The 117792-nt window shown below is 38.1% G+C and overlaps 4 protein-coding genes and 1 pseudogene across 11 annotated transcripts in view; all 5 read right to left on the bottom strand.

Annotated features, from left to right (window-relative positions):
* Nucleotides 1-9629: 9629 nt before the first annotated feature.
* On the bottom strand, nucleotides 9630-15918 carry LOC109085454 (myozenin-1-like). Its single transcript, XM_042768844.1, has 6 exons — nucleotides 15723-15918; nucleotides 14014-14110; nucleotides 12041-12228; nucleotides 11364-11619; nucleotides 10154-10334; nucleotides 9630-10038 (listed from the first exon to the last, which is right to left on the bottom strand). Exons 2-6 carry the CDS (start codon nucleotides 14099-14101, stop codon nucleotides 9807-9809), a joined length of 945 nt encoding a protein of 314 aa, XP_042624778.1. The 5' UTR covers nucleotides 14102-14110; nucleotides 15723-15918; the 3' UTR covers nucleotides 9630-9806.
* A 6254-nt stretch (nucleotides 15919-22172) lies between these two features.
* On the bottom strand, nucleotides 22173-30619 carry LOC109100250 (synaptopodin 2-like protein). Its single transcript, XM_042768842.1, has 4 exons — nucleotides 29572-30619; nucleotides 27161-27312; nucleotides 26292-26995; nucleotides 22173-24996 (listed from the first exon to the last, which is right to left on the bottom strand). The coding sequence occupies exons 1-4, from the start codon at nucleotides 29671-29673 to the stop codon at nucleotides 22427-22429; spliced, it is 3528 nt and encodes a 1175-aa protein (XP_042624776.1). The 5' UTR covers nucleotides 29674-30619; the 3' UTR covers nucleotides 22173-22426.
* A 467-nt stretch (nucleotides 30620-31086) lies between these two features.
* Nucleotides 31087-88895, bottom strand: LOC109100282 (annotated as a pseudogene).
* A 449-nt stretch (nucleotides 88896-89344) lies between these two features.
* Nucleotides 89345-97672, bottom strand: LOC109087429 (arylsulfatase I-like). The gene is made up of 3 exons (XM_042768841.1): nucleotides 95537-97672; nucleotides 94847-95179; nucleotides 89345-94764 (listed from the first exon to the last, which is right to left on the bottom strand). Exons 1-3 carry the CDS (start codon nucleotides 95794-95796, stop codon nucleotides 93669-93671), a joined length of 1689 nt encoding a protein of 562 aa, XP_042624775.1. The 5' UTR covers nucleotides 95797-97672; the 3' UTR covers nucleotides 89345-93668.
* Nucleotides 97673-99433: 1761 nt separating this feature from the next.
* Nucleotides 99434-117792, bottom strand: part of LOC109096900 (bifunctional heparan sulfate N-deacetylase/N-sulfotransferase 2-like) — a 98150-nt gene continuing 79791 nt past the window's right edge. For 7 of the 8 annotated variants that reach the window (XM_042768836.1, XM_042768835.1, XM_042768834.1 and 4 more), the window contains 13 exons: nucleotides 110432-112062; nucleotides 106594-106681; nucleotides 105965-106119; nucleotides 104635-104820; nucleotides 103642-103770; nucleotides 103132-103314; nucleotides 102670-102766; nucleotides 102428-102551; nucleotides 101958-102132; nucleotides 101421-101591; nucleotides 101065-101174; nucleotides 100861-100963; nucleotides 99434-100427 (listed from right to left, as the gene is read on the bottom strand). In XM_042768836.1, coding sequence (XP_042624770.1) covers nucleotides 100302-100427; nucleotides 100861-100963; nucleotides 101065-101174; nucleotides 101421-101591; nucleotides 101958-102132; nucleotides 102428-102551; nucleotides 102670-102766; nucleotides 103132-103314; nucleotides 103642-103770; nucleotides 104635-104820; nucleotides 105965-106119; nucleotides 106594-106681; nucleotides 110432-111583 — 2799 coding nt within the window. In that variant the 5' untranslated portion in view covers nucleotides 111584-112062 and the 3' untranslated portion in view covers nucleotides 99434-100301. The remainder of the gene's footprint in view (nucleotides 100428-100860; nucleotides 100964-101064; nucleotides 101175-101420; nucleotides 101592-101957; nucleotides 102133-102427; nucleotides 102552-102669; nucleotides 102767-103131; nucleotides 103315-103641; nucleotides 103771-104634; nucleotides 104821-105964; nucleotides 106120-106593; nucleotides 106682-110431; nucleotides 112063-117792) is intronic. The other variant, XR_006161494.1, reaches the window with a different exon arrangement.

Here is a 117792-nt window from a genome sequence, read left to right as displayed (position 1 = left end):
TTGCTGACAATCATGCAGGTTTTTCCAGGTGATTCTGAAACAATGACATCATTCCTATCAGCAGACACCTGTTTCCTCAGGAAGCTCCTCCCACCTCTCTGCCTTTAAAGGGACAGACAGGGTACCAAAAAAAAAAAACAAAAAAAAACGTGACAGCTCATAAAGAACATTATCTGTTTGGACAGACTTAGTCATGTGAGCCAATGCCAAACAGTGTGTTTTAGACAAATATGGTCTCACTCAGATAGCAAATATGACTTGAGACTGAATACAGAGCCAGTCAGCCACATATAAATAAGTACGACCATTAATATGTCATGTGAGGTCTTGTTTTTTGTGTTGCATATTGCATATGCCTCAGGATTAATTATTTTTAAAAGAACAACAGCCATTTTATATTTATCAGCTGACACATTCTTAAATGACACAAACTTTAGATATTTTATAAAAACTGGATTTAATCGAAGTCTATATGAGCCATTTAGTAGGTCCACATGCTTAGAAAATTAAACCCTGAAATGTCGCTTAAAATTAGCAACTGAAATGTCATTCATAGCCAGAAACATCAATGAATGCCATAAGGGATATTTTTGGCTATAATCCTCTTTGTCATAATAAAGTGGCGCTGTTGCCTGGATGGACAACGAAACGGTGTATAGGTCTAATTTCATCACTAATTTATCCTGAAAATCTGTTATTAGGAGCTAAGCCTTCCTTAGAGATCTGCTAATTAGATATAATTAAAACCAAAGCAGTTAAACATTAAGAACCTGTCATCAGTAATCTCAATCTGCCATTCACATTAAGACATTCAACCAACTGAACTCAAGATCTATAAAGCTGATGTGCAAAATGAAATAAAATAATATTAGGTGCCATTTTGCCCTTATTGTGACTTCCATATTGATAAAAACATATATCCATTCCAACCAGGGTTATTATAGTACACTAAAACTAAAAATGGTCATTATTTGAAATAAAATAAACAATAACTAAAATAAAATCTAAAAAATAAAAGTAAAACATTTTTTATTTCAGCTACTTGCCAAGGCACCATTTAACTAGTTTACTACATATTAAACTACATATTTAGCTACATAAACTAAAACTAACTAACATTAAAATGAAAATGGAAAATATAAAACTAAAAACTGATTCAAAATATTAATACAGGTGCATCTCAATAAATTAGAATGTTAGAACTCAAATTATGAAACCTGTGTATTAAATAAATTCAATGCACCCAGACTGAAGTAGTTTAAGCCTTTGGTTCTTTTAATTGTGATGATTTTGGCTCACATTTAACAAAAACCCACCAATTCACTAAATTAGAATATGATGACATGCCAATCAGCTAATCAACTCAAAACACCTGCAAAGGTTTCCTGAGCCTTCAAAATGGTCTCTCAGTTTGGTTCACTATGCTACACAATCATGGGGAAGACTGCTGATCTGACAGTTGTCCAGAAGACAATCATTGACACCCTTCACAAGGAGGGTAAGCCAAAGAAGCTGGCTGTTCACAGAGTGCTGTATCCAAGCATGTTAACAGAAAGTTGAGTGCTGAGGTCGAAAAAAAGAGCGCACAACTAACCGAGAGAACCGCACACTTATGAGGATTGAAGCGTCGATTCAAGAATTTGAGGTGGAATGACCTCGAATGGACTGAGGCTGAGGTCAAGAGCCACCACATACAGACGTTGTCAATTTGGCTACAGTTGTCATATTCCTCTTGTTAAGCCACTCCTGCACCAGCTGGTGGAATGACCTCCCAATCACAATTCGAATAGCTGAGTCTTTACTCATTTTCAAAAAACATCTTTTTCACAAGCACTTGACCAACTAATACCATCACTTACCTTTTCTTGTCTATCCTATTCTTGAAAGAAAAAAAAAAAAAAAAACCTTGCTACGGGTTCTGTGCTAGACTAACTAAGACTTGTCATGGCACTTGTATACTGTTGTTGTTCTCTCATTGGTCTGATTGCTTCCATTGTTCTCATTTGTAAGTCACTTTGGATAAAAGCGTCTGCTAAATGATTAAATGTAAATGTTACCTAGGCTAAGGAGAAGAAGAACTGGACTGTTGTCCAGAAGGCCAACAATTCACTAAAATGTTTTTTTTATTGGTCTAATGAAGTATTCTAATTTGTTGAGAATTGGTGTGAACTGGTGGGTTTTTGTTAAATGTGAGCCAAAATCATCACAATTAAAAGAACCAGAGACTTAAACTACTTCAGTCTGTGTGCACTGAATTTATTTAATACACGAGTTTCACAATTTGAGTTGAATTACTGAAATGAACTTTTCACGACATTCCAATTTATTGAGATGCACCTGTAAAAACTATAATAGCATGTCATTGATGCTAAAATAACACTGATCCAATGGATGTGCTTATGCAAGATAGCAAATTAATTTTTTATTAAACAAATTTAAATCATGCAATTATTCATAATTTCATCCAAATATATACACTTGTCGAAATACCTAGTTGCACACTGTATTGCTAAATTGTGTAAGTATAAATTATCAACTGTAATTCAATTAATCTTAAAGGCAGGGTAAGCAATCTTTCAAAAAAGCTTTGGAAAACTGAATCAGGCCGAATAGCAAAACAAACTTTTAGCCAATCAGCAGAAAGGGGCGTGTCTACTCATGATGCGGAGAAGAGAGCGTTCAATCCACAGGACGGACATTAGCTGAGACAAGCAACAGAAAGATAGAGATGGCGGATAAAAACAAAAGAGGAAAACTAAGGCAAGAAGTAGGACCCGTGTAAGCCGCGCTGCAACAGCTAAAGTCTGTCTACACTGGACGTGACAAAGCGACCGTTGAAAATCATTTGAAATTTATGTCAATACATAAAAAATAGAACGCAGCAGCAGTTTTCTGTCAGGGATTTGTCGTGTCGTACCACTCCGCATCCAGTGCAGACCATAGATATGTATATCTATGGTGTACTTTAGACAGCATCACTGATTATAACGAGTTCTATAGTGTTTTGCTGCGACGCTCACATCCGGTGTGGACATGGTGAAACATTGGTTTTGCTTTGTATCACAGAACTAATCATTGCCTGGGTTGCATATGTGTGGGGCGGAGCTATCAAAATAGAGTCGAGAACCTTTTGGGGCAGGGGCGTGTTTGTTTTGGTGATTTCAAATGTCAACATTGGCTACCAGAAATCGTTTACCCTGCCTTTAAATGGAGCATTATATAAAAATTATAATACAAATAAAAAGTGTTAAACCTTGTCTAAGAGTAAAGAAAGTGTTTTATCACCTGCAAATAAATTCAAATCCAACCTTATATCAATAGTACTCATGGCTGACCCATTTACATGGTCACTACTCTATGCAACAAAAGTGCCCTCAAACAGAGGACTGTGGGGGTTAAATTTGGATTGCACAACAGCATCAGTCAATATCTGCGCCGCGTCTCCTCGGGTGGTCAGTAGTACACGCACAGTGCCACTGGCACACACAAGTAGCCATTCACAAATGTGTGCTGTGCTCCCATGGGAATTCTGGGGGAGGGTTAAAAATAGCCCAGAGTTCCAAATGGGTGGCTTTCTCAGAATTTCTGTCCCTGTGCATGTTTCCACGCTTGAACTTGGCCTCTGAAGCATCTCTATTCTTTTATCATTTATAAACACTGTGGCCTCAACCATGAAATTATTATGCCTGAGATAAGAATGTGGATATTGTGTTTTCATTTAAAGCCTGTCTGGGTCAAAATCATTTGGGTTATGCTGTTCTTTTCATATCAGCAAGAGAGTGCAGCAGTTATATTTGCCAAGTAAAGTCTCCAAGAGTCTTTCATTTTTAGATGGCTTAGGCATACAGGGTGTAGACTTCCTTACAGCAGCCTACAACTCCATGTCTTCGTGGCTGTGTAGAAATTTCATGGTTTTCAAGGAATGTCCATGACTCAAGCTTTTTCAATAATACACAGAGATATTTATGCAGAAACAGATGGGAGGGAGAGAGAGAAGGAATAGGAGGGAGTGAAAAAAAGAAATAAAAATCCTATTTGATGATTTCACAGGTGCCTATTCAAAACAAGGTCAACCAGTTTTTGTAACAAATTGAGTCTTTTTACCTTAGACATCATGATTGTTCTCAGTAAACATCATAACTTACCTTACCAGCCTAGTGACCTACAGGAGGGCATGCCATGGCTTAAACACACTGTGTAATGACCCTGTATGTCAAATACACTGTCAGCTTCAATTAATGTTCAGTTCGATGCCTCCAAATCCAATTATTTGTTAAAGCTACTGAGGATCTTTTTTATGGGAACAGCAAATAGTTCACATGCACACCACAATTAGACATTAAATAAAGCGGCCAGCAGGGCCTCTGTTAATTATGTTTGAGAGAGACCGCAGAAGTCTCGTGTTTAGACATCAGCCTTTTAAGGCTGGCTGATGTCCAACAGGTTTTTAAAGGTAACTGACCTACACAAGTCATTTTAGGAAGCAGCTATAAAAAACTAAATGAAGTAATGATAGGAAATATGTTTACAGGGGAAGCAATGAGCTAAAATGTTTACACTATGACATCTGTAGGAGGGTCATCCATAATTCTCAGTAGCACTGTCTTCTAAATGACTGCTGCCAATGTTTTCATGGAAATATAAGGTATAAAACATGGTATGTAACTTACACATAACTTTTGAACAACATGTAGAAAATACAACTACATAATATGGTCACATTATGGGGGGGAGTCATGGCCTAATGGTTAGAGAGTTTGACTCCTAACCCTAAGGGTGTGGGTTCGAGTCTCGGGCCAGCAATACCACGACTGAGGTGCCCTTGAGCAAGGTACCGAATCCCCAACTGGTTCGGTGCCTTGTTCATGGTGTTGAGTGTGTGCACTTTGGATGGGTTAAAAGCAGAGCACGAATTCTGAGTATGGGTCATCATACTTGGCTGTATGTCACGTCACTTTCACAAAAAGTATATGCATGCTAAATCCACACTTTAAAAGACCTTAAGACTTTAATACAAAACACAAATGTTAAACAATCATTCAAAAGTATGGGGTCAGTTTAACCTTTTTTTAAGTTAATATAAAATTTACTTATTTATTTTTTAGCAAAGATGCACTAAATTGACCAAAAAAAGTGTTAAAACAATTGAAAAAAAAAAGTGTAGATTAAATTTATTAATTAATGTTACGAAAGATTTCTAGTTTCTAGTGAAACTTACTATTCAAACAAATCATGTGAAAATACCTCAATTATTAACAAAAAAAAAAAAAACAACAAAAAAATTAATAGTAATAAAAAAAATAATAATAATAATAATAATAATAATAATAATATGAAACATTTTTTGAGCACCAAATTATCTTATTAAAATAGCCATTACTCAAGAAGACTTGAGTAATGGCTAACTGAGTAACTTCAAAATTCACTGTATGCATTTCTACAGTAAAAACCTTGCAGGTTTAAAGTTTTTTAAAAGACCAAATGTAGCGGCTTGTGGCTTGTGGCTTTAGAGACTGTTACATAATGATGAATCCAGACTGTCACACAGGTGACATGTAAGAGGAGGGCCTCACTATCAGCTACAGGCCAACAGACAGAATTTAATGAGAAACAGGCAGGTGTGTGTGAGCAGCACTCGAAAGAGAGCTGGACCACTGAAAGCATTAATCTTTCTTTATTTCGCTTTCTAAAAGCATTTCTACAAACACAATTAATAAAGAATAAGAAACAAAAGGGCAATACAGACAAAAACTAGAAAACACATAGCCATAAAAATCCTACAAAGATACAGTGGCTACAAATCATTTCTGGACAGTTAAGCCACAGATGGTTTGATACTTTATTACCAATGCAATGAAGTGCATACATTTTTAAGTGTGACTTAAATGTTCAAATACATTTTAGGGAATCTCTCCATTAGAAAATGACCACATATGTGTGATTATTTATTGATATTTACTCAGTCTGTTTAAGATTTTAGTCTGTAATATGTAATTTATGCAAGTTTGTCTCTGTTAGGATATTGTTTAATATTGACAGGCGATGACAGTCCAAATGTGCAAGATTTTTTACACTTACTGCTGTGAGACTTGCAAACTGAAAAAATCTCCTCACTGTCCATGACATGTTTTACTGGGCTGCAGACTATACGAAAATCTCCTCACTGTCCATGACATGTTTTACTGGGCTGCAGACTATACGAAACAACATATTATATATTATTATAATATTTTATATATATATATATATATATATATATATTTATAATATATATATTTATTTTAAATATATAATTATTATTTTTTTCTGTTATAAAATTTTTAAAATAAAATTTTTGTTCATTTATATAAAAAAAACATTTACACAGACATAAAAAATTATATATAAGCTGTTTTAATTATATGCTTTACCTCTAATTAAAAAAAAAATAAATAAATAAATAAATTTCCATTGGGATATAAAGAAATCCCGTCACTTTTTTGACTTATGTACAAACGTACAGTATACTAGAAAGTATTGGTACCTGTCATACAGAAGGGACTCTGCCCTGTCATTTCTGTAAATGTATTAAATAATAAAATGTCTTAACCTGTAATCACAACTGACTGTGACTGGTTCATCGTGACCAGTACAGAGAGTGCATATCTGCAGCCAGACTCTACTGGAGGCTTGATGAAGCAGGAAAACTGCTCTCAAAAAGAAAAGTCTTTGGCTAATATCAAATAAAGACAGAGTTTTGATTTACACATGAATGTCCCCCACTCAGCTCAAATGTTCCTTTACCTTGAGAAGTTTAATAAAAGTTACCCTCAAGGGCTTTTCTGTCCCTTCCCGTCATAAGCCCTTAAAAGCATGTTGTGAAATTTACAGGAATCCCATACACCCCCCCAACCAATTAGCCAGACTGAAGGCTCTGTCTGCTGATGAATAGGCTACATGGGAGCGTAGGCCCTCGAGGAGTGACCATAAGTATGTTAATTTATTCATTTCTAAATTTTACATAACAATTAGTAGGCTTCTTTTGCATGCATGCCAGGGCTCTTATTTACTTTTCACAGAGACATCGCTAAAGGAGGAGTGACGAGAGAACATAAAAGAAAGGTTTAGATGGAGGGGTGTCTATTTTGATCACTCCTCTTCGCTGTAGTAATAGAGACATATCCTCCTTGTTTATGTAACACACCACCGTAACACGCTGAAAACTGATTATTGTGCACACAAATGAACCAAATCATTAAACTCTAATCATTCTGTTCAATATAGAAAGATAATCCAAAGTTTATGAATGCTATTATGATTTTATCATCTTGTAATTTCCTCAGAACAGTAGGTGACAGGAATAAATAGATCTCAAAGCAGATGTGTTTCCAGACAAACATCAAATCCAAAAGTAATGAACCACAGACAGACAGACAGACAGACAGAGATAGATAGATAGATAGATAGATAGATAGATAGATGCTTTGTTCAAAACTACCCAAAATCAACTTCATGCACTCATATAGAGATGCTGTAAGTACCATAACAAAGATGGATAGATAGTCTTTCAGCACACCTGAATGACCTACACATCTCACTCTCTCTGCTTCTCACCTGCACAACCTCTGAAACGTCACCAGATGACATTGGCGGCTAGAGGACAATCAATTGTATTGAAAAGATGAGAAACCGCTACGTCACTGAAAACTGTGAGGAGCATATGGTCTTATGCTGGGTAAGTTGAAACGCACGAGATGGGGCCAGCAATAAATCACCTACAAATATACAATATCCTTTTTTTCTGTGATGTAGGCTGTATTAAATCGTTATAGAAAATACACAATTTGAAAATGCATGCGTAATTTGCCATGTTATTATAGAATTGATGCATGCACCCACACCGTCGAGGCTCGACCATGTGGTTATTCTACTACGTGGCGAACTTCAAGATGCGCAGCGCTGGATCCGCCACAACGCACAGCTTCGTCAGCACATCACTGCATGTGAGATATAGCGCCTTCTTCGCACTATACCTGTATTATAACACAACCCTCTCGGAGAAGCGTAGCTAAAAGAAAAAGAAAACGCCGATTTGAAATACGCCGTGCTGCGTAAATGATTAAATCCATTTGTTCTGACAGTGATGCATCCCTATGTTTGTTTACTAGATCGGCACATGCCTGTGGAGCAGCAGCTACGTCTTAACTTCCCAACTCAGAGCAAAACGTCTTCTCTGCCCCTTTTTCATGTCGGAGGAACAGGCACTGCTTCGAAAGGAGGGATTCCTTACCTTGCAGTATGCATCCTCCCCCTGGCTGGTCGGCAGGGTAAAAATCTGTTATTTTCTGCCGCTAAACCTTAAACATCCCTCAGCGTCATTGTGTGCTGCAGCCAAGGCAACCAACTCTCGCGATGTTTGGCGTCTCAGGTGTCGAACGGAGTGTCTAGCCTGGGATGGTTGTAAAACAGGGGTTCATAAGTACTAATGGGAATCGTTCATTTTTGAACGACATCATTGACGATTCCATTAACGACTTTTAGTATATTTTGGGGAAATTATTCTATGCAATGTAATTCTACAAGGAGCCCAGAATACCAAGCGATGACAGAGTGACATTTATATATATTTTAAGCCTACTATTCATTTTATTTTATTTAAAGAAAGTTTTTGGTTAAAGTTTTTGGTTATTTTGATGACAAAATACAAACTAAGGAGCCTACATGTTCGGTAGATTTGTGAGTCACATTAATTAAAGACTGCTCGATTATTGGTGATTTTGTTATTTTTTATTTACATGTTTATTTTTATGCATTTTTGAGTCAGACATGACAACGTTGCACATTTTTCATTCACTATAAATAACTCGTTGCACATTTTTCATTCACTATAAATAACTGGCTCATAAAACTGATTGTGAAAGTCCTCATGAAATATTGCATACAACCTGCTGTCTGTGGTTAGTATTAGTGCCATAAAACACCGGCAAATATACTTATGACCAACTTTATCCTTCCCAATTTAATTATAGTCACAAACGACACAGTTTTTTCACGAAAGACCACAACAAAAATATAAGCAATCAATTATTTATTAAAGAATGGGCATGTAGTATTGTGACGACAGTAGTTTAGAATTTTTATTTTGTGATTAGTATATTAATACGATGATTATTATGTTAATATGCATAATCTGCTCAAGTTAAATGTAATAATAGTAATTTACTATAGCAGAAACAACAGTACTGTGTAAGATGTTCCACAACATTATAATCATAAATACATGATGATCATGACTATAATCAGTATTTAGCCCTGTAAATGACACTACAATGAAGTGGTAAAGTGGGACTTTAGCTTATTTAAAGGGAGGTTACAGATTATGCAGTCAAAACTGTTTACTTTTATGTAAGTGACAGAAAAAAAGCAGCATGGGCCAAGCAGTCCATCACTGCGAGTGCTTACATGACATTGTTGCCAAAGGGACATCATGCTCATTTGTTCACTTCTAAAGTGCAACATGCTGGCAGCATAACAAGCAAATTAAAACTTCAGTCTCAACCTGACACCTTCATTTCAGTTGGTATACTACATGCAAAAAGAAAATCCTCCACAAGTACATGTGTATTTCTTTGTTTAAACATTCAGAGGCAGATTTAGATTCAAAGTTACATGTACAGTGAGAGAGGTTTGCCATTCTCCTGATGGATTATTAAATTGTGAGGTGTGTGTGTGTTTATCTGGTTATTAGAGTGCAGGGTGATTAGGACAGGTATATATAAATATATCTTTTTTGTTTTGTTTTGTTTTGTTTTGTTAGGGTTGTAGGTTCACAGGTCGTCGGTCTCCCCATCGAATGGTATAGTAAACTCCATGTGAATGCTGCCTGGTTCACCACTGCCCCCCCAGCCGATGGGTGTGCGGTTGAAGGAGGGTCGTGAACTGATATCATGATGGTACACCACTGCAGGTTCAGGCTCCTCAGTGGCCACCTCGATGTCTGGCAGCTGGAAGGTCATCAGCTGTGTGGCCTTCTCAAAACCTCCATAAGGCAGAGCACTCCTAGAAAGAAATTGACAAATTAAAGGCAAAAAGGCAACAATAGGTCTGGGAAAAGTAAAAATTTTGCATGCAAAGTAAAAGATTGTCCAGCCTATACCAAGAAATGCAGCCGTACCTGTTGAAGGACTTATATTTGCGCAGCTCCTTTTGAGGGCAGGGTACTGGCATTTGACCCTTCATTGTGGATACAAGTTCTTCATTGCCCTTCATAGCCCGTTCCCAAGGGGAAACGTATGTATCAACACATGCGGCCCTCTTTTTTCCTTTTTCCAAAGTAGCCTTAGAAAGATCCTCACCTATAGAGCAATACAAACTGATTGAAAGTAATTGCATTCCATTAGTAAACGTGTAAGTGTTCCATTAGTTAAAGGCATAGTTTACCCAAAAATTAAATATCTGTCTTCTATCATTTACTTACCCTCATATCATTCCAAACCTGTATGACTGGTTTTGTCCACACAATTAAAGTCATTAGAGTCAAATAAATAATCAAATAAATAAATAAATAAAATTTGGATTGTAATGACATGAGGGTATGACATTTATGGGAATTTACATTTATATACTATTAGAATTTCCATTGGCTTTTATTTTTATAGTTTATATTTCCATTTTCATTTTAGTTTAATTTGTAGTAATTTTTGTGCTTTTGCAATTTTTATAAGTTTGTTTAGGTTTCATTTGGTTTTTATTTCAGTTTTAGTTCAGTTTCACCTTGAAGCACTATTATTATTATCATTAGTCTTTTGTGTGTGTATATATATATAGTTTTCATTCAAATCTTGAATTTGCTTTTTTATATTTAGTTTACATTTTAATTTTAATTTCATTTTAAAAAAATATGCTTATGTCATTTTTATTAGTTTTTGATGTTTTTAAATATAGCTATGTATGTTTCATTTGTTTTTATTTTGGATTTAGTTTTCATTTTAATGCTGTAATTTAAACTTCAGTTGCCAAAGCAACATTTATAATTTTCTATTATGTTTTTCATCTAATATATGTATTTTTTTTTTTTTTTTTTTTTTTTTTTTTTTTTTACATTTGTTTTACCTGTAGTTTGAATTTTGCACTTCATTAATTGTGTTTTTTACAGTTAACGAAAATGACCATTAAATTATTGGCAGAAAATTACCAGTACTTTTTTTTACTTTTTCTTTTTTCGTTCTTTTTGTTTGTTTGTTTTGTTTACAGTGAAGTTTTAGTTTTAGGTAATGATAATAACCCTGTTTAACAAGTTTCATGGTGAGTCTCCATGGCAGTTTCTAGTGTGGGTGAGCAGAGCTGGCTAGTGTATAAAGGTCTCCATCTGGGTTCCTACTCACTCCGTGAGGCATCTCCTGACACACCATCCTTCCCCCCTGCTCCTCCTGCTACTCCGGCACCTCCAGCTCCACCAGCGAGCCCACCTGATTGCAGCCCACCCCCTGCTCCCTTTCCATAGCTTCCGGGTTTAGGAGGAGGCACTGGAGCTTGGCCGGCCCCACCAGCCTGGCCAGCCATCTGTCCAACAATCAGGTGGCCACCAACATCCACCAACATCTGGCCCCCTAGGCTGGGCACGAACTTTTGGAGGTTATCCTTTACACAGAATAACATAATAATTAGTGGACTATTTTCCAAATCAGCATTTAAATCATGCTTGGAATGTTACATTTAAATAAGAACTTGGCCAGAATCAAGAATCAGAATAGGATGAATGTAGAACACTGAGATTGAGGAATAATGATCATTTAAAGCAAATAATCTGACAACAAATACACTCTCAGAAAAAAAGGTACAAAGCTGTCACTGGGGCGGTACCTTTTCAAAAGGCACACCTTTGTACCTAAACAGTCCATATTGGTACCTTAAAGGAACATAGTAGTACCTAAAGTGTACATAGTAGTACCTAAAAGGTACAGAAGTGTAACTTTTGAAAAAGTTACTGCCCCAGTGACAGCTCTTATACCTTTTTTTCTGAGAGTGTACACAGATGTTGATAGTTCTTTGCCTGCCTTACCATGGACTCACTACTGAAGAAGTCAGGATTGTTCTCATAGATGAACTTCTCCACACGCAGCTGCCTCATCTTGAACATCTTGGAGCCTTTGTTCTTCATTAGGGATAGTTCCTCCAGCATGATATCCTTGGGTGTACTGATCTTTTTCCCCAAGTCAAATTCTGAGGCCTCAGGCTCTGATTCATACTCTAGAAAACAAAAAGAGTCATTATTCACTAACGTGCTAGTTTTATGTTTATTGTTTAATGACAAAATTCTGAGTCTAATTCCTTTACAAAACAGCACAATCTTCAGATCAAAAGTATCTAGCAAACTAGTAAATGAAAGGTATATTAACATAATGTGCAGTCAGTATTGTAATACTCTATTCGGTTCACATCTATTTTTACTGTGCATGGTATTATCAGACCATGCTTGGAAAGAAAAAAAAAGAATAATGTCCCTGATTCTCTAGTATCAAGTGTCGTCATTCATATTTATACAGATGTATCTATTTTTCCTGCATTGTAATCATAACAGTAACTAAATAGCTATTAGTCATCCTACCACCCACTGTTTGTGCTGGAAAATCACCCGCAGTTCCTTGGAAATGTTCATAACAGTATTAATATAAACAATAAAATCATTTGAAAGATATCAAGTCTATGCAGTAGATTTAAGTGTGGAATAAGCCACTGTTTCCTCATATCAAAATAATGCTGCCTAAAGAAAAATATTTAAACATGTATCAGTATTGCAAGGGTCTCTCCATTCTTCTACAACAACAATTTTTCACTCACTTTCAAAAGCATGAAAAAAGAACATATTAATTAGACTTAATTTCCACTGGAGACACTTATGTAATGTTCTTTCAGTGGAGTAAAAGTCCCATGATTATAATGATGAAGGGGAGAGAGAGGTGATAATAAGAGACACAGCTGACATTTCAGCTATGAAATCTACAGGATACATGTTGTTGTTGACATATTACTCCTCATTAAAACATATTAAATCCAAAAGAATCCTTAGTGACAGGCCCTGAAATGAAGATGATGTTCCCAATAAACAGTTGTCACCTGTCATGGCTAAACAAACACACTCTTTAATTATATGAAAATTCTGTTATTTAGTCCTAGACCTTAGTATCATGTTATTCTCAAATTCTATGTGTGTGTGTGTATGTGTGTGTTTGAAAGAAGTCTCTAATGCTCATTAAGGCTGCATTAATTTGATGATACAGTGAATAATGTTATGAAATATTATTACAATTTAAAAGCATATTATTTTTAAAAATTATATTTTTAAACTAGATTTCTTGATGGCAAAGCTGATTTGTCAGGAACCATTAGTCCTGTTTTCTGTATGATCTTATGAAAATCATATGTTGATTTGGTACTTAAGAAACATTTCTTACTATTATAGATGCTGAAAATAGTTGTACTGCTTAATACTTTTTGTAGAAACTGAAAAATGTTCCATTTCAAAAGTTTGGTTTAAATAAGCTTTAAAAAAAAGAGAGAATATTTTTATTCTGCAAAGATGCATTAAATTAGTCAAAAGGGTTAATATTTATAATGTTACAAATGTTTCAAATAAATGTTGTTCTTTTGAACTTTTTCATCAAAGAAACAGAAACTGTTTTCAACACTCATAATAATGACTATTATTCATAACTGAGTGCTCGATAACAGATGAACATAATAAAATAATTTCTAAAATAATATGACACACAGAACACTAGAAAAAACACCTAAAAAAACTAAAAAAACTAAAAAAAAAAAAAAAAAAAAAAAAAAAACAAGATATATTAAAACAGAAAACAGTAGCTTCAAATTGTACTGTAATTCCCTTTCATTACGTTATAACAATAGCTTTCCTGGCAATCAGAAAGTATTATCTCAGGTCAGGACATTTTTTAAGCTGTCTAATATGTTTGGAAGTATGGAATAATTACACAAAAATCAAACATAAAGCTGAAGTTGTGGGTGTTTTACCATCTTGGGTTACGTGTGACAGGTCAGTGATGATCTTGGAGAGCTTTTTCCTCTTGTTGGGTGGGGCTGGTGTTCCTGACAGAGGCATGATTCTAGACTGGGAAAACAGAGATCAGAGTTGATTTGATCAGATACTAAAATGTATCTCTGTCTTGTCATTTTGCAGTAGTTTGGAGTAGTCTCTAATTGAATGCAAATTAACAGGTATTATTTTTGTGTTGTAAGCAAACTTTGAGGAATAATAGAGAAGAACAGACACTTGCTGAGTGTAGATATAAACAACCTCACGTTCCTCAGATTCCAAGGACATGTAGGTGTATGAAGTCAAATATAATTCACTACAGTGTTTAATTTGTTTGAGCCTTACAGAATAATTAGTATGATCCTTACAGAAAAGCAAACTCTCTCTCTCTCTCTCTCTCTCTCTCTCTCTCTATATATATATAGTAATACTCCAAGGGCTTCTTCTTGTCGGTTTTTCTCTCCTTTTCTCTCCTCTCTCTCTCCTCTCTCTCTCTCTATATATATATATTTTTATATATATATATATATATATATAAATTAATACTCCAAGGGCTTCTTCGTTTTTCTTTTCTTTCCTTTTTTTTTTTTTTATTTTGTATTCAAACATTTTCAAACAAAGCTAAAATCACTAATTTCACTTTCCATCCTATAGTCTTTTATAAAAGCCCTAAAAAAAGCTAATTCAGTAATGACATCCTTCTCCAAGAAGTGATATCTTTTTGGTGGGACATCAACAGCACAGACATCAATAAATATTAGCAACTATTTAATGCATATGAATTGTGTGATTTTGTGCTGTTGGTTTGTCTCACTCAGAAACATTCAACCCAAATTTCACAAATCTATTTACAGATTTAATCAAACACCGCAAAAAAAAAACAACAAAAAAAAAAAAACATTTCTTCATGTCAGTTTAAAAAAAAAGTAGTTTTAAATTAATAAAGTTTTAAGCAGTTTTTTTTTTACTTTCAAAGTCTGGACATGGAGGTCCAGGTAAAGTGCAGTTTTGGCCTATATTTTCATTTTTTCATTAGCTTTCCAGCACACGGTGTTTCTGCTATTTTTTAAGGCTCTGTTAATAGCAAACACTGCATCGACTTGACAGTAACTCAATAAGGTATGGCTATTTTTAAAGCAAGAGCTTTCAGTGGCTAGTCGTGGCGTCTGTCGTGGTTTTTATTGTCAGATACTCAGGATTGGTCACAAACATACACGCATAAACACATGTACACTGTTACTTAATGCTTTGTAGAAATAGGAAATCTCCCTCAAACTGAAATGACACCATGAACTGATGTGAGGTGAGACGAGGTGGTGGGGGTGGGGGGGTTCACAGACCCACACTGTAAAATAACCACAAGCTGGGGTCCACCAGGCTTAAGTTCCCCAGCTGGACAGTACAGGCTTCGCATTCCACATAAAATCATCAGCCAGGTTGGGTGGGAGTGTTTAGCACATTCCACTTTCTGGCAGCAAAAAGGTGCTGGAGTATTCAAACGTGAATATTACAATCAATCCAAACTTAAATGAGAATGTGCCATCAGTGCTTGCAAACTTTTAGAGTGGGTATCACACCAGCAACAGTAGTTACTGCTGGTTTTGTTTTCATTGCCATCATGCAGCTGTTAGTTGAACAGTGTGTGCGATTAGTAAAGTGACAGAACAAAATCACATAATCCACTTACCAAGGCTCTAGACTGCTTACAGGAAGTGGTCTCAAAGGTACAGTGAAAATAGGAAAAGGTTTGTTGCTAAGAAGTTTACCAATTCCAGGGTACCTTTGACCTGTGGCTGGACCAAGAACACAAGGCTTGCAAAATCCAGCTGGGACTTGGATGACAGATCTTCATTTGGGGAGGGATAGTCTGGGTATGTAGGGGGAGGTAGGGGTAAAGGGGTGGGGGGGTGGGGGGGGGTCATTTGGTCTGCACAGCACTTTGCTGATGGGAATATCAAGAGACTAATATCTTTCTTGCAGATGCTTCATTGGCTAAATATAGAGAGAAGGAGAAAGTCCGGGTGATTGCACATAGTTATCAAATAGCTTCACAGGGCAAAAGGGCTGTGGTAGATTTGCACTTTTTCTTCTTTCGTTAATCACCTTCCACTTTCCACTTTTTAAATCCAATAGTGGGCCCTGAAACTGTGCTTAATTTATTTTTATGATAATGATTTAAGCACTCCGAGAGGTCAGTGTTGGACAGGGCAGCCCATGTTACATTAATATGACATGGCTCTAAATAGCTGTGGTGTGAATGAGAAAATTATTGGCAAATTCACAAATTTACAGTCTCTCAAGTTTGATGTAGCTGTTTGGGTCTAATTTAAAATCAGTAGCGTTATGTTTTGTAATCAAAGAAGGAATTTTACTGTACTGTTTTTGTGTGTATATTTATATATATATATATATATATATATGATATATATATATATATATATACACACACACACACACACACACACAAAAAAAAATGCACTCATTCAGTACAGTAAAATTCCTATAAATAATTACCCCATTACTCCATAAATTCTCTGCCAGTCAAGAAGCATCATTTCAGCTGACATTTTCCAACCTGTCTCAGAGACAATGCTTATTTTATCGCTTTTCTCACCTACATGATTTCCACCGTATGAACCCGAGAACTTGTCGCATTCACTCTATCTTTGTCAATTCAGGAAGGATCCACTCATGAATGGAATCCAAGCAGGGAAAGTGTGGAGCAGCCATAAAAAACGCCTGAACATAATCAGCCCTAAATATAGGAGGACAGCATATGCATGAGAATGGTGCCAGCTTCAGATGTAGCTGACTCACTCAGCAGTGTGCAGTACCACACTTCACCACTACTGAGTTTTAGAAGTTGATTATACACTTGGGCATATATAAATGGCATTTATTGTAATTTGAAATTATAATAATTGTAAAGGAAACAGGAGATCTGCAGGTGTGTGTGTGTGTGTCTGTACAGGTTTGTCCTCCATTGTGGGGACCAAATGTCCCCAGAAGGATAGTAAAAGCTGACATTTTTCACCTTGTGGGGACCTACCTGCAGTCCCCATGGGGGGGGAAATGATTTAAAAAAATACTAAATGTTTATCTAAAAATGTAAAAATACAAAAAGATTTATATGAGGGTTTTTTTGGGGTAGATTTAGTTTTAGTGGGTAAAAAATGTTGTTAGATCAGTATAAAAATTATAGAAGTCTATTAAAGCTGTAAAAACAAAAAAAAAAAAACTGAACTATGCAGTCACATTTCCCTACTTAGCCTTATTTCTTTAATGAAAAGTAGGACATAAGCGCCACCATGTGGTGATTAGTCTTTTTCACCCCATAAATCTGTTTTTATTCTTTCTAAAAGGAACACTTTGACACTGCTAATTAATTTTTTTTTTCAAACCTTAGAGTCTGTCACTGAGCTTCGCCTTCTTAATAAGATTAATTCAATGACTTTTCTTCATTTGTAAAAATTAATTCAGACATCATTTGGTTTGAATGTGCATTCATGTGAGACATTTGGATCGTGTCTGCATTACATGCAATATTTTGTCACTTGCTTTGAGACAGAGACATTATGTGAAATTTCAAGCATGTTTTATTGAAACTATTCGTTGTATTAGAAATACAAGACACTTTCAGTTAGAATGACTTAGGTCCTAAAGTTCAGCTGAGCTAATTTTAAGCATTGCACACACAAAATCACTACATTAAACATATTAATAAATTTTACCAAGACAGACACATCGATCTAATGATTTATACAACAGCCAAAATTAAGATCACTGAACAAAGTAAAGCTTTAATCTATAAAATAAAATATGATGACACTAACTGTAAAGCCAAGCAAAATTGTGTCTCAGATATTAAACACTGTATCTACTCCATATCAACTTCTTATTCAATTTCTAAATGTAATTTAAAAATGACTCCTGAAATATTCTCACCTGCCAGTACTACAATTATTTTATTCATCCTCTCTCTCCATCTAATGCACACTGATATAAACTGTTTTCATTCCTTAAACCTCAATCCATTGTTCCCCTAATGTTACAAGCCCTAGATTTTTTTTCTTAAGACACTGCCATGTTTGTGAGGACTTTGGGAACACATCCGAAAACAACCCATCCCCGAAATCATCAGCCTCAATGCCGCACATGCCATTCAAATATTTCATGTTGCTTTGAGTATTCTGACTAATTCCAGTAAAGCCAGTTGGCTAATAAACCTTCTGATAATCCTGAACAGTGCTAGCTTTGCACTTTTCATGCCTGTCTTCATGAGACAGATTTGCTTGAGTGCTCAGATAGCCTACATGTCTTTTTCTAGGACTGTCTCCAACATTGTACCTTTCCAACACTTACTGATTTGACCACTTAAATATGTTTCTATAAAAAAATAAAACTCAAGATTTCATTAATGTCATCTGTTTAATATACCAATAGACTGATATAAGGACCAAAAATCGAGTCAGAGCACATTTTTAGGAACAAGCCTAGTACCCTGTTTACTTTGCTCCTACAAATAGGCTGTGACCCTTATGCACCTGTTCAGCCCAGGATCTGCCAAGAGATATATCATTTCTGATTGACCTAAGAGCATAAGAGCATACGAGCAAAACAAAGCCTCAGCTTGCCTTTTTTTTCTTAGGTATTTTTTCATGCTTTCACATGTCGAGTAGATCAAGGTTTAGACATAAGATACGCAAAGTGACCACATTAGAGTATTTTAAAGGAAAATGTTTTAAAATACCTATCCAATTTATGTAAAATGTTTTTTTCTGGTTTTATTGTCATGTTTTTTTCCTTATCCCTATAAAATTGGGAACACTGCACTGCACAAACACATTGTCTAGCAATCACTGACAAATAAATACTCTGTTACATATGACTATCCACAGCTTTACAATATTATATGTTGGATTTAAAGTCAACGTGAATTGACATTTGCAACTCTTTTTTACTGCCTTAATCCGACTCTTTGTGTGTTTGCTCACACTTGGCTAATAAAAGCTCACTCTGGTTCTAATGTATGAATGAAATAAGATATGCAATAAGAAAAAGAAATAGAAAAAAAAAACAATGTATGACACATCTTGATGTTTTCCATAAGGAACTGACTGAATTGAGAAAAAAAAAAAAACTGGGTTTTAGCCTACATACCACTAGGGAACCAGACCGAATGTTAGGGTGCTTTCACACTTGGTTCAGTTGCCTGGTCCGAACCCGAGCTCCATTGCTACCCCCTCCCCACGCTGATTTGTGTTCATACTTTTTTTTTTTTGGTTCTGAACCACAGTACATTTGCGAAAAATGAATGGATGCTTGCTCGCTTCATTTTTGTACTTCAGAATTTGAACAAAGAATGGCACATGCGTCTGTTTGACAGGACTGTAATGCGCAAAGGTTTAAAAGAACGCAGGAGTCAATTTCTGCAAGCAGAAATAAGATATAAATTCTATCTGCTGCAGCGCATTAGTGCTTATCAGGAAAGCAAGTGAATTATGCATAAATACACAGTTTGATCAATTCATATGTCAATAATAGCATGCTCACTTCCGTGAGTTAGTACGATAGCGTTTACATCAGAAATGAACCGTACCACAGACCACCCTTTTTAAGCGAACTCTGAACCTAATTCAGAAAACAGCGTTCACATTTTCCAAACAAACAGAACTCTGATTTCAAACGAACCTGGGCACCAAAAGTGCTAGTGTGAAAGCCCCCTGCTAAAACAATGACCAAGTAGCTAGTTGACTATTGATTAACATCATCTAAGTGATATCAGCAGAGCCAGTTCAGAGGAAGAGCAAGCTACACTTTGATTGACATTTACAAAGCCAAACAATGTTTTTCTTTGGAATAGCATAGATAAATTGTTCACAATTGTTCACAAGAATGTGAACATGCACTGAGAAATTAAATAGAGTAAATAGATTTTGTTAACAACACTGAAGGTTTTAAACATATTGAAATTCAGGATTTTTCAGCTTGAAAAGTTTTGTTTTGAAAAAAAAAAAAAACAGTCTTAAACCAAAACAACAAATATCCCAGATAGCACATACATCTGCAAGATGTCTGTTAAAGATCACTTCATCTGGAAAGCTGTGTACAAACATCTGATAGACAGCTTTAAGATGTCAGTTTTACATACATTCTAAATCATAAACATCTTAACCCGTTTAATCCCACCAGTCACAATAGTGACCATAAAAAAGGTTTTCATTTATAAGACTCTAAAAACCTTACTGACCGATATTTTAGTGTACTTTCTGCAAATATGGAAAAAATAAAGGGTCTCAATTAAATATGTGCAGTTTTACATGATTAGTGCAAATTGTCACATGACCAGGGCAGCCTATTTCCTGTTTGCACCTTGAGAAGATGATGACTGCATCAAAGCTCCAAAACCAAAGGCTAGTAAAGTGTCTTAACATAAATATATGACAAAGATTTTTGGTACACATGTTCTTTAGGGTGTCTAGTATTAATATATGCATTCACATATATTTAGTTTTGTTGAGTGTGGCCATAGAATAGTGTAAACATGTTGATGGTCACAATAGTGACTGGTGGGATAACAGTGAACTTAGGTAAACAATATAAATCTAATTGCAGTTGCTGGTGAAAATGACAATAAAATGTTGCAATAACAAAATATTGCACTAAATTAAAAAAAATCAAATGTTAGAAAAAATGAACAGTAATGATGTGGTAATACTCTAAGCATTAATATAAAAATTTTATTTTATATTTTACAATTTTTTTTATTTTTTATCTGTGTTCCTATCAATGTTGCATAAGTTTTTTTTTCTGCATAATAGTAACCCTAGAATGTGATCAAACAGTTTAAAATAGCTGGGCTAAAATATATGTTATTTCAGTACACATTATCCCACTACGGAAGAGGATTAGGGCCAAGCAATAATAAAAAAATAAAACCATCTCGAGATTAAAGTCATTATATTGCGAGATTAAACTCGTTAAATTTCGAGAAAAAAAGTCGAAATAAAATCTTGAGAATAAACTCATTAAATTTCGAGAATAAAGTCGTTGTGTTTTGAGAAAAAACTCGTTAAATTTCGAGAAAAAAAGTCGAAATACAATCTTGAGAATAAACTCATTAAATTTCGAGAATAAAGTCGTTGTGTTTCGAGAAAAAAAACTTGTTAAATTTCGAGAAAAAAAGACGAAATACAATCTTGAGAATAAACTCATTTAATTTCGAGAATAAAGTCGTTGTGTTTCGAGAAAAAATGTCGAAATGAAATGTAGAGAATTACGCATTCGATCAGTGTTCATTGCATAGCCTATATCTTTCAGTAACAAAGAAATACTATCAACTTTAGCTAATTATGACACAATAATAATTAGCACACAAACTTTAAAGAGAATTTGCAAGCGGCTAGGTCTTTTAGAAGAAAAAATCAGTCCAATTTGCGCGATGTAGGCTACTCGCTTTTGTCCAACATGAAATGACAACCAGAGGACAAATGCAAGGTTATCGCTGGCTTCACCCAAATGCACTCTGGCACTTGGACAGCTATGATAAATTAAAACCGTACGGCATTGCCATTAATGGCGTGTAATGTAATGCGTTTATTCTCAAGTTTGTATTTCGACTTTTTTTCTCGAAATTTAACGAGTTTAATCTCGAAACACAACGACTTTATTCTCGATATTTAATGAGTTTATTCTCAAGATTGTATTTCGACTTTTTTTCTCGAAATTTAACAAGTTTAATCTCGAAACACAACGACTTTATCCTCGATATTTAATGAGTTTATTCTCAAGATTGTATTTCGACTTTTTTTTCTCGAAATTTAATGAGTTTAATCTCGAAACACAACAACAACTTTACCCTCTATATTCAATGAGTTTATTCTCAAGATTGTTTTTCGACTTTTTTTCTCGAAATTTAATGAGTTTAATCTCGCAATATAATGACTTTAATCTCGAGATGGTTTTATTTTTTTTATTATTGCTTGGCCCTAATCCTCTTCCGTATCCCACCGGTCACAATTGTGACCGAACATAAAAAACAATTTTTCCACACACTTTTCCAAAAAAATAATTCTTGATTATTTCAAAGGGTTACTAATGACACATAATTTCAACATTATCTAAAATGATAGAAAATAGAGATTAAACGGGTTAACGTCATTTTCTAAACGTCTATTTGACATCTGATAGGAAACGTCCAAGACGTACTGAAGATGATCTCCGTGATGTACATGTGCTATCAGGGATACTCCACATTATATTTTCATCTGAAATGGAGAATATAATATCTTTATATCTTCAAGTTATATTAAGTCATATTTGAAAGGTGTGAATTTTGAGACTGCAACAGAAGCAGATGGTTCAGCTTCTTCCACATGTAAAGCAACATGATCAGTGAGGAATTGTTCCAGGCCTCCAGACGTGGGGCTGAATACCCACACGTGTTGCAATAAAACGAGGTTTGGGAACTTGGATAGGGGACTTTAAGGGGTCTGGTTTTAGGGAACTTAACTCAGGGGCACTCTTAAACTGTTTGGCAGCCTGAAGCCCAGAGAAGCTTAGATTTGACATACTTGACATGGGAGCTGGGGGTGAGTACGGCATGGGGTGAGGGATAGGCACAGCTGAAATTTTAGGGAGCTCTGGGAGGCCTGGGGCTCGTGAAGGAGCTGGAGTTGATTCGGGTACAGGTTCAGGTAGAGGAGACGTCATGTCAGAACGAGAGATGTGCTCACCAAGTGTGGTCCGTGAGCGTGGTACAATCACTATGGGGTTGAGAGTTGGTGCTGACATCGGGGTGGGAGTGGAGAATCGTTTGATTTCATACACACGTGCCGCCTTTACTGGGATCTGCTTGGGTGGTGTCAGAGTATGGCCCTCCCTTTGTTGCCTCTGATAGGAGGAGACTGAAGACTGTGTGCTAGTGCCACCACCAAAACTGAACATTGCAGGGTTCAGTTGGTAAGGCTGCCTTCTCATAAAGTCCAAGGCTTTGATACCTTCTTTTGGGACACCATAACTACTCTTACTTCCTGTGGAACTTCGCTCAGACACCTTGACACCTCCACGCTGCACCCCAATAGGACAGGATGGAGACAGCAAGGGGTTGTAACCTATCGGTGGAGGAGCACGAACATTTGGGGAATACTTCCATTGGGATGAGTTTGGCGAGGTTTTTTGTGGTTCAATCAAGTCTATGACTGATTGGGATTGTTGGGGTTGTAGAGGTGCAGGCTGCCGATGTGGAGAGTTTACAACCAACGAATCCATGCGAGACTGTCTACGAGCAAACAACTCTGCACCTTTTCCCTCTGCCTGAGGGATCTGTGACATTTCTGGGATTACCCTTGGCTTAGGAGCCACAGGCGGTGGCACCCTTGTCCTGTTGTCATCAATGTTGTGAGTAATATTTTCTGGTTCAGAATATCCATACCTGGGTCTTTCGTCGAAATTCTGCACCATAGACAATAATTCAGGGTTTGGTGAGTTTTTCTTGCTGTCAGGTATCTTAAACATTGGCTTGTGGGCACTACGGCGGCGGGCCTCTTGAAGAATACCAGTGCGGCTATGGGTGGCAGAGGATTTTTCACAATAGACTACAGGTGACAGCGGAGTTACAGCTGAGGGGGTGTCAGAAGCTGGAGAGGTCAAAGTAGAAAAGGGCTGGGCTGGTATCGCTATGGCCCGAGAAGTAACAGGAGCCGTAACAGGAGCCACAACGATCATTGTATTGTCGACAGAGATTGCTGGAGGAACAGTTCTTTCAGCTTCTACAGAAAATATAGGTTCTTGGGTTTGGATTATGGGAGGTGGCACTGATGCAACCTGGATGTTTTCCACTGAGGAGCAGTAAAGAGCAGGTTGAGAATATGATTCCACAGATACAGAAGCAGGTGGAGGAACAGACTTTCCAAGCATAAAGGCCTGTGTGGGTAACTTTTCAGTAGGGACATCCGCACTCATTTGACTCATTGTGAATTGGCTTACAAAGGAGGCAGGGTTGACACCCATGGCATGCTCTTCTGATGCTGCAGAGAATGGAGGTGCAATCACAGCCACTGAAACAGGTCTGGGTGTCTTCTTACTGACTGTAGGCCGAAACACAACAGGAGCGGTGGCTGCCCGACTAGTAACACAGCCTGGGGCAAAAGGTCGGGCAGTTCTGTTTAACACAGAGCTGGTAGGAAGTTCTGCTAGAGGAGCTGGTTGTGAAGGCATCACAGATTCTATGGGCAACACAGCGGGGACTGGTTCCATTGTGTTTGAAGTATCTCCATTAACCATGACAGGGACAGTGAGAGATGTGCTCATCTGTATTATGTTTTGTGTCTCTGCTGGTGGAACCTCATGAAGTAGTGTTTTTGAAGGTCTGTCAGGTTTTGGAGCAACTGGTGGTGGCTGGACATTAGGCTTTGTCAGTGGGTCTGGTTGTGGTTGCAGTGCCTGTAGTTGGGGAAGTGCTTGCGACTCTTTCAGTGCAATGCCCAGCATTTGGCTTTGACACTGTTCTTGCGCAGCTTCCATTTTCTTTGCATGTTCCTCAGCCCTTCTCCTCTGCTGCTCAAACAACTGTGCCCCCTTCCCAGATGTATCACTCAGACCAGGACTGAGAGCACCACCCTCTCCTTCCTGACCTCTGGAAGCAGATCTTTTCTCCAGCATCTCAAGGTAGTCACTGTCCCATGTGGGGTCTGGTGCAGAAGAAAAACCTTCCTCATCAAATTCTGATTCACTGCCAGGAAATATGCCATCCTCCTCTTGAGAGTCCTGCCTCATGTCCTCATCAACACTTCCAAAGCTGGTCAGTGTGTATTTCTTGGAGCGCTGTCGGCGCTTCTTAAACATCAAAACACCCTTTGAATGAGGGTTTGGTGCATCTGTCAGTAGAGAGGCAATGGTGCGGCACTTGGACCGAGCCTCTTTCACCTGTTTGTCCATGATCGTATCTCCACGGTTCAATTCTGCATGACATGAAATGAAAGGTTTAAGACAGAATCAAGTTATGAATTGATGTTTATTTGCTTTTAAACTATTCACTGTATGTCGGTCAGAAATAGTGTTTAATAAAGCCAACAGTACCCTTCTGACTCATTGGGCCTGTAAAATTGTGCAAAAACAGTGCAGAAAAATGCACTTGCTAAACGCATCCCCTCCGTTAAGATAGCATAGATAAAGAATTCATAAAAGGCTAGATAAGATTGACCAGTTTTTCATATGGAACTGCAAAGTCATGTGTCAAAGACCATATTCAAACAAACAAAAAAGTTTTCATAGCATAACCCAATAAAACTGTATTTAATCAAAGCATTTTGCAACAGGGACCACTCACTATATTTATTCTATAACAATTAGAGAAAAAGAGCATAATCATTTTGCTGCCAGATTTCTCTACCATGGGGAGATGCTTTATTTACTAGTGCTTAATTGTGGTCCTTAAGAAGAGCATGAGAATATTTAGAGTTCAGATTAGGGTTGTCTTTAGATTTATGACTATTTATTTATGCTAGTGCTTGAAATTACACTGCTTCAAATAGCTGTGGCTATGAATTAACGTAAATCGTGCAGTGTATCCATCTGTTGAATATAATGCATATTTAATATTAATATTCCATTCATTAGCAAATTAGATTCCACAGTAAGTAATCTTGCCATAAACAAAGATGTCAATGTGTTGTTTATCACCTGATTTGGGATCAACAATCACACATTCTGCAGCTGCGATGCAGGATCAGTGTCATACCAGTGCAATGCAGTGTCTAGGCACTGGAATGTTAAGTGACGTGACTTGTGTAACTAATTGTATGCATCTCATTTTATGAACACTAACTTGGCTTCTGAAGCCTGATAATTTGTTTGGCACTAATGACATTTAAGTGACTCTAAATTCCAGCCAGATGCTTCTGTACATGTCTGAAAACAATACGGAGAATACTTACAATACTTTCCAATATTTCAGCTGAGGATCTAGGTGGAGAGAATGAGCGCAGGCCTGTGAGGAGCACTGTCACCTGATATAAGCTAGCAGCTGGAGATGCTTATGCCAGCTCATGCAAAGCAGTGCTCAGGTTATCAACCCTGTGAGCCTCAGGACAAATATAGACATTGGTGCTGGCTAAAAGACTCATGACCAGCCCTCATCTCTTCAAGGGTTTACATGCAGGCGATCACAAGCTGTGACTTTAAGAAAGCAAAGCAGGTGTTCATGACAATATTTGAAGCCAGTCAAACTTAAGAGCAATGATCTGCATATACTCACTTGCTTGTTTTGCTTTATCCATGTATGTTAATATGAGTTCCTCATCCACTGGATTGTCAACTGGCCCAACCATGGGCACCAACTGAGTACGAGAGCTTAGCATAAGAGCTTCTTTGGCTCTCTCTGGAGAAACAAGAGGGGGAACATTTCTGGGCATCTGGAACCCACTGTCCTCTTCCATTAGCCCTTCTCGTGGGTTTTGGTCACTCATGGATGAGGTCTCAGTGGAGGTCTGAGAGGACCAGGCTCCATCCGGAGGAGGTTGGTAAATCACTTCTCTGTGGGCTACACCAGGTAATGCATCTTCTCTTTCTTTAGGCCCCAAAAGACTGTACACTTGGGCATCCGAGGCACTGTCATACCCACTCATTTCTGAAGTCTCTGCTCCCTCCGGTGAGGCTCGACCGGCCTTGCCAGGTGAATTGCTGGGACTACGTCTTTTCGGTTTGCGTTGCCTCTCATGAGCAGCCACGTCTGCATCGCTGTCTGTTTCTCCATAGTAGGCCTCACTGCCCGGCGACGAAATCAACCCACTGCGTCCATTCGGGGACATCAGGGATCCGCAGTGGATCTGCCGTACACTGGACTGGTGAGCTCGGGAGCTGGATGGGGACAGGGCCCTAATGGCAGCACGGTACTCTTTATCAATGCGGGGAGAAGGAGCTCGAGCAACCAGAACCACTGACTGGAAGCCAGCTGGTGCCCTGATAAACATGTAAGAAGGTAAAATAGCACAGGGGTGGTCAGAAACAGTAACTCACAAGAGCACTTGCTCAGAGATCTAACTACAGTTAATGCTGTCACTTACTTTCAGCTCCCATTTGAGTTAAAGACACACTTTATCACTGGCAAAGTAAAGGATGGTTTACCTCCTAACCCGGATGTGTAGCATTCCTGGCATGCTGTCGATCAGGTTCATGGCCTGGGCATGCGACAGACTCCCACAGGAATTCTCATTGATGGATACCAGCTCGTCTCCCTCACGCAGTCCGGCACGACATGCTTTACTTCGCTTACGCACCTACAGGATAAATGTGCCAGTTGATAATGGATGCATAGATCAAAAAGTCTTTTAAAATGGCCTTGAATGTTCTCCATAAATTAGACAAAGACTAAGGCAGGGATCTCCAACCCTGCTCCTGGAGAGCTACCGTCCTGCAGACTTCAGTTCTATCCCTGCTCCAACACACCTGTCTGTAATTATCAAGTAACCCTAAACACCTTGATTAGCTGCTTCAGGTGTGTTTGACTGGGGTTGGAGCTGAAATGTGTAGGACGGTAGCTCTCCAGGACCAGCGTTGGAGACCCCTGGACTAAGGCATTGATATTACATTTCAGATTCTTCCTATCTTTAAAAGTAGATCTGCATAGAATCACAATGAGTGACGTATGAGTTTGGTCTAAACATTATCTTTGTATCCATCCTTCCATTCTCCAAACCACTTGCCTTATGTAAGTGTCTCCTATAGTTTAATGTTTAGTCTCTCTAACACACTTATCCTGCATGTCTTCAGATTGTAAAGGAAACCACTACACACACTCCAACCAGGTGAACCAGTGACCATCTCGATCTGAGGCAACAGTGTTACCCACTGAGTCACCATAGTTGTCCATGAACTCAGTATGAAATATATTCAAAATATAGCCTAGTTCTTAAACGGTTAACAAATCTGCTAACGTCAGATGGGATCAGTCAGCAAAAATGTGCAACATTGTTTACAATACTTCAAAATGTCAAATAATTTTATCTTAATATTTACAAAATGATAAAAAAAAAAAAAACACCCAGTAGGCTGGCAGACAGTTAACAGATGCTGTTCATGTGCCAGTGTTAGTGTTGTTTATCAACTGGACCTTGCAATGGCATTGTATCTTACTCAGCACAGGAGGACAGGCTCTGATTTCAGTGGTTTTGTTCACACTGACAAGTTCACGACTTACTGAGGATGCAAAAATCAATCTATAAATACTTAAGTTTAAATAGACAGTGAGATGGTTTAATGAAATTTAACATTCTCTGCTCTTTAATACTGTGTAAAAGCTCCTGAGCCACTATACTGTTAACAGGACATTTTAGTCTGGGCGCTCCTTTGGCCTTTGATTGTGCAGAACAGACTAAAACATACGGTCAGTGATCTGGAGGTTCTAATCCTATACTTGGTGTTTGCCTGTGGTTTTTAGGATACAGCTGTAAATGCAAAGGTTATATTCAGGGCCAAGTGGTGAACTGGGATCTGTAAGTTGCCCCGTCACTAAACCGCCTCTTGATATGGGGGAGTGTCCATACAATTAGTTTAATCTAATTCACTTTTGATGACAAGCATCTAGCTACCAATAAAAATCAACACTCCTCATGACAGCCAAGATTAGTGGATGCATCAAACTACCCTGATCAGATAACATTAGACAGATAAGCTCTCTTAATAACCAGGGCCATTTTTATTTCCTAAACTATTACAAACATCCATGACAACAACATGACCATCAACCAGAATAAGCAACTTTATCATTAGTTGATAAATGCATTAAATATTGTAACCAGTGTAAAGAAAACAAAGTCTGCTGGAATTGGAAGAAAGTAGATGATTGCAAATGTTATTAAATATGACCTGAATCCTCAAAGGCTAAGGTAAGTCATAAACTACAGTAATACAGTGTGTGTGAGAGCATAAAGTTCAACATGCTTTATTGATATATTTTCTAATCTATAATATAGAACAGGCTCACAATCTAATATTTACAAAGTCATTACAAAATCACAGTAGAAACCAGTATCAGATAATTATATGTACTGTAGTATGAAAAAAACACCTTGTTTCCTCATAGTAACATCTAGATATTACAACGTTTGATTGGCTTCTCATGAACTACAACAGTCATAAACAGCAAATACTTCAGTTCCTTTTCGTTTTCACATACAACGCGTTATTGTACTAGCTTGGCTTGTTACTGGTAATCTACTCTTGCATTGTTACTATTACAAAATGTACAATTAATGCACATTAGCTATTTACGACTCAAAGGTTAAGGGGGTTAATGTTCAGTTCAAATGGTACTTGAAAGTTCACAGCTCTATGAATCATTTTGCTTTTTTGGTGGAGGATCAGTTCCACACCACACTTAGAGTGCAGGGGCCTGTGCTTCTGGTGTCCATTACATCTTCAGGTGGCTCTAAACATCTTAAGTTTCTTTAAAACTAAAGAACTGTGGGCTGAAATAACACTAAAAGACTTAAAGTGAAATACAGTACGTTCATTGTTGTGTTTCCCGGCAATCATACCTTGGCAACCTGCAGAGGCTTCTGGTGCTCGATTCCTCCCTGTAGTCTGAAGCCCCATGGTGCTCCTCCAGATAGGGCGATGATAACTTCTTCGGCTACCATGGTGCGTCTGTGCTTGCTTCTTTGATTCCGTTTGTTGGCCTGGGGGCCCTTAGTACATACGGTCCATGTTATTTCAGGGCCCCCTTAGAGAAGCCAACTACTACTGCAAGTATGTCCTAGGGTTCCTTCTAGTTGCTCTTGCATGAATACGAATGCACACAGAACCCCTCCCATACCCTGAGCTGGATGCTGGTGATAGGGGCGCAGCCATAAAGGAAGCTAAAATAGAGAGGGGAAGAGAACAGATACCCAGCGTCTCCCTGTGCAGTGGAATCTTGTGTTGGATGAAGGTAGAAGCTAGTTCACCTCAGCTGTGCTGTCACTCACAGCGCTTGGCTTAAAGGAGGGGGGTACATTACTGATATAAAAATAGCCCTTTGCCTCGCTTGCTAAGCGGTCAAGCTTTTTGACAAATTCAGAACAGCAACAAGTAGATTTAAATCTGAAATTGAAAGAAATTAGTTATTTTACGTATGTTTACAATCTCTCATTGAAAAAGTAGCACATAATATTTAATGTAACCTTTTCAGTAAATGGTGGTCAAGGAATTAGATTACTGTCGATTGAGGTTTTCCTATGTTTTATATTATAACAATCAGGATCTTCTAATAGTGTGGGATGAATCACAGAGCTAGTTTGTTTTACCATTCCGTCTGTAAACACTGATAACAGACCTGTGCTCTTGGCATCCAAACTGGGACACTTGGCCAATCAATCTTTCTTTAGGCATGCACGCACATGCCTGACCTGAGTAGGAAATTAAATGAGACATAGTGACACTTTATTTCCACGTACAGGATTTAGACATTGATCACCAGCAAATCTACAAGACATTAATACCAAGCATTTCTGTACTCATCAAAGAATCCTGAAAACAAAATGCATGTTGTTTCCACAAAAATACTAAGTAGCACAATTGTTTACAACATTGATAATAATAAGAATTTTTTCTTGAGCACTAAATCAGCATATTATGATTTCTGAAGGATCATGTGACACTGAAGATTGCAGTAATGACTGGAGAAAATTCACCTTTGGCATCACAGGAATAAATTACATTTTAAAATGTATTAAAATTAATTAAAAACTGCAGTATTACCATTTTTACTGTATATTTGAAATGTAGCATTAGTGAGCATAAAAATGATAGGGGACAGCTATGATTCTGATGAAATGAAAACTATTCAATGTGGTAAATAATTAAATAAGACATTTCTCTGTTTAATGCCCTAAACCAATGAGGTCTAAAAAGCTTCAGGCAGGTACAGTATCCTACGTGGCCACTTCTAGTTGTGCATCCTTGTTTTCCGAAATATCAGAATGCATAAAAGTCAAGCATCATGCAACGGCAAAGTCCACGCATTTGCGTTCGTCTTTAATTCAAATGCACGCTGAGCAGAAGAGCAAAGACAGTGATGTTGAAATGTTTTATTAAATACTTCCAAATGATTCAATAACAACAAATCTTTGATGGTTTAACAACATTCAAACAAACACTTGATAGATTTAAATTAATAGTTTTATTAATTATATGGTCATGCAAAAATCCAGCATCCAATTCAACCTCAGAGTATACGCATATGTAGTCCCAACAATGCAAAAAACTATCAAGAATCGGGAAACATACCACACTCAAAAAAATGCTGGGTTGTTTCAACCCAACTTTGGGTCAAATATGGACTAACCCAACCGTTGGGTAAAATGTTTATATTAAATTTTTAACCCAAAAGATGGGTTAGTCCATATTTGACCCAAAGTTGGGTTGGACAACCCAGCATTTTTTAGAGTGAAAGCTAAAGCTTTGTTAATCGCTTTTAGTCAATTTCTTTACAAAATTAGCTTTTGATTTTAGCATTGGAAACTATATCTCAGAGTCACATTAAATTTACCTTGAAGATGCAGGTAATATATACATAATTCAATTCTAATTAACACAGACAGTGAAAATTATTACCAGAAAGTTACACATGCATATTTTCCTTCTGCTGAACTGCATATATGGTTTGGCTGTGGGAGTTATTTAGTTCAGGAATTATTCACTTCGCATACAAAGGCGTTTGTGTCCATCTAACAGTCATAAGAAATACAAGAACTATGAACTCCTGCATCTGGAAACATCTCAATCATTTACATTTATGTATGTGTGACTGACTAAACTGCACTTTTTTTTAAAACAAGGACACTCATATCTGAGAGGACGCACTATGAGTGACAGAAGTGGCCAGAGACTAGGGCTGAACACACTGTTATAAGACACACTGCAGCAGGGGGCAACCGAGCGCAGTATGAAGATATGGAAGACTTCACAATGCCAGACGGTTTCATCTGTGGACAAGTGAACTCACTAACAAGATGCCTTAGGGTAGGAGTACTCCCTTTTTTGAACATATAGAGTTGGGTGCAATGTTTACCCAACTTTAAAAGGTAAAATATCACAAGAAATGGCTTAGCACAGAGTAAAAGGGGATACGTTAAACCTACACAATTCACACACAGGAATCTACATAATAACACAAGTGTTCAGATGTATGACAGTCACACAGATAAGCTTTAAAGGGAGCACAATGTGTCCATGTGCTTTAACACACCCAAAACAACATTTTTTTTAACTAAGCGAGTTGTGTGTAATGAAAGTCTGAGTGTACGTGCATCTGGATGAAGACGAATGGCTAAGTGTTCGATTCATCCCTCATCAATGATCTGCATTAGTATTTACAGGTTATACTGGAAAAAAATGTAAATAATAAAACTAGATCAACATACCCAGAACAGATTCTACCATAGAATGGACCCCAAAACACCATGGAACTGCATTCATCAAGTCATTTCCATTCAAATCCATGCCTATAGATGGTCAGGTGATCTTACAAAACCACAATCAAGTCTTTTTAAAGTCACAATGTATGATGATGAGACACATAAACAGCATCAGAACAAGTGTACAAACACTCATGGAGAGACAATGTGACAGTTTGGGTCTTCTTCTAGAGCACGGACCCCTAAGGATGGATTTCATAACCTGAAGTTGCAAAGCAGTCCACAAAAAGTGAACAGAACAGCATAGAGTCTCAAGCTTATGTGCAAAACAGTACAGGCCATTTCATTTTTTCTTTTTTCGACATGCTTATAGTCTAAAAAATGATATGCACAGCAGCTGGAAGCCTAAAAAGTGAACAGAGTAGCAAGGGCTATGAACATGTTGTGTGTAGTGTTTAGCGCCCCCTGGGGACCAAGAAACATACAACAAACTTGAATCAAAGAAAGTGAGGGTTCTGCAACTTCAGGTTCAGAGAGCCGAGAGGTTATGGTGCAAACACACAGGAAGTTTAGTAAACCAACCTAACTTGAGTTCAGGCCTCATGTGGAAGTGTGCGTAAAGAAGATTTATGCAAAACACTACATAGCAACAAGCATCTTGAACTTAAGAAAAAACATTTATACAAAAAACCCTACCCCTGGACACCACACACTGTTTTGTCCTTTCTCTTTTATAAATATCTATTTATGCACAACTATATTAAATCGTGTCCCGCTTTAAAACAATTATCTTGAAAACACAAAATACTTTCAAATACAGCATCATTCAGAAGATAAAAACCAAGAGATCCACCAAAACACGAAAGAAAGCCAGAAAAAAAACTTCCCCAACCCCATTCCTCAATTTCAAAGAAAATAAAAACAACATTAAAACATCCTCTTCTCAACATATAGGGTCTACACTTTGGTGCTTCAACATCTGATACATTTTTTCGTTCGATCTGATATATCATGCCATCACATTCTTTACATAAAAAAGAAAAACAAAACTAGTAAAAAATATTTTCTTTAGGGATGCACAATATTATCGGACCAATATCGGAATCGGCCGATGATGGCTTTAAATGGAAATATCGGCATTGGCCCGATATGAAAAATTATGCCGATATGTCTTGCCAATAAGAGGAATACATTAACTCGCATGTGCTCAGGGTGTGCAAGCGATTAGATCATGTCAACAGTGCGATTAGAAGTCAGCAGTGTGGCTCATTCTTGAAGCTTTTTTGCCTGATTTATGATGAGAATCACTGTTTTGGATCGCTGTATTTAAACTGAGAATGCACTTATAGATTGATGCGTTTGGTATATGATAGAGTAAACAGCAATAGCACGTGCAGCGACAGGTCCCCCAAGTCCTAATGCCCTTACGGTAAGGAGTTTTTTTTAATTCTGTAGGGGGGGCTGTTGGCATACTTCTAATAAAATGAAAGCAAAATACACAAATAATATTTAGACTGTTTCTGATTAAAGCAGTAATTGATGCCATAAAATCATGAGTATGTTTTGATTTAAAGATCATAAGCTATAGCTTACACAAACATGACACTTAAATTAAATAATTATAATTAAAATAAAAATTATCGGCATTTCGGATATCGGCAAAATCCAATATCGTGCATCCCTAGTTTTCTTAAATGTAATAAACTCACATCATTTACCTTTAAAATGGCATGTGCTCTTCAACGATTCACATTTCTGATTCTAACTTCCATCTCTACTGGCTGTTAATTACACAAGTGAAGATCTCAGTATTTTACAATATATCACTAATACTTTTAAACACCATTTCGAATGTTGGGCAGCAGACATTATGGGATTATGGGTAAAGACAATACAGCGCCCCGTGTGGGCATGAGAAGCATGCAGCATCCAGAAGGCAGGGCTGCTGCCGTGGCCGCCCGCCCCACATCTAGCTAGAGTTGGACTGAAGTGGTTGCCACTTTTAAATATATTTCTTAGTTGTCTCAATTTTTTTCCCTCACGTTTTCAAAACTTCAAGAGGTTCTCTTCTGGCCGGGCTCCAGGCGGCAAGACGTGCACGGAGAAGAAATGCTCCAATCAGCTTTAGTATTCAGGCATGCTAATGGAGAGAATATAAAAAATACTAAATAATGTTTCACTTGTTTTGTTGGCAGGTGTTTGTCAGTCAGTACCTTTGCCCTCTGCTGTGATTCACTGTAGAGGTGCAGCAGGCGCTCCAGAGCAGTGGAAGTGGATGTTGAGCCACTTGGCATCTCGGCGGTGCCACACACGTGTCTCCTCTGACTGGCTGCTGCGTGCCCGGCCCTGGCTGTCCATGTACTGTGTCAGTCGGATATAGGCGATGCAGGCGGCGTCCTCTCCAATCAGGTGCACATGAGGGTTCAGGATGGTTGTATGCACAGGCTTACTGTTCTTACTCAGCACTGGAGTCAAACACAGGCAGTAGATAAAGACATATACTGTTATATAAGCCTAACAGTTTAGCTTTAATACCCTCTAACTCAGGGAAATCCAAACCTGTTCCTGGAGGGCCACTATGCTGCAGAGTTTAGCTTCAACCCTAAATAAACACACCTGAACCAGTTAACCAAGTCCTTCAAACTCACTGTAAACCTCTAGGCAAGTGTGTTGGAGCTGGTTGAAGTTAAGCTCTGCAGGACAGTGGTCCTGCAGAAAGATGTTATTAAGCATGAAAGCATATTATTAATAGGTACTGCAAATGTATACAACTTTATTGGACACTAGTACATTAAAAAGCATGGGGCTTACAATTCTCAAAGTAAAAATAACTAAAAAAAATCCACTCAACCAACCATCCAACCAACTCCCTCTCAAAAAAAATAAGACCAGACCAAGGTCACAGATCCTCCTGGAACAGTAAAGGTTACAGAGATGACAATGCAAACTACTATTCGGTTTTTGACTCAATACCCCCCCCAAAACAACTAGAATGTTTAATTTTACACATTTAAAAATGGAAAATATGGAAATTGGCATAATCTTACCAAAAAGGCACAAATTTCCGCATTATTACAACAACGATTCAAATTCCACAGAAATGTCAACAACTCATTTGTTGGTCATTTGAACAGGTTGCTCATTTAAACTAAATATTTCATAAAATGTTTCATGCATGTTATAAGCACACATGCTTGTGCTTTTTAAAATACAATACCCACTAAAAATGCTGATAATACAAGATTACCAGCAAAGTTATTCCATCATCATAAATAAGGTGTTTACAAGATATTTCTTTTTTGCTGTATGTGCTATATTAATGCTTACAGAAATTTGTTGTCTATTATTTGTGTAATTTCTCAAAGGTTTGGTAGAAAACTATTTCAGAAATTTATGAAATCATCACTTATGCATGTTAGACCTCAGAAAGCATGATTTTAGTTCAATTTATAAGTACTTCAAAATCTACCAACAAAAATTATGCACAGTGCAAACAAATCTGTGTAATCAGTTGTATGGTAGATGAAAACAGTACTTACGTGTAAGCTTCAAAATCTCCATTGTTGATGGCCTCAATCAGCTGCTCTGTGATTTTAATGATCTCCTGCTTTCGTGCTGGTGTTTGGAGAAATAGAAGGAACAATCAAATTTTATCCACAAGCGTTATTTTATAATCACAAACCACCATTTTGTTCCTAACTATCTGCTCTTGAATTCTCACATTCAGCTCAGCATACTTTTAGTTGTGAATGGGGTCCTAAGTTTTCCTAGGACCCTGATTTTAGCACAAGCAGGGGTCTTGAATGACTTGTATGCAATGGTTATTAAATGCTTCGGATTTCAACCAGTTCAGTAACCACAAGTCAACCATAAAGTACAAACATTTAACACATGCATGAGCTCATAATCCCTTTGGATTGACATGTTTCGCTGGTGAACTGCTGGGACTTTGGTAAAGCCAGAAGGAATATCAGGACTTACATTTACAGAGAGAGAGAGAAAAAAAAACCTTATTATTATTTGTCACTAAATCTACAGTCTCAGACTTACACTGCTGCCTGTGCACGCTGCTGCCCCCTGGTGTTGTGGAGGCTGAAGCAGGTACAGCAGGCTCTAAATCAGGACAGGAGCTCTGACCTGAACTGCTCCAAGCAACATTCTTAACATCATGTGGTGGATCGGCTGCAAGACAACAGCACAAATAAACAAAGCTGCAACTAAGCACACAGAGATGCTAGGCCCCAGCAAAACAAAAGTATGACAAACAAAATGAATACTACATAGAGACGCATGCTGCCTTCAGAACAGTATACTACCTTACTACGGCTTCAGTATATAATACTGTATGTGTATGGTATGTATAATTTTCTCTATGCATAAAATATCTGGATAACCTATTACATTCGACATTATGTGCAGTATTAAATAGAGACTACTGTGTGGTAGGGCTGCCAAAAAAAAAAAAAAAAAAAAATATTCACATTTCGAATATTTGTCGAATTTAAAATAAAAATCCATTGCATTCGAATTGTAGGTGTGCATTAATGAGGCAGCATTATCAGTGGCACACGAGATGCGATGAAGATGTAAGTGTCATTGGATTTTAATGTTTTTGTTAGCCTATACAATGCTCTGTTAATTACAAATATTGCGGGAAAAGAAAACATCAATGTGGAGAAGATCTTATTTACGTCAAAACTGAAACCAAGCCATTCACACAGAACGCATATTTCGCAAATTTTCATGAGTTGCACTCATGTCTCGCACAAGAGAACAGCATGTTTAGAAAGCCATGTAAAATTAATGCAAGTTCAATTTTGAAAAAACATATCTCGAGACTTAATTGCGGTGTTTTTAAATGAAAAATGTACTCTGTGTGATTGGCTTTTGGCCCTTTCTATTTAACTCTACAAACATACATGATGCTGCTTTGTTAATTGTTGTTTAAGCTACTTAGTTAATTATAATTGGTTTATAAAGATTATTTTAAACATTATGCACTTTTTTCATGGATAGTCATGTTATCTTATTGTGGCCTCAGGACAAAAGCAAGAACGACCGGATCTCAACATGGTCTTAAGGACAGCAATAACAGCGGATTTTCTACTTACTTTAAATTTTCCTCAGGACGAACCAATGATTTCAAGCATCTCCTTTAACTGTCAAGTCCTCCCTTCTTAACCCAATCAGCAAAGCAAAAAGCTTTTCTTTACCTTAACTGAAATTATGCATTTTAAATTCGAATTGAATTCGAATTTCGATCATATGTAAGCACAAAATTTGGATTTAGTTCAGCTAAGCTTGACAGCCCTACTGTGTGGAATAGAACATCCCACAATGCAATGCATTCAAATGCACCTTTCATTTATATTGTAGCAAATCAACCAAAATAAATTGTTTTCTTTTCATCGACTTATTATCTGATCAGAAAATTGTCTACAAAAATATATACAAAATTAAAATGTTTTACTTATACATTTAGATTTTATTTCCATTTTTCTATTTCTATTTTTAACATTAACAATAGTTTAAAAAAAACATACAGTGTATACCACACTATATTCAGATAGTAGTAAGCTAGTGTTCTGTTCCAAACATTCAGTCACTAATTCATACATCCAGATCAGTGGTTCTTAACCAGGGGACTGGGGCCAACTAAGGGCGCTTAGGGGCAAGGGGTTGTGTGTTTATTTGTAAATGCTAACAAATAAACACATTTAAAACAAGATGTAAACCATCCTATAATGGGATATTGTGCTGGACAACACTTTGAGTCAAAACGGCTGAGAACCACAGACCAAGATTATATCATATAGAATATCAAGCTGATGCAATCGATGCTTAAACCACTGCACTGCTAATAACAGCATGTCACACAAAAAACACTGAAGAAATAAATTCAGTAATTTGATTAATGAACAGAAAACACACACTAGCAGAACTGATAAATATGAAATCTATCTAGAGAATTACAGTACCAATTCTGCAACATACTGAATCAGAGAGCTGGTAGTGTTTGTTTGAACAGTCCAGCAGATGGTGGCAGATCTCATGGTTTTTTTTAAACAGAAACCTGCAGCAGTCTGGTTCAATGGTTTGAGCAGTCGCTGAACTCAACATGCAGCCAGTTCAGACAGAGATGCAAAGATGATACAACAGAAGCATAAGCAGTAGGAATTAATGAAGAACACAAGAGGAGTAATAGCCACACAGATCTGTGCACAGTATGTGCATGTGTTGAGAGATGTCTGTCATGTACAGTCCCAGCACGGGCTCTCTGCTCATCTGTCACACTCAAAGTATTCAGTGTCACACAGATAAATAAATGAAAAGGTCACTCTAACTGAGAAGGTCAGTGCAATTCTTTCCAGTGGTGAGGATGCACACGAGTACAGGGCAAAATAATAGACTGCGAGAGACTCAAAATTAGGTGACGGTCTCTGTCCTTGATTGTGCTAATAAGTGTACAATGCTGATAACAGCAGATCATGTGGCATGCATTTTTATTTTTGAGTACTACAATGATTTAGGCAAGCCAGAATTTTATTTTTTGCCATATTATTGTCTTGAAGGGGTCATATCATAAGGAATCAAATTTTCCTTGATTTTTAATTCATATTATACTACAAAAACATACTGTAACATAAATTTTAACTCCTACTTTCTACTCACTACAAAAAGAAAGTGTCCTAAAATGACTCAATCCAAACACTCGCAACCTTCCTGCATCACACAGACGCAGATGAATACTTTAAATACAGTATTGTTTTCGTGGAAACAAAACTAATAAAAACAATAATACATCAATATTACAAATAAAATGTATCATATGACCCCATTCATAATGACACATAACCATAAAATTAGGGCATTTAATGTAGAAGTCCATCTCAGCCAGATTTATTTTGTAGCACATTAAGTAATGAGAAGGTTAGAAAGGTGAGATACTCCAAGTCAGCAGTGGGAACAGTGGGACAGAGAATGTGTGAGGTAGAGATCAGAGGGAGTTGTAGAAACAGCTGATCAGGTCACTGCTGTAGCAGTTGACTTACTGGGCGGTGGGCAGGGGGGAGAGGCCTCGGGTTGAGGAGCTGGCTCCTCTGAGGCACTGCACTGGCTCACCACTGCACTGTCATTGCTAGCCCCACCCACCGGTACTGACACAAACAATTAGGGGGGAAAATGTGACATTTGTTGTGGTAAGTTATACCATAATCCTTTTTCCAGCTTGACATTTGTGCTATATTTATATATGAAATGATGACACAATTTGCAAGATAATCATTCAAAAATAACAGCAGACACAATAAAGTACACACACACACACACACACACAAAACACATGCTAAAACATAACGTGCATGCAACTTAAAAGCAAAAAGCAATTACTATGAAGGGTAAAATTATGTGGAATTTTTTAAAATTCAAAATAAGCAATATTTTCTAAACCCTGAAGTCTCCAATACCTCTATACAAGGACATGTTATACAACTGTTTGTATTTACACAGAGTTTTAGAAAAAGCTGAAAGACTTCTCTGTCTGGGACATACAGTATTTTCACCCTGGTATAGAATGTGAGATCTTTGGGCCTCTCTGCTATGACGCAAGTGAATGGTTTCTGAGGTTTATCCCTGAGACCCACTGTTAGATGAACTTCAACAGTTATTTAAAGCAATTAAATACTTAATAAACAAATAAATGCAAGATAAAACGAGGTAAAACACATTTATTCCAAGTTCATCCCAAAACAAAAAAATGGATAAAACATAATGATGACACGTTTTATGCAGTTTGTGTTTTAAACAGTTTGATTTAAATACAAACACAACTATTCAAAAGTACAAATATCATTACAATTTAAAATAACAGCTTTCTGTTTATTTGTATCTATTTTGAACCTTAATTGAATTTTCAGCAGTCTTCAGTGTCACATGATTCTTCAGAAATCATTTTAATATGCTGATTTGCTGCTCAAGAAACATTTCTTATGAATGTTGAAAACAGTTGTTATGTGTAATATTTTTGTGGAAACTGTGAGACAGTTTCAGACTGTTTGATGAATAAAATAAAACCTTCAAAGGGGCGTTTACTTCAAACATAAATATTTTATAACATTATAAATGTCTTTACTGTCACTTTTAAATCAAATTAATGCATCCTTGCTGATAAAATTATTAATTTCTTTAAAAAAAAAAAAGCTCGAGTCTCTGAGGGTTAGGTCCCAGTATATTGCCTGACCATCAAACTTAGATTAGTGTAAAGTAATGAATGAACCTAAAGCCCTAGTGACCTATTAAACCTCTGCTTGTGTTTCCCAGATTGAACAGAAATGATTCAAGTAAGTTAACGTTTTATTATCTAACAGCCCTCAAAAGATAATATAAAAGCTCAGAATAACTTAGAATTTAACAAAAAGACCAATCTGATGATGAATGATACCAAGGTTGTGTATAATTGAGTTGAACTGTTGTGTAATATAGTCGTGCTGTAATAAATCACCATGTGACTGTTAGACATCATACTGTGATGTGATACAGAGGCTCTGTCAAAAGCGGTGTTTGTTGCCTGTAAAGGTCAGTGCAGTAAAACAAATATTCCCGTAGATATCGTGGACATTCATTATACGAACACAAAACTTTGTGATTCATCAGTGTCATGGTAACTCTGGCATTCACAGCATATCAAAGCTTGTGCTGATTCATGATAGCAATCAGTCAGTCTGACCCTGTTTTGGTGACTTATACTACTATAACTGCTGCTGTAGTAACCAGCAATGTATCTACAGCTGATGAGCTGGATGTCAATGCACACGCAAAGCAATTATCATTCCATGAAGGTCCTTTCATCTCACTGTCAATCATTCACTGCCTGTATCTGTAATCTATTTATTCCCTCTGGCCCTCATTACCACTATTTCTCTAAGTGTTGGGAAAGTGTACAACTCTTGACCCCATTTACACCTGGTAATAAAGTCTGTCAAATGCATTTCATGATCCTTTTACCGAAATCACATTCAGAGGTAGTCAAAAAACATTGCATTTTTAGTATAAAATGCATAAAAAACAGGTTTTTATTCACAAATTAACAATGATCAACACACATACATAGTGATCATCAAATATGGTAAACAGGAACTCATCCGTACTTGCTTGACACTCAGTAACAATTCACATTAGTTGATCAATGTTTATATGTGAATAAAAGCTAAATTAAATCCGTTCATCAAATACAGTGATCGTGTCTCTTCAAAAGACTTGGATTAAATTGCTCAATTAATTTGGATTTCTTTTTCCATCTTTAAAAACTTTGTAAAACATCAATGGGCTTTCAATGGAGGGACAGAAATCTGTCAGGTTTCATTAATAGTATATTCATTTGTGTTTCTGAGATCAATTAAAATCTTATGGGTATGAAAACAACATGAGGGTGAGTAAATGGAACACACTCATGGCAGTTTGTAACTTTTATATGTTGGTGAATTGTTTTAATTAATAATTTTAATTAATATTTGCATCAATACACACATCCCATTCTGTAGATCCCAGAGAACAATAGAAAGACATGCAGAATACATGAGGAGTTGATAGTGTACCTTTCCTACCTTTCATGTCCTCCTCTTCTGTGGTGTTACAGCTCTCTGTAGACCCCTGTGACAAGAGAGAGACAATGTGCAAGATGGAGAGTTGATCGTAGGATGATAGGAAGACGTATAGAAATACAGGTTTGCAGACAGGGTCTATAAACTATGTGGAACAATATACAGAGCACACACTGTAAATCAGCAAATACACACACATAAAGAACCACCCGCAAGCACAGATATACCCCAGCACACCCTCACACACAAACTGAGCTCTCACAGGAACACACCAAGCCCTGCACAAACCAGCCAAGCCAGCATGAGGGCAAGCCCCCTTCATTTGAGTGATATTTGTGAAGGTTTGGAGAATAGCTCAAATGACTGGCGTTCAGTGCAGAGTTAAAAGAGGTGGCTTACCTTGATGCCATCGGCTGGATTGTGCACGACAGTGGTCTGTGGTTCCTGGGGGAGGCAGGAGAGAGTTTACCACACAGGGCTGAGGCAAGAGGATGTAGGGACCCTAACTCCACAACTAGCATGATGAGACTGTACTACTGTCATGATTGTCATGAATGTACATCAAACACTGACATTGGGGAATTCTGCATTTGAGTTACTTAGGTTAATAATATGTATACAGTGGCCCAAAATGAACAAAAAGTGATATTTGCAAATATGTTTTTATGTTAAACAAACAAATAAATGAGCGTATGCTGTATTTCTTTAAAATAAATGCTACTTTTTTACTGTTATAACATGTTACACTCATGTTTGCTAACCAGAAATAACAGTAACAAACAAATAAAATAACAAAAATAATAAAATAAATAAAAAAGTAATAAATAAATAAACATGGCTGTGCTATTTTTATTTAAAATAAAATGCCACTTGGCTTGGTGTTTTGTTATATAATGAACATGATCAAGTAATGTCTGACAATCAATCAATCAGACTGATAATGTGTGATGTCCAGATTTAGTGATTAAAAAAAAATAAATTTATTTATTACACTTGTTTGTTTGTTATTTGGTTTTATTTATAATACATTTATCAATGTGTTTATGCTATGTTTCTTTAAAATAAATACTACTTGTTCTGTTGTTTGATGATTAGAAATATCAATAGCAATAAATAAAATATTCAAATTAAAAATGAATTCACTAATGGAAATGATGCATGCAACGGTATTCATACATGTTTAAGTGTGAGTTAGGTGTCTAAGTACTTTGAGGCCACTGTACACAATAACTACAAGTTTTGTAAAGAAGGACATTATACAATTGAAGGTCAGTGGATATGCAAGCAAGGACTGGGTACAGTTAACCACAGAAACACAGTGGAAGAAGTAGTAGTCATTAAGCTTGACGAGACTCTCTCCAAGACCAACCCCAGTCACCAGCAGCACACAGACATAACAGAAAAGATTAACACTGCACAAACAGTTAGCTTTCAATGCCACAGTATGTTATTTCTCCTGAAAAAACAAAGCATTGATCCCACCTTTGCACATACACACCCCACATATAAACAAACAGTCTTGCGCACTAGATTCTACTTTATTTCCACCACCACTAACACAACACCCTCTAATAAGCAACCTGTCAACGCAGACTTGAAGATGCAGTCCCTACATGCTGAAAGGCAATTACAAATTCATTCCCTCTAATGCATTTCAGACAAAACCCCTCATCGCCTGTCAGCCCGAGTGACTTCAAGGTCTGGGCGGTCAATCACAGAGTGTAGCATGAGGACAGGGACACTGTAGTGTCCAAAAGTCTGAGACCTTACTGAAAATTTTAAACACTGAAAGAAACTGACAGACATAACATGAATATGGAGTTGAGGATGAAACCAAACACTGAGATATACTGAATTTAATATTTAAATAATATTCAATAAAAAATTATATATCAATTAAATATTTTGGTATTTAAATAGTTTTTAATTCACATTTTATGCTGATGATATATAATGATCTCAGACTTTTAGATGTCTCATGTCCTTTGAAGGCTGTAAACTGGGCCGTATCAGTAACAGCCATTCGGCAGTCAAAGGAGCAATTAACCATAATGCAAATTTAGGGATTGCATCTTCAGAACAAACAGAACAGCTCTGCTTCCTGACATAAAATGATCCTGTTTTACCCTTGGACACTCGATTGAGATTAAGAGAAGGTGCAACTAGGGTTTATCTACATTTCACTAGCCTAAAAAAGGTGTTATCTCACTTTAATATGGCCAGAGCAAGTTTTTTTAAGTACAGGGTTTGTCTGTTAAGCTGTCAAACTTCTCCTGCGAGTTTGTTTGGGTAAAATAGGAAGCCAGAGAGAAATCCACAGGCACAAACCAGATGTTTTAGTTCAACTCATCAAAAACCATGAGCAACGTCACACATCTTCATCTGAGTGGATTGAGCAATGGTTGGTGGAAGTCAAAACAACAGGTATGGGACGAACTGATAAAGCCTTTTACTAAACATAGACTTAAGACTAAGAAAAGGAAAGACTATGAGTGAAGGAAATAAAAAGTTAAGATGAGGTACCATTGGTGCGGTGGATGATATGCTGCTGTCTTTGGTGCTGCTGCTTACTACACTGTTTTTGCTGTTGTTTGTCTGTGGCTGGGGCAAAAACAAAACAAAAAACAAAAACAAAAAAACAATGACAACACAAAATGACTTTTGTTCAGTGCCATTCAAGAACCGACAGCCTTAACTCAAACTTGACGCGTCGAGCCCCAGTACAGCATGTAAGGGGACCTGTATGGGTAAATTGGCTTAGAAGTAAGAGAACACTCATGTAATGTGCCCTAGAGCGTTTTTAATGATAACACTTTGATGAAATAAGCAGTTTTAGTTGTACTTGACTTACTGAAAGACGCTTAACTGTATGGTCTTGTTTTTGTGAGAGGTACGGAGATTATTAATGAAAAATAATGATGCAATTTTCATGTATCTGTAAATCACATTACAATTGTTAATAAAAACAAAGATAAAACATAGAGGCTGTACAAAAGAAGCCAGTAAGCTTCCTTTACATGGTTATGTTCTTTATTGTTATACTATAAAAATGGGCAGTGGTGTTGTAACTGTTCAATAAAATATGACTACAGAGAATAAAAAAACCAATCAAAAAAAATAATAAATTTTTAAAATCATTTTATAATAATAATAATAATAATAATAATAATAAAGTAAATTCAGTAAATGTGTATGTAAGCATCTTTCAAACATCTATGTGGAGAGAATTTGTTACGGTGTTGATAAATGTGTAAATATATATTTATATATATATTAGAATATATCCATGAAGATGGATACAACAGTTCCTCCAGTGCCAAAAAACGGAATCTAATCAGAATCAAAGAAATGTTTCAAGGCTACAGATAAAGTGTTTGGTATTTACAAAAATATTTAAATATATTATTTTGTTGGCACAGTATCAAGAACTAGCGGCCAATGTTACGGTCATGGAGCCACAAGACCCTGACAGTCCACTAGTGCATGCAGTGAAATGCTTCAGCAAGAAGAGTTTATGCTCAGACCTCTGAATCTGTGAATCAATGCAGGGTACAACTTAAGATTAAAAAAAGAACAAAGTCTGACTATAGGAAAGAAAGAAAAGAGACGTCGGTAAAGCAGAGACGATTCTTGAGAAGAATGTTCAAGAATCCTTACAGAAAGATTCGACAGGTTAACAAACACTGATCAAACAGACTGAAGCAAAACAGCAGCCAAAAGTTCAAGAGCCATAAAGAAAAGGAGATTGTTTTTAAGAAACTGCTTTATTTATGCAGTCTTCATTGGATGACCTACAAACTAGCTGCCACTATATAACCCCATTTCTAAAAAAATGTGTATTTTTTTCTATCAATTTAAAAAAATTAGATGTTTACAAAGAACTTTAATACAAAACATAAATTTTTTTATTAAAATATGATATTATTATTTTTCTAAAAATATAATACAATAAAATATAATCAATGAAATAACCTTTTAAAAATGTATAACTTAATATAAGATTTTAAAGATGATTGATTCTTGTATCTAACTTGAATCACTTAATTTACGACTGAGTGACCTTTAAGTTTATTATTAGATTTCAAGACCACAAATAGTTAATTGGTTATTGGCTACTTGATTATACGGACCATGAATGTCGAGAGGGGAGTAAAACTGAGGTCAAGCAGTGCTTATGTCCAGACCTGATGTAGAAACTCAAAACATGAGAAATGGCAATTTATGCACAAACATCTCGATGTTTGTTAATTGTTAGATAATAAAAATGTAGAACTGAGCTTCCCCTGTGATGACGCTAAAAGAGAACATTCATGTCTAATTCACAGACATCAACTGCTGCTGCTGTAATTTAATTTCAATCTCTTGATGACAGAGGAAAATGTATTTATTTAAAAATGAATTAAACATCATTATAATTAAATTAAACATCATCACAACAAAAAAATAAAATAAAATAAAAAGATAAATATAAGACAATATATTAAACTTTTTTTTTTTTATCGTAACAAGGGGCTTATCACTTGTTAGGACAAACCTGATGTCACATCCACTGCAGCTATTACCATGGCAACAGAAATCGCCTGTCGCACTATGGACTGCGGGAAAAAGGGGAATTCCAGAGAGAAAGGCTTGTTTGTCTGTGTCTTTAGACAGTCTCTTCCAATTCCCATTTAAATTTGAAGAGCACCAAGTTAGAGTCCTTTGTCCACTCTGAGCAAACTTCAGTGCTGGTTATAATTGGCTACAGTGGCTACATGCTACCGATTCTAAAAGGCCCATGAAAGTGAAGAGATTCGAGCTGGAGGAAGCTCACAGGATGTATCAAGGGCTTGCAGTAGACAGACCAAACTTAAGTCAAGGAGAAACCCTGGTCTGGCAAACCAAGAAAGCACTGAGATGCAATGGTAATGAGGAATGAGTTTCAAGGAGAATAGGTTTACAATTTAAATGTGTGTATGTAATAAAACAGAGATGAATGGGTGAACATGACTCTGTTAATGTTTGATGATCCTATGACTCACAAAATCCTACATAGAGACAAAAAAAAAAAAATAAAAGACCCAAACAAACTCTCGAGCATCTCAACCAAGACAAAAAAGAGAGCTAGAGAGTGATAAAGTGTTGAAGGAGAGTCAGAAAAAGGGGAGAGACACGGAACAGATCTCACCATCAAATAAACACTGGAGCTCGACTTCCTTTTCTGAACAGGGTGAAACAGAGGAGGGCAAAAGAGGGAAGCATAAAAAACAGGCCAATGAACACAGAAAAAAATAAAGCTGCTAGTTAGATCCCACAGAGAGGAGAGAAGAAAAACAACCAAAAGAAGTTGCAAAGCCATGTGTGATGTGACAGAGGTGTTTAGTAGCAACAGCTGAAAAGTGTTAAACTGCTGAAACCGCTTTATTGATAAGACTTCTTTCATTTCAAGTATTTGCTTCTAGGTTGCTTGGTGAAAGGCTGACGATTCACTGCATGCACAGAGACGGCACAGGGCTGAGTAAGTCTCTCTGCTTCAACAGATTTTGCCATGACTCAGGACTAACAAATGAGCAAATATCATGAGTAGTCTAAATATGCTGAATAGTTTTAGCTTAGACCTCCTTGGGGGGATATTATTCATAATCACCTTGAAGTATATCAGCCTAATAAAACGTAAGCAGCTAATCATTTTAAATTAGAAACAGTGAGTGTTTAATCACTTTGGTTTACGCAAACCATTTGCCGGTTAGCTTGACTGTCAGTTCTGTTTATAATATGTCCTTAAAAGAAGAAAAATCTCTATGACAGGAAAAATCTTTTAAACCTAAAAACCAGAGTAGAATTGTGCATTTCTTTGTTACAAAACCATTATATTTTATGATTCCAATGCTGTTTCAAGAACTTAAGTAATGAGAAAGATTTTGAAAACGTGTGTGGGGCTTACCTTCACGCCATCAGACTTCTTGTTCAGTAAACTTTTGCATGCTGAAAGATGAGAGGAGAGAAAACAAAAACAAACAAAAAAACTTAGAAATGCTCCAACATTTGATGAACTGAATAGTTACTGACATAAGAATGTTGCTCCTTTAGTGTAATGGTATTGCTCACTAATATATTAAAATTTGTTTTCAGTAGTTGAAATAAAATGAAAGGTTTCCTTGGCATTAACTGAAATAACTAAAACTATATAAATTAAATTACCATCTACAATCTATCTATTAAAGCGACAGTTCACCCAAATATGATAATTTGATGTTTATCTGCTTCCAAGATGTAGGCGACTTTGTTTTTTCAGTAGAACACAAATTATGATTTTTAGCTTCAGTCATTGCAGTCTCTCAGCAGTACAATGCTTGTCAATGGTCACAGAATCTATGAAAGAAAAAAAACATTAGGTCTGCGATCCGCCATAAAGTAAGCAAGAAGAAGATGATGTCTCACGTGCCTGCTGCTGTGAAGCGCGTTCACAAGTTATAACAGTTCGGACACTGTGTGAATCAGAGGTAAAAAAAATGATATAAATACAGTTCAGTTTCTTGCACAGACCGATCGTTTTGTGTCTTTACACATCAATGTATCGTCACGAGCTGCAGGGTTTAATATGGATTTTTCTGTGCATGTTTTTTTCTCTCTCATAGATTCTGTTACCATTGCCAAGCATTGTACGACTGAGAGACTGCAATGGCTAAAGCTAAAAGTCACGATTTGTGTTCTACTGAAGAAACAAAATCACCTACATCTTGGATGCCCTGGAGGTAAGCAGATAATGATCATTTTTGGGTGAACTATCCCTTTAAGATTAACAAATAAAACTAATATAAGTAAAAAAAAATGACAAAAACACAAAACAAAATTACTAAAACTTAAAATGAAAACTGAAAAAATACTTCAAAATATTAATAAATACTATAATAGTATACAAATGATACTAAAATAACACTGGTTGAGACGAGTCACAGGACCAGAATAACCATCCATAGGGCAGTGAAAGGGCACCTATATCCAGTGAACAAGCAGACTCCAAAGCCCTGGTACCATAAAATGCGACTAGAAGATTCTCTCCACCAAGAAATGTGAAAGACCACCTCAGTCTGATATGAAACATATTTTATGAACACATCTTTTTCTGTGTTCTCACAAACAGAAACATGGTTTTTAAAAATGAAGCTGATCTAATAAGACACAATGCCAACACATATGCACAAACAAAAAACAAGACACAAGGAGACTTTTTAAGTATTATCCCCAAATCCCCTTACCTTTTAAAGTAGACAGAGGTAGGAAAGAATGCAAAAAGGGAAAAAGTAAGATAAATCAATCAACAGATTATTTAAAAGAAAAATAGCTGTGGCAAACAAAATAATCAAGCAAATCAAAGTAAAACTAGAGGATTTTCTGTTCATGCTGGGTCCATGCTGTGCAGAGGCATCTCCAGTCTGGCCTGCTTTCATCACTGAAGGCATTTCTCCTGCACAAGACTCCATGCAGATCTGACAAACCAATGCCAGTGTCTGTTTCAATTCACTCTAGCACATTAGAGCTGAACTGCTGATTCATTAGAGGACTGAGTGGTTGGACGATAAGTCCTTTTTTCTGACCTGTTCAGCTGTTGTGCTCGTAATTAAACTGGTCTTGTAATTAAAATTGTATAATGGGGTCAACTGAGTTTGTGTGCTGCACTTGTTGATAGCATGGAATGGATCAAAAACCACTTTAGCGTAAGTTAAAGAGATCAGTGGTGGACTGATAAGAGATTTTTTAGATAGTCGATGCCATTTCCAATAAAGCATGGTGGCTGATGGCCAATAAAGTGCTTCTTTATGCACTACTGTTAAGATTTTTTTTTTTTTTCAGCAAGAATGCATTAAATTGATCAAAAGTGACAGTAAAGCCTTTTACATTGCAAAATACTTCTATTTCAAATAAATGCTCTTTCTTAGCATACTAGAATGATTTTGAAGTATCATGTGACACTGAAGACTGGAGTAATGACTGCTGAAAATACAGCTTTGCCACCACAGGAATAAATTACATTTTAAAATATGTTAACATACAGTAGAAAGTTATTTTAAATGGTATTATTTCTGTTTAACTGTATTTTTGTACAAAGAAATGCAGCCTTGATGTACATAAGAGACTTCTTAAAATATTACGATGATCTGACATACACAAATTTGCTAAAATTAAAGGAACTTATAAGTGGGCATGCTTATTGGACGATGCTCTCAAAATAGTCAAATAGCAGCTAATTAAATGCCCTGGCTGATGTAACAGTCTATCACATCGTCAACAACTGCGTCTGATTATTAAATCATATGTACTTCTGATGCTTAAATAAACCGTTGCCACTATTAAGTATCATTGTAAAGCAACAGAAGCACTTGGCAAAGCATTCACAGACATGCCACTTTCATTAAGACGTATATGAAGAGGCAAGAAACTAAGAAATAAACAAAAAGCAAGACAAAAGGTGGTTCCTGTTGCTTCGGGTCCTCCATGCACAAAGACACCCGAACACATGCTGAAAGGTACTTCTGAGGGATGCCACAGCGATCCCCACTGTGAAGACTTCAGTAGAGTGGTTCTTCTCAGTAAGTCTTCCCTTAAGAGCATGCTAATACATACATGATGTAGACATTCATTTGTACTACAGGCAAATGCATGCCGGCATCCACCCACAATTTCATACCAGTGCAGCTGGTTGACGAAAAGCTGACCTGACTTTGGACTGAGGTATACAAGGAGAACGAGCCACCTTAAGAAACCATCAACATAAAACAAGGCAACTAAATCTGTAATGCAACTCTAAAGTATAACTCCGTTTCTTAAGGTGACTCTGGCTGAAATACCTCCACCGGAGCATCCCTGGACCATCACCAAGAGCACAAACCCATAATGCATTAAGTTTCCAGAGAGACACCACTTGGAAGGCATAATACATTTTTTGTGATACTCTTCTTACCATCCCAACCATCTGACAATGACACAAAACATCTTCTGACAAGTTCACAGCATTTTTGTAAAGACATTCAGTGCAGGCTGAAGGCAAAGGTTGCCTTTGACAGGAAAGGGCTCTTTCATCCTAGACCTTGTTCAAAAGTCATGAAGCATGAAGGGATACGAATGCATCTCAGGGTCGGGAGTGACAATTTAATTTTGAGCTTGTTTTATATTTGTCAATTCACTTAAATTTCACTCAAGACTTCTACTGAATCAAATTTGAATTTAAATATTCTAAATTCAGTCAACAAACCCAAACCCTGGAGCATGTGTTATGTATTTTGTAGCCTCTCAGAAGAGTTTCAGTGCCCGTGTTTTGGCAAGGGTATAGCAGGCTCCCCTTGGTCACATGCTGAGGCTGAAAGTGGGCAACGGCCCCCTAGTTCCCATCTCACGTACCTTCTTGTGCCAGTGCAGCTGTGCTGGTGGTGGGGGCGGCGGGGCTGGTGTGCTGCCGACCCACTATTGGACAAAAGAGCATGTCGTTTTGGAGAGGCTTACTCAAGGCAGAAGCTCAGCCTTTCCGGTATCACAAGGAAAACTTACCCAATTTGTATCCTAACAAAGCAACCTAAAGCAAAGCCCCATATGCCTCTATGCAGTCAGGAAAGTGGGGCCAGATTACAAAATCAAAAGTTTCGAAAGAACTACATAAACGTAACATACTGATCCCTCAGTTCACGAGCACAAGTCTCACTCGTATGTCTGAAGCTAATGAGACATTCACCTGAGAAGTTCCTGGACACCAGCATGGTGGTCAAAATGGCCCCCTGCAGGAAACACAAATGCTACTTTAGTATCTTATCTAGAATTGGAATCAAAATGAACATTGCTAAGGAAAAAAATTTTCAAACATTCATACACTTGGATAAAGTATTAATAATGGATAATACTAAACAATTAGGTTGAGTTTGTTACTATTAGTTAATGCATTTGGTGTCATTAACAATATATAGCATTTATTAATTTAGGATAATGATCATGTATGAATTTACAATTTTACTTTCTTTGTTCCTAATAGACTGACAAATTTTAATGTATACTTAACACTTGTAAAAAAAAATAACATCAACCTATATTAATAAATGCTGCAAAGTACTGTACTTTGTTTATGCATGTTAGCAAAAACATAAACTAATGTTAACATATCGAACCTTATTGTGCTGGAAATGAATGAATCAGACCTTTAGTTTTCTGCGGGCGTTGAACTTGCGCAGACACTCAACGGTTTCTTGACGATGTATCATGGAGGCGACAGTGGAGCGTTGCTAAGTGGGAAAGAGACATCCGCCCTTAGGTCAAATCTTTATTTGTATACGTTATGACATATTGTTTATAATACAAATTGTATATAAAGTCTCATTTAATGTGTTTCATCAACCAAACAGGCTAGCACATGTCTACTTCATTGCAGACTGGAGTGTAAGCTGTATGACATTATGCCAGTTGTCGGATGTAATTGTGAAAAGCTGGGTGACGACAACATAAACCAGCCTTGAGATATAAGGAAAAGGGCTGGGGGTTTAAGTCCACTTACACAGACCCACGGATGTTTGAGTGCTTGGTCAGCCGTGATCCTCTTCGCTGGGTTGATGGTCAACATCTGGTTGATGAGGTTTTTGGCCTCTGCTGTAACAGTGTCCCACTCTGGAGAGGGAAACTAAGACATGAAAAGACAAGAGAAAGAGAAGATGACTGAGTTTTCTTGATAGACAGTGAGGTCTACAGTGAAAAGCTGTGGTTTGTTTCATTTAAAACTGTAAGTGAAAAGAAAGATTTTGAAACAATTATAACAAAAATGTTATGATGAAAAAAATGTATAAGAAATATTTCACATTTATTCATAAACTAAGGCACAATTAAATTTTTTATATTTTGAAAAGCTTTCCAGAAATAAACATGAATTTAATAGTTCTAGGTCACTAATCAGAGATATATTTGTGGCATTGATCATGTGTACAAACAATGTTCTTCCAGTGAAGCTCAACATGATCATCAGGGTTTACACAAACTTGAGTTCATGAAGTTCCACGTGAAAACCAAAGGGGAACAAACCATGTACTAAGATATTATGAATGTTACATCCACTTTATGCTGATGCTGATAATATAAACTAATGAAAACATGTGTATTACATTAGGAAATAATGAAAAAAATAAAAATTTTCACTAGCCTCAGACTTTTGTATGAAACAAAGTGCTCAAATGTATACAGACAGACAAACACACAGATCAATGGTTTCCATGGGGTGTAATGGATTTTAATAAGATTAAAGCAGAGCAGCTAAAGCGATGGATGGGAAAGTGGTGTTTTCCACCTGGATGGCTGAAAATGCTGAAACTAAAACTGGCCTTCATAATCACATCTTTCCCACACCACAGCACTCCATCAAATGGACAATGGCACTTTACAACAAACACTACAAACATGCTACACTCCAATGCACTTAGAGAGCTTTTGTGGACTAAAAGGGATGGTGAATGCACAAATGAAATCAAATTAGGGTGAATCCATATACTTTGACCGTTTACAAACAGCAGCTTTGAGCTACAGCTGGTCACTGCGCTGACAGACAAAAATATGACACTATGCCATCTGCAAGATTGTTGTAACTTCATATAAGCTATATAGAATAGTGTTAATAGCAAATATCCCACTCTAAACTGGTTTTCCTCTGGGGTTTGAGGTGGTGATGATAATGATGAAGACTCCTGTATGTTCCTCTGTTGAGCTCTGGAGGAGGGGGCTGCCATCATTTATTATTGAGTAACTCTGCTCTCTATCCCAACCAATTAAATATTAACAACGGCTTCAATCTGGGTTTGCCACTTTGGGTCGATGTGGTGGCACTAAAATCTCTGTATGGGGCCATGAGAGCATCTTTGTCAACATGTTGATGGGCAGTAAAAGACAGGTTTAATAAAAGGAAGTTCAATTTCTGTTCCTGGTTGAGCTGAGCATAGCTTAAAGTGGGTTATAAGCACTTGTTCAAATAAACAGACCTTTTGTTCGACACACCTGTTTTGTAAGCGCCTACTTTAATTACATCAGATATGTGAGCAGGGCGCGGGATTGCGGGAATTGCCCATATTCTACTGATTCCCACAGTTTATGCAATTGTAACGCAGGAAATTCCCACAAATATTTCAGAGTGAAAGACGCTCTGGACAGATAACGGAATGTATAATTTGCACATGCTTTTGAGTATTTCAACTTTAAACATTCAAGTGCTTAATTCAGTACCCCTTTCTGTGAGCTCACACCCAAAGCACGCGCACATAGAGTCACATCTGACAGCGCGCGACTACAGAATGAAGTTGTGTTGCGCCTTATTGTGCGTAAACAGACAAATTCGTTCAAAATTGTCAAAATGCCCGTCTTGATAAGTATTTACGTAAACAGTCAATCTGTACTAAACACTATCAGTATATCGGCTATTAAGTGAATGTAGAAACAAAACTTGCGTGTAACAGTTAGATCCATGCATGAGGTATTAAAGAGACAGCAAACTAAATAAACCTGCTGCTGTCTGTCATTAATGCTTATTTATACATTGAAGATTAACCAGTGTTATTTTAAAGTTAAATAGAATAATCAGTTTTTGTGGTATTTCTGAAGCTGAATATTACTGTTGTACCTAGCTGAAAAACTTAAAGCACAGTTCATTTTAGTCTTGTTATTGTACTTTGTATTGTACTTTAGTTTGCGCCATTGCTTGTCATTTATCTATTCTTATTTTATTACTGACCGTTTACTTGTCTTTTTTTAGTTAAATATAAATTCAATTCAGAGTTTTAAATCAAAGTTATTTTTAAGTATATTCCTCACAATATAAATATGAATCAACAACATTATAAATTGTAAAACACAAATACACTGGGTAATGAAACATTTAGGTTGGATGATTGTAGTTTTTTCAATTTTAAAAAGACATGTGATGTGAAAAATTTGTGTTCCTTTCACACATGTACACTACCAATGAAATGTGTTAGATGAGTGGGATCTTTTTTAAAGATATTAATACTTTAATTATTTTTATAACAAAAGATTTCGAACAACGGCTCCAAACTTTTGAATAGTAATGTGGATATGAACAAATATTCAGGTCTGATTAGATCTAAAAGAGTCATTAGATTAAAGCAGTGAGAGCTCATTAAGGTAAACAGTGAGTGTGATTACTCACGTCATAGGCTCCGGCCTTGATCTGTTGATACAGTTTGTGCTGGTCCTCGTCCCAGAAAGGAGGGTAACCCACCAGCAGGATATACAAGATCACACCTGGCCAGGACACATAAATTGGTAACTTCATTCTAGTCTGCTGTTCTTCCAATGTAATTAGACTGAATCACATATTTTTTACACTGATTATTCACAAAATTGGACAAACACTCAACACTATAAGACACTAGAATAAAGAGAGTCTTGGAATCATTTTAATGTGAACACTCATTAAATAAAACAGGTGAAAATTTTACCACAAGCCCAGATATCCACTGGTTTGCCATAGGGATCCTTTCTCAGGACTTCAGGGGAGAGGTATCCAGGGGTGCCTGCAAAACCTGTAAGGCCAGAGTGTGATTACTTACATTCAATATCTAAAATGAACAGATTTCAAATCACAAAATCTTCAACACAATCTCTTTATGATAACCAAATTCTGAGCATTACAAATAAGGCAACAACATTTCAATTTGCATAAAATAAACTAAAATACAAAAATTGTTTTGTTTTGTAAAAAAAAAAAAAAAAAAAAAACATTTCACTTTCTTATAAGGCTGTGAAATGTGAATAGCATATAACATATTCCCACGATGTTTGACAAGCTTAATTTGTCCACTGGCTTTGTCGTCTGTCACCTTTGACCTGGTTCAAGTGAGTAGTCTTGACTCAAAAAGGACAGTAAACACTGAGAAAACTACTCCATATTTTTCCAAAAGAGCACAGAGTAAAAACACAAGCTGGCTACTCTCCAGAGCTCTCTAGTCCCAACAAGAGTCACGGATGTCATTGAGAGCAAACAGAACATTAAGAAAAGTCATTGCTGGTTGAAAGTCAGCTTTCAGAATGAGTTTACAAGTACCAGTGGCATCTAAATGAGCGGATACATTTTCATGGTTTGAATATTTGTTTGAGAAACCAGAGAAATTCATTTGGTCTGTTGAATTTAATTCAGTCTTGCATCAGGATGATCTAGAATGGCTTCAAGTCAAATCACTTAAGAGATGAGTCTACCAATGAGTTAAAGGAAAAACAGAAGAGACTTACCGAACCAGGCCTGCTGATCTCCCTGCACCTCGATGGCAAGGCCAAAATCAGCCAACTTCACTGCTGCCCCCTTCATCTTACTGGCTAACAGCAGGTTCTCTGGCTACAGGAGTATGCATGATAGAGAAAAGGGCAGGAGAGAAGAAAGTAGGAATAGTGAGAAATAAGGGAGGAGACAAGAGCAAAAATGGGCACATCAGAACTGAAATCTCCAATATTGTGATTTTAACATTAAAACATAAAGCTGCAGTGTGCCATTTCTGTCTTTCTGTCTATTGTGAATGTTTGTAGCGTGCAAAATTTTACAGGGCAAAATAGGTCCACTGACTATTGTCAATAATGTAGTGATGTACAGCTCATACAGAAATCACTTTCAAACCAAGCAGCTTTCTTTTGCAAAATCTGTATGGAGATATTTTTCACCCTCATGCAAAATTTAACTATAAATGTGACCACACCTCTACTATTTTATACTATTTCACCTAAATTAAATAAAAATAACATTCAAACCTAACAGAATTTGTTCTGAATGCTTCAAGTATATTTAGACATCAATAAATTATAGTGTACAGCAGGGATAGGCAACTCCGGTCCTGGAGTGCCACTATCCTGCAGAGTTTAGCTTCAGCCCTCATAAAAACTCACCTGCCTGTATCTATCTAGTAATCCTGAAAACACTGATTGCCTTGTTCAGGTGTGTTTAATTAGGGTTGGAGCTAAACTCTGCAGCACAGTGGCTTTCCAGGACCGAAGTTGCCTATCCCTGGTGTACAGTATGAGAAAATAGTGATGGCATGGTTCAAATCATACTTATCTGACCGTCATCAATTCATAGCAGTGAATGAAGTAGTATCATTGTTCACAAGTGCAATATGGAATACCACAAGGCTGAGTACTAGGACCGTTGCTTTTCATGCTTTAAATGCTACCCTTGGGAGATATCATCAGGAAAAATGTTGTTAGCTTTCACTGTTATGCTGATGATACTCAGCTCTATATTTCTTAACGGTCCAACGAAACATACCAATTTGCAAAACAGAATGCATAGCTGACATGAAAAATCTAGATGACTTGTAATTTCCTACTGCTAAATTCTGAAAAAGCAGATGTGTTAATTATTGGACCAACATCCTCTGCATGTAATAAACTAGAACGCTGTCTAACACTTGATGACTGTGCTGTCAAGTCTTCGTCATCATTTAGAAACCTAGGTGTGCTATTTGATAGCAACCTGTCCTTTGAAAGTCATTTTTCTAGCATTTGTAAAACCACATTTTTCCATCTTAAAAATATATTTAAATTATGACCAATGCTCTCAATGTCAAATGCAGAAACATTTATTCATGAGTTCATGACCTCAAGGTTAGATTATTGTAATGCTTTATTGAATGGTTGCTCTGCGTGCTTAATAAACAAACTCCAGCTGGTCCAAAATGCAGCAGCGTGAGTTCTTACTAGAAACAGGAACAGCTCTGTCAACACTGCACTGGCTCCCTATTAAACATTGTACACATTTTAAAATATGGCTCATTACTAATAAAGCCCTGAATGGTTTAGCTCCTCAGTACTTGAGCAAGCTCTTATCGCATTATAGTCCTTTACGTCTGCTTCGATCTCAAAACTCTGGCCATTTGATATACATAGAATATCAAAATCAACTGCTGGCGGCAGATCATTTTCCTATTTAGTGCCTAAACTCTTGAACAATCTACCTAGCATTGTTCAGGACTCAGGAGGCGAACACACTTTGTCAGTTTTAATCTAGGTTAAAGACCCATCTCTTTAACCTGGCATACACATAACACACAATCACTTTTCTATAATTCAAATCCGTTAAAGGATTGTTAGGCTGCATTAAATAGGTCAGCCTGAAACGGGAACACTTCCCATAACATCCAGTGTACTTGTTACGTCGTAAGAAGAATGGCATCTACACTAATATTTGTCTGTTTTATTTTTATTTGAGGTCACTGTAGCCACCCAGATCCAGTCCATATCCAGATTGGATGGTCACAGAAGTCACCTGGATCCAGTCTATATCCAGTGCAGATGGTGGATCAGGACCTAGAGATGACCTCTAGAGCCCTGAATGTCAGCAGAGACCATGTCATCTAGATGAACCCTAGAGACAAATCCCCCTCCTCGTTGGCCATTTGCACAAGACCACGAGAGCCAGACAAGTCCTCTGCTCAATCTGACGTTTGTTGCAGCCTAGAATTAAACCACACCATGCTGGTTTCGTCTGGCCAGAGGAGAACTGGCCCCCCAAGGCTGGTTTCTCCCAATGATTTTTTTCTCCATTTCTGTCACTGATGGTGTTTTGGTTCCTTGCCACTGTCACCTTTGGCTTGCTTAATTGGGGACAATTTCTGGCAACATTGTTGACTTGACTGCACAGACACTATAGGAAGAGAACTGAACTCAGCTGGACGATGACATCACTGAAACAACAATGAACTGATTTTAACTGATAAACTGACTGTTTTCTATTGTCCTCTTGCATTATCAGCACACAGTTTTCCAAGGCCATTCACTCCCATATGGCTGCTCATTCATTCTGTGCATGATTATGCTAAAGGTGATTATCAAGCTTACCTATGCTGAATTTAATCAGCAGTGATCTGCATAAAAAAATGTAAACGTAACCAGCATGTTCTATGAGGAGAGTTTTTCATCATCACATAGTAGGAATATTGAGATCCGGACTTTAACTACAATGTGCATCAAGTGAGAGACACAGAAATTGTGCGCATGCTTGTACGTGTGTGAGAAGAAGAGAGAGATTGCATGTGGTGTCTATATCTCACTGGTGTGTGTGTGTGTGTGTGTGTGTATAAAGCGGATAGATAGCTGTGACAGCACGCTCATTGCTCTAAGCTGCATAATTCATGAGGAGACAGAGAGGAGGGCTTGTTATCTCATGCTACGAGAGCAGGGGTGATCTGCTCTCCTGCCCCGCTGTCCTGCACACCCCGCTGCCTCTGAATGCTGCAGGCACAGCCCTGACCTGGACACTGCACAGTCATCCTGCAACAACTGCGCCAACACGTTTATAATAAGACGGACACAACAGACTTTCTGTGATGTCACATCATGACTTATTTTAATGAATATTAATTAGGGGATGCTGACATAGCTAGATTACCTTCCTGGATTGGCAAATTATGTAAAGTAATGAATATTCATGAGACAAGCCAAAACAGGATTGGTAACTCATGCAGCAGATATACCATGTTGGGATTCACTCAAATGTTTCAAATTCCATCAAACTGCCTTTAATGGTTTTGAATGTATTATGTTGTGAAAAAAAAAGTTTTAAGTGCTAGGCATTCACATCTTAAACATCATATACTAGTATCAACTATAAAACAAACTGCATATAATGAAAAATTAATTGCACATTTATTGGCTAATTATCTATGACAGTTTTTTCCACTTAATTTAAGGTGAGAAACAAGTAAGTGTTATTTTAGTATTACTTATATACTATTATAGTATTTAGTAATTATTATTTCTATTTATTTTTATATTGTTGGTTTCCATTTTCACATTAGTTTATAATTTAATAATTTTATATACTTTTGTCATTTGTATTAGTTTTTTTTAAATGTTTCTATTTAGCTTTTATTTATATTTATTTCAGTTTTAGTTTTAATAATTTTAGTTCTTCATATTTATATCAGTTAGTTGCCATTTCTAGCTTTTCATATAATATTTATATTTTATTTCAAGTTTATTAAACTACTGAAAATGATTAGTTTTAATTTTAGTTAACAATACTAACACACACACACACATATATACATATATATATATATATACACATATATACATATACATATATATATATATATATATATATATATATATATATATATATATATATATATATATATATATATATATATATATATATATATATATATATATATATGCACACATACTATATACACACACATATATATATATATACACATATATATAGTATACACAGATAATATATACACATATATATATATATACAAATAAAATAACAAATAAATATATATATATATATATATATATATATATATATATATATATATATATATATATATATATATATATATATATATATATATATATATATACACATATACATATTGGGTATATAGTTCACAGATAAAATATAACATATTGTGTGTGTGTATGTATATTTTTTTTTTTTTACACAATATGTTACGATATATTTTATCTGTGAACTTCATCCTTACACCCAATGCCCCTGTCCTGCAGCTCTAGGGATTTCTTTCCTCCCAAACAATCTTTCTCTGTCTAGTTTTCCTTTTCCTCCTTTCTGTCTGTTCAACAGTTTTGTCTCTTTCCCTCTGATGAATTAGAGGCAAAATGACTCCCCGCCAGACACGCTCACCATCATGTCATGACTCTGCACCCACCATGACATCACACAGGTTTCCATAGCAACCGGCCTGCCTCCAGTACTCCTCTGTCTCCCTTTACTTTTGAAGAGATGAACTAATACAGAATGTAATGGGTCAGTGTTTTTTTTTTTTTTGAGGGGTGTGGTTAGACACATTTTTGCCCACCACATGGCATTGATCTATTATGTTTCATCAGTTAATATTGAAAGAAAAAAAAAAAACTTGAACACACAATTTCACCTCCTAAACAGCCTCTACTACATCTACTCCTAGGAAGATGTGGAGATACAGAGGAAAATCATTGTAAACTCTGACAAGCAACAAGGAAACACTATTTCAATTTCAATCCAATATGAGGTTCAGATTGAATGATGGCATTTAAAGAACAAATCTCCCCATCATCCATTGAATTTTCCTTTGTTGGCTTTCTGCATTGTGCTTATCAAATGACCCCTCAGGATTAGCCAATCGTCTGAGCTCTGACGTCAAGAGAATGAAATAACACATTCAAGCGGCAAATATGTTCTCTGGTGTCAAGTTTGTGTCCACACAGCGTTTAATGTTGCAAGCACACGTCTGAGTGTGTGCAAATGACGCCACAGGGTTGCCAAGAGGAGGAGGGTTTGGATGACGTAAGCTCCCGTATTGGCATGTTGCCACAGTGACGGCATGACTCACCTTGAGGTCCCTGTGCACAATGTCATGCTGGTGGATGTGGCTGACGCTTTCCAGGATCTGATTGATGCAATGACTGAGAAACAACAAGCAGAGGGGAGAAAAAGAGGGTTGAATTAGGGAGAGAAACCCAGGCATTAGTACAAGGATCTAACTCCAGATAGAAGACTGGGCGCAAGAAATCCAGCTGCAGAATCTGGCCTGTGCAGATAGACTTGAGCCTAGCATGAACGGATAAATAATCTAGTTTGTTCTGTGGTTCTCAAAGCTGCCAGAGAAGCATTCCAGGATGGAAATGAAAATACATTCACTACGTCATCCAAATGGCAAAACAAATTTCCTGAAGCTGAATGTGTGCATGTATGTATGTGCAGGTATGTATGTGTTTATATAAATACAGCCTTGGTGAAAATAAGAGACAAAAATGTTACCAACCCTAAACTTCTGAACAATAGTTTATGTGTGTGTGTGTGTGTATGTGTGTGTATATATATCCCAGTAATACCACACAGACATGTACACTGACAGACCTGCACCGCAGAATCTTTCTATAGACAGTGAGGGGACAGTAATATCAAGCACCGGTGAAGCTGGATTTCTTATAAATGCAGCGAGTGGAGCAGCTCATTATAGAGCTCTGCAACCATTTCAAAAGGTCGTGGCCCAAGGACAGAGGGCGAGTTGGGTGGAGATGACATCTCTCTCTGAGACATTTTTTGTTTGTTTGCATACAAAAAATAATAAGTTTCCAAATGATTCGGTTTATATAATGAGAGAACAAAAGAGAGAGAGCCTGCAGAAAGAAAAGCAACAGCAGTGAAGTAAAGAAAGAGCCCCATTAGATATTCCCTAAATCTCTCTTGAGTAAGTATGATGAGGAAGGCATTTCTTGTGTCCAAATTTGGCAAAATCTGTGGACTGCATTCCATTCCATCCCATTACGGAGGCACTTTCCAGTAAAAACTCTCTCTGTTCCCCCTTGATGCAAACTCTCTGAAGCAGCCTTCATGCTGCAAGTCTGGAGAGTGGCTTCCAAAAGTAATTGGAAAGTGACACTAATTTTGTTGTTCCAGCTTAGTGCTAAATATGAAGTAGAAATGGACTGAAGTGTAGACAGTCAGCTTTAATTTAAGGGGATGCCTATCTAGGCAGCAGGTTTAAAATAACGCCACATTTCAGGCCAGCTACCATCCCTGTTAAAGCACTGAGAGCGTTTACATAGTTTGACATTATTTGAAATAAAAATATCATGTTTAATAATAAGTTGCGTAACCCTGGCATTTAATGATTGTCTCGCTGTCTGGGACCAAAGGACAGTGACAATATTTTCAATAAGATTTTAGGAGAATTTTTAAACTTACCTTGCATCTGCTTCGCTGTAAAATTCTCTCGCGACAATGTCTTCAAACAGTTCTCCACCAGTCACACTACAGGAAGAAATACAGGCTTTATCAACAACTCAAGTATGGAGAACCCACAGCGGTTCCATTCAGCTATAAACTATAAAGAGCACGAGGCCTGTAGAGGAGTATGTGGCTAGTGGAGAGTTTTATCACTCACAATCTACACACACATACACTTACATGTATGTCTTGCTCTCACACACACTACAGTTATGCAGAGGAGTCTACATCTCAACAACACTTCAGACTCTGATAATTGTTTAACATGATGTCAGCATAACTTATGCAAAGGAATTCCGTAATATATGATGCAGAGAAATGGGCCTACTGGCTAGAGAATACAGTTTAACCGTCACACTTCAATTACATTTTCCTCTAATTAACACAGTTAATTACTGCCAAACAAGGCTGAAAGGAAGTGGAAAGTGTGAGTATACAGGCCTCATCTCAACAGAAGATCACACTGTCTGACTCAGATACTTACAGGTCAAAGACCAGGTAATGAAAGCCTTCTTCTGAGATACTGTCATGGAGACGCACTGTTGAGGGAAAACAGAAAGAGAGAATGAGGTAAGACAGAGAAACAACATAAGCAGGATGAACAGAAGGAGCTTTTATCCTTTTCTTAACCTGCCCATGAAGTCATCCTCATTACAATTCCCAACCTTGCTGCATAATGCCTTTTAAGGCAGCATACTAGCTGAAATGAACCTCATAACTGACCCATTTGAAACATTCATAAAGAGCAACTCCAAATACCTAACAAATAAAACTCAGCATAGGACATTCATCTCAGAGAAGGAATTCTGGTCTTACAGAGGGAGCGGTGGCACTGCAAGTACAGTATAGCAAGGAACATTTGTTATCATGATTGAAGGTAATGAATTTGTCATCGGTAGTTACAGATTTGAAACCAGATCTGTCTCATGCAGCCATTAAGAAACCCCTGGCTCGCTCTCATTGTGTGTGGGTCTGTGTAAATCACAGTGTATATTAATCTCTCGGCCATGTGAGGGAGGTGGCTGTGCTAAAGGAGGGCAGAGAGGGCAAAGCAGAATTATGACACAAACACACACATTCTGACAGGAGGACTGCATTTTAACACAATTAAGACTGAAGGTGCTGTGAACAGTGTTTGAATGGAGAGGGATTTTAACCGGTTGGCCTGAGAGAAGTGTGGACAGAGCCGATGTTTGTTAAACTCTAATGAAGATGACACTCTGAACATATTGCCCTAATGTTTTTGACTTGAACTAGAGCTATACTTTACTGGTATAGCACTAAAATTGGAAAAAAGTAATAATACTAGCTGTGTTGCATTCATATGTGTGTTTTGCAGTAACGTAGCTGTGAATGTGTATCCACCTTATTTTTCCCATAAGAGCAGGATCATTTGTACATTTTATCTAACCAGTTATTTTACTATTATTTTAATGTATTATCTTAATTATGCTAGAGTTCAAAGGTACAGCGCGCACATCCAAAACAATAAAAACTCCAAACAATATGACCACCAGAAAATCTCTAGCAATATTTTTTGTAGCTGCAAACAAGTTATAGAAAGAGCCGTGATGACTTGTAAACGTTTGTTATTCTTCACACAAAAAATATCATAATAAAAAATTTATTTCTTTAACATTTTTAAACATTTACTTGTATTTTACACTTCTTCTACAAAAAATGTCTTACTTCCACATTATTATTTATTTTTTTCCATTTCTGAACATTTACTTGTATTTTACACTTCTACAGATCTGAAAACCTACTTCATTTTGCATCGTTGTTCACTTTTCTTTATCTGTATTGTTACAACTCTACACAGAACTAACCATAAGGAAAGACGACTCTGACTGACCAATAAAAATCTGTGTTTATAAGTAGGTTTTCATGTTCCCTGGACACCAGTGATATCAAACGGCTCAACAAATTTTTGAAAGCAAGTACCGGACACATAAATCAAAATCTTTTATTTTATTTGTAGGTGAGTTTTTTTTTGCTTAGCGGAAAAAGAAACACTGCCAAAAAACATCAGTGCTGGGTATGGGTTTTCACACTATTAAAGAGCTCCACAGGGACGCATATCTGCTCTTGTCATGCGTCTGTGATTCATATCTGCTGGTTTTTGAAAGAGGGTTTGTTGACAACAAACATGTACAAAGGCTGTAAGTTACCCTGCATGTGTTGTGTATGTGTATGTTCAAGACAAAAGGAGGGAAAAACAACAAGTGTGTATTAGCTTGAGTCTTTGCCGCCATAGGCGATGTGCTCCTCAAGAATGCTCTCTCTCTCTCTCCTACACACACTTGATTGCTCTTTTTGCTAGGAGTTTATTGGCAGTCCATGCAGAAAACATGACAACCTGAGAGAGAGAAAGAAGAAGAAATGGCCGTTCAAGATGGCTAGACAGTAAAAGGTACAAAAGACACATTTAGGCCACTGGGAATGGAAGGGAGGGAATACATGAAAAAGAAAAAAGTGAGGAGAGTATGAGGGTGGGAAAGGACAAACGCTTCCTAGAAAGAAGATAACCAAGGCTACAAAAAAGGAAACGTCAAGCAGAATGTCTGAGCTTCTGTTTGCATTACAAGAAACATGTTTACACTGCCAAGGACAGAAAAAGAAAAAAGAACTATATTTGACTTACAGCTGTTAAACACCACTGATGATTGTGTGTCACATGAATAACTGTGGCTACAAGGGGGAGTGATTAACAATGAACAATAACCTGCATTGTAGATTGTTCCTTACATAAAGCTATAGCATGAAGACTTGAAATAGCCAAAGTCATATTTTTTTTGCTGTATCCCTGCATTTTTTGGAGCTTGTCTGTTTAAATCACTTCTGGGTGAATTATCTCTGTTTAATAGTCCGGTGGTGTGAGTCATGTAAGCATAGTTAAAGGAGATTTTGTTTTAATCCTGTTGTTTTCCTTCAAGTCTTCAAAATCCCCAAATACTTCATAATATTTACTTCACAAACACTTCCTTTTTTTTTTGCACCTGGTGATTATCTAGCTACCCTCAGTGCCCAATGTCACCATCCTTAAAAAACATTTTAGTCACTCACATTTTACTGTCTTCCACAGCACAGTGTTGTTCACACACACTGAAGGGAGCCTGAAGGGATGATACCTGTGCTATTTCCATGATTTTGCATGAGATGGAGATTTTGTCTGTGTGATCTGTTTTGTCAGTCACATCCTTTCTCATGCCATGCAAATAATCTTGTGTTGAATGTGATTAGCATGTTTGTACAGTATGTCTCACTGTGTACAGACACACGCACACATTATTGTTTTCAATTACTCAAGGGAGAACGGGATCGAGACATGTTACATGTCGAACTTGAATCTGCACTCCCCCTGCATGAGTATACTGACCACAAGCATATTGTTGAGACTCACTCACCTATGTTGGGATGTTTGAGCAGACGGCAGATGCGGGCCTCTCTTTCTAGCTTCTGATGATCTGAGGATCAAACACAGAAAGAACAGCTCAGCAAATTTAACTCCTGCATCTCCACAAGTGTCAAAACAAAAACATTATCAGTGAAGAACCATGTACATTACCGCTCAAAAGTTTGGGGTCTGCAAGATATTTTTTGTTATTGAAAAAAGTTAGTTTGATCAAAGATACAAACAGTGATATTGTGAAATGGTATTACAATTTAACTGTTTTTTGAATATATTTTAAAATGCAATTTATTCTCATGGAAGCTGAATTTTCAGCAGTCATTACTCCAGTCTTCAGTGTCACATGATCCTTCAGAAATAAAAACAATATAAATAATTATCAATCAAGAAAAAATTCTAATTAGCTGTCAAAAATTTTGAAAACAGTTGAGCTGCTTAATATTTTTGTAGAAACGGTGATACTTTTTTCAGTACTCAAAAGTACAGCATTAATTTGAATAGAAATCTTTTGTAACATTATAAATTTTTTTACTGTCACTTTTCTGTCAATTTCTTAAAAAAAAAAAAATTCCTAACCACACACTTTTGAACTGTATTGTAAATTTCTCATACAAAGCTATCGTTCGCTTCAGAAGCCTTGGAAAATTAGTGCACTAATCATATGGATCACTTTCATGATGCGTTTATAGTGCTTTTTGGTCATTTTGAAGCTTGACAGCCCCTTTCACTTTCATTACATGGAAAAGACTGATGTGATCAAATAACCTTGAGACAGACATAAATCCCAGATGTAAACGGGACCTGTGACCAATGCAACTGTTCAGTGTCATATAATCAATATCAAGCCTATTGCCCTATTCTTAGGCACAATATAGTTAATGACTGTGTGTACATGTAATGGGCATGCAGTAAAGATGTCCACTCTATAAAGGAAGCGGTTGAGATTAATATAAATGCCCACCATGGGATATTGAACATCGATCTCTAAAAGAACACATAAAAGGTCATATAGCCTCTTTGGGAAACCTTTAGAGAGTTGTATGGGAGGGAACTCAAATGGACACACACACACATAGATACACACATACATACACACAAACTGCTTCAGCAGCGTAAATAAATAATACAAATACATATTTGTATACAAAAAATACAAATACATATAGTTATTCTCGGACCATAAACAATGATGTTACTCACAGCCATTTAGAATAGAGATATGATCATGTGATATAAAGAGAACAGGGATAGAGAAGTGTCAGCATGGAAAAGCAGGGCTTTTAACGCGGGCCGGCTGCATACTTAAGAGAGCGATTGACGGGGAAAAAAAGTCAAGCATCTTAACTAGAGTTGTCTACATGATGCCAGACAACACCCTAGTTAAAAAGAATGCACACATGCACTCAAACACAGTTATCTGCAGCAGCAGGGATCTGCTAGTAGGAATTCAAATCATGAACTCAATGCAGGCACTCCTGCTGGATCAGATCAGTCTCACATAAACACACACCGCTCTTACACATAACATATCCTCAGTCCAAGATAACATTGTGCCAAGTGTGTGCTACTTGTCTGAAATGAGCCAGACTTCAAACTAAAGAAAAATGTGCAAAATATAATGAAAGACGAAGAAAGAATAAATGACCCAGGGTGTTTATATATGTGAGTTATGTTCCTTTCACAGGCCTTTATAAGGTCCAGCTAAACCTCTATGGGACAAGTTTGTGAATTCAGTACTCCGAGTGAATGCATGTCGATCTTCTACCCGAAAAACATTCAATCCCTCTGACAGCCCCAAAGCATGATTCTCAGAAATGACATCAGCTTCAGACTTGAATTCAGCTACAAAAAAAACACCACCACTGCACTATACTAGCAGTCACACAGCCTTAGCATTCATGGCACTTCTCATGAACACACACACACACACACAGATAGGTTTCAGACTTTAAGTGATGTTTTCATTCATCATATAGAAATGGATGTGGGATCACTGGTGGCTTAAAGCTTTTCTGAGAAGTGGGACCAAATGAACATCGCTCTGAAAGAGTGAATGGTGACTGCTGCGAGTGATGTGCGTGTGCATTCAGTTTACGACAGCAGATGTCTTTTTTTACCTAACAGAATTAATGCAGGACATTTAATATTCAGCCCTGCTGCGGCTCCCTACAGAACAGTTAATCTGAGCGTGAGAGATGGCCGTACAACGACTGCTGGCATGCAAACAAACACACACATAAACTAAACACTTTGAGTGTGTGTTATAAAACTTGTTTTTATCATTTGCTGCACCTTCTGCATGCAATTCATCCATTGCATTATAAATCAAGTTTGAAGTGGAATGAACATAAATCTACTGATAGCTGTGATCTGATGCAAACGATAAAGGCATCTAGAAAGAGAAATGGCCTTGAATGGGTTTTTTCTCTCAGCTCATGCTCTTTTTGTCTGCTCTCTCGTTTTCTTTCTTTTTATCCCATTACTGAAGAGATAAATAAAGGATGGGTTGCTCAGTGACCATCTCTAAAATCCAATTGGGCTAAGTGCTGCTTTCTCACTGTTCGGTGGGGTCCATGATGTCATGGACTCTCAGAGAGAGAAGAGAGAGAGAGATTCAGGAAACAGGAGCGATACACTGACTGATATAAATGGTTAAATGAAACATTTACAGGTGTAGAAGTGTCCTGAGATTGGACCAGCATAAATCGTTGATATCATAATGAGCATGACAGAAGCATGACATATTTACAAAGAACATAGATATTCTTCTCTTTTTCAGCAGATGGTCAGTGTATAGACTAATTTGGAGTAGACGTCACAGTTACGTCACATGCAGCTGTGCGTGCATTGTTGTGGCAGAAAAACACTGGAAACAAGTAGAGGGAAACAGGTAAAATCCATGGAATAAGAGAAAAAAAATGTAGGTATTGTTGTGCCTTTGGATATCAGAATAGGAATGCAAATCTTTTTTATTTAATACTGTCGTCAAAGACGCCATTTGAAGCTAAATGCAGACATTTAAACGGACATACTATGAATGAAAACTGCTATGATAACTCTACTTTTAAAGCATAGATTTGATTTAAACAATAGGTCTACATAATATTCACATATACAGTTCATAGGGGACGTATTGTATTAACTTAGCCCTACAGTTACAGCATGAAATACATCCTGAATGTTTACAAACCTATAATTAACCTATATGACTAAATACGGTTTAAATTTAAAACTATTATTTGCATTAATTAGTATATTAATACACTACCGGCCAAAATGTATTGTTTTTAATACAACATAATATTATAATATAATGTTCTAAAATATTATACTGTATACTATTGTGAAATATTAATGTTTTCTATTTTAATATATTTTAAAATGTAATTTATTCCTCTTATGGCAAAGCTGGATTTTCAGCAGCTATTACTTCAGTCTTAATTGTTGCTCAAGAAACATTTCATATCAATGTTGAAAACAGTTGTGCTGCTTAAAAATTTCTTATGTACATAAAAACCTTGAAAACAGACATTATAAAAAACATTACTGTGGAAACAGTGATCCATTTTTCAGGATTATTTGACTATTTAAAGATTAAAATAACAGAATTTATTTGGAATATAAATATTCTGTAATATTTTAATATATGCAGTCACCTTTGACCAATGTAATGCATCTTTGCTGATTAAATGTATTCATTTAAAAAAAACAAAAAAACATCTTACTGACCCCAAATTTTTGTAGAGTCAGAATTATTCATACAAATGAACATAGTTCATTGGTCTTACTATAGCCTGTTTATGCTTGCCAGGCAATGATGAATCACATGCATTAATCTTAAACATGCAGTAACAGATCTGCTTTTATGACAGCAACATCCAATCAGTTGCATTGGAATGCATTTTATAATATATCATTAAATAGAGATTAGTTTTTAAAGCACATGAGCTCTTTATGTATGTTTGCAGGTGCTTCTTCCAAATTCCTTAAACAATAAAAATGTCAAATCAATTAGTTTCTTTCTTGTCTATCATTGGCTACAGCAAAATAACTATGTAAGCAAGTCAATACAATGATTACACTTAAGCAGCACTAGTATGAACAGATGCATCATGGGCCAATCACCTCAAATACACCCATGGGAGGATGTAAACCTCTGTGGTCCAGCTCACAGTGCAGAGAAACACATGTAGAATTAGGTGAAAGAGTGCAAAAGGGGAAGGAAACATGCTGCCTCATTCCTTACTGCTTTTACAGCTACAATTCAACAGAAACAGTTCAATGCAAAACAAACGGTAGCATTCATATATACAGTACATACCCTACTTCATGTATCTACATTAAAAAAGTACCATCATTGCACTGTGTTTTAATGGGTGCCATGCAGCACTATAAGTCTCATTTCTGTTCTGGATTTGTTAACGGATGCAACACAGCAAAAATTAAATGGCTCAATTTCCTTTAGTTGAGTGCAACAGCACTGAAAAACACATTGAGCAAATGTGTGCACATATGCGCAAGCTGCTCTCACAGATCCCTTTACGTCACAGGACATGAGACACGATACCGTACATACAGTATCTACACTTATTAAAGAGCACAGTCAACCCAGACGCTGAACAGATAGCAGGGACACTCCGACACGGACTGGAAAGGGAGAAGGACTAGACATTACAGACTTAGTTTCACAGGTTATCACGGCCAAAGCAGTTACAAATATGCTCCTGCATGAACTAAAAGGTGAGCTATTGTGCAGTGCAAAGAGCTCTGATGAGAGAGACACATGCAGAGACAGTTATTAAGCTACTTGAGGCAATGGGCAAACGTCACTGTGTTCGCATTCTTTTCAGATCATCGTCAGGGTAGATGAAAGGGCTCAAGTGACGTTAAAGATTGAATCTGTGAGTACAAAGAAGCAGAGGTTATGTGAGGTCATTTCTTAGCAGGTGAATCTCAGGAGAAAATGTCGGTAGCCCCAGGGAGGACTCTGTGACATGAGCGCATGGCATCTGGGGCAGGATCTGGGGCCGAATTCACAAAACATTAAAACTTAAAACTCAGTAGCAACTCTAAAACGAGTCAGATAGGGAGCTTTAATTAACACTTTAAATTTTAGCTTATAAATACGGCATAATCTTTCGGAGTATTCAGCACATATGAACGTGCAGGACGCATTTGCTCTAGAAGTGCGGACACACATACCGGAAGCGTTCACTCAGAACACAGCACAAAAATGAAAGAAACATATCGCTGCAGTTTGCTTTTATATATTGAATCCGGCCCCAGGTCTCTTCTCCCAGATTTCCAATAGCTTGGATTCATCATAGCTGTGGTGATCCAAACATACATCTAACTTGGTCAATCAAGACCAATTAGATACATTTTAAGATAAATATACAGCCTACTCATAAACAAGGGATATGCAATTATGTATCAAAATATTGTGGTCTGTTTTTCACGTATATAGCATCTTATAAACACAATGCTTTCTAAAGACTGGTCAGAAATTATAATATAAATTGTGATTTGTTTGTTGTACCGATAGCAAGAAAAAAAAAAACATATTTAAGTGTGTAAACTTAAAGTAAATAGAATACCATTCAAAAGTTTAGTATTTTTTAAAGAAATTAATTTTTTAATTCAACAAGGATCCATTAAACTTATTAAAAGTGACAGTAATGACATTTATTAAATTCTATTTCATATAAATGCTGTTGTTTTTCCTTTTGCTCGTTCTTTTCTCTAATAATGATCTCACAGCCTTCCTCTCCTCAGCATCCCAGAGACGTGCCCTTGTCGTGGCCTTTGCACTCGTTCAGTCCGCTTGCTTTATTTTTTCATCCTCTGCTGGCTCATCAAGGCTGACCTTAGTGTCTTCTCTGTTTACAAATTATGGGCTAATGTCGGTCGAAGTCTATTCACTGTCGTCTCGCTTTCTGTCCCTGCCTTTTTCCTTTTCTGTTCGTCAGTTCTTCTTATGTGATGACAGACAAAACTGGGATGAATGTCATCAATGACCTGACACAAAAAATTCTTTTAAAAACTAGAAAATGTGCCTTTTTGTTGGATAATTCTGGAAATGAATCAAGGCAGAATCTTGACAGACCACTTCTTTCAATCAGCCAAATGGACACTGGCAGAGGCCGATAAAAATTACCAAATATTGGTTGATTAATAACGAACTAATGGACTACAGTACTTAAATTCTCTCTCAGATATCCAGTCCAGCTATGACAAAGCAAGTTCTCTCTCAACAGTGACATATCACACTCAACCCAGACAGAAAAATAAAAAATATATGGTAGGTAAATTTAGGTATTATTGTTCACTCTTCCTTGTGATTAAATATTGAGAAACATGAGACATACCTTGATCATTTTACACTATATATATTTTACATCTACAGTGTTTTGTTAAATTAAAAATAATATTAAAAATACTAAGTTTTTAAGGGGCCAATCACTATAAATATAAAGATATATCTAGAATATTGATCAAAAGGCTAAAAAATATTTATCGTTCTTATATTTCCAATTATGTTTTTGAAGAGCAGAGAGTCTGAAGTCATTGAGGGCAGGAGAGGGTGTGAGACGGTTCTTTCTCTGGGGTAAACAGAGTGATTTGGACAGAGTGATTCTGCTGGAAGCGACAGTGAGAGGGAAACAGCTTCTACCTGGAACCAGATCCAGTCGCCTCTTATTAATGCAGTTCAGAATGAAACAGGCCCTCCAGCAGCAGCAAAGCCTGAGGGGAAAGGAGTGTGTGTGTGTGTGTGTGCGTTAGAGAGATGTGTGAACATATATAAAGGAAGAATGAAAGAAAGAAAAAAGGAAAATCTTGTGTATATGTGTGTTTTAATTAAATCCATTCCTCTAAGACACTTTATCACTAGTTCAATGTAAGTGACATTCACACAAACGCACTGTGAGCCAAACAGTCAGAGAGCAAATAAAAATGACTTCAGTGAGACAGACACTCCAGTAATGCAGGAGAGCAGCTCGATTTGGTTCTTCAGCTCATACCAATGAGCTTCTGCCAGAATAAACAACCCAAAACAGCTCACAATATCCAAAGCATGAGAAACACCACATCTCAGCCTGCCCATCCAATCAAATTCCTGCAAATACAACACAGACACACAGCTTGATGTCCTGCAGGTAGCACACACTCCCACAAACACAGGCCATAGGGTCCATGTCACTTTCAAAAACAGCTTACGGTCCCTCGCCATCATACTAATCCACCACGCACAGCTTTACATATAACAGACGACTGCAGGGGGGCATGGACGAGCATCTGTCTCAGTACACACACATTCATTATCACATTATATCCTCTCCAGCCACCATGGCAACACTCACCTGACTTCTCTTTCCTCCTCATTGAACTCTCTTTCCGCCTATATGCTTTCCTCCACTTCTCTCTATCATTCAGTCTTTCTCAGGAGGTGTGCATGGCACTTTTTCTACAGCTAATGGAAAAGTCAAACAGTCTGTGTGCTCTTGAGGCCTGCGGTCCACTTGAAAATAAGTGGATGATGTCAAGATTGTGAACAAACAAACAATTGATAACAGTGACAAAACTCACTCTCTGACTAATATCGATGCAGATATATGCATGGAAATTCACGAAAAAAATCTAATTTGTTGAGTCTGCGTATGTTTATGGGAGCAAGTTGTATGTCTCTGACCACAGACAATCCCTGCTTCATACCAACCACAAGCGTTGCATGTCGCAGGACCAAAAACAGTCATTCCACAACACACATCAACACAAAAAATTAAACAAATCACCTTCTACAGATGAACATATTGAAGAATGTTCACACTGCTCCAGAAGTTTAGGAACATATTGAAGAATGTTCACACTGCTCCAGAAGTGTACAGTGATCAGGGACTGTCAAACTCCATAAAGCATAATTCATATGACTCACTAGATAGTATTACAAGTTAAAAGTCAATTCAAGCTCACATATCAAATTAAAAAAAAAAACTTCATACAACTAGATAGTATTACAAGTTAAAAGTCAATTCAAGCTCACATTTCAAGGTAAGTTGACAATCTTGATATGCCCTGATAACGGTATGCTTTTTATTGTATGGAAAAAGAGCAGTTCAGAGAGTACAGAAGAAAGACATTAATACAGGTTCGTGATGACAGAAATGTTTAAATATAAAATGAAACATTCAGCAAAAATGTTTCCTGTATCCTAGTGGTCTTGATAATCTTCTATATCATAATCATGATGATCTCACACTGATCAAAACTGCTCATTATGCATGCCTGCTGGTGCTTCAGCAGCAACACCAGAAATGCCATGGAAATACACTGGCAGAACGGACAATCCTACTTTTGATTGAATCCATTAGGTGGGGAGTCTTTTATCTGCAGCACATTAATAAAGCACATGGGGAGCAGCAACAGAAAGAAACTGAAGCTTCTCAGCATAAAAGAAAAGGACAGATTCACTACTAACTTGGCATGAGCTAAGCTAAAAGCGCCAAGCCTGCTGGCTTCCTCTCTCTGCTCAGTAAGTCTGAGATGGATTGTGTTCACACTCAGCGCATATCAATGGTGTGATCAAGGCCTGGTGTTGAGGACTTCAGGTCAAGGTCAAACGATGACGGTCCCCAGAGATGATTCAATTATTACCTGAGCAAAACAAGTTTGCCAGCTTTCCAAGCATTCAGAGGTACAGCAAATTCTTTCACTCAGGATAGCTGGCTAGATGTCCACCACTGGACTAGTGAGGTCCTAGTTTATCTAGTTTTTGTTTTAGTTTTAATATTATGCTTTAGCATGTTGTTAAGACTGTCAGCATGGTAAACTCTTAGAGAAGTTGCATCTCTAAATTCATCCCCTTTAATGCAGCGCTGCTACAGTTTTTCAAATACACCGCCTTCCACAAAAATAAACAGCTTCGAGACAACTGCTGTCGAACTTCAAATCGCCTGCTGTGAACAGCGTTCCCGTTATTATGTATAATCTGAAAGTCTACTTTTTTGAGGGGAGAGCTAATCACAAAACAATGCTATATGATGATAGTTTTGTTCTTAATACATTTCAGGGAATCTGCATATTAAAGGTGCCATAGAATGCGAAAGTCACTTTTTTAAGGTGTTTGAACACAGTTGTGTGGCCGCAGTGTGCAAAAAACAACCAGCCTATAACAGTTAAAATCCACCCATTAATTGTTTTATAATCCCAATAAATCATAAACAGTCTCTCCACATGAGCAGTTCCAGATTTCTCACTACTATGACATCATACTCTGGGAAAGTCCCGCTCATTTGTGACCCACTCTGCCCTATTAGCATATACACAGCCCTGATTGAGAAGCAGTGGCCTGCCATTACTGTTTTCTTGCTGTAGCTGCTGGTGATACAATGTCAGCGCCAAAGAGCCATCAAAAGTGTCTTGTGTTGCGATGCACCAATGAATATAGGAGTCTCCACAGACCGCTGAGAACACGGTGGTTACATTTCATATTCGAAAAAAATGTCCTGGAAAAAAAAACGGAAAAGTCCTATAAGTTACCAGACTCCAGACAAAATAAGCATCACGCCTCATATTTTGTTTTCCAAAAGAGCTTCTTGGCTCTCTGTAAGGTTAATGTTGCTAAAGCTACTATTTTCTCTGCCTGTTTTCACTAATGCTGCCTTCACGTGCTACCAGAATGATCATGAATAGGAATGTGGTAGTTAAAAATTGCATTTGGAAGCAATGTGGGGTCAGTAACACGGTAACCAACAGTTAAACCGTAACACCAGTATGCCTGCGAGCATGAGCTCTTGAAGCTCCATACTCTTCTGAAAAGGGAGGCGGGAGCACAAGCTCACAAACACATACCCTAAAAGTGGCAATTTCAACGAGCTATAAAAAATTATTTATGGGGTATTTTGAGAAAAAACTTCACAAACACACACAGGGGACATCAGAGAACAATTTAAAATATTGTATCAATGCATTCTATGGCACCTTTAAGCTGGTATTCAGCATGAAATGAAAATTCACCCTGTATATTTTATTGTGAATGATTCAATCTGTGCAAGGTTTTTTGTTTGACCTCGTAATTTTCAATCATTGGTTCTCCGATGAAACGACCCTCTGGTGACACATGTCTGACTTCTCCAGTCATTAAGGAAAGCAGCTGCACCTTTTTTTTTTTTTTACAACTAACTGCAAGCTCACATTCAGATCTGCCTCTATCCAATAAACAACAAACAGACAGACCCAGTCACCATCATACTTTTTTTCCCACTTGTTTCACTCGTATGTACAACAGTACATCACCATTCAGAAGAAAACATCTGTTGCTACTTCTGTTGCATCAGAGAAAAAAAATCATTCAGATTACCACAATACCAGACTATTATGATTGCTCTTGTACATCCCTAATGCTTATACAAGTGGTTTCAGTTCAAAACTCTTTCCTCTGATTGATTTCAAAGTTCAATTGCATACCTTTGTGGAGAGGCATGGAATGAGAGCCGTCCAACCACCAACACGGACACCACTGTCACCATCACCACACGCACTGCCATCCATCCACCCACTGAGATGATAAAATAAAACACTCAACTACAAGTTAAAAATCATTTTTAGGAAGGGAGTGTATGTATGCGTGCTTTGTGCAAGTTCACAGACAAGCTACGATAAAGGCAAACACGCAATGAAGGACAGTAAAAGTGCCAACCGGAAATGCCCTACTAATGTAATCGAATGAATTTCCAATAAGGCAGTGCTCCAAAAGGAAAGAAACACATCCCAGTTCCACAGCAATCATGTCAAAGGCGGATTGGAATTTTTTCAATAGGTAACAGTTTAAAACCCAAAACATCCAAACACTTGCTAATGGAAACAATGTTTACAATGTATGCAAACTCATAGCCCTTCAGCTCAACTCTTTCTAGGAAAAAAGGATAAGCGTAGCTGCTCGGTGTAAAGTGGAGGGCGCCGGGTTTGTGCACTGACGTGCTTGTGTGTAAGAGTGTGAGCTTAAGCCGCGAGTCTGTCCTGCACCAGACCATCTGCTGATCCAGGGTGTCACTACATCTCCCCCCTACTTGTCAGGGATTATCCTGTTACGTGCTTTAGACGCCTGCAGATTCCCAGCAGTTAAAACAGAGCAGGTAGGACAAATCCCTACACCCAATGCATGACAGTGGGAGAATAATGGACGGCCTTGTTGTGAAATCACTTCCCTTTCGATTCTGCCAGGGTCAAGTGTTTACTGATTGGTTCACTTTAGGCTTGCTGTAGCCCTTCAAATGTACATTTTCTGTTGAATTAATAGATAAATTAACTATGGGTCTAGAGGATCTAGAGGGTCAAAATGGGCCAAAATAGCAAACAGTACAAATCATGTCACATAGAAAGAAATTCTCAATAATTTCTTCCAGGACTACAACATCATTAAAAAGATGTTGAGAACTTTCTAGATCACTGCATTCATTGTCAATCAAAATACAATAATATCTAACTTTATGATTCAGACCGTCAAATATTTAGTTTTGTATTGTAGAATTGGTGTGTATTGTAGAATAACAGAATGCTGTCTATGAAAGGAAGTTATTAATGCTTTATACATTTTTCTTATTCTCAGCTCAGTAAAGACTATCAGGTCAAAAGTTTTGATCTTCTTTCAGCACCCCTCTACACAGCTTGGCGATGGCAACTCTAGCTTGAAATATGAATTAATTATTTAGGGCCTTGCAAACAATGAGTCAGCCACCCGAATAATGGCGTTTGTCTGTGTCAATGTTTGTACAGTGTGCCACATGCAACATTCATATGCATATCACAGAATACATTATGTCCTTTCAAAATACCGAGTGACACTCATTTGAAATGAACAGAGCCTGCGGTGTAAATAGCATGACAGGCTTGAATTCTGGTTAAGGGAAAGAGGAAGCTGGGCTTTTGTGTTGATATTAATTGTGTGATACAAGTGGTGCATTAGGCCTGCTTGTCAGTGGCCGATGTTAATCCATCATCTTAAAAATCCTTATGCTGGAACTCAACCATTTAAATGAAAATCTATACAAACTATTGTTATTTGGCAACAAAATTCCGCAAAACCTCAAGAGAATCAGCAGGAGAGTCATAATAAAAGCATACAGAGGTGCTGTGAACTCCTGTTAAACCAGAACTACAAACAAACTTGAAAATGTTACATTTATTGACCTCATATACTGTAGGAAACTTAACTCAGAATGTTTTAAGGTTCATTGATTCCATAGTTTGGAGTATTTTTATCCCCAACTAATTGAATAGTAAATTCACTTTCAGAAGTGAAGTCTTTTGCCTTTGAGAAAACATACTTGGTTTTCCTTTGAGAAAGACATCAAATTTAGGGGTTGTGAAATGATGGCTTCCATATGCTCTCAGCTGCTAAGAAACATAAGAGAAACCACAAGAGTTTTACTGCAAGATGATTCTCCATCCAAACATACAGCCAAAGGAATGACATAAACCAACTGATCAAAAACATTTCCTCAACCCTGTTCTTTGAAGCTTGGAACCGGTTTCATCAGTTGCTCCTCTATTAACTGAACATACCAGCAAAATATTCCTCAAGAATGAATTGCACCTACTGATTTCATGATGTCTGCCTGATTCTTTTTAGTTAAAAAACTCATGTAATAAATTAGCACAATGTCTGCCGTGATCTTATAATGTCTTTTTTCTATCTTTTCTATTCCACCATGATTCCAGTTGGAAGGGAGCCTATGTGTTCCATTCAAAGGGCATTATTTACGAAGGTATATTATGTCACACTTCTCTTGTAAGTTTTGTCTGTGTGTGAAGACGCTGCAGGCCGTGGTGTAGAGCGAATCCGTGAATAAATGTTCCAAAGTGAAGTAAACTTCAGCGGATTTCCAGTGCAGAGGGAGTAGGGAGCATGACAATCAGAACACAGTTCATACATGGAGCTCTCTTCTAACGAGCTGGTTAACTGAATCAGATTTGTTAAATAAGAGAGGTCATGCAAAATATGCAGAGCAGTGGTTCGCAAGGACTGGACCCTTCGCAAAGTCCCGCCCCCCTTAGTTACTGTTGCTATGTCCAAAAAGCCATGGCGAGCTCACGCAAAAATGTTGATTGATTAATCCCTATGGATCCAAGAACATTCCTTATAAACTGTCTACATATGGTCAAGGTAAGCAAACATTATAACTATTTGGACACTGATGAACTCAACACAGGGGGGATCAAAACTTATCAATGTAACTGAAAAGTTTATTATTAACTTCTTAGCATTTGGCCTCCTTTGCTTTATTGTAAACCTGATGATGCTGTTAGCCTGCATAATTGAAAGTGATCCAACAAGAATCTCATGAGAAAGCAAACACATGTATACACGCTTACGAGAATACAACCACCTCTCCCTCTCTTTCACACCTCTGACCCTCAGAGATCATAAACATGTACACAATTGTGGCTTTCCTTTAAATGTGTCCTAATACACACTCAGCAATCACCCACTCTCTTCCCGTTTATGTGCACACACACCATTTGGCTGGGGTTCATTAAAAATTCACAGTTTTTTCCATTAAAGATTCACCACAGCAGTGCTGTTACGTTTATCAGGCCTCTGCCAGTCGCCCTTCAGCAAGCAACGAGGAAACATTCCAGGGCCCTGATATTACAGCAAGGCCACGATGCTGCAGCTGTTCTGAGGGAGGTCAGACAGAGCCAGAGAGATGTGGAGAGGCAGAAAGCGGTGAAGGTCCTACCCTCTTTTTCCATTTAGAGCTACGACAGGCTGTGTGCCTCAATTATTCAGCAGTGTTTCACGCGCCTCCTGACATCACCACTGCACACTCGCAATGCCTGCATCACAGGCTCCATGCTGCCCCGGATCACACCACTGACCAACATCACACACATGCTACAAGCAAGACTGCTATCATTAGTACTGTATGTTTGGACAAAAACCAAACATGGCCACAGAACTGTGTAGGAATATGTTTCATCAGAGGTCTTCAGTGGTGTAGTGAACGGGTACAAATACATTTTCCTGAAAAATAAGGAAAATGTGTTAAAATACAACTTTGAGACAAAAAAAATATTACTTCTACATTAAACTTTGCATTGATTGTACCACATAAACAATGACCTTAAATGTATGTTATTGAAGGTCAGGTTTAAAATACAGGTTTAAAAAAAACAGTAACACTTTATATTAAGAAAAAAACAGTTAAAAAAAATACAGTAACACTTTATATTAAGATTCAACTTAGTTAAAGCTGACATGAAACATAAAACAGTAACACTTTATATTAAGATTCAATTAGTTAAAGCTGACATGAAATGGAAATTTACTGTCTATTTTTTCTAAATGCATTTTAATGATCTTAATGTAAATGATTCATCCATGTAAGTTTAATTTTTTACCTCATAATTTTAATCAAAATGTCATAACTTGATCTTCCGGTGAAAAACTTTTCGGGACTTTTCCAGTAATAAAATAAAAATCATAAACTAACATGCAATAAGAATTAATATAAAATAAACTAAAGTTAAATTTAGCTCATGTTAATGTATAATTAAAACGATACAAATCTATTAGAAGGAGTAGAAAATAACATTAATCTAGATGAATAAATTCTGTAAAAGTCTTGCTCATTTTTAGTTCATGACACTTTAACCAATTCACAGCAAAAGTAAAGGAAGATGGAGTATGAGTAACCAGAGGTAAGTTCACATTGCTTGTACTTAGTGCTCTACATTAACATAATGCTTTCCCTTATATTTCATTGGACTAATCGGAATTTTATGCAAAACAGGTAAGAAATTGAAGCATCACATTCAAATAAAATCAAGATAAAATTAAACTTAAAAATGAAATCTTAAACTACACTTATGAGAACATACGAATAAGAATCTGATCAGAAATTTGGAGCACTATACTATTAAACAACAACAACTATAAGACTGCAGCACTCTTAACAAACGAGTGTACTGCTCTCTATACATTTGACTGAGTAATTGCAGACCATCCTGGCCTTTGAAAGATGACTCAGAGATGATAATAGCTTATATGTCTGTTAACAGGTTGGCATGTCGAGAGATCTCTCTGGGCTTTGATTAAGGCCAAGAGAATGGGGAGATTTCACAGGAGGGGACTTTGGCACTGTTGCTTTTTAATGCAGTGCCAGCCAGCATGATGAAGAGTCTGAAGAAAAACAGTTGCCAAGTTCCTTGAAATAAAGCCTAAGAGAGTTGCCAAACTATGCTGATCTAATTACCTGATGTTTTTTGTCCTAGGATCTTTTAAAATAAATCTGTTGTTTACTGGCCATCCATGGGGACCGTAGCATACACATACACACACAATGAGAACAGGATCTGTTATAATTCAGCTTGAAGGTCTACTACAGACAGTACAATCATTTCTCCAGCTCTTGCGTTCGCTCACACATTCAAACAGTCTGGCCTAAAACAGCAACAAAGGCTGTAGGGAACAGCTTTTACATCAGAACACAATGTCGAAGCGAAATTTCACTGTAACAAGTCACCAGATTGAAAGCGAAGCTCTGTTTTGGCACATAGTTGTTATAGGATTTCGGTCTGTGTGAAAAGTTCAGGCAAAGTGAACACAATTAATGTGTTATCTCGATCAGTCTCTGAGTAATCATGCCCATGCCAAGTGGACAATCCAAAAGAGTCATTTAATTAAAATCCATTTCATTTAATTCAACCCAGCCCAACCTGATACCGTACGAGGACAGGTACACAAAGTGTTCATTCCCCGAAATAGAACAGTGGCTGGGGCTCATATATCCTGACCATCTTCACCAACAGCATAATTAGCACTGATGATACTGACAGTGATTAGTGACTCAGCTGAGACACAGAAAGAATGAATGAAAGAAGAAACATCAACAGGTTCACTGCATTAGCTGTTACACATTTGAGATCAGAGCACAGACCCATCAATATTGTTCAGTCTGCTTGGATGAATTAACATCATGCTTCCTGTCAAGCATTTGTGGTAGGTTAGAGGGATACTCCAACCCAAAATGAAAATTTTGATATTAATCACTTACTCCCATGTCGTTCCAAACCCATAAAACCTTTGATTTAAGATATTTTGGATGAAAACCTGGAGGCTTGAGACTGTCCCATAGACTGCCAAATAACAGTGTCAAGGTCCATAAAAGGTATGAAAGTCGTCGTCAGAATTCTCCATCTGCCATCAGATGTGAATCTAGGTTATATGAAGCGACGGGAACACTTTTTGTAAGCGAAGAAAACAAAAATAACAACTTTATTCCATAATTCCTTTGTAAGCAGTCTCCTCTGTGTCTCTCCATATCACCGTATGCTGTGTATGCTCTTCTGCGCTGATTTATTTCAAATTAAAGCTAAATACACGTAGAAACAGCGCATCCTTGTGGCGCAGGTGACACAAAAGAGCATACACAGCATACAGTGATTGTTCCTGTCGCTTCATAGAATTGTTCCTCTTTGCTTACAAAAAGTGTTCCTGTCGCTTCATATAACCCAGATTGCACATCTGATGGCAGATGGAGTATTGTGACGACGACTTTCATACCTTTTGTGGACCTTGACACTGTTATTTACTTGCCAGTCTATGGGACAGTCACAAGCCTCCCGGTTTTCATACAAAATATCTTAAATTGTGTTCTGAAGACAAACTGAGCTTTTATGGGTTTGGAACGACATGGGGGTAAGTGATTAATGACAAAATTTTCATTTTGGTATCTTAAGGTATCCCTTTAAGATACTTTAAATTAGCATGTGCTCAGAGTACAATAAGACAACAGTTTCTGCCGTTCAAAAAATGAGAATCAGTCATATTTGGCCGGTTCTGAGATAGTTTGCTATATCATAAATAATGCAGATCTGATCAGATCAAAGAGAAAGACTTGAGTTATTTGAAGAATGATGGTGTATTGACACAAATAGAAGATGTAACATTCTAGGAAGACGATGATGCAGATACAAGAGTCAGACTAACAGGTTAGCAAAAGCAAAACCTTACCTCTTGCTGACAGCTTTTTTGTGTTGATGATCTTAGCAGCATATTCCTGGCCGGTTGATTTCTTTACACATCGCCGAACAACAGAAAAGGCACCCCTGTTTGAAAGAAACACAGCAATGTAAATGTCAATAATTACACAATCAAGCTAAACTGAAATTTTTTTTTAAGCAAAAAAATATCACATAATCATAATGTTTCACAATGAAGCAAATAGCGTGCAACAGTGCCCATCCAACATTTGAGCAGAGTTGGTTCCAGAAGAAAGTTTTCACTTTTCCCACAGGGATTTTCCAAAAAGTCTTTGATTTGGACTTGTAAGATATGAATGAAACCAACCAGCTATGAGGGGAATCACAACTTCCAAAAAACATCCAAAGCAACCGATTTAATGAGGTAGAGAACTACAATGCCATGAAACACTGCAAACGACAAAATCAAATGAAAAATTATGGAGAAATATAAAACTATTGATTTAAAGGTGTTGATTATACACACATACAAACAATACATTTCATGTTTTTTGTGTAAAAAAAGTTAGAGAGCTTAGGGAGACTAGTATTTGCTTTGATTCTCTGATTGGCAGATTTCTCTGCAAAATCCTGGGTAATGTAGTTTTTCCTCAGGATTTCCACTGTTGTGTTGAACATGGTTAATTAAAAAATAAGTTAAAACAACGTGGGCTGATGACTTCAACCATACCACTGATTAACAACATCATCGTAGCTCACATCAGGTGCATCTTCAAAGGTTTATAAGATTGTTCAAATTAAATTCCTCTAAAAAGAAAAGGAGTTTTACTTCCGGAACCCCACTGTTGCATTCTATTGGACTCAATATCATGAAAAAGAATGTGACAACAACAATACTCTGGCACTAAGAATTCAGCTTTAAATATGCTACATAAAATAGGCTATGTCACTGTAAATGATTAACATACTTGCAAAAATGCCAACTTTGCTTATAGGCAACTATTGTGAGCTGTGATGTGAACAGTGGAAACATGGAAAATATGTCCATTTCAGGCTTTTAAGAGCTCTCCAAAAATGATTCGGGCACTGCTAAAACATCTACTCCACTATACTGAAATATTTACTATTTAAATGTTGGCTGAAAAAAAAAATGTACTCGGGGAACAGCTACTTTTGAATGGACAAAGATGCTTTTTGGCAGCAGACTGGTGTAGGTATGGTATCTAACAGCAGGAGCTAAATGAAACACGCTACATCAGTTAAACTAACTCATTATGGTGTGTTCACATCTTGGGAGGCTGTGAAGTTGCTATGCTGTTAGTTCTAGTAAGCTCCGTTCAGATTTGCGAACAGTTGCTGTCACTCAAAACAGAAATCGCTGTCAGTGCGAGCACCCCTTTAGTTAAGAAAAACAGGTAGCCCAGGCCCAAACTCAAACCACTGGCACAGAGCCGCATCCAACTTGTCTGATTCGCTAGCATGTACAAGCATGTAAAATTTTGTTTTCCAGTTTTTGGAGACACAACCTATTGCATTGACATACATATGTCAGGCATTCAGACTTTAATATTGCATGGTATTTAAATCAACAACCACAATAAAAAACAGCAGCTTTATTAACAGTTATGTGCCACAACATCAAGTCAAATGCTAAACTGGACATTTCACGAACAAAAACAGCACTAAGGGAATCATTGTGTGCCTATGTTTTTGCCAGCGGTTCAACTACTGTCAACGAAAGATACCGACCACCTTATGTGAGATATATGATATAACACTCAAAAATACTGATGGGAAATCTGAATCATTTCCACTAATCGGTTCTTTCTAAGAGTTTGTGTAGAAGAACAGGTTCAAAAAGCGATTCAGTTGAACATTAAGTCATCACATGGACTCCAACATATCTGACAAGTTTTATTTACTAAGTTACTACTACAGTTATTTCCAAAAACATCTTTTTTTTTTACTGTGTTAACAAAATTACATATTCTATGAAATATTACATATTTTAAAATGTTTCATTTAAGACACATGTAGGTATATTTGCAGTTTTATGTTTTATTATGTTTATTTACTAAGGTATTATAGCTGCTATTTTTTAAAGCCAAATCTGTGTCATATGTGTGTTGATAAAACCTTCACACAATCAAATCATAAACATATTTACGGTACGTTTTATTTGTAACATCTCTGCTATGCGGCTATTTAAAGGGGTCCTATTATGCTTTTTCACTTTTTCAGCTTTAGTTAGTCTAAAGTCCACTTCAAAAGGAGATACAGTAAAAAAAAAAGATGTTTTTGGAAATAACTGTAGTAGTAACTTAGTAAATAAAACTTGTCAGATATGTTGGAGTCCATGTGATGACTTAATGTCCAACTGAATCGCTTTTTTGAACCTGTTCTTCTACACAAACTCTTAGAAAGAACCGATTAGTGGAAATGATTCAGATTTCCCATCAGTATTTTTGAGTGTTATATCATATATCTCACTGTCATAAAGTGGTCGGTATCTTTCGTTGACAGGAGTTGAACAGCTGGCAAAAACATAGGCACACATTGATTCCCTTAGTGCTGTTTTTGTTCGTGAAATGTCCAGTTTAGCATTTGACTTGATGTTGTGGCACATAACTGTTAATAAAGCTGCTGTTTTTTATTGTGGTTGTTGATTTAATACCATCCAATATTAAAGTCTGAATGCCTGACATATGTATGTCAATGCAATAGGTTGTGTCTCCAAAAACTGGAAAACAAAATTTTACATGCTTGTACATGCTAGCGAATCAGACAAGTTGGATGCGGCTCTGTGCCAGTGGTTTGAGTTTGGGCCTGGGCTAGGTGATTTACAAACATTTTTTTAAATTAGCCACCAAATTTTCATCATTTTTCTAAGTTAACGATGATGCCACCTCAGTAAATTAGTATAATATTAAACTGAGTTATTAACTCAGTATTTATATTTTAATATGAATAATGTATGAAATAAACGTTAAAGCAGAAATAATAAAGATGTAAACGGCATTCCTCATTCAAACTCGCTCGCTCCTGCTCTCTCTTCCAGCTAGTCGCTACTACTCCGCATTGGATTGTGGGAAATAGTGCTCCAGCGAGTGTACATCAGTTGTACACTCGAAATCAGAATGCATTGTGGGTAAAAAGTAGTGAACGAATGTAGGGAATGAAGTCGTTTACTCAGAATTCGGACAGCACTACAAAATGGCTGGCACCCGATATTGTGGACTATATAGTGGATAGGGAGTGGTTTCGGACACAGCATAGGTTTCCGCCCATTCGTTGATATTTGTGATATCACAATTCCCGGAAAATATGAATTGTAGTCCAAACAGTTCATTCGTTGATTTCCGATTAAATAAAATGCATTCTGATTTCGAGTGTACAACTGATGTACACTCGCTGGAGCACTATTTCCCACAATCCAATGCGGAGTAGCGACTAGCTGGAAGAGAGAGCAGGAGCGAGCGAGTTTGAATGAGGAATGCCGTTTACATCTTTACTATTTCTGCTTTAACGTTTATTTCATACATTATTCATATTAAAATATAAATACTGAGTTAATAACTCAGTTTAATATTATACTAATTTACTGAGGTGGCATCATCGTTAACTTAGAAAAATGATGAAAATTTGGTGGCTAATTTAAAAAAATGTTTGTAAATCACCTGTAGGTAGCGTATTCATCCTGATGTAAAATTAACGGTCGCCTGAGGGCCCTCTATGAACATTATCTTATCTGAGCTCAAAACACTGCTCGGGAGAGTTTCAGGATACAAAAAAAAAAAAATACATAAAATTATGAACGTGTGTATGTCTGTTTATTTTTGTTCACAGTATTTTAATAGTATGATTACGAACATAAAAGCATTACAAAACAAATAAATAATATACCATCAACGAAAACAAATCTGACGGGGAGGTATGTATAATTACAATAAAGTAATTTTGAGTGTTATTGGTATTAATATTATTTACATGTAATATAAAAGTGCATATGTGACGATGTTTTTGCAACTGCTCCAAGTCTCACGCGCAGTGTATACGTCACCGTCCGAATCCGTTCACTCCTTTCTGATAAAGCCCACTCAACTGCCATACACTTTATAGGAATTAGTGAACGAGTGAGCGATTTCAGACACAGCTTGAGACTGGTTACAATCATCCAGGTTTAAATCAAGCTCAAATTGATTTGATATTGACGCACAATTTTCACTGAAGCTCGCAGCAGGCGGCTGTGGTAAGGGGCATGACATTTCCAGACCAGGCGCAGAGTAGAGCCAATCACAACACATAATGGCCCAGCTAACCAATCACAGCACATTTCGTATTTCAAAAGGCGGGCCTTCATTTGATACAGGAACTATTCGAGCATGTCATGCCAGACTGTGGAGAGTGGTGTTGTAATAATGTAAAATATGTGAAAATAATGCGTTTTTCGAACAACCTAGTAGTATGACAGCCTGTTCTAGTACACCCCCAAAACAAAATCAAGATATTGTAAAAGTGCATAATAGGACCCCTTTAAGTAATTTGCACGAGTTGTTGAATGACTCAATACGATTCGCGAAGAATCGTTCAGACCGGTTTTGTCCACAGTTCAACTAGTTCATTAAAACGATCCGACTCAACAGAACGAATTGGGCAACGCTAATTCACTTCCTTCATTTTCACGTTGATGTTTTTGGCGGCTGGACAACAACTGGCAACAAACCGCCCAATGACGGTGCGATATATGATGCCCAAAACAGCAGCATTTTGCGCAACTATCGTTACACAAGTCTGCAGCAAACCGTCCTATCAAGCCTGCGCGGCAGCAGTCATCAGTGATATCTGATCAATGCTTCTGAATGCTGTAAAAGTTTTTGTATGCATTCAAAACGTGGACCCAAATCACAAAGCCTAACACCTCAGACTTTAGTATTTCCCTTCAAACGAATGGCCGTTCGCATGTAACGTTAGATAAAGTGTCGACAAAGTATTGCATCTCGCATCACGACGACACGCAGGCTCCGAGAGCACCCTGTAGCGCGCGAGCACGATGTTAGGAAACGCATCTAAAGATAAACAAAGAAACGAGCTTCGTGGAACCCGAGGCTTGATAAGCACACACCGAACTACTCGAATCGACCCAATCGGGCTTTCGTTTAGCGGGCTGCACTGGCTTTTGACATGCAAACCCGAGCCGCCTCTGTGTGTGAAGGCTGCTGTCAACACACTGAACTAGACACAGGCAACACGATGAGACAATGCAGTGAGTGAAGAAGAGAGAGCGTGTAACGCGTCACACAAATGCAGCGGTGCGGTCGCTTACTTTCCGAGCTCTTCGTACAGCTGATATTCGTCTGTAAACCTGGTGGAGGTTACAATTGTAGCCATGTTGCGCTTTAGGAGGATATCGCCTCTCTGGTGTCTCCAGGACCGCCTCGCTCAGGTTTCGGGAGATCTCTCGCTCACTCAAAAGAAGAGAGAGAAAGGAGGAGGTGGGGGTGAAGGAAGAGAGAGGTGCTGGTAAGTGGCGTGTGTGTTGTTGGTGGAGGTGGAGAGAGAGAGTAGCTGCCAGCCACGCGAGATCTTCTCTGTCGACGTCGAGAAGTGACATACACAGTCCGAGCACGCGACGCGACAAAGCTACTTCTTGCTGAGTGGACTGTCACTGACTGCTGCGTGCGGTGTTTTTCATGTAGAGATGTCTGAACGTGAACGAATCGTTCTTCGGAGTCGGATCTTTTCGATGAATATGGTGAATACATTCGTTAAACCGGTTTGAAATCGGAGTTGACAACTCAGCATCTGATTCGAACATGTCAGAGTCGCCTCGTAATGAAAGCATTAGCTAGTGAACCAAGTATTTAGCGAATCAAAAGTACATTTTAGCAATGGACGATTCACAGAATACGTTTCAGATAAAACTTACTAAATATATCATAGAAACAATTGTATCAAAAAAACAGTTTGCAACATTAGCAGCCTAACTGTTTATGTAAAGCTATGACTGGAAGCTACTGACACCACAAGCCTTGAGGAAACTAAACACCAGAAGTTAAAAATGGACACATTTGCTCTTACATTAAAAATAAGGTTGATAGAATTTTATTCAAACGTGCAAAAACTACAAGAAATGTAGGCCTACACCACTGGTTAATGTAAATGCAGATGGCTTTTTGGTTCTAAATGACCATCTTAAAAAAAAAAAAAAAAAAAACAGCCATTTAAAACAACAGGTACAAAGTCATTTATTATTTGCAGGTGTGCATGCACAAACAGATGAAAAAATGTACTCTGCCACGTTATTGATTTACTCATATGATGCAAGCCTGCTTCAGGTTTCAGCCATTATATTAGTCCATTATGTGGACTTTTATCGCTTCTTAGAAAAAGAATGTAACAATTCACGGTCTCATGCTTGTAAATGCTCTCTCTTCTTTCATGGCCAACCTTGTGGAGCAAAACAGTCCGATTAGAAATGAATGCATAGGAAGTGCAGGGACTGTAATTACACAGAGGCAGGTTGATATGAAAGCTTAATTAGATCAGAGTAGAGGTGGGGGGTTATTAATTGCAGTGTTCCCGTAGTGCTGATGCTCTGTACAGTGGGCTGTGTATGAGAATGTGTCCTTGCATGCTGGGAAAAGCCACATTTTGGTACACTCAGTCCTCTGCAAAAGCTCAGCAGCAGAGGATGGATGGCTTGCTGCCAGACAGCATCAGTTCTTCAGGAAAGTGTGCTGCTTTAAGTATTACAGACTATATATATGCAGATCATGTTTGAATTATATATGTTATACATAATGTGTCAAAATCAGCCTATTTTGTCTGTTAGTGTGTGTTATAAGGTTTAAAAATGAGATTTAGTAAAATGAAAGCGTTATCAGCACTGTCAAGCTCTGACCGCATTATCACTTCATCTGTGTAACTGAAGATCAACTGAAGAGTCACAAAACAGGCTAAAATATCAAGAGCAGTTTGCTGGGCTTAATGCAAATGTATCGTATTACACTTGACGTCTTTACATTAGCACAATCACCATCTTATGAATTATAATTTGCCTGTAATGAGTTGCCTGCTGCCCATTGATGATTATATTGCCACAGCACAGCATTATGTTGCTTTATTGATTTGTAAAGCAAATGTGTAATCCATTACTGCTCTTAGCAGGACCATTTAACTTGGGATGTATTTAAGATGCTGTAAGCGATTTCAGTCATTTTGCTAACTTGCGCCAATGTGAATTAGACCACCCCCATTCCTTCAATAACCTGCACTTTTACAAAAACCCCAGCCTTCAAAGACTTGTCAGCAACCTGATGTTTACAAATTCAAACATGCACAGTGGTTAACAGTACAAAAAGGTTAGTTACAAGTGTGTCTCAGTGTTTCTTTTATGACTATTTTACAGTACATCTTTTTTGCTGTGTTGTGCTTGTTAAATGACGTGACGTGACATACAGCCAAGTATGATGACCCATACTCAGAATTTGTGCTCTGCATTTAACCCATCCAAGTGCACACACACAGCAGTGAACACACACCGAATGAGACCGTGAATCAAGCTGTTCATAGCTTACTCCCTCACTGGAGAGAGTCCTTTTGGGTACGTCCCATTGGGAATGAATTGAAGACTGTTACAGTGACATACACATCCACTTCAAGCATTGCTGAGTAGTTGTTCACACAGTACAATATACACATTTCAAGAGTTTTGCAATAAATTGGTGTTATTCCAAAAATAAATAAGTGTTACAAAAAACAAGCTATTGTCCAGTATAGCGAGGCTCAGTTGTATAAGGTTGAATCGATTCAGGAGAGCTTTGTTTGGGAGTATGACTGTAGGCATATGACATATTGGAAACAAATAATGCAACACATTTGAATTCAAACAGGCAGAATTATTCTTATAAAACAAACTGACATTTATGTGGCACAAACACAGTTATGATCTTCAAAATGATGGCATCAGATCTAAATGAGCCTGAGAAACATAACACTACAACATCCCTTCATCACAGCATGTAGCATAACATGTGGTTTAAGTGTAAAGAAAGCTATGCACTCAGTTCCTATATACACACACTAGTAGTACAGCGTCTTCTGTAACTGTTCCATACTAGTTGGTGTAGTTTCTTATCCACTACGATAAATTGTGAGCATGGACAACAGGGTTCCCGTTCAACCATCTGTATCAAATGATTCTGCAGTTTGGCAACAAAAACATAATTTGGCCCCTAAATGTTTAGTTTTTTTGGAGCCCTAGTCCCTTTTTTTAACCTGAATGCCTGTATCTGTCAGGCAGTAAGGACATTTTATGCTTGGTATTTCTTAAACAAATCGCTCACAGCACCTTTAAGAGATGCCAAACCCAGCATGTGTTCAGAATGACTCATACACAGAGTGAGGGAGTTAGTCAGATCGGTTTGTTTCTTTCTCTCTCTCTCTCTCTCTGGGCCAGCCCATTGTGCATTCTTACCACAGTTGAAGTCTTTCCAAAGTGGGTTGTTGCGGTTTTGAGTTGTTTTCAGAGATAAACAGGAGGAGGAAGTGTTTTTGTTGTATTGGTCAAATTATAACATTTATAGTTATGTAGTTGTAATTCATCCAGGTACATTCCAGAGTTTTTTCACTTCTTTTGAATGGGCAAATAATAACAGGAAATAAAAATGCCCTCTGGACTATGACCTAAGATAAGTATACAACAGATTTACATCAGAGATTATAAAGGTGTGGCCACACTAGACTTTGTGTTTCCAAAATATATGTCTGAAGTAGTTTTTATGTAATTTCACAAGTTTAGAGCAAATGTATTCACGCCTTCAAGGGATAGTTCACCCAAAAATGAAAATGAAGTCATCATTTACTAGCCCTCATGTCGTTCCAAACCTGTATGACTGACATATAATATAACTACTTCTTCTGAACACAAGCTATTTTGAAGAATGTTGGTAACCAGATTGTTCTGGTGCCAAATGACTTTGACTGTATGGACTAAAAAACAGAAGAGAGTCATACAGGTTTTGACATGAGGGTAGATAAATGATGAAATTTTCATGTTTAGGCCACCTAGCCCTTTTACATTTAACACTTTAACAAAAGAACATCACAATATTAAGCAATAACAATTTGCTGGAAAGTAGGAGCAGATCAGTCAGTTTGAATCATGGTTTAATAAATTTTTTAACAACAACAGTCTCCAACAAAAGATACAGTAATTCTTGCTCTGCAGCTCTTAAGGTAAACATCTGTTTTGCATTATCTTAACTACGTACTAACATTGTCTTTAACAGTGCATTGACTTTTACCTTGCTCTAGATTCCTTATCTTGCAACAGTGAAGCATTCCTTACAGTAGAACTTAAGGAAACATTCTCCTTGTTTAATTACTTCATATGAATGTGTTTAATGGAGGTCACTTCTTTGTAGCTTGATAGAGGTTAGTTTTTCATTTATGGTTTGTGACTGAACACATCTTCATGGGAGGACTATGTTATTGTGAACAAATCAAAAGGATGGATTATTTTGTAGGGGTGCCACTGCTGACAGAAGACAATCACAAATACATTTACATTAGAGTAAAACCATTTACATACGTAGAGGTAAAATTTAAATATTCAAAATATTTCTAAACTGTTAGTTCAAAATATGCATTACACTGAATACAGAGCAAATTTCATCACGTCTTGTGATCGAGTTAAAGTCTCTTGAAACTGGGAGATGAACAGGCCAAGAATGTCTAGTATAAAGGCACACAGCCTTCAAACCCAAGAATGATTTTCCTCCTCCTCAAATAGCCCTCGTTTTACAGAAAATAACTTAGTTTATCGCTCTTTTTCTTGTTCTGACATTCTTGCTTTTACATCTGCACTGACCTGATCTACTCAAACTGGGAAGGAATGCAAGAGGAACAGGTGGAGGAGAAAGTGAAGAAACAATGAAGAATCGTGTTATTCTGGTTGTGGTGGGTAATGTCAGAGCACAAGCATTAAAGCAAAAGGTAGGAGAATGAAAGAAGCGTGAGGAGGAGTGCAAGGCAGAGGCTTGTCAGAGAAAGAACAGATAGATGAGAGAAAGTGAACCAGAGGGTGGATAAGAGAACACTGGTCCATGAACAAGTGGAGAACAATATAAATGCTGTATTATTCCCGATCAAATCAATGCCACTGCTTACATCATTTTCTGTATTCAAATGACTGTATCATCTAATAAAGACCCAGCAATATCTACATTAAGTACTTGTGGAAATTACATGTGATCAAATCCAGACTGCTTGTTGTCTGAGTTCCATTAACAAAAGGAACTGAACTGTTCGGTTAAATCCATTGCATCATACAGATGGGAACTGTCTAATAAGCTCATGGCTGGTAAGTGAAATCTTTGAACTACCGTGTAATAATGCGGGAAGGCCATAAACAGTTCAGTGTCGCTGCAAATATTTTCACACTGCCAGCAAAAAATGGCTTTGTGGATGCAGAAATCCTGTCCACAACTAGCTCTTCTGACTACAAGAACAAAGCGGCCCTTTGCATACGGGTACCAACCTTTTTGAACAAGGCCCTGAGTTTGCAGACTCTGCAGGTACTCTTGGATCTGGCCTTTCTGTTGGTGTTGTCTGGTTCTTCATCATCCCCTTCATCTCCTTCCTCTGCCTGACCCAGCCAGGGAGTCCACACCCCTCCATGAAGTTGCGGGTCAGCCATCGGGTCGTCCGGTGGATTGCGTGGAGACACAGCAGTGTGGTTGTACTCAGCAAGTCGGGCCAACAGTACCTTGACCACCTCAGGCCGTGCCTCTGCCAAATCTGCCCTCTCATAGGGATCAGCAGTGACGTTGAAAAGCCAGACAGACTTCCCTCGCTGGTCACGTCTCTTTTCCATGCCCTGCCACTGCTGCGGACCTCCCGGCATCGTCTGCGGAGGAAACCAGTCTCCATCGCCTACGTTCCCTGTCAGAAGTTTCCAGTCACCAGCTCGAATGGCTGCACGCACTCCTGTATCCCAGATCCCAAAACCATTAACATTTAGAAGTCTTGGGTCGACTTCTCCAAGCCTGCGTGACACAGGGTCAATGTTGAAGAGGATTTCAGTTCGTGGACAGGGCAGGCCGCTACTTATAGCACCCCAAACATCTTGGCCGTCCAGGTGGCTGGAATCAGATTCTCTATATCCTGCAAGAGACAGCAAGGTTGGGTACCAATCGGAAACGTGAATCAGAGCCTGACTCACCACCCTCTTCCTTTTCAACAGTGGGCTGTGTACAAAACCAACTGCTCGAACTCCACCTTCCCAGTAGGAGCCTTTCCCGCCACGCAGGGGCCAATTACAACCCCCTGAGAGAGGTTGGCCCCCGTTGTCTGAAGAGTAGATGAGCACAGACTTGTTGTAGTAGCCTCGCTCACGCAGCTCACTGACAATCTCCCCTACTGACTCATCTACCCCGCTCACCATTGCAGCATAGTGGCGCCGAGGTCTGTTGCCAAGGGTCTGGTAGCGTCTGAGAAGATGCCCAGGAGCTTGTAATGGTGTGTGCACGGCCTGGAGGGCCACATATAGAAACAGGGGTGTCTGCTGGTCATGACCTCTCAGGATTTCTTTCACTCTGCAAGAGTCCAAATGAGCACAAATCTTACATGACTCGATGCAGCACAGTATTTGGTTCACAAATGGTTGCTGTTTCTCACCTCTCAGTGTAAAGCCTTGTTGAGTAATTCCCACTCAGCTCCCAGGCCGGCCGGTTTCCATCATGCAGGTCGAACCCACAGGCCTCTGTACCGTCACAGCTTTGGAAGCTAAAATGGTCTCCACTGCCCGTCAGCGATCCAAGGAAGCTTTGAAAGCCACGGCTTGTTGGCAGACACTCAGGCCGGCAAAAACCCAGGTGCCATTTCCCTACCATGTGAGTGCTGTAGCCAGCCTGCCGGAGCCTCTCAGGGAGCGTCGGTATGTCGGGGGGCAAGCAGAGGGGCTGCCGTGCACGGATGATCGAGTGTTGAAGCCCAGTGTGAATCTGATACCTGAAGCAATAGATGGTAGCTGGTGATTGTGATTGAGGAACACAGATAATACAGCGAGGTTCCTCAAATCTCGCACCGGAGAGCCATTGCCTTGCAGTGTTTAGCTCAAACCCTGATCAAACTCTGAAGACCTTGATTAGCTTACTCACAAGTCTTTGATTAGGGCTGAAGCTAAACTTTGCAGGACAGCGGCCCTCAAGGTCTGGATTTATGGAACCCTTGACTATACCAATAAATTCACTGGGTTTAACTTCATTTATAGTAGTATGTACATAATTGTAATATGTATATACAGTAAGATTCATGCAGTGTTTAAACAAAATAGTGTCATTAGAAAAACAATATTGGGTCTCTTACCGTCCAGTCATAAGCTGGCTGCGTGTGGGGGAACAGATGGGCTGAACGTAGTAGTTTTCCAGTTTCACCCCTTCGCCAGCCAGCTGGTCCAACACGGGTGTGTGGATCTCTGAGCCATGGTACCCAATGTCATTGTAGCCTTGGTCATCCACCATCACGAAAACAATATGTGGGGGAACTGTGCCCCGTCTGAGAACCTTTTCCTCTGTAGTCTGTATTAGTCCTAGTGCCAAGGAGAAGCAAAGCACCAGCGCATCCATAATGTAGCCACCAATCCACCAAATTGCTTGTCCGTTGACTAACCCTTTGGTGACTCCTTATGTTGACGTTCAATTTGAACCAAGCCAGATTAACAGAAATTGCTTGCTGTTATACTCCATCTAGCAGCCTGAAGGTCTTTTTTCCCCACTAAAGTAGATTTAATTTAGTTAAAAACTAGTAAAGGATAAATGAAACTCGTTGTGTAGCTCTTCTCAGTTTGTTAGTCCAGGGTGGCATTCTGTATGTCTGAGTAACTTTGTGAGCGGAGCTGAATTGTCTGAGAGTAAACACTGCTGTCCTCTAACAGGACCTTGTTACATTCCTCTAGCACACCAACCTACAGGATCATGTGTTTGTGTCTGGAATGTTATACATTGGTAAATAACAAAACTTGATAACTTGATTTTATAAATGTTAAGATATTTACAGTTGTAAATAGCAGATAAACTTGTAGCAGATATACTTTTAACACTTTGTATACAATATATATTAAGTTTCACTGTGATGGTGCATTTGTTTCTTGATGGGGGATCTGTATATATATATATAAAAAAAATTATAATAAAAATACAAGGCAATTGGAAAAAAATGAAAGGAAATACAGTGTTGACACCACCTGGTCAGTAAGTGTATTACACCCAACAAATAATAAGATAATAATAATAATAATAAGTGATTTTGACCCAGAACAAGCATCAGTGCAGGTAAAGCAGTGCTGATGAGACAACCCTCACATGTTGTTTTATTGATCCTTTAATTACCTCAGAACCACATGAAGACGTTCACCTGATAATGAGTTCCCTGAACAGCTGTCGAGGCTGACTTTCCTGTATAAAGGTAAAGTGATGCTTACTGTGGAAGTGTTCACAGAAAGGACAAGCACTGATCTACTGAACTCAAAGAGAATGCAGTCAATAAAGATGACATTATTAGATGCACATCATTTAAAGGGATAGTTCACAAAAAATGAAAATGCTGTCATTTATTCACCCTCATGTTGGTCCAAACCTGTATGACACCTTTTCTTCTGCTGAACACAAAAGTTGGTAACTGTTAAACAGTTTCAGCAACCATTGCATGTCTCTGTTATATCACTTTTTAAGACCATTCTCCGGCCCAGAAGATACATTTTTATTTCTCATGATTAAACCACTTGATGTAGTTATATAGGTGAGGGTTGTGAGAAAATGGGAGAAACAAACAATGACACATGAGCGCTCTCTCTCTCTCTCTCCAATGAGAGGAGGGGTGCGGCACACATATCCAGCCCTCTGAAGGGCTATCGACCGCTCTCAGGTTTGCTCTGCTAGCGATCTCTATGCAGCAGAGAGGAAATCAATGCCACAAAATGAGTCAATTTCCTACATTAAGCCAAAACAGACGACAGTCTCGCCCAAGTGGGAAATTTCACAGCCATTTCAGAGCAGGGAGAGAAAATGGAGGAGGCAGCCAGAGGGAAAGAGGAGAAAGAAAAAAAAACTCGCTCAAGATGAGTAGCCTTGCCCGTTTACTGTGTAGTAAGCAATTAATGTCATCCAGGCTTTAGTGCAACTGGTTTGGATTTAGATTAGATTTGAACTTATTAGAAATTAGAAATGTGTTATTTTCTTTTTTTATGAGCACAAATATACAAAAACTATATATTTAAAGCAAAATTTACTAAGAGAGACTAACAGATATCGAGGAGCAATTCAGCTTTAATCCAGTCTTATAGGGATTGTTCACACAAAAGACGCAGTATTTTAAGAGTTTTTTTGTCCACACAATGAAAGCCTGAAGGACACTAACAGACAAAAACTGTCAGACAAATCTTTTGTGTTTCACAGAAGAAAGTCAGTCATTTAGATTAGGAACGAATTGAGTAAACAATTACAGGATTTCCATCACTTTAAAGTATTGAAAGCACAACGTGACAAAACACAAACTTTCTCAAGAGGATAATTAAATAAAAAAAAGAATCATTAACATAATTTCATAAAATTGACAAAGCCTGTTTAGCAAGTCAGTTAGGACAGCAGTGGCTCTTTAGTTATGCTACTACAACTAAATATACATGAATAATACACAAACACACTCAATAGAGGTGTAAACCCATTTGTGGCCAAAGTGAAGTGACGTGACGTGACGTGACATTCAGCCAAGTATGGTGACCCATACTCAGAATTTGTGCTCTGCATTTAACCCATCCGAAGTGCACACACACAGAGCAGTGAACACACACACACACTGTGAACACACACTCACTCACCAGTGGGCAGCCATTTTATGCTGCGGCGCCCGGGGAGCAGTTGGGGGTTCAGTGCCTTGCTCAAGGGCACCTAAGTCATGGTATTGAGGGTGGAGAGAGCGCTGTATATTCTCTCACCCCCACCTACAATTCCTGCCGGCCCGAGACTCGAACTCACAACCCTTCGATTGGGAGTCCGACTCTCTAACCATTAGGCCACGACTTCCCTACTTAGCACCCACTTAGCAGCCCATTAAGCATTAAAGCTCATGTGTTATTAATAAATGGATGAGTGGAAATGTTCCAGGTGTACAGCGTGTGTATGCATGCATACATTCAGTGAGATGAGGAGAGCATTAGCCTCAAATCACTCAAAGTCTATAGCTCCACTATGTGGACAGAAAAGGCATGACAACTAGAATGTTCCTTGAGATATAAAAAAGGCCATACATATAACAACTTGCTGCATTTAAAAAAGAAAATTAATGCTGTTATTTACACATTGTGTATTAAACAACTAATGACAGGTGCATATCAGGCTCTCATGCAGGGTGTTGGCGTATTTGGAGATATTATTACAAAGTGCATTTCAAAAGGGAAATCATCTTCTCACATTTGTCTCTTTTTACAGATACGTTTTTACTTAGCAACTTTTCCACAGGAAGCTCATTAAGCAGTAGTGTGATGTGTGGTTAGAGAAATGTGGTTTGCTTGAAGTCTGAGCTACTTAAAAATGTATTCACTATTTAACACAATACGACTGTTACACATTTTTTTTTTTCTTGTGCATTTAAGCAGCAAATATAAAAATATTAAAAAGTGCTGGAGTATATTTAAAATAGTAGCTCAGGGGGGAAGTCGTGGCCTAGTGGTTAGAGAGTTTGACTCCTAACCCTAAGGTTGTGGGTTCGAGTCTCGGGCCGGCAATACCACGACTGAGGTACCGAACCCCCTAACTGCTCCCCGGGCACTGCAGCATAAATTACTGCTCCGGGTGTGTGTTCATGGTGTGTGTGTGTTCACTGCTGTGTGTGTGCACTTTGATGGGTTAAATGCAGAGCACGAATTCTGAGTATGGGTCACCATACTTGGCTGTATGTCACGTCACTTTCACTTAATGGCTGCATTAAAAAAAAAAAAACAAAAAAAAAAACAAAAAAAACCTTACAGACCCTATACTTCTCAACAGTGTGTGCCTAATGCAATCTGCAATTAAAACTGTCAACACTGGTATCAAATTTTCCTGGAGTTGAAATAGTGTAAAAATAATAATCAGGAAGCAGACAGCGACTCCTTGAATTGGATCGAATGAGGTGCCAAAAAGACTTTCACCTCTACTTTTAGCCTATAATACCTTTGCTCTTTTCTCAAAAGGCTGAATTCCAGACCAAATGATTTACACAAACATATCCAACCTCTCCAAGTGTTTATTAGAGATAATACAGCGTTGGGAGTTTTTAAAATACATTTTTTCCAAAAAAACAAAAGAAAAAAGACAGCACCTCCACCTTGTGTAGGACAGACCACAAATCACAGCACAGCCCTTCTCCTCTCCCGTTTTCACAGCTCCTGCCAGTAACTTCCACACTTCAGTGTGCGTAGTGTAGAGGAAAGTGCATGGATAAGAAAAATACGGAGATACACCTGATAAGACACTTGAAATACAAGCTTTCCACTGGACTCTAGTGGGAGACCAGACATTGCATATACTTTCTTACCATCTGGTTTCTGGTCCAGCTTTGTGCGTTTATGTGTGTGAGGAAGAGAAGGGCTGTGGATCTGACGTCCTCTAGGCGTCCTGTTCAAACAGAGCTCTGGCTGTACACAAACGCTGTCAGGTTCAACTGTCACTATCCCACCCACCCCGACCCAAAATATACAACGCTTTTAAATGTACAATGTTTTACAATCATTCCTCAGACGAGATGATCAAGGCTAGACTGTGTGTGTTTATTGTACGAGCACTAGTGTGTATTAACACACTTTAGTCACCAATAAATTCATGCTTGTCCACATCGGTAGTGCATTCTGGGCCTGACAGGCAGGTCTGTCATTAAGGTAAAAGGAGGGACTACATTTCCCAGCATTCCCTCATCTTCAACATCTCAGACAGTAAGCACCTTAGCAGCAGAGAGAGGCTGAAGTTTGCAGTCCGTTCAAAGCCGTCAGTCATTTCATCTGCTACTGTAGTTTTGAACCGAGTGGTTTTGGTACCTCTGTAGTGAGCAGACACTGTTTTTTAGGTGTTCTGATACTGGAGGTGCAGGAGACGTCCTCTCAGCTCCAGCTGGTGCTCTGGAGCTCTTCTCTGAGCCAGGTGGGTAACGCCTGACCCAGCCGATTCAGCAGCCGTAACAATTCCAGGTTATGCTCCTGGTAGTACTCGGTCAGGAAGGCACGTGTCTGGGAAAGACACAAACAGAGCTGTTTGAGGAAGCCTGCAACTCATAACTGCTGTGTGTTGCATCTGACAACAGCCTGTAGCCTTGACTATGTTCAAATATAAACCATCTGTGAGTGCCTTCGCATAAATGACTACCTACTTACCTGCTACCATTTTCGTTTTATACAATATACAATATTATTAGTATTATTACATTAATTCTGTTAATCTATCTATATCATGCCTGTTGCGTTCTACTAGTTGAAACATTTCCAGTAATATATATCATGACTGATATGATCTGATATGCATGAGGTTTTCACTGCCAGTGAGTCACACGTCTATAACAGCATGTCCTTGCCACTGGCATTGTTCAGAAAGAAAGAGAGAGAGAGAGAGAGAGAGAGAGAACATTTTATGAGGGAGGAGAGAAGAGATGAGACTATCATCTACCTCAGGGGTCATTTCCGGATATTTTCTGCCTTTACTCTTCCCCAGACACTTAGGACGCCCACCTTCCACCCTCTGACACCAGAATCCTTTACCCTCATCAAAGCTGCAATACACAGATAACACACGGTTTTATATAAGAAATGTGTTCAGATTATTCACAGCTATAGTGCTCATTAACAGAGTGAGCTGAACAGTGGGACTCACACGAGAGCCTGGGTGTAATTTAAGATGGGCGTGACCCCCAGAAACCGCTGGATGCTGTCCATCACCAGGGCGGGGTTAGATCGGAGCAGGGTGCCGTCTACAATATGAAGCTAATGTGAAAAAAAAAGAAGAAAAAAAAAAAAAAAAAAGAGTTCTGAAACCAAATAGCAATGCTAATTTTGAAAATTATATGAGAAAAATATTTGTTGGTAATAAATGCTATACTGGCAAAGTAAGCAGTGTTGTTGTGAACTAAAAATAAAGCTGGAATAAAATAAAAAAACCTACAGATTTCAAATGCATTTGCCCTGATAGTTGTTAAACACATCAAAAACACACACTGATGACTGCGGTACCTGTCTGGCCTGGTAGTGCACAAGCCAGCGCTCTAGATGTGTGGCGTAAGCCCCAGGCTTAAGGCTGCGGTTCTGAAGGGTCAACAGCTCTTTAGATGCGGACGGACCTGCTGTTACAACCTCGTGGAAGGTGTGGTTAATGGCAACAGGGTCCTGGTGTGCTCGCTGATGCTGACAATACATAAAAAAACCCACAACTCATGTCATAATTTCTATGGCGAAAGAGAAGGGTGCATGGTTAAGATAAATGCTATCTGGCTAGGACAAAGTTTCAGACAAGAACCTCTACTTTCTGCAGTCCATATATGGGCTGCCCTGCTAATGCACAAAATGACTGAAAGGCAGAAAGTGCCTCAAAAGAAGTGATTTTTCAGTATGTAATTCAGTGATATGTGTCAGGTAATGGGGATATCTTCTGAGTGCCACTCAATTAAAATAAATTGCTAACAGGACCTTTAAATGATTACTACTGCTGGACTATTACATCTATTACAGAAAACACACTACACAGCATGAGAGAAAGCTGGTGTAGAGTACCTGATACCAAGAGTAGGCTCTGTCGACTGGGTTGATAAGCAATGCTAAGATCTTGGCTCTGGGCAGCAAGGCGGCAGCCCTCTTTGGAACCACCTCTGTATCAAAGTAGTTGGCACTTTTCTCAAACGTGAAGTCTGTGCTGACGTTCGAGGGGAAGGGAAAGAAGTCCATGTACCTGCAAGAGATTAAGAGACGTAATAACAACAAATATGCTACAAGAGGCTACAATAAATGATTTTATTTAGTATTCTATTAAAGGACACTGTAACATCATCTCAGTATTAAAATTCATTTTTAAACAGAGGACTTGTCATGTACCTAAGTGATGGATCAATTACATTTTCAATATGAAACATAGACAGCATTACAGATATAATAAAGTGAAGGGGGGATACAAACAAACTTATTATGAGTAATGACTTGTGTCTGCTACACTGGCTGGGAGTGAAATGCTGTGCTGTGTATATTACCAGTCAATGCCGTTGTGGTAATTCGGCCCGTTGAAGAACTGGATCTCCTCAAAGGTGACTGGGCTGGGGAAGTTGCTGGTGATGGCGGGGTGAAGGGTCAGGAAGGAGTGCAAAGCTGAGGTACCTGTGGTCAGAAATAAACAACATCAAACGCAATCTCTAAGGCTGTATTTTGGACAATTTATTTATTCGGTTACCCCGAGTAAGATTTATGGTTTGAGTATGGAAATACCAGGACGCACCTGTTTTCTGTGGGCCAATAACCAGCAATTTGGGCAGCCTATCACAGGTCTTCTCTTTGGACCAGATGTCTTTATGTCTCTTGTCATGACAGGGGTTCTGAATGGATGGAAAGACACCATTTCACATTTTATTTAATTAATGAATTCACTTAACTTATCCATCCATTCATTATTACAGTTTTATTAAATTATTAGTTTGTTTTTCCTTTTGCAAGTCAAGCACCAATCCCTGTAATAAATAGATCTAAATTATAATACATATTAGTACACAAACATCTCACAAATTTCTTCAAAAACTATGAATATCAAGATTTTATTAATTTTTATGAGGCCTTATTAATTCTATATATGTTATAATATAAATACATGCATGAATAGATGGATAAATACATACAACTATTATAATTATGATTATAATCACAAAGATGTTTTGTATTTATTACTGTTTTGCCTTTACTATACCTGCCATAGGGGGTCCATCTCTTCTGGAAAGATCCGGAAGTATTTCTCGGCTAGTTCCATAGGAGGTAGAGTCTGTATTTGTAGGTTGGTCCAGCACTGTACAAACTTCACCAGAGACTCAAAGGTGTAGAGGCCGAGCCGATCATTTCCGTAGTTAGACAGGTGTGTCATGAAGATGCTGATCTGAGGGTGGGGACAGTGTTATTTACAGTACATATAACTTCATTTTGTTTCTTTTTAAGGTTTGTTTCTTTATGGAAACATCTCCTATTTTCATTTTGGAGATTACAATCTAGTTTATTTTTTCAGCTGCTGCACTAGCAAACACTTCAGGGGATAGGGCCGGACACAAACAAAAGCATGGAGTGCAAGAGCAGGACTCTGTCACTGCTTAAGGCTCTGGGAAATATAAAACAAACACACACAAAGAAAAATATACCCACAGCCATTCACTCAACACACACATAAGCACAAACACTGAGGGGGAAAAAAAGCACAAATGCAACTCACAGGGTTAAGGAGGATGGTGAGGAAGAGTTCTCCTCCACGTATGCTCTTGTCCAGCTCACGAGAGCCTCCAGGGTACTCATTATAGAAGATGGTGTGAGTAAAAAGGCCACATGTCTGTCTGGGCAACACCTGCAGACAGAAGAAGGTTAGAGACCTGTACAGACAGCATTCAATTCAGCTTCAGCCACTGCACAGACGTACCCCAAGATGAATGTATTAGAAGGAATCAAACAGCCATTAGTCATTTAATCTGATCATGGTGGGCACAACTGAGCTCAGGCTACAATAACATTATTTTGAATCCTTTTTCTTGGATTTGAAAACATCGGGTCTAATTCATAAAACACAAGCAAAATAAATTTCTATATTGTTTGTTAAATCATTAATGGATACACCGTTGAACTGAACTGAATCATGTAAGATTTATACAGAAAATCGTTCTGCCTGTATTTTATTAATAAAGGCTCTTTCACACCAAATGCAATGTGGAAAAACTAGTCACAGGCACATAACTGCTCAAAAGTTTAGGATCTGTAAGATATTTTTAATACTTATATTCTGCAAGGATGCATTAAATTGATCAAATGTGTCCGTAAAGACAACTTATTATGTTTAAAAAAGTATCATGGCTTCAACAAAAATATTAAGCAGCACAACTGTTTTCAATGCCGATGATAATAAGAAATGTTACTTGATCACCACATCAGCATATAAGAATGATTTCTGAAGGATCATGGGACACTGGAGTAATGGCTGCTGAAATCTAACTGCAGTAACGCAGTATCAATCAAAACATGTAATGAATTAAAATGATTTTAATCTCTTGACAGCCCTTATTTTATCAAAAGGAATTTTAATGTGAAAAAAATAAGATGTAAACAAACTATGTTGTGAATGAATACTGAATAAATTGTATGCAAAAGATAATTGGTTCTCTCCTTATGTTTTCTGTATAAGATTATCAAGCTTTACAGTAAAGTGGCAATGTTTTACCTTTATGCCACGATGTATGAAGCCCCTGCGATGGCGTGCCGGTCTAAGGTGTGGATATTCTTCTGTGCTGGTAATTGTGATCCCCCATATGCTTTTCCAGGCCTCGTACAGCTGGCTGTGTACAGGATACACCCCTGAATGGTGGGGGGCCACAGCGTACCCCATGTCTGTGGGAATACCTTGCTCCTGAAATGGCAACAGACAAACAAACTCTCAAGATGATCAATCACAAAGCTACTCACCACATGAAATTCACCCGCAATTACACTGCCAAGTCTTATGGGGTGACCGGGAGTAGAACAGATGAGAAAAGTCGATACGAGACGCATTAGAGATGCCATTAACAAGACATGTCATCAGGGCGTGCGTGAGAGAGAAGCTTTTGATTATGCTTCTCTGCAGAGGAAAAAACCCAACTCAGTGTGTCAAGAGGCGAAGTTATTTCTAACACCACAGGAGGGTGGTAGACAAACACATCCTCAGGTGAGCAAAGGGCTTTACTTCAAGTCCAAGGTGCCACTTTAAGAGCTCCATGTGTGTTCCTTCTCACTGATGTGTGTATGTGAGCACAAACTGTGAGATCCACAAGCCCCAGTAAAGGACGGCCCTTTGCAGGCTCATTAAACCTTGATGAAGGAGCGGTGTCTTCTCCATTGAGCAGAGTGCAGGAGAAGGCATATGTCAATGTCTGTTCTGAAGACAGGATGTGACAGAAGGATTAGTGGGAGGAGGAAAGGGCTGGTTAGTATTCACGGTGCACTCCCTCTCGCTGTCTGTCTGCCCGTGGTCCATATCCCACTCCAATGACTATCATTACACAAGGGTGGGCTCGATACAACAGGCCAAATTCACAATCTCCTCGGCGGATGCACACCGAGTCAAGGTCAAAGAGAATCCTACCGATCCAATGAAAAAGTGCTAATACAAATCTATAATGAAATACCAACATGAGATAAAGCTGGCGGGCAGAGAATCGATTCTCGCACCTCTCCGACAGCAGTAATAATGTCTGTAAATAGTAACACAGTGATGAAGGAACAAAGCGAGCTCTCCTGTCGCAACACAAACGGAGGGAAAAAACTAATACGGAAAATATATTCCATATGCATTTGCTTATCCAAGTTTAATATTTAAAGAAAAGAATATGTAAATCTTTTGTATGTTGGTTGAAGAGTGTTAACACTGTCAAGACATTCAACCAACTGAGTGCCAATAGGGGTGGAATAACCTGTGAGGTTTGAACAATGGTAGACGTGTGGAGTGTTTGGTGCAATTAGTGGCACAGAAACCAGACAGTTCTGCTTTAAGATGTATAATTTCACCAACTAACCTGTGCAAACTGCATGTTGAGTCTCATCTGCTCCGCCAGCACACTGACATTGTGGAAAAGGTGCGGCTGCATGTGACTCCACATGTGTGGAAACCACCAGAACTCATGCCGGTGCTGCAACAGCATGTCGTCGCCTTCATCCTCCTCCTCTGTACCTGCAGAAACACATATACATACTGCTGATGTTTAATAGTAAAGACATCTGGGTCTAAAAGAGCATAAGAAAAATCAGTTTGTTTGAATTTTGTATCATCAAAGAATCCTGAACAAAAATCTATCACGTTTTCCACAAAAATATTATCAGTACAACTATTTCTAAGGATCATGATACGCTGAAGACTGGAGTAATGATGTTGAAAATTCAGCATTGCCATCACAAAATAAAAATAACATTTTAAGAAGAAATGAAATTTTAACATATTTAAATAGAAAGTAGTATTTTTGATCAAATAAAGGCAGACTTGGTGAGCATGTTTCTTAAAAAGAAAAAAAAAAGTGATTTCATTCTGAACAACAACAATAACAAAAAATAGATCTGACCATAAATATATTTTTTTGTTGGTTAAACAAAATCAGATTTAAGAGAGAAATGTCAAAGTCTCTTTAAAGACAAAAAAAAAAAAAAGTACCTGTGTGGTAGAACTTCCCGGAGAAGCCAAGATTGAAGGTGAAGTTGGGAACTAGCGTCCGCAGTTTATTCTGTGTGTTGAGCAAAGCTGAAATGAAAGAAGAGTTATCACTTCAATAACTCGCTATCAAAGTCCTGCCTAAAATCTGTGGAATAAGATGCCAAAAACAACAACATTTGACTTTACTCTGAACTGTGCTTGAAGGCAAAAACAACAACAGTGGTGTTAAACGAATCTCTCCAGTACCTTAGGCATTCACATTAATAAATGTATGTGTTAAAGTCACCAACAGATGGCAGTGTGGTGCCAATTCAGCCCTATGAAGGAAAGAAGAACTTTCAGGCCATCTACCAGATCGACAGACTGAGTGGGATGTGAAATATACATTTGCATTCAAATCTCCTCTACCCACGGGCAGGTCAGACGTGCCGAATGAAGCCACAGCCTTAACATCAATCTAAACTCATCCTTGCGAAATGAACACATCTCATAACTTAGCATCACTGCACAGATCTAGCTAATGACGGCGCTGTGAGGTTTGAGATACAGAATGATCCTGCCATCAAGCCCTTCAAACCCTGACAGTGATATGGGGGTATAAGCGAATTACATTGCTGTTCAGCGCTGATCAGACAGCGGGGAGAGATAGTGTCGCTTCCCGTACAAATCTAACACAAAGCCAAGCCGACAGTTGCAGCAGTAACACAAATCAAGCCGTGCTGCTGGGGAGAGAAGGCCGCTGCTCCGCAATAAAGAGATGGCATCTTTCGCTGATTTAAGAGCCGCCTGTGTCCCTGAGTATGAGTGCATCCAATATTTGTTCTGCCTTGTGTGTGTTTGCTCAGCATAATCCTGCTGTTTTTATGCCAATCTGTCAGCCATCCAAGATTGCATGGTGATGTCCAGGGTGGACAGATTCAGTAGTGTAACAAGTTGATAAAAGAAGAGCTAGTTAAAAAAAAAAGGATGCTACCCATTTAAAAAAAAAATTAAATATATGCGCCTTTCCTTTCACTATCAATAACTGTGTTCAATGAGTTATTCAATGAGACCAAATAAGAGAAACAGCCAATATGGCAAGAGAACAGAAGGGCCAGAAGTCAGAACACAGCTTTTGTCACCACTGACCTTTACTGTCACAACAGACTCGGCTCAGAGCTGCTACGCTAAATCTAATCTGACCGATCAGACTGAAATGGAAATCCATGAATGAGATTTGAATAGGATTTCAAACCACATATGAATGTAGCTCGAAACAGATTTGCAAAAACCAGATTTCATGTAGTTCATTGCTGTTCAGACGATCTAAATATGATCGGATTATAATCGGTTTTGCAAATAAAAACTGTTTTGGCCTGACAGTCTGCGAAAATCAAGACAACATTCTCAAGTACACAATACAACTACATATTACTCTTATTATATAGCAGAAACCAGGGTCTAAAGCAATAAAAAGTAAATTTTTAAACAGGAACTACACTATTTTTAATGTCTATTTATTTTTAAAGTAGAAACTTTATAATTTACATTTTATATTTAATTAAAAATTAAATAAATTTGATTATTTAACAAATTAACAATTCATTTTTGTTCTTTTTAAGCAGCACTCCATAATTTACTTCTAATAGAATGTTATTTGGGATGTTCAAAGTTTTTTTTTTTTTTTCAGAATTCCATCTGCCGATACAGATGTGGGATATTCCCCACATTAAGACACCAAATTGAAAAATAAGACAATCACGATACGTATCTTTTGTGCTCTTTCAATGAAGACTGGCTCACCTTGTACATGATTCTGCCAGTAACCCAATGACCTGTGCTATCTGTAACAAATATACAAGCTAAAAATGCTGAAATAATCTAGTTGTCCAATACATACAGTACAATGTAAGTACATTAACATAGAGCAGTGAACTGTGTGTACATATGGACATCATATATGCATGTGTAGGCAGTAGGTGGAAATAAATAAGCTTCAGTTCTGATAAAGGACATGGAGTAAGAATAGATGTGATTAGTCCACCATTAGACACAGTTTGTCTGAGTTGTCTATGCAGCACCACTGGCTGAGGTGATTACAGCCCACTTGTTCAGCTTGAGGCCAGGTGGCATGGCATACAGCACCATAAAAAAAACTAGCAAAAAAATACATAAACACAGCTCTGTGGGTGGATAATCTGTGTGGTACACACATATTCCTGCAAAACACTTATGCTATTTTTGGAAAAAAGAACAACATGGAAAGCATATGGAAAAGAGATGCTGCATGCATTTTCAAACATTCTTTCACCAGTAAATAATAAATAGCACCAGTTGTGTAACAGGCTGGGTTTTAAGGGATGTTCAGGGCTAAATACAAGTTATGCTCTATCAACAGCATCTGTGGCATGTTGTTGATTACCCAAGAAAATAACTGACTCATCCCTCAGTCTGCAAAAACAAAATGTGTTGGGGCAAATATATAATATTGGCTTCATAGAATTCCACTATAAGGGCACAGATGCTATTGAGAGAACTTAACTTGTATACAGTGGTTTTCATACCGAGGTACAGCAGATTTTAAACAAATGTATAATACAAACATATTAATTATACATTTGCATTTTCTTATTTCTGAAAATGAAATTGAGTAAAGGCACTGAGAGCACCCACCTGGATATTAGTTCATACAAAAAAGGCAAGAAGGTGAGCTATTATTCAGTTAGATGATTCCCATCTGTGTTATAGAACTTGATAGACTTAAAAGTAACTTCAAGGAATAGTTCACCTTAAATGTAATTTCAATAATCATTTTTTGACATTACAATTATTTGTAATTTTGGAGCTTTTATGTTCATTATATTGAACAAAGTGGCCATGTTATTGTTCCTCTTATGTGTTACACAAAGTCAGTCAATATGGGTTTGAAATTACATGAGGCAGAGTAATGACACATAAATGACTGAATATGTATTGTCTTGTGTAAGCTATTCCTCTAATATCTCTTCTGATGTCACATGTCTATTCATTCACCATTTTAGCTAAGTAAATTTAAAATTGCCAATTGTTAACTTTGTCAAATATAATTGATGGAGGGCTAATTAACTACTTGACTGATTCAGTAAGCAGACAGACAAGGCAGATTTTTCTGCTGAAGAAACATCTTCATGTTGTCAATGCAAATGGGATATTAATTGCCCTATTATTTCTTATTAGAGCTGTTAATTTACTTTGTCTGGCTTCAAAGAGGACAACCTCTTGCTGATGTCTATCTTTGCAAGTGTACACTACACATTTACGGCCCCTGAAAGTGTAGAGACCATGGGCAGTTTTGCGGTTTCCATACTGTAGGAGGCGAAAGCTTCTACTCAATCTGATGATGAGTACTGGGAGGGATTCATACGTCTCTTTAATCAGCTCCTCTGGCAACAATGCTAATAAATAGGAGGTTAATAGGCACATTGTCCAAAGAGAGTAATTATCCCTTGCTCTAACAAGCACATTATTTTGAGTACTAGCTGTTTAGCCTCGACTCTCCATGATACTACAGTGTTCAAAGCATCATTTGTGTACCATGTTATCTAAGCCAATACATTATGTTAAGAACATAAAATCACTGGCTGAGATGAAGAGTATAAGACATCAATGTGAATGCTTACAGGTAAACAACACTGAGCAGCCTAAGAACTTTTAAAGGGTTAGATCATCCAAAAATGAAAATTCTGAAAATGAAAATCATTCACTCATCCTCATGGTGTTCTAAACCACTGAAAAAAGTCATATAGGTTTGGAATGAAATGGGGGTGAGTAAATGAAGACTATTTATTTTTGGATGATCGAAGTTAGAAAAGACACTCACCTTCACATCTGTCACCTTCATACGTGTACCCTCCTTTCCCACAAATATATCATCCACGTCAACTAGCAGATGCCTCTCCAAGGACAGGCAGAGTCTTTTCCCTGTCAGATAGGCTATGGCATCCACAAAAATCAACTTGTGCAGCCAAAATGATAGATTGTTGCCAAACAGCACCCTTTGAATGCCGTCGTGAAGGCCAAGGTCCTGAACTACAGTGGCATGAAGGGTTCGTAGGGGCCCCAAATGGGCCAGTGCCTCTGAGGATTTAGTGACAGCCAAGAGCACGGGCTCGTAGGTGCTATGGTTAGACTGAAAGACTGTCCAGTCATCACCAGGGAGCGGGCCCTGCTCCACCTCATTGGGTTTGGTGATGTACAGTAATGGGGCAGCAGGGTTGATGTGGTAGTCCCGTAGGCCCAGATTAGAGTGCAGGAACAGTGGGAAGCCCTTCAGCTGGGCACTAAGCAGCGAGTTCTCGTTGGCTTTGAAGAAGCCGATGATGCCTACACCAAATTCAGCACAATATTTATCCAGCAGGTCACGGTTCCAAGCATCCAAGTTGACATACTTCAGAATGTTCTCATAAATGACCAGGGCGTAGCGGCCGACATCATGTTCCATCAACGTAGGCATGTCCCCCTTGCTGGGTGCAATCTCAGTGTGGTAACGGAAGCGACTGGACTCAAGGATAGCCACGATCTCTTGTCCGAGCTGAGAGTAGATGCTTTCTACAAAGACCAGCACCACAGGCTCTGTTCTAGAGTTATCCACTGCTTTAACCGTCCTCTGCTGGACTGTGAACGGTGGCAGGAAAAGAGGAGCCCGTTGCCCTCCTGCTGCGGCCGCGACAACCCCACCACAGTCACTGAAAGGCATAGGGGGCGCCTCCTTTATTTTAGGGCTGTTGCTGACAAAATAGGCCAGGAAAGCCATGGAGAGCAGGCAAAATACGATGAGCACCAGGATAAGGCGGTGGAGCTCGAGTTGCCTGACACCCCGCACTAACTTCCACAGCCCCATGGCCACAGCGCAAACACGGGACTGGGGAAGAGAGGGGGGCAGAGGGGAGGCTGAGAGCCTGACCGTCACAGAGTTCGTAGCAAGAGGACAACAGCGAGGAAAAGAGAAGGAAAAAGGAAAAGGGTTGAGCATCAGACACCAGCACAAGCTTTGGGTCAGGAGTAGCCATTTATGCTAGGTCACCATGGCCCCCATAGCCTATGACGTGTCTCTCCGATTGCTGCTTCTAGCCCTGGTCCTCCAATGAGGTCAGTCAGTTCTTTCACCCCCACCACGCGTTCCCGGAGTACACTCGCTTTAGGCTGGCGTCTTGGGCCTGGGATAAGAGGATTGGGTTTCTTGATCACTCTAGACACTCCTCCTCCACCACTCGACAAAGGATCAGTTTTTTTTTGCCGATTTTTGCCAGCTTTTAATAAGCACGTGCCTCTCAGTGCAAAGGGCTCTTTAGGATTTGTTGGAGAGCTTCAAGGCCAGTTCTTCACTTGCCCCATGGCCTCAGCAGTGGATGCTCTGAGGGTGTTCACCACTGGGGCGGGATGGTGAACATTGGCCCCTGTAGAGGGCCAGCATGGATGGAACATTCACCATTGGGCAGGAAGAGTCAGAGCCTGAAAGGAAGAGAGAGGGAGAGATGTAATCAGTCCAAACATTATCAAGTACCTTTAAAGAGTGCATAAATCGGGGGAAGGAAGCAGATCTGGTGAAATGGTCATAGCCTAGACCAAATGCTGCTTCACTCTTCCAAGCAGCCATGTGATTTTGCTATTAGTGTGACTGCGGATGTTGATCACTACATTACCATGGAGTCATCTTTTTTCTCATTACTCCTAAAATAGGCCTGGAGCCATTGCCCTCCAGTAGGTTAGCATTACATGCACGGTAGAGAGATCAAAGACCTTATAGATAAGTGACTGGAACACTTTAAAAGGTGAACTTTAGATCCGCATAGACCTAATTAAAGCATGGGGGGGGGCAGATGATGGGTAATTCAAAACTTTGATTGGAATGCACTGATTATAAACTTGAGAATATCTTAAGTAATCCCCATTGAAGAAAGCTAGTTATAGTTAGATCAAGTTTGACACTGACACTGGAGATGAAAATCATTGGATTGCAGGCACATTTTCTCCTTCCTCTCCTCACCAAGAGAGGCTTTGTCAGCTTACAGCCAGCTATCAGTCTCTGACATGATCAATGCCAGCCATGCTGTAACTATAAATCAGGCTAGCACTTAAAGGATCGTTTTTCCCACAGATGAACAAGCATACCCTGTGCTTTGGTCAAAGGCACCTTGTCTAGGACAGGTGATAAGCTAAGAAAGAAAAATAATGGAAATGAGAGAAAAAGTGTAAGGAATTAAAAGACACCAGAAAAGAGAAACAGACCTTCACTTCCACCCTCCATAGCTAATAATAAATGCAGAGAATCTTAATGTGGTAATTCACCTGTCTGAGAGAAGGCAAAGAATAATTATAAAGAGAAAAGGAGAATGGCGGCGAAGTTCTCAGCTGCATTAAATTTATCAACCACAGAATGAACCCTAAAGAGGAACACATCCTGATAAGGAAACCTAGGTTATTATTAGCCTGGGAGCACTCTAACCTCAAGGGCCAGTTCAAAACAAACACAAAACAAGTGCACACAAACAGCAGGTTTCCATCACAACACGTTGCAATTCATGAGATCAAAAAGATACACTCAGGTCAGTGTATCCAATTCAACATTATATTATCTGTATGGTAAAGCAACATAAGGAGAGAGAGGGAACGGTAGCCCTAAATGATTGAGCAGAATGGTTTCACATGGAATGTGCTGCTGTTGAAGCTGGGACAAATTTACTACTGAGCATTTCTCATCTCAAGAGAACAGCTTTCACATTTGAGTCAGAGAATGCAAATCATGAACTATTCAGAGCTGAACTCGACCAGGAAATGATCAGGATGGCCATGCATATCTTGTGTTTATTATACTGCTCTAGTCAGTAAACAAACAAGCTTGCAGAGCAATGGTACACTTAAGCACAAGAGGAAATGAGATGGGGAGTGTGACTAAGGGAGGAAATAAGATGCAAAGAGAAAACATGTACAAGGAATAAAAGCCAGTCAAGAAAGTAGATGAGCAATAAGCAAGAGGCAGCAAAATGTCCCTGCTAATTAATAAAGCGGTGTATTTGGATGTTTTAAAAAAAAAATGTTTAAATCATTCTAATTTGCTTTTTTGGTGGTCATTTATTGATTATTATTATTGCTCAATTATTAATAAGGGTTTTTATTATCAAAGTTTTAAAAAAAAGTTTTTGCTGAACTAGAGTAATGACTGCTGAAAATTCAACTTTGCCATGACAGGAAATAATTATATTTTTAAACATAAAATTAGGGATGCAGTGATGCACGATAAATATCGGCACAATATTAATGTGCATCTCGTCAGTAAAGCTGGTTCTGTAATCAGTGGTAAATTTCTACACGTGCATGCTTTACCGTGGAGCAGCATTTACTACACAGAGCCGTTGTTCATGATTGTATCGTGCATCCCTACATAAAAACAAGAAAACATTTTATTTTAAATTTGTAATAATATTTCACATTATTACTGTTTTTCTGTATTTTTACTCAAATAAAATGCAGCCTTGGTGACCATAAGAGACTTCTTTAAAAACATTAAAATGTTAATAATTCCATATTTTTGACCGGTTGTATACACATACAGTGACTTGCGGACTTCCATGTATTAAAATGCTGTTGGTATGAATATGTACTCCTGAAGTGTGAGAGTCACAGAAATGAAGAGAAGCAGGACATTTATTAGAATGGTTCTGTAATTAGCTGCAAAATGGGAAGTTTTGTCTCAATATCCTGTGACAGATTTTTTTGCTAATACAGAACCATGTTAAACGGGGTGTGGACAGGTGCATAAAGATGTTATCACCTTGAAGATATGCCACACAACACCTTTTGAAATAATTATAGCATTTAGTCTGTTGGGATATGTCTTTACTAACTTAGCATATCTAGACTTTGCAATATTTGCCCACTCTTGTTTTGATGGTGACCATTTGTGGACAGCAGTCTTCAATTCATTCCACAGATTTTCAATGGGGTTTAAGTCTGGGCTCTGACTAGGCCATGCAAGGACATTCACCTTTTTCTCCTTCAACCACTGTGTGCTCAGTTTTGCTGTGTGCTTTGGGTCATTGTCATGTTGGAAGGTAAACTTTCTTCCCACTGACAACCTTCTGGCAGAGGGCAGCAGACATTCCTCAAGAATTTGACGGTATTTTACGCCACCCATTTTTCCATCCATTTAAGTGCTCCAGTCCCATAACAGGATATTACCACCTCCATGTTTTACTGGAGGAATGTTGTTATTTGGATTGTGAGCTGAACTGGATTTTTGCCAGACATATCGCTTGGTGTTGAGGCCAAATAATTCAATTTTAGTCTCACCTGCCTCAGAATCTTCAAGGTGTGTTTTGGCAAAGCTCAGTCGTGACTGCATGTGGCCTTTCTTGAGGAGTGACTTTTTTCTTGCAACCCTCCCAAACAAGCTACATTTGTGAAGAATTTGTGATATTGTTGTCACATGCACACAATGTCATAAATTCCTGCAACTGCTTCACTGTTGCTGTAGGCCTCTTGGTCGCCTCTCTGACCAGTTTCCTCCTGGCTCTTTCATCCAGTTTGGAGTGACATCCTGATCCAGGGAGGGTCTGTGTTGTACCAAATACCTTCTACTTCACTGTGCTTCTAGGCATTGATACAAACTTTGGAATTTTTTTGTATCTATCTCCTGACTTGTGCCTGTCCACAACTTTATCCCTGAGATCTTTTGACAGTGCCTTGCCACCCCATAGTTGATCGTTTGCTTCAGTTGCACTACCAAGGATAGAAGTGCTCCAGGAAAGCTCTTTTCATGCTGAGCTAATCAAAATAACTGCAGCTCATTAACGTTGAAAGTCATATGGCTTTGTGTGCCATTGAGAAGGTAATTAGCTACACCTGAATGAGTTTACAAGTCATTTTAGGAGGGGGGTGATTCTTTTTCCAACTCAGTGAATCTTTTTTTTTTTTTTTTCTGACAAGATAGTGTTATATCTTTCACTTGGATGTTATAAGTTGCACTGAGTAAATACAGCTGGATAAAACTTTGTCCGTCTTCATTTCTAGCTACAAAAAAAACACACTGTTTTAAATGTACATCACAAGATTACCAACCAGGAGAGAGCTAGTTCCTCTGGTGCTGCATAAATTACCCTGCAAGACTGCCATGCCTCACTGACCCATGAGCAATATGACCTCTGACCCCTAATCCATACAAGCTGAGCTTGTATGTGGGCCTTGTGGGCTCTCAGATTTCCATCACTCCAGTTTCTTTCTGCTCTAACCTAATTATGGCAGAACAACTCAATCTGCCTTTGTCTTGTATCTTGACCACTAACAGAAATCAGATCCAAACCTGATCAAAACAGCTGCTGGAAAGTAAATGCATCCACACCATTTTATACAAACTACATTTTTACATTTTCATAAAATAAAAGCCTTTAAAGGGATAAAGTTCACCCAAAAATCAAAATTATGTCATTAATGACTCACCCTCATGTCGTTCCAAACCCGTGAGACCTCCGTTCATCTTCGGAACACAGTTTAAGATATTTTAGATTTAGTCCGAGAGCTTTCTGTCCCTCCATTGAGAATGTATGTACGGTATACTGTCCACGTCCAGAAAGTCTCGAGTCAAGAACCGGTTGCATCGGTTTTCGGATCACCGGTAGTGATGGGAAGTTCTGTTCTTCTCTGCGAACCGGTTCTTTCGGACAGTTTGATTCAATAAACCGGTTGCCGAAAACGGTTCACCAGTTCTTTTGCGGCTCGACGTAATGACTTCATTGGCGATGATTGCCCTTGATTCAAGCCTTCGGTTTACCCGCGCTCATAACATGAGCACAGAATCGTTTCAGAATCAATCACCAAAAGAACCAGTTCGGTTCAGACGCGCTGTGTGTCAGTCTGCTTCACGCATGCGCAGTATCATCAGCTCCTCGGTTTCTCGAACCGGACGCGTCCGACAGAAACGGTTCTTGACTCGAGAACGAGTCAATGTTTCATTCGTTATCTGGCTCGGTTCAGTCAGTGTACTGTTTGAGTAAATTAATTACTCCGGGATATTGGTTTATTTGAACTCAGAGGGAGTGTCAGCCATGTTAAAAAAGTTAACAGCTTAAGTCATTTGTGGATTAATGCTTATTGTTGACGCGAACCGTTTCAAACGATTCAGTTCGATTTGGTGAACTGGTTCAAGAAGATCCGGTTACATCGAGTGATTCGTTCGCGAACCGGATATCACTACACTGCAGTGTTGTGAACGCGCTCCTAACAGACCCGGGAGAGAAGTCAATGCTGAATAAAGTCGTAGTTTTTGATATTTTTGGACCAAAATCTATTTTCGATGCTTCAAAAAATTCTAACGGACCCTCTGATGTCACATGGACTACTTTGAAGATGTTTTTATTACCTTTATGGACGTGGACAGTATACCGTACATACATTCTCAATGGAGGGACAGAAAGCTCTCGGACTAAATCTAAAATATCTTATACTGTGTTCCGAAGATGAACGGAGGTCTCACAGGTTTGGAACGACATGAGGGTGAGTCATTAATGACATAATTTTGATTTTTGGGTGAACTATCCCTTTAAGCTAAGGTGATGTGGGTGGTTGCCAAGCTAGTTCTACACAACTGGTAAGTTGCTTTTTTTATTTTTTTGTGGTTGAAGGGTGTTCTGGTGGTTGTTTAATGACCCATTTCAAATGAGCCCACCAAGTATCTATAATGTACTGGTCCCAATATATGGCTAAGGCCCCTACTAAAATGAAAGCCTACTCACCCATATTAGCCACAACCAAGTAAAAAGTCTTTTAATAGTGCAACTCACCTCAACAAACCACATGATTTTGGTGATTTCTGTAGCACAAATGGTGCAGGACATGTTACACACCTAATTTTAATACTTGTTGTTAAGGGCCTTTTTCAATCTCTAACCCCAACCATGAGCAAATAGTGATGCTGGCCTTGGCAAACAGCCATAATTAGCCTCCAGGACTGATGGTGCAGTGTATAAAAAATGACCAGCAGGGGGCTTCCAAACACAACTGGCAGAGAATTAAGGTCTCTGGGTAAATTGGAGGAGGGGGCTATCATAAGGGCCCAAGGTCACACTGAATTTGAGCCACAGGTGTGCAGGCCTTTGGACATCATGCCTGTACACACACAGACACACACACACCTAAAAGAAAACTAGACTGCTTCGAACAATACTAAGTAAAAGAAAAAAAGAGCAC

The sequence above is a fragment of the Cyprinus carpio genome, chromosome A13, assembly GCF_018340385.1.
Source record: "Cyprinus carpio isolate SPL01 chromosome A13, ASM1834038v1, whole genome shotgun sequence".
Taxonomy (NCBI): domain Eukaryota; kingdom Metazoa; phylum Chordata; class Actinopteri; order Cypriniformes; family Cyprinidae; genus Cyprinus; species Cyprinus carpio.
Note: the sequence above shows the minus strand (reverse complement) of the source record. Positions and strands in the feature narration are given on the sequence as shown.

Coding starts and splice junctions, on each gene's coding strand:
- LOC109087429 (XM_042768841.1), bottom strand. CDS start 95,796: ATGGATGCGCTGGTGCTTTGCTTCTCCTTGGCACTAGGACTAATACAG. Junction 95,180..95,536: donor AGCCAGCTTATGACTGGACG/GTAAGAGACCCA, acceptor CTATTGCTTCAG/GTATCAGATTCACACTGGGC. Junction 94,765..94,846: donor ACAAGGCTTTACACTGAGAG/GTGAGAAACAGC, acceptor GGACTCTTGCAG/AGTGAAAGAAATCCTGAGAG.
- LOC109100250 (XM_042768842.1), bottom strand. CDS start 29,673: ATGGTAGCCGAAGAAGTTATCATCGCCCTATCTGGAGGAGCACCATGG. Junction 26,996..27,160: donor CTACACATCCGGGTTAGGAG/GTAAACCATCCT, acceptor CATGTTTATCAG/GGCACCAGCTGGCTTCCAGT. Junction 24,997..26,291: donor GGATAAAGCAAAACAAGCAA/GTGAGTATATGC, acceptor CATGTCATGCAG/AATTGAACCGTGGAGATACG.
- LOC109085454 (XM_042768844.1), bottom strand. CDS start 14,101: ATGCCTCTGTCAGGAACACCAGCCCCACCCAACAAGAGGAAAAAGCTC. Junction 12,229..14,013: donor GTCACACGTAACCCAAGATG/GTAAAACACCCA, acceptor TTTGTTTTCTAG/AGTATGAATCAGAGCCTGAG. Junction 10,335..11,363: donor GTCAGGAGATGCCTCACGGA/GTGAGTAGGAAC, acceptor ATTGCTCTATAG/GTGAGGATCTTTCTAAGGCT.